Source organism: Dendropsophus ebraccatus, chromosome 2 (assembly GCF_027789765.1).
Source record: "Dendropsophus ebraccatus isolate aDenEbr1 chromosome 2, aDenEbr1.pat, whole genome shotgun sequence".
Lineage (NCBI taxonomy): Eukaryota > Metazoa > Chordata > Amphibia > Anura > Hylidae > Dendropsophus > Dendropsophus ebraccatus.
Window position 1 is genome coordinate 138,354,361 of NC_091455.1, and position 144,179 is coordinate 138,498,539.

The 144,179-nt window shown below is 42.2% G+C and overlaps 1 protein-coding gene and 1 long non-coding RNA gene across 4 annotated transcripts; both read left to right on the plus strand.

The window, feature by feature from the left end:
- The first annotated feature begins 506 nt into the window (after positions 1-506).
- Positions 507-74,903, plus strand: LOC138783558 (epidermal growth factor receptor-like). 3 transcript variants are annotated; one of them, XM_069958390.1, is made up of 24 exons: positions 507-600; positions 733-855; positions 6,636-6,787; positions 10,185-10,371; positions 13,757-13,882; positions 14,845-14,910; positions 17,242-17,360; positions 19,802-19,940; positions 21,368-21,469; positions 22,965-23,055; positions 24,707-24,774; positions 25,898-26,049; positions 27,090-27,273; positions 40,659-40,784; positions 51,074-51,139; positions 54,294-54,412; positions 54,523-54,646; positions 57,179-57,295; positions 58,565-58,697; positions 60,278-60,351; positions 68,715-68,805; positions 69,112-69,305; positions 72,554-72,671; positions 74,669-74,903. In XM_069958390.1, exons 2-23 carry the CDS (start codon positions 750-752, stop codon positions 72,652-72,654), a joined length of 2,637 nt encoding a protein of 878 aa, XP_069814491.1. In that variant the 5' UTR covers positions 507-600; positions 733-749; the 3' UTR covers positions 72,655-72,671; positions 74,669-74,903. The 3 variants fall into 3 exon arrangements, with proteins under 3 accessions (XP_069814491.1, XP_069814490.1, XP_069814492.1); XM_069958389.1 differs by lacking the exon at positions 507-600 and having other exon boundaries at positions 628-855; XM_069958391.1 differs by lacking the exons at positions 507-600; positions 40,659-40,784 and having other exon boundaries at positions 628-855.
- A 42,612-nt stretch (positions 74,904-117,515) lies between these two features.
- On the plus strand, positions 117,516-119,909 carry LOC138783561 (uncharacterized). The gene is made up of 2 exons (XR_011361712.1): positions 117,516-117,608; positions 119,796-119,909. It is a non-coding gene; the product is annotated as an uncharacterized lncRNA (long non-coding RNA).
- Positions 119,910-144,179: the final 24,270 nt, after the last annotated feature.

The window sequence follows — 144,179 nt, forward strand, 5'->3', positions numbered from 1 at the left end:
CAATCCACACTTAAATAACTGTGTGCAAAGGTTACACAAAGTGGAAGTGGAACAGCGAGGCCAGTGATTGCTTAAGCGGGCTACCACTGACAAGACCCCATGGAGAGCGAAGGAGGGGAAAATAGGCTGTTTATTATTTTCTTTGCAACCCCAGCAATATATGAAAAAATGTGAATGTCTGGAGGACCCGTGTAATATGGGACACAATGTGCTCGTAGGGTACAAACCCACACACCGTATACACAGCAGATATGCAACAAATACGCAGCAGATTTGTTGGTACAGATTTGATGCTGTGTTCAGTTATTTAGATATAATCTGCTGCGTTTTTGCTGCGTATTTGCTGCGTGTTTGCTGCGTATCGCAGCAGTAAATACGCTGCTTATACCGTGTGTGGGTTTATACCCTTATAAAAAGTATGTAAATATAAAACATAACAAAGTGACATGGGTGTCATTGCTGTGTTTTGTCACCCCTATGATTCAACTGTTCTGAAAAACCAGGTGAAGGTCGGACTTGTTTGGTTTGTCAACTTCAAAGGCATTTCACATCATACCTCCGCCTAGGTACTGGGAAGTGACTGTAACGTTTGCATAGTGGGTGAGCATCAGAATATATGCTGGACAGATTTTTTTTAGTATTTTGTAGTTGACACATCTGTGACATTAGTTATAAAAGGGAATGTTAGAATGTTTTGTTCTTCGCTTTGGGCTTCTCGGTTTTGTCTTACAGTCTTATAACAGATCAGGATGAAGGCATTTGGTCTGGATCTGGAACTTCGAGCATTTTTTGTCTTCTTGCTTACTCTTCTGCTGTTTATCACTGAGTCTTGTAATGCTAAAGTAGACAAAAAGGGTAAGAATTGAAGTTTTTCATGTTGTGTCACTATTACGTATTCATTGTTTTGTATTATTTAACAAATAGATAAATGTTTTAAAAGCTCATGTGGATATGTCATATGAGTTTATTTTTACTGCAGTTAGGCTAGGTTCACACTGCGTTTTCAGCATCCGTTTAACAGATCCGTTTTTTTTAGCGTCCAGAAAAATAGGGTCAGCAACGTTTTTTGGTCCGTTTTGGTCCGCCAAAAAAAACGGATCCGTTTTTTTTTTATAATGGAAGTCAATGGAAAAACGGATGCACACAAATGAATCCGTTTTTTGCAATCCGTTTTTCGCAAAAAATGGATGCGTTAAACGGATGCTGAAAACGCAGTGTGAACCTAGCCTTAGCAGATATGTGCTATATTTTAAATGTTGAGAAGCCGGAGTTATAGTACTGCATCAATGTTCACATTTCTTTTCCATTGATATTATAATATATAAAACTATATTATATAGCAAATCAAGTTAAAACTAGAAGTGGGTTAAAGCGAATGTACCATCAGGTACAATAGCTTTAAGCTTTGCCCATGGATAGAACAGCGCCAGCATGAGGAAGCCGGTGCCGCGTCATAGAGGGGTGGGTGTTTCCTCCCTGGGGGCTATCAGCAATCGTGAAGTGCCTCTATTAGCCGAGGGGGGGGGGCATGGACAGCTGCATTTAAATGCTCTGAAAAGCATGTCCCTGATCTCTAGTCGGTCAGATCCCCCCCCCTTCCCCACAATGCGATCATGGAGGGGCAATCCGTTCTTCAGTCCTGCGACTCAGCGTTGCAATGTAATAATAAGTGGCCAAAGAGTTGCATATACGCAAGCAAGGTACCAATAGAAAGAACAAAAATGGCACAAAAATTACGCCTCATATAGCCCTGTTGACCAAAAAAATTAAAGCTTTATAAGGATGGTAACAGAGCAATTTTAAACACATTTAGTTTTTTTTAAAGGTTTTAATTTTTTAAAAGCAGTCAAATGAAATCAAAGTTATATCGTTGTAATCATACTAATGTGAGAAACATAGATAACATGTCAGTTTCACCATAGGGCGAACAGCATAAACATGAAACTCCCTTAATTGACAACAAATTTCTGTTTGTTTTTTTTTTAAATTTCACACTGCATTTTTTCTGGTTCTGCTGCAGATTTTATGGCTAAATAAAATTTTTCAAATTTTCTGGAAAATTTCAAATTCTGATTTTATTAACGAACAGTTCAATTCTGAAGTGTATTTGTGGGGCCTGTATGTTAGTTACGCCCAGAAATCCCTCCACTGTAAAAGCTGCACCAGTCAAAGTATTCAAAGTAACATTTCATTTGAGTTTATTAACCCTTTAGGTGTTTCATAGAAATTTAAGCAAGTTGGAGGAGAAATTTATTTATTCCGCTTATTCCAATGTTTCTAGAAATCCCCCATATGTGGCCGCAGTGCGTCACCTGACTCAACCACAGGCCGCAGACATGACAGAAGCCTGGGGAATTTTGGGACCTTTTTTCATTTCAGGTTTTTTTTTAGCTATTATACCATGTCACAAAGGCCTTGCGGTGCCAAAATATTTGTGTAAGACAAGTTAACGTTTCAATCTGTACCATTCAGGGGGACATGTGACACTCTGATCATTTTTTTATAATTTTTTTTTTAGAATGGCAGCTGCTTTTTATATTTTTTTGTACGCCGTTTACTATACGTTACATATGACATGTTATCGTTATTTGTCAAGTCGGTACGATTACAGTGATATCCATCTTATATAGCTTTTGTTAAAGTTTATGGCATTTATACTATAAATACTGTTTATGTCTTGCATTTTGTAAGAGCAGTAATATTTTTTTTCTGCCAATGGAGTTATGTGAGGGATTTTTTTTTGCGGCATAAACTGACATATTTAGTGGTACACCTTTTGGGTACATGTGAGGTTTTGATAGCTTTTTTCTATATTTTTAGGGGGCGGTATTAAAAAAAAAAAAAGCCATTTTGGTTAGTTTTTTTTTTCAGTGTTAATCAGGTGGGAAAATTTATTTAATAGATTAATAGACTGGGTCATTACACACGCGGTGATACCAAATATGGGTATTTTATTCATAAGGGATCATTTATAAAGGGGGGTGGTAGGGGAATGTGTATATTTATTTATTTTATTTAATTAATTAATTAACCTCTTAACGACGCATGACGGGTGAGCCCTCTCTGCAGCGCGCGGTCCCCGGTTGCTATGTACAGCCAGGGACTGCGTGTATTAGCTGGCGCGGCCGATCGCCGCGGCCGGCTAATTAACCATTCAAATGCAGCTGTCAAAGCTGACAGCTGCATTTGAACAGTGAATGTGGCCCCCTCCCTGGTGTCTAGTGGGGGATCTCCCCCCCGCGATGCGATCGCGGTGGGGAGATCCGTTGTACTGAGCCGGCCGGGGCTCAGCGTCGCTCCGGCGCTGTTCCCGGCTCGGCAATCTAGATGGTCTGCAGCAGACCATTATAATAGAGCCATGATCTGATGGATCATTGCTCTATTATATACACAGGATTGATCTCAATGGGAGATCAGTTCTGTGTATATAGAAGTCCCCCAGGGGGCTTCATATTACTGTAAGTGAAAGTAAAAAAAAGTGTTTTTATTAATAAAAAATCCCCTCCCCTAATAAAAGTCTGAATCACCCCCCTTTTCCCATTTTACAAATAAAAATAAATAAATAAATAAACAAACATGTTTGGTATCGCCGCGTGCGTAATCGCCCGAACTATTAATTAATCACATTACTGATCTCGCACGGTAAATGGCGTAAGCGCCAAAAAATCCCAAAGTGCAAAATTGCGCATTTTCGGTCGCATCAAATCCAGAAAAATTTAAAAAGTCGCATATGCGCAATCAAGGTACCGATAGAAAGTAAACATCATGGCGCAAAAAATGACACCTCACTCAGCCCCATAGGCCAAAGGATAAAAGCGCTATAAGCCTGGGAATGGAGCGATTTTAAGGAACATATATTTGTTAACAATGGTTTTAATTTTTTACAGGCCATCAGATACAATATAAGTTATACATATTATATATCGTTTTAATCGTAACGACTTTAGGAACATATATAACAAGTAAGTTTTTCCATAGGACACACGGCGTAAAAATGAAGCCCCCCCAAAGAAAAATAATTGCGTTTTTTTTTTCAATTTCACTGCGTATATAATTTTTTTCTGGTTTCGCAGCATATTTTATGGAAAAATTCAGCCTATTAGTGACGCAAAAAATAAGGGCTCATGTGGGTCTGTAGGTGTAAAAATGCAAGTGCTATGGCCTTTTAAGCACAAGGAGGAAAAAACGAAAACGCTAAAACAAAAGTTAGCCCGGTCCTTAAAGGGTTATAATTAAATAATTAATTTAACTTATTTGTTTATTTATTTATGTTTGTATTTGTGTGTGTGTGTTTAACTGTAAATTTTTCATGTACATCTATAATACATTACAGCACATGAGTGCTGTAATGTATTATAGAGTGAATGACCTGTCAGAACACTGACAGCTCATTCATTAGATCAGACCTCTGCCTCAGTGCAGGGGTCAGATCTTTATAATCCATAGCAGCCCAGACGCATTGAGAAGCGTCTGGGTTGCTATGGTAACCCCCCAAGCTTCCGGGGGTGAAGGGGGGGATTGGAGGGAGAAGATCTTCCTTCAGATTCCCCATAGACCACGGCGCTTATGGGGTTAACTGCCCGGGGGGAGCAGCAGGAGGAGGCTGTGTAACACAGCCTCCTTCTGCTACCCCATCGTCGCTAGGGACAGCGGGGGGAGGCAGGGAAAGTATGACATTGATGTCCAGCAGGCCAGAGGATGCGCGTATAGTGTGAAACAGGCTGTAGCCTAGTGGAACGCCCCTGCTCGTTTGCTGTGTGCATCCATTGCATTTTGTTACCGGTGATTTTGCAATAAACAGCCGACAGCTGACCTTGGTGAGTGGCGCCTCATATGATTCTTCAGCATATCCTGCATGTTACTTTCTCCAAAAGAGAAAGAGCACCGCTATTGACACCTGTAATTCACAATTATATCCCGCTGTTACCAGTGAGAGAGAGCAGTGTCAGGATTTCTTTAATTGGATTGAATATACATTGGTCTGGAACGTCATGTTGCGGCAAGGGGTTAAAATAACATAAAAATAAAGCCTTATGTATTAAGCATGAAAATAAATACAGACGGTGGAGATTTGCTGTGAAAATGCTGTGTGTATATGTAAAGTCACGAATCACATTGGGGGACATTTATTAATTCCGACGTTTTTTGCGCTGGGCTTACAAATGTCCCTGCAGCGCCGATGGTTCGCAGATTTATGTTGAGAGCACTGCCTCTACATATATCCCCTTATCATTTTTCTGCTGTAAATGATACGTTCAGCAGACCCAGAGTCCGCGCCCCCTCCTGCCCCCTGGCACAACGGGCGTAAAATGGCCTGATGCAAATATTTGTTCGCAAAACAGGCCTTTGCAAATAAATATATTCGCATCAGGCCATTTCACACCACAAAATACAACTTTTTTCCATGATAAATCCCCCATTGACTTTGCTAGTACTGGAATCTGCTGTGGATTTGCATTTTTTGCGTGAAAAATTTGCAGCAAATCAGACTAGTGTGCGTCACCTTTAGGGGGTTAAATGAAAGATACTGTGACAGCTCACACCCTGAAGTGTTCAAAAACAGTGCAGATTTTCTTGTGCTGCCCAGTCCACTAGATCATTTCTCCTCTGTGTTACACACGCAAAGGAAACATTTTCTCCTCCAAAACTCTTCCTGATTATCACATCTTTTTACAGAACTTTGCCTTCTAGGATCTGGTCCGCTACTTCATTTAAAGGGGATGGTCACTCTCTAGGTGTTTTTTTTTTATATGTAAATTAATCAGGGTGACCATCATCTGTCTGATAAGCACATTACTTATGATGTTGGCCTGTCATACTGTCCTAATGTAATCCAGTCCATGACAGGGTCTCCACCTATTCAGCATCCTCACTAGGAGCAAACTGTGTGCTAGCAATCAGTGCTGCTGCAGTGGATGTGATCGCATCAAAATGTAATTTTGCATAATTTTTTTTAGTAGATATTCTGCTACTTCCATTATACATGGACAATTTTTTCCAATCAGTTTTTATTGTGAAAATAGCATAATGAAAACATCAATGAGCAATCAAACATGTACAGTACTTGGGACACGCAGGACCCAATTGAAATCAATAAGCTACACAGGGTGCTCATACTTCAAACATTTTTTTACATTTTTATGCAGATGACTGCAACAAATAGAGTGTGCTAAGATAGAAGAGAAACTGCAAACAATGTGATTACATAACGAAAAAGTCAACAGACCAATAGGACAATTATACATGGACACTCAAACAAGCTCCTATCAGTATTTTATTATTCTAGTCTAATTTCTTATCCTTATGCACATACAGGGAACTTATCAGGTCCCAGGGGTCCCACACACTGGCCCTGCAGTAACTGACAGATGTAAGAACATCATTCCGCCACTGTGCTCCTATCTTCTGTACCATGCTGCAGTGACAAAATCAACTTTAAATGCCAGTCATACAGTATGCTAGTTACTACATACTAGTCTTGGTAGAGTAGACACGGAGGCTCCTGTTCATGCTCCTCCCTCCCAGGCGGACTTGATTGACATCCTGAGTTCATGGAGAAGCCATGTTTAATGTAGTATAAAAAACAGGATAATACTGTTGTTAACTTGTGCTTCTCTTACTGTACCATATTACAGTCTGTTTGGGAACAAATTACAAGATTGTTAAGCTTGGAACAACAGAAGAGCACTACGTTCAGGTTAAGGAAATGTACAATGGCTGTGAAATTGTTCTGGGAAACCTGGAAATCACACATTTACAACCGCATCATGACACCTCATTCCTAAAGGTACAGCATCAGTGAAAACTTTGTACAGTTTATTTCTCTATTTGGCCTGTGCATTTAGTTATGTTATGATATCTATCATCTGTTATGATAATGTCTTAATGTGATGTGTCATATAGTGCCCTCTGTGACCCCTAGGCATCCAATACATTGTCTCATGGCAGGTATTAGCATATACAGTGGTACCTTGGTTTAAGAGTAACACAGTGCCATGTGTCGCCCTTAGGGTCTCATAGTAAATAATGTATAGTATAGTATAGTATAGTAATATTAAAGGACAACTCTGGAGCTAATTAAAAAAAAACTGAACTGAAGCTCCAGTTGGTGGCTTCATTTTTTCGTCACTTTCTGGTTTGGGCTTTCCCATGATGCACTTTGTCTCCTGTGATGTCTATCTGACTCTGTAGAACTGTTAGATGGCTTACAGTTTGCTCAGCAAATCAGAGCTGAGCAACCAGAGTCATCTGACAAAGGTAGGCTGGCTTAACAGGGCTTAGACCCGCCTCCCTCCAGATGATGTCATTGTCACAAAATGGCTGCCACAGAAAAGCCTGGGGTCAACTGTCATTAGGTGAGAATGAGTTTACTTCACTTCCTGGTGGGGGGTTGAGGGGGGGGAGATAGGGAAGAGGGGCAGATAGGTGATTGAAGCATATTACAAACTTTGCAATGTGTTTCAATTACTGGGGAAAAGCTTTTCACCGGAGCTGTCCTTTAAGTTAAGTACACATCATTTTTGTAGTATACAAACATAAAATGTCCCAGCAGAGACCAAAAGGACACTCTTAACCAAGAGAGTCCTATGGAGGCATCCAGCATTACGCTGGGAGTATCAAACGGATATTACAAAAGGTAATTTTAAATGGCCAAATACAACTTATTACAGAAAAAATATTTCTCTCTCCTATCATCTGTCTCTTCTCCTTCCCAGACCTTAAAGTGTCACTGCCGTGATTTTTTTTTTTGTTGCAAAAATCAATAGTACAGGTGATTTTAAGAAACTTTGTAATTAGGTTTATAAGCCGAAAAATGCATTTTTATCATGAAAAAGCCGTTTGAAGCTCTCCCCCGTCTTCATTGTTCTCCTATGGAGAGAGCTAATAAAAGACCAAAACAGGACAACAAAGAGTTAGTCTACAAATACATCACTCTCTATCTCCTCTGACAGTCACCACTGACCTCTCTGAGCTGTTCACCCAGCTCCATGCCTGTAATCCCTTTGTTCTCAGCTTTCTCCTGTCGGCTAACATCTGTCACCCATGAAGAGGGAATATGGGAAAGAAGGGGCTACTGCAGTGAGAAAAGCAAAGAGACACACATAGACATGCAGCTGTTGTTACCTGTTGTGTTCTATTTCTTCACCCCACTGCTTATTATTGCTGTATAATGTCTACTGTGCAGCTCCTGCCTAGTGTTGAGTGGTGGGGATATCTGAGAAGGATGTACAATCTGGTGCTGTATATGTATGCTGTAAGACATAATGTAGCCATTAGTCTCTACTGAGTCTCTAGTGCTAAGTTAAAAACTGACAGATATAGACCCAGCCAAGGGGAACATTGACGAAAATCGAATCCAATGAGGTTCGTGCATTATGGTCTCATTAGAGACCTGAAAATCCAGATGAACAGAGATACTCACCGCTGTTCCGCGGGCCATTATGACAGGTACGCTTTAAACAATATTTACAGAATAATTAGTTTTTATCCCCACATTCCAACACCCATAATATGTATATTTTTCATTGCTATAGCTTTATGAGGACTTTTTTGATAGATAATACCATTTTAGGCCTTACTACAGTACATGTAGTTTCCAGGCAGCCATCCATTAATGGGAACCAGAAACTGCCCAAACTGCCATGCAGCATTACTTACAGTGCTATATAATTAATTGCTACCAGTTATCCTCCTAGCCCCTAAAATTAACTTTTAAAATTTCCTGTGCCGCATGGCAATTACTAATTCTAATCATATGGACGGTCCTCTTCGGCCAAGAGATTTCCGCTGTAATCCCGCCTCTCTTGGCATGATTACAATTGCAGAGTTTCCTGCATCTTGGAGGGGGGCTAGCCTGTAATCTTAAATGGACACCATCATGATCACTAGGCTATACCCGAAACAGCACACAGATTAGATGCTAGTGTACTGCACTTGTAGCAATGATGTCGACGCCCATGCAAGATTACAGGAACTTTGGTAAAAATCTCCCGGCAGCCATGACTACTTTGCCAAAGAGGATCCCAAGATGGCTAGATACAAGTAAATAGGCCCCGTTCCCACTGTGCAAAAGTAGCGGAATTCCGCAACGAAATTGTCCGCCGCGGAATGCCGTTAGCCTCCTGCTCATAATGGGAGTCTATGGGAGGCGTGCGCTACTGCTCTGTACGTGCTGAAGAATGAACATGTTCATTCTTCAGCGCGTACAGAGCAGGAGCGCGTGCCTCCCATAGACTCCCATTATACGAGGGAGGCTAACAGCATTCCGCGGCGGACAATTCTGTCGCGGAATTCCGCTACTTTTGCTCAGTGGGAACGGGGCCTTAGCATGCGAGGCAGAAAATTTTAAACGGTCATTTTCGGGGGCTAGGAGGCGAGCTGGTAGCGATTAGTTATATAGTCAGAATCAGTGCTGTATATCTCATATAGGGTTATCACAAATTAAATAAATCTGGTTTCAGTATGCTTCTGCATACTTTCAGGAAACGAGAAACAGATTAACTACAAATTATCTCCTGTTCCCTGACTTCTCCCTCTGATTCCATGATGTCACAGGCATGGATGGATCTTGTCTCTCAGCTCTAGCCCTGCACCCTGAGTGATGACACCATCTATGAGCATCCCCTCCAGCATATATCACAATGTCCCTGTCACATACACATAAAATGTATATCTTTATTGGTACATTTTGGAAGAGTGAACATACAGGAAGGGAATACAGCAAATGAAAATAGATGTTCTGCGAAAACTTTGAGCGTAGAGATGGCAGGAGTGCTGTGGGAGAGGAGTAGGCAGGGTGGGATGACTGTGATGAACAGCTTTGGTAAAGTAATGCATTCTGGGAATTACAGTACTGAGCAAATACTCAAGTATAACCACAAAATACAGAACTAATACCCTCAAAACAAAGAGATTTTGGGTGGGTTTAGAGCTGGACAGACAGGTCAGCAATGATATCTGCTTCTGCTGCATGTTTATTTTTTACCTGATGTCAGAGTACCCCTTTAAGCTGAGTCATAGTAATGGCCATTTGCTCTTGCATGGGGGTGGGGGGTTAGAAATTATGGAAAAATATCAGAAGGCTGGTCTTATTCTGGGTGCAAAATAAGTTCTAAACACATGGGTTTAAGAAGTTTCCTGAAACACTACAACACTGGCATCATGATCTGGTTATTTCTTTCCAGGAAATACAAGAAGTGGAAGGATATGTTCTCATTGCTGGTAACTTGGTTAAAACCATTCCTCTAGTCAATCTTAGGATTATCAGAGGGAGGAGTTTGTTTAAGAAATCTGCACTCTACATTTCATCAAATTTTGATGAAAATAATGTTGATCATGGTCTGGAGGAGCTCCCAATGAGACACCTGAAAGGTATGAAATGAAGGCATCTTCATTATGTAACTGTAGCAGACAAGATTTTATAGTGCTTGATAAAGTACTATATTGTAATTTCTTCTTCTCCTTCTTCTTCTTCCCAATTCCCAAACCACTTTGTGTATACACTCTATTTACTTTGCATTTCACACAGGGGCGTAGCTAGGATTCATGGGGCCCCATAGCAAAAAACTGTAGAGGCCCCCCCCCCACACACACAAAGCACAAAACGTATACCACCACCAAACACTGTGAACGTGCAGAATTAATTTCAGGTACATCAGGTCTATGTAGATGCAGAGGAGTATTATCACCCTGCAGACTATATAAGAGTATACAGCAGTGATGAGAAGCAGAATACAGAACAATAGTAGAGAATTGCTCTGCTCTCTTGTCGTCTGTCATTGATAATTATATAGGTAAAAGTATTTTTCCCTGTAAACTATTAAGTCCTAAGATCTTAGAGTTATACTACTGAAATAATTCAGTGCTTCTTCCTGCCTCTGTCTTGTGCTGTCCCCCTGCTATTCCTCCTGGAAATCTATGTGTAAATTCATGACAAACTCACTGCTCCAACTATCACTGACAGGCTAGACTGTGGGGACACATCCTATTGAGCGGAGGATTGGTAACAACAGGTGTCAGTGAGGCCTGGGATACATAGAGGAGTGCTCACTAAAAGTCTTTACATAGTATCACCATACTGACCATATCCAGTATACTGAGACCAACTTTATCAGAAGGCCAAATGATAACACTGCACCATTACCAGATATTACCACCGCATAACTACATGTTACCATTATAGTGTTAGTAAATTAAACCCATTATACCAAGGTTAATATTACCAATAACACTATGCAGGGGGCAATCAATACTGCCATACCATGACCACATATTACCACCACATAAGGACTAACACCATCATACTGTATATATCACCTTATATGCAGAACATTGTTACCTCCGTACATTTACAGTCACAGTACATCCAGCCACTCACATGTGACGTCTTCTCTGATTGGCGTCTTCCTCTTTGGTTGTATTCCCCACTTGGCCCAGGCTGTCATGATGACTTCTTCTGGTCACCACTCATCTCCACCGAATCTGTCAGACACACATCTTAGGCTCTGCACTTTTATTACACCACCTACCTACCTCTATACAAGCTGCCCATCCATAATGCCCCAGATGGTAATAATGTCTATGTAGCTCATTTAGTATTGGTTCCCTTAACAGTAACCTTTAATAATGCCCCCTACCCCCATAGTTACCTCATAATAGTGCCCCCACACAGTGGTTACCCATTATTTCCCCCATGCAGTAATGATATGATAGTGTCCCAAATAGTAGTTTATTTCCCCTATAGTGCCCCATATAGTAGCTAACTCCTCCCATTACTGCCCCATATATGTTATTCCTCCAAATAGTGCCCCATATAGTAGCTAACTCCTCCCAGCATTGCTGCATATACTAGTTATTCCCCCAATAGTGTCTTATATAATAGTTAAGCCCCCAATGGTGCCCTAGCTATGCCCCCAATATTACCCCATATAGTAGATAGGTCACCAATAGTTCCTCATATAGTAGCTATGCCCACAGTAATGCTCCATATAGTAGCTATATCTTCAATATTGTCCCATTTAGTAACTAGGTCCCCAATAGTGCCCCGCTCCCCCTCCCCCCCTCCCTTCAGCTGCATGCTTACTTGGCCTGGCTCCCATGCTGTGGCTCCCCTCTGACAGTAGGATGGGCTGTCACACTCTTCTCCACTCCAGGCCGCAGGCAGTTTGTTTATGTAAGGAGCGGGGCTGCAGTCCCACCCGCCTGCATCCAGGCGCCCCCCAGAGAGCAGTCACAGCGCCATCACTGGTAGGAGACTCAGGGCTGCTGCCTGACACCTTGCACATCATTGCTGTGATGCTGTGCTGCGAGCGCCATGGCCCAAAGCTTTTACATCATTCCAGGGCGAGATGCCTATATAGACTGTAGGCATCTCCACCTGGAATGATGTAAAAGCTTCAGGCCGCGGCGCTCGCAGCACAGCATTACAGCAATGATGTGCAAGGTGTCAGGCAGCAGCCCTGAGTCTCCTACCGGTGATGGCGCTGTGACTGCTCTCTGGGGGCGCCTGGATGCGGACGGGACGCTGGGGATGCAGTGCTCCGGGTGGAGGTGTGTGTGGACGGCCTGACTGCACTGACACCCAGGGAGAGGGGAGTGTGGTGATTGGTTGTGGCGGGCTGTTCCCCGACGCTGGGGTGATGGGGTTCCGGCGGGTCACTGTCAGTGTCATAGCATCATGGAGTCAGTCCACGCTTTGCCAGCAGGGGCCCAGGCCCCCTTGTGACCCAGGCCCCATAGCAACCGCGTGCCCTGCCTCTATGGTACCGACGCCACTGATTTCACAGCCCTCAATGGTGACAAGTGTGCTATGGATGGATTCAATTAGATTTGTCCTTTTTAAGAAATTTAGGTTTAAAGACCAGAAATTTTCTCATAGAAATGAATGGCAGAATGTGCACCACAGCAGTAACCAGCCAATCACAGCACATATGCTAATAGCTGAAATATAGCAGCCAATAGAAACTTGCAGGTCCTTCACTCAATGTCTGACAACGTACACGCAGTCACATGTTCCCTATTGAACAATATAAGATGGGAGGTTCTTACAATTTTGCTTCACTGACATAAATACTGATTTCCATGGTAATCCAGCAATTTTCTTTACTGTTATAAGGCAGCTGTGGATGTTACTGTTATAGGAGCAGTATCAAAGTCACTCTTAAAGGGCTGATACTGCATTTTCTCTCAAAGGGCTGACACCACATTCATTTTTAAAGGGCCATTAATTAAATTGCCCTTAAAGGACTGATACCTCATTAGCTCTTAAATAGGCCAGCACCAGGGTCATTCTTAAAAGGCCAGTATCATATTCACTCTTAAAGGGGTGGTACTCCATTTACTCTTAAAGGACAAGTACTGAATTCACTCTTCATGGGCTGGTTCTGAATTTGTTCTTAAAGGGCAGGATTAAAGTTTCTCTTAAAGGGTTGCTATTAGGGATGGTCCGAATCTGCCGAGGTTCGGGTTCGTATGAACCCGAACGCTCGGCATCAGATTCCCGCTGTCTGTCCGCTCCGTGCAGCGGGTGGATACAGCGGGAGGACCGCCTGGAAAACTGGGATACAGCCTATGGCTATGGCTGTATCCCAGTTTTCTAGGCGGTCCTCCCGCTGTATCCACCCTCTTCACGGAGAGGGCAGACAGTGGGAATAATTTCCGAGGGTTCGGACCATCCCTAGTTGCTATTTTTAAGTACTTTGTATTTTATCCTGGAAATGCAGTTTATTTTTTAATTTTATTTTTACCTCTTTAACAGAAATTGTTCAAGGTGGAGTTACTATCACAAGGAATCATAGACTGTGCAACGTGGACACAATCAAGTGGAAAGACATTGTTCATTCAGGCAATGACATTGACATTAAACAAAGTTCCCCTTCACATTGTACGTGTTCATATTAATGGGTTATATATTTATAACATTAGAGTATTGCCAATTTTTACGAACCACAGGCTTTAGCACTTGCCATCCCCACTTTATAGCTATGGTTGTGGTTGATCCTCGATGCTCCTACTTTACAATAATAATAATTCTCTGTTTATATAGCTCCAGCTCTTTGCGTAGCTTTGCCACTTAAGCAGCATTCACACTTCCGCAAAATACTGTCCATGCACAGACAGTATTTTATGGACCAGACCTCAGAGCTCCTGACATCAGCATTCATTATGATGCAGGAGCTTTGAATCAGTAAAATTTTTGTGCTACTGTACTGACACAGCTGTTATGTCAGTACAGTAGCATGAAGAGTTGAGGTGATTTAAAGCTCCCGGCTTCATAATGAATGCTGATGCTGGGAACTCAGAGGTCCAGTCAGCAGAATAGTGGCCGTGCAAAGACATTATTTTGTGGATGTGTGAATGCCGATTTGTATTTGATTTTTAGAGGATGGATACCATTTAAAAGAAAATGTTTTAAAACGTTGTTTTCAGTTAAATCAAAGCCATCCACCTCAATTTCAACAGTGTGTGACCATAGCCTTTCTGTGTTTTTAATCCACTGACCAAAATACTGAGTAAAAATACTGTGTGGGAACATAGCCTAAATCAGAAATTCCATGAACTGATTTGCTGCAAAGGTAAGAGTTCAACTTCAAGCATAGCTACTTTCTTCCAAAGACAGTGCCACAAGTGTCCTCAGGTTATATGTGGTGTTGCTGAGCTCCATTCACTTCATTGGAACTGAGCAATAATACCACAAACAACCTGAGGAAAAGAATGGCACTGTTTTGGTTATACTTTTTTAATGTAACTTTCAGTACTAAGCATACTTACCAATTTTGGTATATGATGATAGATTGTATGTATTGTATTTTTTGTCATGTAATCTAATATCCTTTAAAACTGCAGGTCCTACATGTGTTGAAAACTGCAATGGCTCATGTTGGGGCGCTGGCCCAGAAAACTGTCAAATTTGTAAGTACCCTAGTTATTATATTTTTCCTCTTCCTGCTTAAATATCTGTGACAAGCTAATGTGCAATGTGACTATTACTATACTGCATTACTGTGCAACAATTTTGTTTACTACAATTTGTGACTACAATTTTGTTTTCTGAAATTTCTGTTAAAACTGCTATTAAGTACTAGAACTGTTAAAGGGGTTTAACAAGGGCAATTAAAAAAAATGATACAGGGGATGGAAGGAAACAAAAATTTAAAACCTATATGCACTCCTCTGGTCACTCCCACTCTAGCGCTGCTGCCACTCCAGAGGTCATAGCGGAAGTGCTCAGAAAATGTTAAGGGTCCTATTCCACGGGCTGAGCAGGACCCGATCAACGATGTAAACGAGCACCAATCTGCTAGATCGGCGCTCGTTTACTGGGCCTATTCCACGGCCCCGATCGTGAAGCAAGGGCTGCAGGGACATCGTTACCGAGTTGTCTCTAAGGGAAGTCTGTAAAGAATATACTGACTGTCTGATTTTTGTAGTCATTTGATACAAATAGAGGACTACTAGGTCTGGAGATATAACTACTAAGATAACCACACTGTTGAATATTCTCTAAGCTTTCAGTCCAGCCCAGCTTGAGTCCAGACCAGCAAAAATGCAGGCAGGAGTGGCCTGATATCATTGTGCAGTGTGCATATAACTACTAAAGCCAGGTGGCAGTGTCCCTCATTGTACAGTAAGGGGCCTATTCCACAGGAGCGCACCGCTATTCAACCGTAGCAATGCGCTGGTAGCGAATTACGATTTTAGGTCTGAACCTAAATGAACGATCAGCCGATGACACTATTATCGGCTGATTGTTCTCTCTATTCCACGGAGCGATAATCGGCCCGATTCGGCCGATTATCGCTCCTGTGGAATAGGCCCCTTACTGTACAATGAGGGACACTGCCACCTGGCTTTAGTAGTTATATGCACTTGTCCTTACACATCACTACTTAGGCCAGTGGTTGGCTTTAGCATCCGCTACACACTGCACAATGATATCATCAGGCCCTCCTGCCTGCATTTTTGCTGGGCTGGACTCAAGCTGAGGGGTAAGTACACTTCTTTTTTTTTATTTAGAAAGCTTAGAGAATATTTTACAGTGTGGTCATCTTAGTAGTTATAGCTCCAGACCTAGTAGTCCTCTATTTGTATCAAATGACTACAAAAATCAGTCAGTATATTCTTTACAGACTTCCCTTAGAGACAACTTTTGCCCAGCATTTTTGTTTGATTGAAAAAAAAAACACCAAAACACCACACAAGAAATGCAGCAAAAAAGGACAGCACTTTTCCAGCTTTTTTTTTTTTTTTTTAGCATTTTTTCAGGCATCTTTTCATTTTAGTGTACATTACTATAGGCTTTTTTGCCATGGGATTACAAGTTTTCTATTGAAGAATTGGGGTAAAATGCAAACAAAAAAAGTAAGAAAATGGCAAACACAGGGCCTGCTACAATTTCACAAGACAGTAAGCTCACTGAAAAACTCTAACCTGCCCTTAATAAAACTCCATAGTAAAAACCCTGTTGGTCCTGTTGGTATTGTGTTTTACTTTCCAGATGGACCTGAAAAATGTCAGTTCAGTGTGCAGCTAGGTGCTTTTCACCCCACTGTGCAAGACAGTCCTATAGACTTAGGGTCCTATTACACTGAACGATTTTTAACGATTAACGACTAACGATAAACAGTCGCAAACTAGATTTATTGTTAACCTGAAAATGGTCACCATATTACACAGAAGAATAATCATTAGTTACGATCATTACTATGATCGTTACTAAGATCGTTTATTCCTTCTGATCCTAGAAAAGCAATGAACAATGTGCAATTACACTGAACGATTAGTGAAAAAATGCGGAACTTGAGCGAATGAACATGGAATGAAAGCGAACGATCAGCGAACGAGTAACGATAATTTTAGGTTCAGATCTAAATCAACAATCAACGACATACGAACGATTTTTTGATCGTTGCCTGCAATTACACAGAACGTTTAAATTAGAACGATTTTTCGCACGATAATCGTCCCGTGTAATAGGGCCCTTACGTTGAGTCTGAGTCATGTAGCACAGGACTGTAAGAGCATGTGTTTAGCACACATAGCTGACTGATCATGCCAGCTATGATATATCAAAGTGACAAAGCCCATTTAACCGATTTAGTGATTTCTTTTGTTTGTTGGTGTGGGTGTGGATCCATTTCATTGCTTAATAAATTATAATTGTTAAAAAATTGTTTTTAGATGAACATCACATATAAATATTTTATTCTGTGTTTCCAAGTCATTTTATCTAATTTCTTTTAGTCACAAAGCTTGTTTGTGCCCACCAGTGTTCTGGACGTTGCATGGGACCGAACCCCAGTGATTGCTGTCACAGTCAATGTGCAGCTGGCTGTACAGGTCCTAAAGAAACAGACTGCCTGGTAATACAAACAGCTTGAAATAAGCTGTATAAATGCATTGTTTGTGAAGATATAAATTAGATATTATATAAATTTCTCTCATTTTTCTGTCTATATAAATGTGTTTAGTCTAGACAGGTTACAGGGGCATCTGTTTCCCACAGAGTTTTATTTTATACTGTAATATATATATATTTCTTTTTTATTTTAGTATTAATAGAAAACAACTTAAATTTTTTTCATTACTAGTATTACCACTAGCATTGGATTCTTTAGAGTTTTGCAAATCTAATTAAATCTAATCAAACAGTCATCTTTGAAGGTGAAGCAACGACAATGGTGGGCACCTTTACTATCTGACAACTTAATTTTAGGGCTCACACAGTATGGTAGTGTTCCCCCTTAAGAAACTATTCATTTAAGGGTAAAGTGCATTTTTCTGTGGCCTAATACTTAAAAGGAATGTGTTGTCAGAAAATGACTTTTTGTTTAAATAAATGTTTTTATGTTAAACATATTTTTAAAGAATTTTTGGTGATATTTTTTGTAATTTTCCATTTTTCTATATTATAAAATAATCCTGAAATCTTACAGTTCTCATTATTACCACTGGGGCGAAAACTAAGCTGAGGCTTCCTGTTGTGTTTGTAGTGATAAGAGGAGGCTGCTGTAAAGTGATCTGTACAGCATTGCAGTGACATGTGACACCAGTAGATAGAGTAGACACTAGCAGTCCCCTGTGGAATTAACTCTTTAAAGGTCACAGAGTACGCTTAAGGGCCTTTTCACATAGACAGATTATCGCACAAAAAATCATTAAATTGTTTGAATTTAAAGGGGTTATCCAGCGCTACAAAAACATGGCCACTTTCTTCCAGAGACAGCCCAGCTCTTGTCTCCAGCTTGGGTGGGGTTTTGCTGCTTAGTTCCATTGAAGTGAATGGTGCTTAATTGCAAACCGCACCTGAACTGGAGACAAGAGTCGTGTTGTCTCTAAAAGAAAGTGGCAGTGTTTTTGTAACACTGGATAACCCCTTTAAGTGATAATGTTCTGATGTTAATGCAGCAATGATCAAGCTACAAACAAAAAATTGCTCATATGTCGTTTATCGCATCTTTTGAGTTGATCTCAAAAATCATTGTTAATTGTTCTCAAGTCTTAGGCTATGTTCACACAACGTCCAAAAAAGAAAAAAGATGTACGCTTTTTGAAAAGACGCCTGCTTTTTAAAAAGACGTCTGTTATTGCATCTTTTTAAGTGACTTGATTAAAATGCATTTAAGTCTATGGAATAACGGACGTCTTTTTTACACATTGTATTGAATGACGGACGTCTTTTGAGGCGGACGCTTTTAGTACAATGTGTGAAAAAGATGTCCATTATTCCATAGACTCCAATGCATTTTAATCAAGTCACTTAAAATGATAACGGACGTCTTTTTAAACACAAAAGACGCTTTTTTCCTTTTTTGGACGTTGTGTGAACATAGCCTTTCAGTGTAAGGCTATGTGCAGACTATGTATTAGACTGGCCGTTCCGTGACCCGACCGGGTCACGGAATGCCGGTCTCTCAAAAGATCATCGGTCTCTGAAAAGATGATGTTTTCGGCCGCAGGGTTCTGATGTGGGCGCATCCGTGCGCACCCGCATCAGAACTCTCCACTGCACGCTATGGAGCGAGCGGCTGGAGCAGTGTGCACTGACAGGGTTTTCTGACATGTCAGTTGTTTGTTGCGCGCTAGGGATCCCGGACGGAGCATATTACATCTGTATACGCTCCGGCCGGGATCTCATAGACTGAGAGGTAACGTATATTTTCGTAATAATCGAGGCCGTTGTGCAACGGACGTGATTTTACGAAAATATACTTTGTGTGAACATAGCCTAAACCCTCATTGTTCACAGTATATAGATATGAACGCAATTACGAATATCTACAAAATACAGACGAACGCAATTACATAAATACAATGGCATTAATGATTTTTCATCACGACTTATCTTCTCGTCTGATCATCTATCATTTGAAAGAAAAAAATCATTGCTTCTCATTTGCTAAACGACCGACTAAGCAATTTATCTGTAGGTGTGAAAGGACCCTTTAGTAATGTTTCACATTTATCTCAAAGGGACAGAGTTTATCTTTTATCGTCTGTGTCCATGAGTATTGCTGTAAAGCATGTCACTTAATGTTGTTAAAAACAGCCTAGGTAAGATGGCAGCCCTTATAAAAACCTACAAAAAGTTAAATAAAAAAAATTACAGTCAGAAAATAGAAACAGATTAGAATAAGATAACATGTTTTATTCTCTGACTCTAATCAGTTAAAGAGAATTCAGGTGATACATTCTACAGTCCACAGAGGTTGGTAACTTTTTTGGCCACTCAGGAGCAAGTTTCTACATTTTTACATTTATAATGTTGAATATTATATAACCCACTTACTAAAATTTTGTTAAGGCCTGCCTCAAATTTCGTGATGGTGACTCATGCTTGGAGAGCTGCTCTGAGACTAATCCATACAAACTAAGGGAAAACCTACTAGAAGCTGGCCCCGAAAAGTATAGTTTTGGGTCCTCATGTGTGAAAACATGTCCATGTAAGTAATGTGTGAATAAAAGCTAAACAAGTTGGGGTATTGATGTTAAGAGGCTTTATGTCCTATCAACCCTTTTTTATGTTCTGAGTATACATACGCAGAAGATCTGATACAGTTTCTGTATCAGATGTATAATATGTACATATGTATAATATGTAAAATGATGAACATAAGGCTGAGTAATGTGTTCTGCATGTTTGAGTCATATTTGTTTAGCATATCTAAAGCAAGGGACCCTTCCCCATCAGAAGTGGGGTCTAGATCATCCTCCCTATGTTCCCTGGTGTGGCTAAAATGTACAATGATGAATATAAGGCTGAGTAACGTGTTCTGCATGTTTGGGTCATACCTGCTTAGATATATCTAAGGCAAAGGACTCTTTCCCATCAGTAGTGGGGTCCTCGATTATCCTCCCAATGTTCCCTGGTGGGAATAGTCACCCATTTAGATATAAATTTTAAAAGGACATCATACATTGTTGAGATCACTTTTTTCAGTTTTCTCTGGTAAATATCTGGGAATGTGAAAATTATACAAATAAAAGCATTTGTAAAGCATGTCTCTTTTCTAAATGCAATAGGAGATAGGTATTTGTCATATTAAATTACTCTTCAGGTTATTAAAGGCATTTCACTCAAACATAAGTTTTAATGTGTTGCTGCCCATAGTGAAACTAACAATTTCTTCCACACTTGTGATTATCTATTAAGGCTCCTTCCCCCAGTTCTGAGCTACTGCTTTCTGCCGAAGAAAAAAAATCTGTGTTTGAGCTTTTCTCCCTGTCTCTCCCTCTCCCCCCTCCCTTCTGAGACAGCTGATGTAGTCCCTGACTGCAACACTGTAGCTTCTTTGTAATGCTGGGAGGGTGAATCACAGGGAGTTCATCAGAAACCTGATCTCAGATTAACCATCCCAGCATTGCAAAGAACCTACAGTGTTGCAGATAAAGCCAGTAAGGGACTTGTTAACATCCGCGATCTCAGAAGCACGGGGAGAGGAGGGAAAGAGGGAGAGAAAAGCTCACACACAGATTTTTGTGTTTTCAGCACAAAGCAGCAGCTGAAAACTGGGGAAAGGAGACTGAATAGATAACACCACCTATGGAATAAATTGTTAGTCTTACCTTGGGCAGCAGCATATCAAAAGTAATGTTTGAATGGAAACCCCTTTCAGGGTACTACAGCCTTTACTTTAATTTTGATCTTTACAAGAATCATGAATAGAGTTGTAGGGGAACATCATTGTTTACTTTTTTTTAAAGCTAGAAATGCAAAATCTTAAAAAAAACAAAAAAAACATAGGTATTGCAGGTATTGAAGTTGTATAAATAGTCTAAAGTCTAAGGGCATGTGTAAAAATAATCAATGAGTATGTGTGTACAGGATATAATAATAAAGATTTCCCATGCGATTCTCTCTATTTTTCAGATAATTATGTTGTATCAGATTCTGGATCTTGTATACATTCATGTGAATATGGCACACATGAAATGGAGGATAATATTCCCAACTACATACTACAAGAAAATGGTAAATATACCATCAAATGACAAACTAATGTAGTTAAAGTAAACCTGTCACCCCTGGACAGGCTCCCAAACCCACCTTACCCCTGGATACGGCCCCCCCCCCCTATACTTACCCCATCCTGCCAGTCCCGCCGCAGAGATACAGACACCCGTTCATCTGTGCACTAAATATGCAAATGAGCTAAGATGAGTCCGACATCAATAGGAAATAACTGGAGCAGTGATTTCTATAGACATTGGACTACTCTCCACTCATTTGCATATTAAGCATGTACAGTAGAAGTATCTCTGCTGAGGGACCGGCATCAGGAGAGAGACTGGCAGAATAAGGTAGGTATGGTGGGGCAGTATGCAGGGGTAGGGTGGGTTCGGGAGTCCGTCCAGGGGAGACAGGTTCCCTTTAAAAAACTTAGCACACTAAGTTATATCTTCATTTTGTAGATTTTTTAATGATTTAGATTATGTTTACACAGCATTTAATTAGTGTTAATTTGTGCAGCGAATTGCACAAATTGTGATAAAATAGTGCTATTTTTGTTGTGATTTTGACGGAATTGTGGAAAAACTAGCAAAATTTTACTTTGGTTGCACAATTTGTGGCAAATAGTGCTAATTAAATGCTATGTGTACATACCCTAACCAAAGTGTATAATTCTATTACATAAGCACCTTGTCAACATTATAGAGTGACAGGTACACACCTTCACAACACAACTAACTTCCACCACCTACCATCTTCTGCGCAGGTAGGTGCTCAACCAACTCTAGCAGTACACCTATTTACGTCATTTGACCAAACTTGTAAAGATATCATGTAACACAAGGATATAACAATTAATCTGTAAACTTATTAGATTCCATTGAAAAAGAACCAACACGTAAAAATATTAAAATTTATATGTCCTTAGCATGAGATGATATTGAAAAACTGCCACTTAGGGTCCTATTACACAGAGCGATTTTTAAAGATTAACAACTAACGATAAACGGTCGCAAACAAGATTGTTTATCGTTAACTTGAAGTCGTTCACCATATTACACAGAACAATCGTTTATTCCTTTTGATCCCAGCAAAACAATTAACAATGTGCAATTACACTAAACGATTAGTGAAAAAATGCGGAACTTGAGCGCATGAATGTGGAATTAAAGCGACAATAAAACACACAATAACACACAATAACGAGCAATAACACAGAACGATCATCCTTAAAATTCGAACAATATAATGATTTTCCGCGCAATAATCGTCCTGTGTAATAGGGAACTTAGTCTAAAAATGTCATCAAAATGTGACAAAAGAGCAAACAAAAAAAAATGTGTTTGTGCATGATAGTTATATTTACGCTCTTAACAAAAAAATGCCATGCAGTGAGTGGCATTTTTTTGCCATTTTTCAGAGAAATTTAAAGCATGAATGCAGCCTAATGGCTCTAATAATATTCTGCAATAAATTTAGCAGTAATAAAAAAAAAGAACCTTTTCCCTGTTTTTAGATAGAAAAAGCGATTGGACTGAATCGGAACAACTGTCTATTAATGATGTTCTAAAGCATAATACATACATCATAACAACTGGAAAAGAAACGTAAGTAATCTATATTAGCCTCTACCAATATCACAATTCACCAATAACACTGCTATACAAGGGGAAATTAATTCCCCCACACCATGACCACTACCATTACCACCACATAGTGATTGGATGATACCACTGTAATGATACTGAATGAAAAAAACTGTAAACAGCCCAATATCCTTCCTTTAAGTGACTATATTGTGTTGATACCTACTATGCACAGGGTCTGTACACCGTAGATGACTACATAAAAGACCATATTTAGTGGCAATAACAACTCTAAGCAGGCTCTGCAGACCGTTTAAGTGATCACAGTACATACAGTTATAGTGGAATTGTTCTCTTTTCTTCTCTTCTCTGTCTGGCTCATGAAGACTTCACCCAAAAATTTTTCAGATCATATTCTAATAGACAAACATCTTAGGTTCTGCACTTTTCCAGAACATTCCCTAACTCTTCTCTACCTCATTGAGTGAGTAGGTCGTTGGGTTTAGGGAGAGAGGTAAAGTGATTTGATGAGGGTGGGCAGGTAGGTAATTTCACCTTATTAGGTAAATGCCACCAGTCCCCCCTCTAATAGGAAGAATCCTCAATAGGTAGATGATTTCCCCCTCAATTAAGTAAATGCAGCAGTTGGATCACAATCCCCCGAGCTAGGTAGAAGCCCCTAGTAGGTAGATAATTACATCATTAGGTACAAGCCCCCGTAGGTAGACAATCCCCCATAAAGCCCCCAGTAGACAGATAATTTCTGTAATTAGGTAGATGCCCCCAGTAGGTAGGTAACCCCCACTTATTAGGTAGCTGCCCCAACCTATTAGGTAGATATCCTAAATAGGTAGTTAATCCCCCCATTCATTAGGTAGATGCCTTCTGTATGTACATTATGTAGTGCACTAAGAAGTTGGAGTAGCACCCTACGAAATGAACATACAGGAGCAGAGACTTCAGTTTACTGCCAGACTCTCTGCTCCTACAGAATACATATATTGTACCCTAAAAATGTGCGACCTTTAAGAATATTGCACATGTGACAACCTTAATAAGCATGTAGGGGGATATTTATTAAATTAGTGTAAAGTAGAATTGTCTTAGTTGCCCCTAGCAACCAATCAGATTCTACCTTTCATTTCTCAAAGAATCTGTGAGGAATGTAAAGTGGAATCTGATTGGTTGCTAGGGACAACTAAGACAATTCTACTTTACACCAGTTTGATAAATCTCCCCCATAGTGCTTGAGATCAAAGATTGCCCCAAACTTCCTTTTCATCCCAATTATACTCTACATGTTCTACTTTATATATTTAGAGGCTGATTTATGGAGTAGTATTCCTGCTATATCCCTTGGTGTCTAGAACGGTTTAGCAGCCATTACCTAGTATCTCTTATGTTCTAGAAAAATAAAAGCCTTATCATTTCTATCCATGTATTGAAGCTCTAAAGTGTATAAATGACAGTATGCAGTAGTAAAGCTCAGGAGCCTTGACCATAAATTCATTTCATAAATTAAAATGAAAATAAAACTTACATGGTTTCAATTATCTTTTTCTTCTAAGCAAACTGGTAGTTGTCTTATACATGTAATTATAAATTCTCAGTAAAATAGGGTGTTATATTCTGTTCTATTATTTAAGGCTTAACAGTTTTATTTTTATGGCAGTTATAACCTTACATCTAAACTTGAAATACCTAAAGTGGAAGTCAAAAAAGCTATACATGATAAAAAAGGTAAGATCTTCAAATTTTTTTTTCTCATGAATTACTGTTTTGATTTGCTTTTATTATACTGAAGTGCTGATCCATATGACAGCAACTGGGTGACACAGTAGGTTCGTTCTTTGACCAAATTATTTGGTCCATGGCTGTTTCTTCAGGGCTGGGCTGGCCTATTCATATACAAACTTTTGGGTTGCGATATGAGATTTGCAAGCTTTCCTAGATGACTTGATATCTTAAACCACCAGGGTTAATTTTTAAGGAAAACTTAGGGAATAGGAACATCTTCAGTGTGTCCCATTCTTAGGCCCTTTATAGACTGCATGTAGTCTGTTACAGCTGCACTTGCTGAGGAACCCATGCAAGTGCAAAGTCTGAAGTTGTAAGTCTGTAAGCAGTAAGACTATCCAGACTTTTATTGTACTTTTATTGTAGTCTAAGGCTATGTTCACACAGTTTTTTTTTTTTTTAGTAAAGAACGGACGCTGATTGCAATGGCATCAGCGTCCGTTCTTTAATGCAGAGGTCAATGCAATGCCGCCCGCTGTTCACATAGCATTATTCTAAGAATAATGTACCTGCCAATTATTTCCGGACGCGGTTCACTGATCAGGCCCCCCCTGAAAACACCTTTGTGCCCCAGTGGCAAAGAAGTCATTTTTTTCATTTGTGACATAGGTTAAAAAGTAATTAATCACTACAAAGTTCACAAGTTCAGTCATACACATGCTGCAGTCGCCAAGTCCTGTTTATAAAGAAACCTGCAATTGCAGTGTCTTTTAGCCTACTACACTAAACTGTTAGACAGTACGGCTTAGTCTATTATTTTGCTATGTTAAACCAAACAAAGGCAAAAAAAGCTTCTTCTTTTTTTTTGGGGGGGGGGGGAATCCTTCCATGATTAATGGCCACAAATAGCGATACAAATCGGGGCTTAGGAAACAGCAAGGTAAGGTTGTCATACAGGATAATGGGAACTAAGATTTGTCGCCTAGCCTTCATCTCATGTCCGGTAAAAAGAGTATACATTGATACTGTCATACTGTCAAGCTACTAACTACACTTTTCATAACCACTGAAAAAAATATTTTAATTGTGATTGTTATGCATTTATGTCTTAATGTTTGTTAAAAAGTTTGCGCAGGAACTATAAATCAGTTAAGTCGAATGGGTCCAGTGGAAAGCCATTACAACTATTTAAAGAAAATGTATCAAGGATGTGAGATTGTACTTGGAAATTTGGAAATTACCCATCTGCCAGCCAATTCTGACCTTTCTTTCCTTAAGGTATGTTTTCATTATATAGCCCAAGTACTCTGTATATGAGTTAACCATGGGGTTATTTCAGTGTTTTTTTTAATACCATTGGAGTTTTGGATTCCGATTTTATATGTATGTATTTGTTCTATGTAGTTCATACAGCAAAAAGGGATATATAAGCCCCTTTTTTATATAATTTCTTTTGATTACACTTTGTCTCAAACAACTGAAGTGGTGTCTTTAAAAAAAAAACACTGTGTGTGTGGGGGTGGGTGGGTGTGTATGAAACTTCCATTATTTTTTTTTTTACAGTTTTTTGTGAAAACCAGAAGTTCCTCAAAAGACAACAACACATAAGCAACCTATTTTTCTGTAGTTTGGATGTACTCCTAGTTTGGGCCTAAAATATTTAAGCATAAAGTGGCACTAACATTGCTATAGTTAGGACCTCCAGTAAATGTGTTTCCTAAAGAATTGAGTTTCTCATAAAGAAGTATGAACTCTGGAGCAATGTAAGGTTTCAGTGGCTGTGTAGCATATATCTATCTCACCAGGAAGTCAGTGCACGGAGAGCTCATTTCTATCACAGTACAGACAGAATTATTAAAAAGTTTGGATTTTTAAACCAATGAGAAAAAAGTTATAACACATACCATATACTAAGGGTTAATGAGCAGGCCTGACTAATCTATTTAGTAATACAAACAAGAGCCAGAGTCCTACAAAGGGTAAATAGAGGATGAAAGTGCATGCTTGTACTATAGTTCAGAGGGTTTTCTCTTCAGCCACATTAAAAAAACCATATGGATAGGAGGCTTTACATTGTCAGTCCTAATGGGGACAGGGGCTGATTTGATTAATGACAAGCCATGTTAATTTGATTTCACCTTGTCAAGATAGGGAACAAGTCTATGGGGCTACTCCAAATCCTTCAATTTGTGTTTATGTACATATATCCACATGGTGCCACACAGTACTCTCCATTTTCTTCCATATTTTGGGGTTTAAAGAGTTTAAGGAGTGAAATTAAGTAACTGAAGGTTTGTAATTATTAATGTTCCTTACAGGATATACAAGAAGTAGGAGGATATGTTCTTATTGCTTTAAATGCAGTAAAGTCAATTCCACTTGTGAACCTTCGAATCATTCGAGGAGAAATATTGTTAAGAAACTCTTCACTGTCTATTTTTTCAAACTATCAAGAAAATGTGTCTGATGCTTTGGAGGAGGTATCAATGCGCCAATTACAAGGTAATCTACTGTATCTAGCTGTTATCAGTTTTCTGCAAGGGTAACATGGCACTTGCAATCATACTGTCTATCTGAACTACTTTACACAGATTGTTATACATCAGCATCACTACCTTGGAATATTATGTTCTAATGATTGGATTCTGCAGATTTAAGTTTTAGGGGAAAGGGAAATATAGTAATTTAATGGTCCTTTAAATTAAATATATGGACTCCATCTATTTTTTTTAAATATCAGATCGATGTAGGTTCAAAAGCAGGGTTCTGCAATAATTTTGAGAAAGGAAAAAGTAAATTTTCTATTCTGGGCGGTGAGGTGAAGTCTTTTTTGGAAAATGTATAAGTACTCTCATGTAAAGGTTTCCACAACTCCAGTTCATTTAGCTAAAAATGGAATGCCAATGTCAAGATATGAATCCACTGTGTGCAGCAGCTCTATTCATTCTCTATGGAGCCACCACGGAGGCCCAAAGCTTGCATTAGACTCTTTGGTGGCTCCATAGAGAATGATTGGCGGTACGTATTCGCAGTCCACAACTCTATTCTGTAAGGATTTAGGGGTCATAATTCTTGAGATTGGGGGACCCCCCGTGACCTCTTAGTTATACCCTATCTAGTGGATAGGGCATAACTACTCCCGGTAGCAGGGGCGTAGCTAGAGGCTCTTCGGCCCTGGTGCAAAAGTTTAACCTGGGCCCCAGGTTAAGGCTATGTTCACACTGAGTAAAAAACTACGGCTGTAGTTCTCGCCGCAGAACTACGGCCGTAGTGTTGCGGTGTGTGACATAGCTTTATGTTAAATAGGATCCCGGTCGTAGCGTACACACATCGTATACGCTCCGGCTGGGAGCCCATGCGGCGCCGAAACAAAACTGACAGATCAGTTTTCTGCCGTCGGGATTCAGTGAATTCCGGCCGCAGAAAGACCTGTCAGTGCACGCAGCGAAGCAAGCGGCTCCGGCCGCTCGCTTCACTGTGAGCTATGGGAAGCTTTGATGCGGGGGCCGGGGTCGGGGTCACGGATCGCGGAACGGCCGGTCTCTTACTGTATGTGAACATAGCCTAAAGATGCACAAGACAAGGGAGGCACACTATGGGCTATGTACAGCACATGATGGGCACACTATGGGCTATGTACAGTACAGGGAGGTACACTATGGGCTATGTACAGTACAGAGAGGCACACTATGGACTATGTACAGCACAGGGAGGCACACTATGGGCTATGTACAGTACAGGGAGGCACACTATGGGCTATGTACAGCACATGATGGGCACACTATGGGCTATGTACAGCACATGATGGGCACACTATGGGCTATGTACAGCACATGATGGGCACACTATGGGCTATGTACAGCACATGATGGGCACACTATGGGCTATGTACAGTGCAGGGAGGCACACTATGGGCTATGTACAGCACATGATAGGCACACTATGGGAGATATACAGCACATGATGAGCACACTATGGGAGATGTACAGCACATGATAGGCACACTATGGGAGATATACAGCACATGATGGGCACACTATGGGCTATGTACAGCACATGATGGGCACACTATGGGCTATGTACAGCACATGATGGGCACACTATGGGCTATGTACAGCACATGATGGGCACACTATGGGCTATGTACAGCACATGATGGGCACACTATGGGCTATGTACAGCACATGATGGGCACACTATGGGCTATGTACAGCACATGATGGGCACACTATGGACTATGTACAGCACATGATGGGCACACTATGGGCTATGTACAGTAAAGGGGGCACACTATGGGCTATGTACAGCACAGGGAGGCACACTATGGGCTATGTACAGCACAGGGAGGCACACTATGGGCTATGTACAGCACATGATGGGCACACTATGGGCTGTGTACAGCACATGATGGGCATACTATGGGCTATGTGCAGCACATGATGGGCACACTATGGGCTATGTAAATCACATGATGGGCACACTATGGGCTATGTACAGCACATGATGGACACACTATTGAAGATGTACAGCACATGATGGGCACACTATGAACTGTGTACAGCACATGATGGGCACACTATGGGCTGTGTACAGCACATGATGGGCACACTATGGGTTATGTACAGTACAGGGAGGCACACTATGGGCTATGTACAGCACAGGGAGGCACACTATGGGCTATGTACAGTACAGGGAGGCACACTATGGGCTATGTACAGCACATGATGGCCACACTATAGGCTATGTACAGTACAGGGAGGCACACTATGGGCTATGTACAGTGCAGGGAGGCACACTATGGGCTATGTACAGCACATGATAGGCACACTATGGGCTATGTACAGCACATGATGGCCACATTATGGGGTATGTACAGTACAGGGGGGCACACTATGGGCTATGTACAGTGCAGGGAGGCACACTATGGGCTATGTACAGCACAGGGAGGCACACTATGGGCTATGTACAGTACAGGGAAGCACACTATTGGCTATGTACAGTACAGGGAGACACACTATGGGCTATGTACAGTACAGGGAGGCACACTATGGGCTATGTACAGCACATGATGGGCACACTATGGGCTATGTACAGCACAGGGAGGCACACTATGGGCTATGTACAGTACAGGGAGGCACACTATGGGCTATGTACAGCACATGATGGGCACACTATGGGCTATGTACAGAACAGGGAGGCACACTATGGGCTATGTACAGCACATGATTGGCACACTGTGGGCTATGTACAGTACAGGGAGGCACACTATGACATGTACAGCACATGATGGGCACACTATGGGCTATGTACAGTACAGGGAGGCACACTATGGGCTATGTACAGCACATAATGGGCACACTATGGGCTATGTACAGTACAGGGAGGCACACTATGGGCTATGTACAGCACATGTTGGGCACACTATGGGCTATGTACAGCACAGGGAGGCACACTATGGGCTATGTACAGTACAGGGAGGCACAGTATGGGCTATGTACAGCACATAATGGGCACACTATGGGCTATGTACAGTACAGGGAGGCACACTATGGGCTATGTACAGCACAGGGAGGCACACTATGGGCTATGTACAGCACAGGGAGGCACACTATGGGCTATGTACAGCACATGATGGGCACACTATGGGCTATGTACAGCACAGGGAGGCACACTATGGGCTATGTACAGCACATGATGGGCACACTATGGGCTATGTACCGCACAGAGAGGCACACTATGGGCTATGTACAGTACAGGGAGGCACAATATTGGGCTATGTACAGCATAGGGAGGCGCACTATGGGCTATGTACAGCACATGATGGGCACACTATGGGCTATGTACAGCACATGATGGGCACACTATGGGCTATGTACAGCACAGGGAGGCACACTATGGGCTATGTACAGCACATGATGGGCACACTATGGGCTATGTACAGCACATAATGGGCACACTATGGGCTATGTACAGTACAGGGAGGCACACTATGGGCTATGTACAGTACAGGGAGGCACACTATGGGCTATGTAAAGCACATGATGGGCACACTATGGACTATGTACAGCACAGGGAGGCACACTATGGGCTATGTACAGTACAGGAAGGCACACTATGGGCTATGTACAGCACATGATGGGCACACTATGGGCTATGTACAGCACATGATGGGCACACTATGGGCTATGTACAGCACATGATGGGCACACTATGGGCTATGTACAGTACAGGGAGGCACACTATGGGCTATGTACAGTACAGGAAGGCACACTATGGGCTATGTACAGTACAGGGAGGCACAGTATGGGCTATGTACAGTACAGGGAGGCACACTATGGGCTATGTACAGCACATGTTGGGCACACTATGGGCTATGTACAGCACATGATGGGCACACTATGGGCTATGTACAGCACAGTGAGGCACACTATGGGCTATGTACAGTACAGGGAGGCACACTATGGGCTATGTACAGCACATAATGGGCACACTATGGGCTATGTACAGTACAGGGAGGCACACTATGGGCTATGTACAGTACAGGGAGGCACACTATGGGCTATGTACAGCACATGATGGGCACACTATGGGCTATGTACAGTACAGGGAGGTACACTATGGGCTATGTACAGTACAGAGAGGCACACTATGGACTATGTACAGCACAGGGAGGCACACTATGGGCTATGTACAGTACAGGGAGGCACAGTATGGGCTATGTATAGCACATGATGGGCACACTATGGGCTATGTACAGTACAGGGAGGCACACTATGGGCTATGTACAGTACAGGGAGGCACACTATGGGCTATGTACAGTACAGGGAGGCACACTATGGGCTATGTACAGTACAGGGAGGCACACTATGGGCTATGTACAGCACATGTTGGGCACACTATGGGCTATGTACAGCACTTGATGGGCACACTATGGGCTATGTACAGCACAGGGAGGCACACTATGGGCTATGTACAGCACATGATGGGCACACTATGGGCTATGTACAGCACATGATGGGCACACTATGGGCTATGTACAGCACATGATGGGCACACTATGGGCTATGTACAGCACATGATGGGCACACTATGGGCTATGTACAGCACATGATGGGCACACTATGGGCTATGTACAGCACATGATGGGCACACTATGGGCTATGTACAGCACATGATGGGCACACTATGGGCGATGTACAGCACATGATGGGCACACTATGGGCTATGTACAGCACATGATGGGCACACTATGGGCTATGTACAGCACATGATGGGCACACTATGGGCTATGTACAGTAAAGGGGGCACACTATGGGCTATGTACAGCACAGGGAGGCACACTATGGGCTATGTACAGCACATGATGGGCACACTATGGGCTGTGTACAGCACATGATGGGCATACTATGGGCTATGTGCAGCACATGATGGGCACACTATGGGCTATGTAAATCACATGATGGGCACACTATGGGCTATGTACAGCACATGATGGGCACACTATGGGCTATGTACAGCACATGATGGGCACACTATGGGCTATGTACAGCACATGATGGGCACACTATGGGCTATGTACAGCACATGATGGGCACACTATGGGCTATGTACAGCACATGATGGGCACACTATGGGCTATGTACAGCACATGATGGGCACACTATGGGCTATGTACAGCACATGATGGGCACACTATGGGCTATGTACAGCACATGATGGGCACACTATGGGCGATGTACAGCACATGATGGGCACACTATGGGCTATGTACAGCACATGATGGGCACACTATGGGCTATGTACAGCACATGATGGGCACACTATGGGCTATGTACAGTAAAGGGGGCACACTATGGGCTATGTACAGTAAAGGGGGCACACTATGGGCTATGTACAGCACAGGGAGGCACACTATGGGCTATGTACAGCACATGATGGGCACACTATGGGCTGTGTACAGCACATGATGGGCATACTATGGGCTATGTGCAGCACATGATGGGCACACTATGGGCTATGTAAATCACATGATGGGCACACTATGGGCTATGTACAGCACATGATGGACACACTACTGAAGATGTACAGCACATGATGGGCACACTTTGGGCTATGTACAGCACATGATGGGCACACTATGGGCTATCTACAGCACATGATGGGCACACTATGGACTATGTTCAGTACAGGGAGGCACACTATGGGCTATGTACAGTACAGGGAGGCACACTATGGGCTATGTACAGTACAGGGAGGCACACTATGGGCTATGTACAGCACAGGGAGGCACACTATGGGCTATGTACAGTACAGGGAGGCACACTATGGGAGATATACAGCACATGATGGGCACACTATGGGCTATGTACAGCACATGATGGGCACACTATGGACTATGTACAGCACATGATGGGCACACTATGGGCTATGTACAGTACAGGGGGGCACACTATAGGCTATGTACAGTACAGGGAGGCACAGTATGGGCTATGTACAGCACATGATAGGCACACTATGGGCTATGTACAGCACATGATAGGCACACTATGGGCTATGTACAGCACATGATGGGCACACTATGGGCTATGTACAGTACAGGGGGGCACACTATGGGCTATGTACAGTGCAGGGAGGCACACTATGGGCTATGTACAGCACAGAGAGGAACACTATGGGCTATGTACAGCACATGATAGGCACACTATGGGCTATGTACAGCACATGATAGGCACACTATGGGCTATGTACAGCACATGATGGCCACACTATGGGCTATGTACAGTACAGGGGGGCACACTATGGGCTATGTACAGCACAGGGAGGCACACTATGGGCTATGTACAGCACATGATGGGCACACTATGGGCTATGTACAGTACAGGAAGGCACACTATGGGCTATGTACAGTACAGGGAGACACACTATGGGCTATGTACAGTACAGGGAGGCACACTATGGGCTATGTACAGCACATGATGGGCACACTATGGGCTATGTACAGCACAGGGAGGCACACTATGGGCTATGTACAGTACAGGGAGGCACATTATGGGCTATGTACAGCACATGATGAGCACACTATGGGCTATGTACAGAACAGGGAGGCACACTATGGGCTATGTACAGCACATGATTGGCACACTGTGGGCTATGTACAGTACAGGGAGGCACACTATGACATGTACAGCACATGATGGGCACACTATGGGCTATGTACAGTACAGGGAGGCACACTATGGGCTATGTACAGTACAGGGAGGCACACTATGGGCTATGTACAGCACATAATGGGCACACTATGGGCTATGTACAGTACAGGGAGGCACACTATGGGCTATGTACAGCACATGATGGGCACACTATGGGCTATGTACAGCACAGGGAGGCACACTATGGGCTATGTACAGTACAGGGAGGCACACTATGGGCTATGTACAGCACAGGGAGGTACACTATGGGCTATGTACAGCACAGGGAGGCACACTATGGGCTATGTACAGCACATGATGGGCACACTATGGGAGATGTACAGCACATGATGGGCACACTATGGGCTATGTACAGCACAGGGAGGCACACTATGGGCTATGTACAGCACATGATGGGCACACTATTGGCTATGTACCGCACAGAGAGGCACACTATGGGCTATGTACAGTACAGGGAGGCACACTATGGGCTATGTACAGCACATGATGGGCACAATATTGGGCTATGTACAGCATAGGGAGGCGCACTATGGGCTATGTACAGCACATGATGGGCACACTATGGGAGATGTACAGCACATGATGGGCACACTATGGGCTATGTACAGCACAGGGAGGCACACTATGGGCTATGTACAGAACAGGGAGGCACACTATGGGCTATGTACAGTACAGGGAGGCACACTATGGGCTATGTACAGCACATGATGGGCACACTATGGGCTATGTACAGCACAGGGAGGCACACTATGGGCTATGTACAGCACATGATGGGCACACTATGGGCTATGTACAGCACATAATGGGCACACTATGGGCTATGTACAGTACAGGGAGGCACACTATGGGCTATGTACAGTACAGGGAGGCACACTATGGGCTATGTACAGCACATGATGGGCACACTATGGACTATGTACAGCACAGGGAGGCACACTATGGGCTATGTACAGTACAGGAAGGCACACTATGGGCTATGTAAAGCACATGATGGGCACACTATGGACTATGTACAGCACAGGGAGGCACACTATGGGCTATGTACAGTACAGGAAGGCACACTATGGGCTATGTACAGTACAGGGAGGCACAGTATGGGCTATGTACAGCACATGATGGGCACACTATGGGCTATGTACAGTACAGGGAGGCACACTATGGGCTATGTACAGCACATGTTGGGCACACTATGGGCTATGTACAGCACATGATGGGCACACTATGGGCTATGTACAGCACAGGTAGGCACACTATGGGCTATGTACAGTACAGGGAGGCACACTATGGGCTATGTACAGCACATAATGGGCACACTATGGGCTATGTACAGTACAGGGAGGCACACTATGGGCTATGTACAGCACATGATGGGCACACTATGGACTATGTTCAGCACAGGGAGGCACACTATGGGCTATGTACAGTACAGGGAGGCACAGTATGGGCTATGTACAGCACATGATGGGCACACTATGGGCTATGTACAGTACAGGGAGGCACACTATGGGCTATTTACAACACATGTTGGGCACACTATGGGCTATGTACAGCACATGATGGGCACACTATGGGCTATGTACAGCACAGGGAGGCACACTATGGGCTATGTACAGTACAGGGAGGCACACAATGGGCTATGTACAGCACATGATGGGCACACTATGGACTATGTACAGCACAGGGAGGCACACTATGGGCTATGTACAGAACAGGGAGGCACACTATGGGCTATGTACAGCACAGGGAGGCACACTATGGGCTATGTACAGAACAGGGAGGCACACTATGGGCTATGTACAGTACAGGGAGGCACACTATGGGCTATGTACAGCACAGGGAGGCACACTATGGGCTATGTACAGCACATGATGGGCACACAATGGGCTATGTACAGCACAGGGAGGCACACTATGGGCTATGTACAGCACATGCTGGGCACACTATGGGCTATGTACAGCAGATGGAGGCACACTATGGGCTATGTACAGAACAGGGAGGCACACTATGGGCTATGTACAGTACAGGGAGGCACACTATGGGCTATGTACAGCACATGATGGGCACACTATGGGCTATGTACAGCACAGGGAGGCACACTATGGGCTATGTACAGTACAGGGAGGCACACTATGGGCTATGTACAGCACATGTTGGGCACACTATGGACTATGTACAGCACAGCGAGGCACACTATGGGCTATGTACAGTACAGGGAGGCACACTATGGGCTATGTACAGCACAGGGAGGCACACTATGGGCTATGTACAGTACAGGGAGGCACACTATGGGCAATGTACAGCACATGATGGCCACACTATGGGCTATGTACAGCGCAGGGAGGCACACTATGGGCTTTGTACAGTACAGGGAGGCACACTATGGGCTATGTACAGCACAGGGAGGCACACTATGGGCTATGTACAGCACATGATGGGCACACTATGGACTATGTACAGCACAGGGAGGCACACTATGGGCTATGTACAGCACATGATGGGCACACTATGGGCTATGTACAGCACAGGGAGGCACACTATGGGCTATGTACAGTACAGGGAGGCACACTATGGGCTATGTACAGCACATGTTGGGCACACTATGGACTATGTACAGCACAGCGAGGCACACTATGGGCTATGTACAGTACAGGGAGGCACACTATGGGCTATGTACAGCACAGGGAGGCACACTATGGGCTATGTACAGTACAGGGAGGCACACTATGGGCTATGTACAGCACATGATGGGCACACTATGGGCTATGTACAGCACAGGGAGGCACACTGTGGGCTTTGTACAGTACAGGGAGGCACACTATGGGCTATGTACAGCACAGGGAGGCACACTATGGGCTATGTACAGCACATGATGGGCACACTATGGACTATGTACAGCACAGGGAGGCACACTATGGGCTATGTACAGCACATGATGGGCACACTATGGACTATGTACAGCACAGGGAGGCACACTATGGGCTATGTACAGCACAGGAAGGCACACTATGGGCTATGTACAGCACAGGGAGGCACACTATGGGCTATGTACAGCACAGGGAGGCACACTATGGGCTATGTACAGTACAGGGAGGCATACAATGGGCTATGTACAGCACATGATGGGCACACTATGGACTATGTACAGCACAGGGAGGCACACTATGGGCTATGTACAGAACAGGGAGGCACACTATGGGCTATGTACAGCACAGGGAGGCACACTATGGGCTATGTACAGAACAGGGAGGCACACTATGGGCTATGTACAGTACAGGGAGGCACACTATGGGCTATGTACAGCACAGGGAGGCACACTATGGGCTATGTACAGCACATGATGGGCACACTATGGGCTATGTACAGCACAGGGAGGCACACTATGGGCTATGTACAGCACATGATGGGCACACTATGGGCTATGTACAGCAGATGGAGGCACACTATGGGCTATGTACAGAACAGGGAGGCACACTATGGGCTATGTACAGTACAGGGAGGCACACTATGGGCTATGTACAGCACATGATGGGCACACTATGGGCTATGTACAGCACAGGGAGGCACACTATGGGCTATGTACAGTACAGGGAGGCACACTATGGGCTATGTACAGCACATGTTGGGCACACTATGGACTATGTACAGCACAGCGAGGCACACTATGGGCTATGTACAGTACAGGGAGGCACACTATGGGCTATGTACAGCACAGGGAGGCACACTATGGGCTATGTACAGTACAGGGAGGCACACTATGGGCTATGTACAGCACATGATGGGCACACTATGGGCTATGTACAGCGCAGGGAGGCACACTATGGGCTTTGTACAGTACAGGGAGGCACACTATGGGCTATGTACAGCACAGGGAGGCACACTATGGGCTATGTACAGCACATGATGGGCACACTATGGACTATGTACAGCACAGGGAGGCACACTATGGGCTATGTACAGCACATGATGGGCACACTATGGGCTATGTACAGCACAGGGAGGCACACTATGGGCTATGTACAGTACAGGGAGGCACACTATGGGCTATGTACAGCACATGTTGGGCACACTATGGACTATGTACAGCACAGCGAGGCACACTATGGGCTATGTACAGTACAGGGAGGCACACTATGGGCTATGTACAGCACAGGGAGGCACACTATGGGCTATGTACAGTACAGGGAGGCACACTATGGGCTATGTACAGCACATGATGGGCACACTATGGGCTATGTACAGCACAGGGAGGCACACTGTGGGCTTTGTACAGTACAGGGAGGCACACTATGGGCTATGTACAGCACAGGGAGGCACACTATGGGCTATGTACAGCACATGATGGGCACACTATGGACTATGTACAGCACAGGGAGGCACACTATGGGCTATGTACAGCACAGGGAGGCATGAGGATGAGGAACCAGTTTCTGCACATAAAAATATAAAATCCAGCAGATAGTTTATGCAGTGTGTAGAGTCCTTAGCAGCAGCTGCAGGCCCAGCATGTCAGGTCTCAGGCCGGCTCCAGAGCAAACAGAGCTGAGGCGAGGAGGGGGAGGGGCGGCTGTTCTCTTGCTGTAGCTCTGTCCCTCCTCCTCCTCTCCGACCACAGATACATTGGAAATTAGGGGCTGCCGCTTAATAAGTAAGTGTGCTGCTGAGGCAGATAGTGACTCCCCTGCCCCGACTCTTCTGTCCTCCCCCTCCTTTCAGATGAAAATCTCCCCTGCGGGCCGCCCTTGATGACGGGCCGGGTCGCAAATGCTACCTCTGCGACCTCTATAGTTACGCCGCTGCCTGGTAGAAATAACCCTGCAAACCATAAAAACAATGTAGTATAAAACACAAATAAACAGCTAATTAATATTATTGTTTATTCTACTTCAATATTTTATAATTTATTTATTAAATGTTTCTTTGTTTGGCCACGTCATTGTGTTAAAGGGGTACTCCAGGCAAAATGTATTTGTTAATATGTAATTTCATAGGGAAAGTTATACAAATCCCTAATATTCACTTATTATGGGAAACGCACATATAGGGCAATTTCCATCAATTTAGTACATCAGACAGGCTCACTTCCTCAAAAAAGTTACCTTTTCCTCCCTTCCTGTTCTTGCAATGTCCCATTACACTGCCTGTCTCTACGTGCTGCCCGGTCCTGATACACTCGGTTTCATGCAGCGGGGTGAGCGCTCCTTATTTGCCGCTCACCCGGCTTCAGAGGCCGACCAGCTGCCCGACTGCTTACCCCACCGCCCGGTCCCATACATAAGCGCTCACCCCATCCTGGTGCCGGCGGGATTACTGCTCCTGCACCTCCTCCCGCCACCTGCCTGTGCTCTATTAGCCCCTGAGCCCTCCCCCACGGTCCCATGCAGCGCTCACCCGGTACTAGTACTCCCAAGGATACGCTATGTCTTATTTTTAGGGGATGTCTTATTTTTCCATGAAGAAAAATCAACACTTGTTGTTGAGCAAGTATTGAGAACATTCATTATATACTGTATGGTAGTTGTCATCACAAACCAGCATAACCAGACAAAACCAACCACCTCCACCCTACCTGACCCCCTCTCCTCCCCTTTGCGGCGTGACGGCCGGGGTTTTCGGGGGATGCCTTATTTTTAGGGGGATGTCTTATTTTAAGATATTCTGTAAATCCTGCATTATGCCTTATTTTTAGCTGATGTCTTATCTTTGGGGAAACAAGGTAATGCTTGCAGAGTTTTCTACCCAAATATTTTTGTCCCCTTGCTTTTGCAAAGACCACTCTTTAACTCTTTAATGACCGATTGCGAGGCTGCCTACCATTAACCCCTTAAACACTGCAGTGTTTGAGCGTAAGTGAGCCACACCTGTCACTTACCGATCGGGACCCCCGCAGTGTGAAAAAAAAAGAATAGCCCCACCCCCAATCAAAGTTTAAATTACCCCCTTTCCCATTTTATAAATAAAACATGTAAGAACAATAAAATAAATAAATAAATATATTATGTATCATAGCATACATTTTTGTCTGAGCTATTAAAATAAAAATATATATATTGTTCCCGCATGGTGAACGACATAAATGAAAACCAGTAAAAAAAAGCCAGGATTGCAATTTTTTTTTTTTACCTTTAATTAAAAATAAATAAAAGAGATCAATAAGTCCTGTCTACACAACTATGATACTAATAAAAACTAGAGATCATGGTGCAAGAAATGGCATCCCACACAGCCATATAGATGAAAAAAATAGAAGTGTTATAAGAGTCTCAATAGGGCCATCATCTTTTCGACTCGGCAGGGTCTTTGTCAAGCCTTAACAATGACCTGCCGGGTCGAAACATTGGTTGCTATCGTGTGTGTTGCTTGAATAAAGAATTTTTCATCTCTGGTTTCTGTTGGATCAAATCTGTTTGTGATGTTCAACTGTCTTTTTATGGGATTGGAGACCTTCTGACGTTCGTCCCAGCTCTACCATTTCAAAAGGCAACTCTACTTCCCCACTGTGTGACCAGGTGCAGCTGCGATCCTCTCCTGCTCTATCTCCTGACCAGTACGGGTCTAAGCACTCGGACCCGGAAAAACGTGAAAAGTTTTTTTTTTTATAAGGACAGGTAAACTTTAAATTTTAGCCAGTTTGATAAATTTAGGCTAAAATGTCTCCATCAAATTTTCATCTTTTTACAGAAATTATTCGAGGGGGAATTCGAATCAGAAACAATCCTAAACTTTGCAATTTACATACAATTCAATGGGAAGACATTGTTAACTCAAACTATAATATTTCTGTGGTTAAACATCCCCTTGCAAACTGTAAGTATTCCTATCAATAAATCATAAATTACACCCCTTGATAAATCCTCCTCTACGTTCCTACCACATAAAAATGACAGCTGTCTTTTTGGAAGGCCATCATTCTAGCGCCAAATAACAATATAAAAATTACTGTTATTTGGTTATTTCTCTGTAGTGGGAACATAACCAAAGGGTACAAAGCTGGACTCAAGGGGACTTATTGCCAAAGAAAGTAAAACTAGTCCTAAAATAGTCTTTAATTATATGAATAGTAAAATGGTAAAAACTGAAAGTATTTGGCCTTTAAAAAGTAAGGAGGAAGCAATTGTAGAGGGAGATGATAACAAATCTATAGATGATTTTTCTCCACAGTGCTCTGTCTGGCTATGTTCCCACTATGTTTTTTTCTATCTGTTGGTAATTTTTTAAAATGACGTTCTTTATTTTGAGGAAGAAATGACATTATTTTTTTTGTAGTTTGGCAGTCTGTTAGTGCAATAACGGCTGTCGGTACATTATTCTAGTTTAGGTAGATTAATTGGCCTTCGGGTGTGTCTTTATTTAAAAAGTCCATTGAATTTAATATAATCACTGTAGAGGTGTATGCATTAACCCCTTGCCGCAAAATGACGTTCCTGGAACGTCATGTAAAGCAGGTAGTTCCCGCAACATGACGTTCCAGGAACGTCATGGCTTCCCTGCCTCCCCCCTCTGTCCCTAGATGCGATCGGGCAGCAGGAGGAGGCTGTTTCACACAGCATCCCCCTGCTGCCTCTGCCCGGAGGGGAGGCGCCCCCCCCCCCCCGGGCAGTTAACCCCATAAACGCCGCGGTCAATGTGACCGCAGCGTCTATGGGGAGATTTGTAAAAATCCGGCGATCGGGCGGCAGGGGGAGGCTGCAGCACGTTGCCTCCCCCCACCGCCACAACTAGTATGTCCCCCGGCCCCCCTCCCCTCGTCCTCCGATACCGGAGATCACCGCTATTACTGTATTACCGGCGCCGCCGAGAGCTTTCATCTCCCCCCACCGTGAATCCACGGTGGGGGGAGATGAAAAATGTCCCCTCAGACCCCAGATCAGCCCCCCGATCAGACCCCAGATCACCGTACCCGGGCGGCCATCGGATCCAAGATGGCCGCCCCCATCCCTGCGAACAAACGATGTTTGTTCGCAGGGATGGAAATAAAATAATGATCAAAGCCCCATGCTCTCCGCCACCGGAGGTAGCGGAGAGCATGGGGCAGTGATCGGGGACCCCCGTGTGGTCCCGGAGCAGGCGATCGGCGGTATATACTATATACCGCCGATCGCCTGTTCCCAGTGCTGCCGGCACTTTTTATCCCCTGTCACCATAAATCATTGGTGACAGGGGATAAAAAGTGTTACAGTGTCGCCCCCCAAGTCACCCCCCACCCCCCCTGTCACCCCCGTCCCCCAGTCACCCCCCCTTCCCCTGATCCTAGAGCTCCTTCCTCCTCGACGTCCTGGCTGGTTGTGAAGTGCGCATGCGCTTCACAACCAGCCAACTCTGAAAATTTAAAGTGACAGAGACCAATTTGGTCTCTGTCACTGAACTATGATTACTGTGATAGAAAATATCACAGTAATCATAGTAATACAGTGAAACAAATGTGTAAAAGTACAAAAAGTGACAAACACACAAAAAAATAAAACACACACTTTTTTTTATTATAGTAATAACTGCAGTTTACTCCCAGATTACCCCTAACCCCCCAGATTACCCATAACCACCCCAGGTTGCCGGTAAGGGCCCCAGGTTGTCCGTAATCACGCCAGATTGCACGTAACCGCCCCAGATTGCACGCAACCACCGCACGTTGCCCGTAACCACCACACGTTGCCTCTAACCACCGCACCTTGCCTCTAACCACCCCACGTCGCCTCTAACCACCGCACACTGCCTCTAACCCCCGCACGTCGCCTCTAACCACCGCACGTCGCCTCTAACCACCGCACATCGCCTCTGAAGACAGCACGTTGCCTCTAACCACCGCACGTTGCCTCTGACCACCGCACGTTGCCTCTGACCACCGCACCTTGCCTCTGACCACCGCACCTTGCCTCTAACCACCGCACGTCGCCTCTAACCACCGCACGTCGCCTCTAACCACCGCACGTCACCTCTGACCACCGCACGTCGCCTCTAACCACCGCACATCGCCTCTAACCACCGCACGTCGCCTCTGACGACAGCACGTCGCCTCTAACCATCTCAGGTTGCCTCTAACCACCGCACGTCGCCTCTGACGACAGCACGTCGCCTCTAACCACCGCACGTCGCCTCTAACCACCGCACGTCGCCTCTGACGACAGCACGTTGCCTCTGACCACCGCACGTTGCCTCTGACCACCGCACCTTGCCTCTGACCACCGCACCTTGCCTCTGACCACCGCACCTTGCCTCTGACCACCACACCTTGCCTCTAACCACCGCACGTCGCCTCTAACCACCGCACGTCGCCTCTAACCACCGCACGTCGCCTCTGATGACAGCACGTTGCCTCTAACCACCGCACGTCGCCTCTAACCACCGCACGTCACCTCTGACGACAGCACGTCGCCTCTAACCACCTCAGGTTGCCTCTAACCACTGCACGTCGCCTCTGACGACAGCACGTCGCCTCTAACCACCTCAGGTTGCCTCTAACCACCGCACGTCGCCTCTGACCACCGCACCTTGCCTCTGACCACCGCACCTTGCCTCTGACCACCGCACCTTGCCTCTGACCACCGCACGCTGCCTCTGACCACCGCACGCTGCCTCTGACCACCGCACGCTGCCTCTGACCACCGCACGCTGCCTCTGACCACTGCACGTTGCCCCTGACCACCCCACATTGCCCGTAACCACCGCACGTTGCCCGTAACCACCGCACATTGCCCCTAACCACCGCACGTTGCCTCTAACCACCGCACGTTGCCTCTAACCAACCCAAATTACATATAAGCACTTTAGTTTATCCGTAACCAACCCAGATTGTCCGTAACCACCTCACGTTGGCCGTAACCACAGCAGGTTGCCTGTAATCACCTCAAGATTACCCGTAACCACAGCAGGTTGCCCATCACCACTTCAGGTTGCCCGTGACCACCCCAGGTTGCCCGTAAACCACCCCGCATTACCTGTAATCTCATTTTTTTTATTGTATTTTAGTAACTGCGCTGTTCTAATAACCATTACTAGCTGCGGTTTTGCTCCAGCAAATTGGCGCTCCCTTCCTTCTGAGCCCTGCTGTGTGCCCATACAGTGGTTTATGCCCACATATGGGGTACCGTAGTACTCAGGAGAACCTGCGTTACAGATTTTGGGGTGAATTTTTTCTCTTATTCCTCGTGAAATTTAGAAATTTTAAACTAAACCAATATATTATTGGAAAAATTCGAGTTTTTCATTTTTACTCTCTACTTTTGAATACTTTCCTCTAATACCTGTGAGGTCAAAATGCTCACCACACCCCAAAATGAATTCTTTGAGGGGTGTACTTTCCAAAATGGAGTGAATTATGGTGAGATTTTACTCCGCTGGCACTACAGGGGCTCTGCAAATGCACCTGGCGCTCAGAAACTTCTTCAGCAAAATCTGCACTGAAAATGCTAATTGGCGCTTCTTCCCTTCTGAGCCCGGCTATGTGCCCATAGAGAGGTTTATGCCCACGTATGGGGTACCGTTCTACTCAGAAAAACCTGCGTTACAGATTTTGGGGTACTTTTTTTCTCCTGTTCCTTGTGAAATTGAGAAATTTCAAACTAAACTAACATATTATTGAAAAAATTCAGGTTTTTTATATTAACTGTCTAATTCTGAATACTTTCCTCTAATACCTGTGGGGTCAAAATGGTCACCACACACCAAGATGTATTCTTCGAGGGGTGTACTTTCGAAAATGGGGTGACTTATGGGGGGGGGGTTTCTCTCTGCTGACACTACAGGGGCACTGCAAACACACCTGGCGCTCGGAAACTTCTTCAGCAAAATCTGCATTAAAAAAGATAATTGGCGCTCCCTTCCTTCTGAGCCCCACTGTGTGCCCATACGTTGGTTTACGCCCAGATATGGGGTACTGTTGTACTCAAGAGAACCTGCGTTACAAATTTTGGGGTGGTTTTTTTCTCATGTTCCTTTTGAAAATTAGAAACTTTAATCTAAACGTATATATTATTAGAAAATTTAAATTTTCCATTTTTTTACGGCCTAATGGTGAACACTTTCCTCCAGCCCCTGTAGGGTTAAAATGCTCATTATACCCCTAGATTAATTCTTTAAGGTGTCTAGTTTCTAAAATGGGGTCACTTATGGGGGTTTCCAGTATACAAGACTCCTAAATCCATTTAAAAAAAGAACTGGTCCCTAAAAAAAATCCATTTTGGAAATTTCATGAAAATTTTATATATTGCTAATAAATTTCTAAGCCCCGTAACACCTTAAAAAAGTAAAATATGTTTACCAAATTATGCCAGAATAAAGAAGACATATTGATTATGTGATTTAGTAACTAATTTGTGTGCTATGACTTCCTTTTTTAAGAAGCAGAGAATTTCAAAGTTCATAAAATGCAAATTTTTCAAATTTTTCATATTTTGATGTTTTTCACAAAAAAAAAACACAAAGTAGTGACCAAATTTTGCCACTAACATAAAGTGCCATATGTGACGAAAAAACAATCTCAGAATCGCTAGCATACGTTAAAGCATCACTGAGCTATAAGCGCATAAAGTGAGACAGGTCAGATTTTAAAATATTAGCTTGGTCATTAAGGCCAAAACAGGCTTTAGAGGCAAGGGGTTAAAAAAGAATCTTTAATTAAATTTTTAAAAAGATATATAATCCCCACAACATAAAGTACAGTGAATCAATAAAGGAGTCACACAAAAATGCCTCACATAAGTGATTCCAGGTCAGTGTAATGTAAAGTACCAGTAATCTAACCCAAAGTGATTAGTTCTCTTACCATTTCTTGACCACACAATGTCTTTTTTGGGCCATTTGATTTTTTTTTTACAGGTTTTTTTTTTACAGCCTTCATTTTGAGCTAATTTACAGCCTTTTTTTCTTAAAAATGGCCGTTATTTCTTGCATAATGCCTGATGTTTTGATATAATGGCCGTGATTTGGGCTAAAAATTACAGCTGCCCAAAAAAATATCTGTCATACGGCCAATAATAGACATGTGATAGACAGTAATTATATCTGGACCTCTTTTGAAGACAGTGTCTCTCCAATATCAAAATATCGGCCTTTAACCCCTTCACGTCAGCAATCTGTAGATACGTTCCTATTGCACATGCCCCGTGCAGTAGGAATATATATACGTTCCTGCTCTGACGGGGCTTTATGATGAGAGCGGGATCGCTGCAGAGATTGCGATCTCGCTCTCATCTGAGTGAATCACCGGAGATAATGAGAATCAGCTGCGATCCCGCAGCTGACCCCAATTAACCCCTTAGTGACCGCCGAAACGGCGGTCACTAATGGGCTGGTGCCGCCGCTGTATTTCATCTCCCCCCACCGTGAATCCACGGTGGGGGGAGATGAAATAAGTAAAATCAGACCCCAGATCAGCCCCCCTAGTGCCCGGTAACTAACCCCCCTCCCAGCGGCGGCCATCAAATCCAAGATGGCCGCCGCCATCACTGTGAACAGACTAATGTCTGTTCACAGTGATCTTAAAGTAAAATGAATGAAACACCCATGCTCTCCGCCACCGGAGGTAGCGAAGAGCATGGGGCAGTGATCGGGGATCGGGGCAGTGATCGGGGATACTATATACCGCTGATCACTTGTGCCATGTGCTTCCGGCACTTTTTATCCCCTGTCACCATGAATGATTGGTAACAGGGGATAAAAAGTGATGTGCCCCCACTCCCCAAGTCGCCCCCTACCCCCCCAGTCACCCCCGTCCCCCACGTTCCCCAGTCACCCTCCCCTACCCCATATACTCAACTGATCCTAAAGCTCCTTCCTCCTCGACATCCAGGCTGCTTCTGAAGTGCGCATGCGCTCCAGAAGCAGCCAACTCTGAGAATTTAAAGTGACAGAGACCAATTTGGTCTCTGTCACTGAACTATGATTACTGTGATAGAAAATATCACAGTAATCATAGTAACACAGTGAAAATAAATGTGTAAAAGTTAAAAGGGAAAAACATACAAAAAAAATAAAACACACACTTTTTATTATAGTAATAATTGCAGTTTACTCCCAAATTACCCCTAATCCCCCCAGATTACCCGTAACAACCGCAGGTTGCCCGTAACCACCCCAGGTTGTCCGTAACAACCGCACGTGGCCCGTAACCACCGCAGGTTGCCCGAAACCACCCCAGGTTGTCCGTAATCACGTCAGATTGCACGTAAACCCCCAAGTTTACACATAACAACCGCACGTTGCCCGTAACCACCGCACGTTGCCAGTGACCCCCTCCAGATTGTCCGTAATTACCCCAGATTGCCTGTAACTACCCCAAATTACATGTACCCACCCCAGATTACCTATAAGCACTTCAGTATATCCATAACAATTCTAGATTGTCTGTAACCCCTCCAGGTTGCCCGTAACCACCGCAGGTTGCGCATAACCACCCCAGGTTGCCCGTAATAATGCCAGATTACATGTAACCCCCCAGATTGCATGCAACTACCGCACGTTGCCTCTGACCACCGCACGTTGCCTCTGACCACCGCACGTTGCCTCTGACCACCGCAGGTTGCCTCTGACCACCGCAGGTTGCCTCTGACCACCGCGCCTTACCTCTGACCACCGCACCTTGCCTCTGACCACTGCACCTTGCCTGTACCCACCTCAGATTACCTATAAGCACTTCAGTTTATTTAACCACTCCAGATTGTCTGTAACCACCCCAGATTGTCCATAACCACCCCAGATTGTCAGTAACCACCCCAGATTGTCTGTAACCACCCCAGATTGTCTGTAACCACCCCACGTTGCCCGTAACCACAGCAGGTTGCCTATAACCACCCTAGATTGTCTGTAACCACATCAGGTTGTCCGTATCCACCCCACGTTGCCCGTAACCACCCCAGGTTGCCTTTAACCACCCCAGGTTGCCTGTAACCACCCCAGGTTGCCGTAACCACAGCAGGTTGCCCTATACCACCCCATGTTGACCGTATCCACCCCAGATTATCCCTAACCACCCAATGTTGCCCGTAACCACCTCCAGATTACCCGGAACCACCTCAGACTGCCCGTAACCACCCCACATTACCTGTAATCTCATTTTTTTTATTTTATTTTAGTAACTGTGCTATTCTAATGACTATTACGAGCTGCAGTTTTGCTTCAGCAAATTAATGCTCCTTCCCTTCTGAGCCCTTCTGTGTGTCCATACAGTGGTTTATGCCCACATATGGGGTACCACTGTAGAAGCCTGCGTTACAGGAGAACCTGCGTTACAGATTTTGGGGTACATTTTTTCTCCTGTTCCTTTGTGAAATTTAGAAATTTCAAACTAAACGTATTATTGGAAAAATTTAAATTTTGAATACTTTCCTCTAATACCTGTGGGGCCAAAATGCTCATCCTACCCCAAGATGAATTCTTTGAGGGGTGTACTTTCCAAAATGGGGTGACTTTTGGGGGGGTTCTCTTCTGTAGACATTACAGGGGCGCTGCAAACGCACCTGGCGCTCAGAAATTTCTTCAGAAAAATCTGCACTGAAAATGCTAATTGGCGCTCCCTTCCTTCTGAGGCCTGCTGTGTGCCCATACAGTGAATTATACTCACATATGGGGTACCATTCTACTCAGGAGAACCTGTGTTACAGATTTTGCGGTGAATTTTCTCTCATGAAATTTTCTTCGTGAAATTGAGAAATTTCAAACTAAAGGAACATATTATTGGAAAAATTCAAGTTTTTCATTTTTACTGTCTACTTTTTAATACTTTCCTCTAATCCCTGTGGGGTCAAAATGCTCACCACACTCCAAAATGAATTCTATGAGGGGTGCACTTTCCAAAATGGGGTGACTTATGGCGAGATTTTTCTCCGCTGGCACTACAGGGGCACTGCAAACGCACCTGGCGCTCAGAAACTTCCTCAGCAAAATCTCCATTGAAAAAGCTAATTGGCGCTCCTTTCCTTCTGAGCCCTGTTGTGTGCCCATGCAGTGGTTTATACCCACATATGAGGTACCTTTTTACTCAGTAGAACCTGCGTTACAATTTTTGGGGTACTTTTTTTCTCTTGTTCCTTTTGAAAATTAGAAACTTTAATCTAAACGTTTATATTATTGGAAAATTTTAATTTTTCATTTTTTTACGGCCTAATGGTGAATACTTTCCTCCAGCCCCTGTAGGGTTAAAATGCTCATTATACCCCTAGATTAATTCTTTAAGGTGTGTAGTTTCCAAAATGGAGTCACTTATGGGGGTTTCCAGTATACAAACCTCCTAAATCAACTTAAAAAAAAGAACTGGTCCCTAAAAAAATCAGTTTTGGAAACTTTCACGAAAATGTGGTAATTTGCTGATAAATTTCTAAGCCCCGTAACACCCTAAAAGTAAAATATGTTAATGAAATGAAGCCAGTATAAAGAGGACATATCGGTAATGTGACTTAGTAACTAATTTATGTGATACGACTTTCTTTTTTTAGAAGCAGAGAATTTCAAAGTTCATAAAATGCAATTTTTTTTAATTTTTCATGATATTTTGATATTTTTCACAAAAAAAAAACACACAAAGTAGTGACCAAATTTTGCCAATAATATAAAGTGGCAAAATATATCAGAATCGCTAGCATACGTTAAAGCATCACTGAGCTATAAGCGCATAAAGTGAGACAGGTCAGATTTTGAAAAATGAGCCTGGTTTTTAGGTGCAAATAGGCTTGGTCTTGAAGGGGTTAAACATTGTTTTTTTTTTTGTATGCATATGGCAAAATAAAAATAAACTTTTTGATATTGAAGAGACGCTGTCTTCAGTTGCGATTTTTTGGATGAAGTACTGGGTATAGACCAACCCAGTGGAGAACTGTGTGTCTTTGTGGGGTATCCGCTGTTTCCACCAGGAGATATCTGGACCTCTTTTGAAATATAACTGGCAAGTAAACAAGACTACATGTCTTCAATTACAATATTGACTTATAGAGAAGATTTAAACAATGGGCACACTTTAAAGGAAACAATAAATGGCAAATGATGCTTTAGTTCAGCTATAGGGCTGTTCTCTTTGAGCTTTTAGATCAAGGTTGTAATGAAGATCTAATTGTAAAAGTGTACTAGAATTTTTTGAAAAATTCCCTGGTCTTACTTGGTTAATGTTTTAGTGCCCTATATAAATATTTGCTGTGTTAGATTATTTCCCCAGCTGTCACCTCCAGTACAGTATTTTCTCAATTTGTAGTTCTGTTTAACATTGCACCTTACAGTATGCAGCATTTTTACAGATCGCTGCTTACAGTTTGGCCCCCAAGGGATTAAGGGAGGATGCATTGCATCCCCCTTAACCCCTTGGGGGCCAGACTGATGTCAGACTGCACCCATACCAGCAAGGAAGGGGTTAAGTGACCCCCCTTCCTTGCTGGGATGGGTGCAGTGCTGGGGAGGGGGTGGGGAGAGCTGTATACTAATAATGCTATTGTGATAGCATAATTAGATGAAACATTTGATGTTTTAATTAAAGTAAAGAATTGATTATTACAGTTTGCTCTATTACCGGGTATATGAATTAACAGCTTTAATAGAGTTTCCTGTAATAATTAATATTTAATTAATAAAACACATTTTTGTTGTAATAAAATTAGTTTCGTTGTTCAATAATTTGATTTAAACGAATCCATACTTGTGCAATTAAATATACTGTAAAATATATATATATATATATATATATATATATATATATATACATTTATTTATATATATATTTATTTTAACAGTATATTTAATTGATTTAATTTTGATTAAATTATTGAACAACAAAAGTTACTTTATTACAACGAAAATGTGTTTTATTAATTAAATATATTAACCATTAGGGGAGTCTGCTGACATTATTGCCGATTTGCCGGCTATTTTTTTCCCCACTATTTTTGCACTTTGATTTTTTCCACTTTTTTCATTGTAATAGCAACTGCAACTACACAAAACTATACCCTATCATGCTCCCACTACTGTAGCTGCAATAATTCAGCCGTTATTGCAAGGTTCGTTTTCGGTTCGGTTCGGACCAATCCGAACTTCAGGAAAGTTCGGGGAATCGAACAGAACCGAATTTTTCAAAAGTTCGCTCATCCCTAATTTCCAGTATTCTAAACTTTTTTCAGGTTCTGAATGTGACAAGACCTGCAATGGCTCATGCTGGAGCAATGGTCCAGAGAACTGTCAGATTTGTAAGTACAATATTGAGTGTTTTTTTGTGTTTTACGTGTGAAGACATTGCCTGCTCACATCAAAATTTTATAATACACTTGGGGCATATTGTACATCAGCATCTTGTTAAAGAGGGATGCCAACATATACCATGGAAAACTGGCAGAGGGTGCTTTAAGGTAATATATAAAGACTATGGCCCAGATTAATCAAACTGTGTAAAATAGAAAGTTGTGAGCACCTCCTACAGCAACCAATCACAGCTCAGCTTTCTATTTACCAGAATTGAAAATTGAGCTGTGACCTGTATCTATATAAATCTGGGCCAATGATTGGTTTATTTACATGTATACATTTAATTTGCAGGACTTAAAAACATGGCCCCCCCCCCCTCTTTGAAAAGTATAATTACTCTACAAAAAAAGGTTAAAGGGTTATCCAGAATTGGAAAAACATGGCTACTTTCTTTCAAAAACAGCGCCGGACCTGCGCTCAGGTTGGCTTTATTCACTCTAACGAAACCGAGCTGCAATACCACACACAAACTAAGGACAAGAGTAGCGCTTTTTCTTGAATAAAGTAGCTATGCTTTTCTAATCCTAGAAAACCCCTTTAATTAGTTTGTTAGTAGTTACTTTGAGAAAATAAAGTTTCAGGCAGCAATCATTATTCCTTTATCAATTCTCAGATCCCCTTACATGCAGTTTGCAACCTATTCAAGACTTTTCTTATCTAGGATTTTTCCTCTCAGTAATACACTTTTGCTGACAAAAAATGTAAGGATTGTGTGATTTTTCCATGCACAATTAAGGCATTGTCCACATTGGCTGTGCATTGAGCTGTTTATTATGGTGCATTACGGTCTTACCCATGGATGTGTCTCCCGCAACCCCAAAAAGCGCACTTCTGAAGAGGATCAAGTCAATGGAGCTCCAACTTCAAAACTGTATAAGCGCCAGCAGTACTTTTTTGCAGTCTGGGCTCCCAGCCAGTGCATAGACTGTGACATTCATTGTTGTGTGCATTGGTCCATAGACTGTAATGTGTACTGTACAGTCCATACTTGCTGGTTCTCTCTTGTCTCTGTACCCTGCTGAATTATCACAAACATTTCTTGCAAGAACAAAAAGTACAGAATTAAAGGGAAACTATCAGTTACAGTGATATACAAATAAATTGGTTACACTCACACATGGTGGAAAAGTTGCATGTGAACAGTTAATCAGTCTTTGCTAAATCTCACAGAGCTGTGCTTCATACAACAAGTCCAGGGATCAGTTTGTGCCTAAGATGACTAAAGGCCCTATTCCACGGGTCGTTTAGAGGAGCAATATCATTCGTATTCGGCCAATATCGACCGCTACGAACGATATTCGTCCCGTGGAAAAGAGTGCAACGATCAGCCGACATCGTTCATGTCGGCTGATCGTTGCAGTCGCTTGTTTTTCAACATGTTGAAAAACAAGCGACTGATATAGCAGCGATCTGCTGCCGTCGCTCCGTTGAATAGGGGCATCGGCAGCAGACGCTGCTATATCCTATGGGCTGCCCGGACGATCAGCGATCCCCCGGGCAGCCCCCCCAGCAGCTCCCCGCCGCCCCTCCCGCACTCACCCGCTCGCTGACGCCGCGTTGAATAGCGGCGGCAGCGAGCAAGGAACGAGGAGCAAACGAGCGCTAATAGCGCTCGTTTGCTCCTTCAAACGACTCGTGGAATAGGGGCATTAACCTCTAAGGGTGGTATTACACGGGCCGAGCAGGGCCCGATAATACCGGTAAACGAGCAGCGATCTGCTAGATCGTTGCTCGTTTACTGGACCTATTACACGGCCCGATAATCGTTTGACAAGAGCTGCAAGGACATCGTTACCGATGTCCTTGCAGCCCTTGCTAAACTGGCATACATTACCCATCCACGTTCCAGGGCTGCTCCTGCGTCTGCTTCTCCCGGGGGTCCCGCGCGCTCTCTAGCGTCACAGAGGCCTGTCAGCTGATAGGCCGCTCAGCCAATCACAGGCCGCGGCGGTCCCGGGTAATGGGTAATGTATATCGTTAGTCGCCGGCCGTGCACCGCTATTACACGCAGCGGTGCGCGGTCGGCGCCCGACGAAAATAGGTTTTAACCTATATCAACGATCAGCCGATGATCGTTGTCATCGGCTGATCGTTGCATTTATTACACGGAGCGATAATCGGCCGAATCGGGCCAATTCGGCCGATTATCGTTCCGTGTAATACCACCCTAAGACTCAAAGGGAGAATAGCCAATCTTACAGCATGTCCCACTGTTAGGTCGCATTCGAGATATACAAAAAACCTGCGGGCACCACTTAGAAATGGAATAAAGCTGAGTGTTAGCCCCTAGCTCAAACTACAAGACATAGAAACAGACAAAAAGGGAAGCTAAGACAAAAACCAAAACAAAAAAAACTAAAGACAAAAAGGGTAGCTAAAAAAACCAACAGGCTGCACATCAAAAAATAGAAAAAAATATACAATGTTTTATACAGCGTGTACAGAACGATAGCTTTACGAGACGAGTGCTGTACTCGGCTTTCTCCAACGGCTCCACAGAAAACAAAAAGAGCTGTGGGAGAGGGATGAGTACAGCACTCGGCTCTTTCCGTCCGCACCATAGATAATAAATAGAGCCACGGGTCTCAGTCCATACTCGCCAGGGGTTTGAAGGTCGGAACTCCCGCAATCTCTTACTTGTGACCTATCCTGTTAGTTTTAAGTTGGAATACCCTTTTAATTTTGCATTTAGAAAGAATATGAACAGTAACAAAAGTTGCATAAGTGTCAGTTACATTCACAAGGATTTTTACAAATATTTAAAAGGTACCTACCATTCCACTCGCATGGCAGGACACCTCAAAACTCCAGCAGGTAGAAAGTCTGCTTCTAAAGCTGGCAGTATATGAAACTGTTGGAAATGCTATAGACTGCCTTGTAAGTGTATTACAGCAGACTATGGTGCTTCCGGCAATTCTTTACACCACTCTCTTTAGGAGTGCACACCTGCTGGACTTTTGTTTGTCATGACAAAACCCTTCCATTTGTTTGAGGACAAACAGGCAATAATGACCAGACCACGAGGTATAGAGTGGTATACTACTTTGGAGGCCCACATTTTATATTCTTCAGTACATCAATGTATCGCATTTCTTCTAGTATCAAAGCTTGTGTGTGACCAGACCTGCTCAGGACGCTGCCGGGGACCAAAGCCCAGTGATTGCTGTGACCATAAGTGTGCAGCAGGATGTACAGGTCCCAAAGAAACAGACTGCCTGGTAAAACAAACAGCTTTAAATACATGAGTATATTTTCAGGAAATATTAAACTTGCCATATCTACAGAGTAACCCATTGCATAATTAAACAATGATTTTTTTTCTACAAAGGCTTGCAAATTGGTACGAGATAATTATGATAAATGTCTGGAATTGTGCCCTAATCTTCATACGTTTAATGATGTGCACCCACTGGAAAATAACATAAAGGACTCGTGTGTGATAAAATGTCCAGGTGAGTCGAAGTCTTTCAGTGCTATTCTTTACAATAGGGAGACCTCTTTTTAATTGATATGTATCTTCACCTTCCATTCCCTGCACATCTCTATTTGTCCTAGTTTATCCAAAATTAATGACAACCCTCACTAGCCCTTCCCCTTTTAGCTGCCCTTGCTTGTGGATGTTGCTGCCTTGGGTCTTCCAGCTTATGGCCAACTCAGTGTTATGTACAGATTGTTCATCAAGAGTACTCAAATGACCGCCATGCCGAACGACCTGAAATTGTTCACCCAATTACACAGAATGATGATCGTTACTTACCATCACTCTTTCAGTCGTCTTGTCGTCACTGTTGCGTTAGTCACTACTGTGAACGACTGAACAACATCTTATTACATGCGAACGATTTGCAAACTATCAACGATAAAAATAGGTCCAAATTCTATCAAACAACTAACGATTTCTCGTTGGTCGCTTAATCGCTGTCTGCTATTACACTTAACGATTATCGTTCAAATCCGAATGATCTAACAATTTTTTGAACGATAATCAACCCGTGTAATAGGGTCCTAAGTGTACCAGAAAGAAACTATTGATTTCTGTGTAAACATTCTTGTTTCCTATTGCTCTGAACAATGTGGCACACTAAGGGTCTGTTTACATGAGTGATTGCTGTATTGTTCATGCGGCCATCAACCCCTAGACGACCTAGGACATCCTGGAAGTCTGTCCCCAGATGACCCTGGACGTACTGGTACATCCTGAGCTATGAAGCGCGCTCCGGAGCGGAGCGCACTTCATAGCGGGTGGGGGCCTGCTGCAATCAGCAGCTGGCACCTCATCGTTAATGACACGCTGCAGCGTGACATTAACTCCTTCAACGCCGCAGCGTTTAAGTGTAAGTGACAGGGGGAGTCCCCTGTCACTTACCGATTGGGACCCCCGCAGTGTGACTGCGGGGGTCCCGATCATTAAAACGGACCACCGGAGGTCTCTCACCTGCCTCCATGCGGTCCGATCGGTGCTCTGGTCACTGAGCCTGCACAGGCAGGCTCAATGAGCAGAGCGCCGATAACACTGGTCAATGCTATGCCTATGGCATACCAATAATCAGTGTTAATAATGAAAGTAATCAATGTACAAGTCCCCCAAAGGAACTTAAAATGCATAAAAAAAAAGTTAAAATCACTAACACACTACCCCAAAACCCCTCCCCCAATAAAAGTTGAAATCACCCCCATTTCCCATTATATAAATAAAACATTAAAATAAAATAAATAAATAAACATATAAAATACCGTAGCGTGCGTAATTGTCTGATCTATTAAAATATAACAAGCGTCATTGCGAACGGTGAACGGCGTACACGAAAAGAGGGAAAAAAGTGCGCGGATTACCGATTTTATGTTACATTATATATAAAAAAAAAATTAATAAAAAGTGATTAAAACGTTCGATCTTCACAAGTATGGTATTTTTAAAAACTAGAGATCATGGCGGAAAAAAATGACACCCCATACAGCCCCGTAGGTGAAAAATTAAACTGTTATAAGTGTCACAATAGGCCCATTTTATTAATATTTAATTGCCAAAAAAAGGATTTCATTAAAAAATATATATAACATTAGAGAATCTGTGTAAACCTGCATATGGTTGTGTTCAGACTTACCTATAGAGTAATGGTATCTTGTCGCTTTTACCATATTGCATTCTTTTTTACGATTTCACCTATTTATGTCTTCATAAATAATATATTTGGAATTCCATCATACATGTTATGGTAAAATGAAAGACGCCATTACAAAGTACAACTATTCCTGTAACAAACAAGCCATTACATGGCCTTGTAGATAGAAAACTGAAAGTGATAGAGCTCTTAGAAGGTGCGAAGGGAAAAACGAAAGCGCAAAGATCAAAATTTGCGCGGTCCACTGGGTCATTTCGGGCCTGGTCCTCAAAGGGTTAACATACATTGTCACCAATCATACATCTCCTTTATTTACAAACAAAAGACAACCAATCAACCGATGAGTGTGCATTTGCTATTTTAAAATGGTTGATTAACGTTTGAATGAGCGTTCCTAGGAACAATTGTTGCCGATAATTGCCCAGTGTAAAAGGTGTGAACATACCTATGTAAAATTCCTACACTTATAAAAAAAAAAAAGGGGCAGCACATGTCATCACACAGCGATGGAAGTGGTTTATCAACAAGGCTCATTAATAGGAAATGCATTATTAGGTGAAACCGCATATGTATACTCAACATAAGGAATATGCCCATGATAAGGAACAAACCCCCTTTTCTAATTCTGGTAATTTAATGTCATAATTCCTAAAAAGCAAAATATCAGTCTCCACTTTACAATATCAATCCAATTTTCCACTTTGTAATAATAAATTGTTTAAAAAAAGTGCAATGCTGATGTCTGTTATTACACTGTATTTTAAAAAAAAATGTTTAATGCACTGAAGTATATCATATAATAATGTATTTTAAATATGTAATATGCTGAGTGGTATTGCACATTTCTATTTTATATTGCAGTAAATTATATGGTGACAGATTGTGGAACGTGTGTTCAGAAATGTAGTCCAGGTTCATACATGGTAGAAGAATATGGTGTACTCCGCTGTAAAAAATGTAATGGGCCATGCATACAAGGTAAATACACCCTTTTGGATTACATTTGCCAAATACATACTTATAAGGATCCCACAGCCTAATCTGTATTGAAGCCATAATTTATAGCAATGAAGAAATGATACATGTAAAAAGTAAAATAAATGAAAGGACTGTAAATGGTTATTAGGACTAGACTAGGCCTAATAACATTTCATTTCAACAAACTTAGCATAAGTCAACAATACTACTGCATGTAATATATTTTGTCAGAGCAAGTTCTCCTCTTATCACTCGCCTTTCCTGCTCCCCCTTTTACTAAGTTCATTATTCATTAACAATACCAGGCGCTTCAAATGATTAACTCCATCCAGAAGAGTGGTGGATTACTTGGATACACTGAAACTTATTCTGCTGCCAGACACGGTTTTAGACTGGGCACCTGATGTAAATTGAAACGTGCTTCACAGGGTTAATTTGACCCAGGAGAGCAGTGGATTATCAATAATCCCTTGCACCAGGGCTTTTAGTTTACTGTAAAATAAAATGTGCAGCTGCCATCTTGGACCAGGTTCTAACAAACTTTACAAAAAAACTAACTTTTTGCAAAGTTCATAAGGAATTGTAAGGTTCATAAGGTTTAGATCACTTATCTCTAGCCATGGTTTATCTTTGCACAATCTACCACACAAACATTTTAGGCTCTGCACCTTTCCAGCACCATCCTAATCTCCATATTTTCCATTCATAGTGCCCCATATAGTAATAAGGCCCCTACACTGTAGTTAAGTCTCTTTGTGCCACCCACAAAATAGCTCCCATCGTGCCTATTGTTAGGACCCCCTCTATGCCCTGTCCATTATTGGGTCGTTCTATAGTATTAGGCCCCCTCTGTGCCTCCTGTACAGTTTTTAGGCTCCATCTATGGCCAATAAATAGTACTATGTTCCCTTAAAGGCTCCCATGTAGTATTAGGTCACTTTGTGCCTCTTGAATAGTATTAGGTCCCCTGTGTATTTTCAGATCCCTCTTTGCTCAATGTATGTTATCAGGCCTCTCTTCCCTTCTACAATATTAGGTACCCTCTTTGTCCCCCGTATAGTGTTAGGCCACTCTGTGCCACTTCTATAAGTAATAAATAAATAATGAATGAATGTAAATGTATCACATCTACTGTTGATTTAGATTTTGAAAGTTATAATGACAGTAACAGTTTAAAATAAAGACTGCAATTATCTTTTTTTTTTTTCATTTTCTACAGAGTTAATAAAAAGGATTTTATGTGTCTTTGCTAAAATTTTTGTCTTTTAGGAAAAATATGTAATGGAATTGGATATGGAAATTTAAAATATGCCTCAGCAGTTAATGCTTCAAATATTGATGATTTTGAAAATTGCACCATAGTACTAGGAAGTATAGTGATTTTCAAATCTTCAATAATGGGGTGAGTTATTTGGTTGTGGCTTTTCATGCTAATAACTGTAGACATTAGGACTTAGGAAGGTCTAAATTTATACAATGTGTAAATTATATCAAACTATAATTATTGCCTTTCATTGTAAGATGAACAGGCAATATACTGTATCAGACTATGCCACAACAGATTATAGCCATGACTGTCCTATTTGTTAGACTCCCTGCTGCCATGGCAACCACTGACACACAGCAACTGCTATATCTGTGGGACAGTGGTGAAAGGGGGAGCTCCAGACCCTGTCAGATTCTTCACATGCCACCCAGTCACTACTGACTGCCAGAAATGTGAAGAGTTAACGGCTGGGGATAGATTTAGCTCCATTCCTCGCATTAGTATGAGCGTCCTGACTGTGTATTACATGTCAATTGCATCCCTGGTTGTCAATCAAATAATAGAAATATTGATGACATCTTTGCTTTATTATATTCTATGGAGCAAATAAGTTGAATCTTTTGTCAACCGGGGAATTGAGCATGCTGCTCCCTACTTCCCTTGACTGTATCTTGGGGTCACATTGGGTTTCAGGAGTGAGGTCCAGCGTGATCACTAACTTGATATGTATGTATGTATGATATGTATAAGGACATGTCAACAATTTTTAAAGATCACAGTTAAGACTTTAATATAGACACAGAAATGTGCCTGAAATTGGCCGCCCTACAGCTATTTTCACACAGTATTTCTATGAGTCTTATGGTTACTCTTTTTTTAACCAAAACTGTGGAACTGACAGGGCAAAATTATAATGGAAAGATTTGCCCAGTTTCTGTGTTTTCAATCCACTCCTGGTTGCGGTCGAAAAAAGATTCACCAAAAGACTGACGGAAATACTGTGTGTGAACGTAGCCTTAGGCTATGTTCACACAACGTCTTTTCATCTCCGTTTAAAATGACGTCCGTCATTTTGGGTCTAAAATAACGGACGTTATTTAGCATCCTGACCTCCCCTTGGTGCACTGCGGGCTGTTGGCACATTATTCTAATTTTAGTTACTAATTGGACTTTGCATGTGGCTTCATTGAAAAGTCCATTGAATTTAATAGTAAAAACGGAGACAGAACGGTGACAAAAGGGAAACTGTGCGTGAACTACAAATAAAAACGTCCGCTGTTTGCAAAAGACGTCCGAAAATAATGATCATGGTCATTATTTTGATGCCCGCAGCAAAAATGTCCGTTATTCAATACGTTGTGTGCATTGGATGTCCGTCTTCCCATTGACTTGAATGCATTGCATTGCAGTCAGTGAAATCTCGACATAAATGGACGTTATTTTAAATATGAAAATCGCAAGCCTTTTTAATATTTTTGACGTTGCGTGAACATAGCCTTGCTGTTGACTATAAGATACAGGCACTTTTTAGCAGGATGTTTTCTTGCTTAAAACAAGTCTTGCAAAGTAAAAGCCCTCATATGATGTAAAAACAGTGTCAGAATTTCAGTTTTATGAAAAATTTTGAGTTTTGGAAGGTGAGGATTAAAAAAACCTGTGTTGAGAAGAGGTTAATGGAGTAACATAATAACTAATATTTAAATTCATACCTTTAGTGACCGATACACCAACACATCTGCAATGGATCCAGCAAAACTGAACATCTTAAAAAGTATCAGAGAAATAACAGGTAAGTTACAGAACAAGAAGATTAATAATACAGAGCATGCTACACTTGTCACATCCTGCCCAGGCACATTGTGAAGACACCTTGCAGCAACTTACAGTCTTAAAATTTATGCATGCACTTAATCAGGTTTAACCAGTCAGCTTATTTTAAATTGGGAAAAATAAACAGGATTGACTGGACTGTCACCCCAGTTTTCCTATGTGCTTTTATTGTTGTTGGACAGTGTCACTAAGGTGGGGCTTAGCGTCTGTTGAGCCCCCTCTCCTTGCCTGGGTACAGTGCCATTATCCACGGTCCCCTTGTGATGAGTAGTGATGAGCGAACATCCCAATGTTCGGTTCGGATCTCGAACATGAACATAAATTAAATGTATTTTTTATTGTGATCGGTACATGTTCGTGTTCAAGAACAAATAGCGAATTTACAGTAGAAGTGTGCGTTTTGGTCTGTGCACATGCTTACAGATTATCAGGTGCAAAGTTTATGCATTTGTGTTCATATTGCATACGTTTTGAGTTTAGAGTTATCAGGTGCAAAGCATTAATCGGACGAACATACAACATGTCCAACAATGATAAAAGCATACAGGAAAACAAGGGTGACAGTACCTCTTCGCGACCAAAGGTCATTGATGCACGAATGTCCGAGTCAAAATGAAGCAATGTTCATCCTCGCATTCTAAGAGCGATAACACTTTTATTTTTCCACCTACAGGGCTGGTTGGGGTGTCTTTTTTTGCGCCACTTTTTTTTTACTTTTCATTTATGCTGATCACCGTGCGGGAACAATATTGTAAGATTTTAATATATCATACAATTCCGTACGCTATGTAACATGTTTCCTTTTTATTTTTTTAAATATTTTTATTTGTATAATTGCAAAGATGGTAATATAAATCTTTATTGGAGCATTTTTTTTTAGTTTAAAAAAAAAAAATATATGTCTCAAAACTTTTTTATTATTTTTTTTTTTTTACACATTTTGTATTGCATATATAAGTCCCTTAGAGGACATACATATGCAATGCTCCGATTGCATATACTCATAAATGCTATGCCATATTATTGGTGATCTGCCTGAGAGCAGACTCTATCAACAAATTGAAGATCCAACAGGATGGAGATGAATGGCTTACCCCACAAGGTACAAGTGATCGAGACCCCAGTAGCCATGCTGCGGGTGTCCCGATCAGTCAGTGACAGGTGCTTGTCTTGTCACTTACTACCTTGAATGATGGGATCGCTGTGCATTGCAGCATTTAAGGGGGTAAATGGCAGGCAGCTGCAGGTTCGTGGCTGCCTATAATTATGCCCGGGTCTGGGGACAGTAATGTGTGCAGGTCCGATCACATCAAAACGGCCCTGCACACATTAAAACCCCTTCAAAGTCAGGAACGTTTATATACGTTCCTTCTGCACTGGGTATGTGCAGTAGGAATGTATATAGCCATATGGCTGATGTAAAGGGGTTAAGAATAGAGATGAGCGAACCTGGAGCATGCTCGAGTCGATCCGAACCCGAACTTTCGGCATTTGATTAGCGGTGGCTGTTGAACTTGGATAAAGCCCTAAGGCTATGTGGAAAACATGGATATAGTCATTGGCTGTATCCATGTTTTCCAGACAACCTTAGAGCTTTATCCAACTTCAGCAGCCACCACTAATCAAATGCCGAATGCTCGGGTTCGGATGGACTCGGACTCGAACCCGAACCCGGTTCGCTCATCTCTAGTTAAGAAGCAATTAAAAAAAAAAATTGTTCACCTTATTGATTAAAAAGAAAAAAAAATATTCAAACCATAAAAATATTGATTAGTTTAATTCTAATAAATGAAAAACACGTCTTTGGCACACTCAACATTTAAATTTTTTTTTTATTGTATAAATAATTTTGTTGCATTAATTTTTTTTTTTCATTTTAGTTTATGTATGTTTATTAACCTATTAATGACTGCCAATATGCCTTTTTACAGCATTAACTATTGGTCCTTATTCCAATCAATTCTTATGGCATGGCTGGAATAAGGTGGTGCAGCACAGCCTCTCCAAAATTGTGGGAGCTTGGCTCCTACACTAACTGCCAGGTCTAAAAAAGCTGGAGGCTCAGCTGTATAGAATGCCTGTCAGAGTTAGGCTATGTTCACACAATGTCCAAAAAAGGAATAAAGTGTCCGCTTTTTATGTTTTAAAAGACTTCCGTTATTGTATCATTTTAATTGGCTTGAATAAAATGCATTTCAGTCTATGGAATAATGGAAGTCTTTTTCACACATTGGCTATGTTCGCACAATGTTTTTTTCAGCTCCGTTTAAAATGACGTCTGTTATTTTGAGTCTAAAATAATGGACGTTTTTCGAAGTCTGGCATCGCTTAAGTGCAATGACGGGTGTTTGCACATTATTTTAGTTTTACTAATTGCACATTATTTTAGGTTACTAATTGCCCTTTGGTTGTGGCTAAATTGAAAAATCCATTTAATTTAATAGTAAAAACAGAGAAAGAACAGTTACAATAGAACTGTGTGTGAACAGCTAATTAAAAACATGCGCTATTTGCAAAAAACATCTGAAAATAATGTTCATGTTTATTATTTTGATGTCCGTGCCAAAAACATCCGTTTTTCAATGCATTGTGTGCATACTATGTCCGTTTTCCCATTGACTTAAATGCAATTGCATTGAAGTCAGTTAAATTGCTGCAAATACGGACGTTTTTTTAAATAGCGAAATCAGACGCTTTTCTCCATTTTTGACGTTGTGTGAACATAGCCATTGTATTGAACACGTCTGCCTTAAAAGACGTCCGTCATTCAATACAATGTGTGAAAAAGACGTCCGGTATTCCATAGACTTCAATGCATTATATTTAAGTTAATGAATGATGCAATAACGGACAGCTTTTAAACACAAAAATAGGACGCCTTTTTTCTTTTTTGGACATTGTGTGAACATAGCCATATGCAGTAATGCCTGTCAGAGTTACTGCAGTATAGTAGCTTACAAAGGTCCACTAATGGAACTAGTAAAGTAAAAAAAAATGTTTTAAATATTAAAGGGGTTATAACATTTATAAAATAGTAAAATTTACATTCTCCATACAAAATAAATTAGGTAAAACATAAAAACATATATGTTTGAGATCGTCATGTTTGTACCAACCCAAGCTATAAAATTATAACAACATTATTCATACAGCACAATTAACACTGTAAAAAAAAAATAAAAAAAAAGAAAAGTCAGCTGAATTTATGTATTTTGTAAATCTGCCCCCCACCCCCAAAAAAGTCATCAAAAGGGATCAAAAGGAATAAAAATTAATTAATAAAACTATAGATTATCCCGCAAAAAGAAGAGCCCAAACCAAATGTAACAAACACCTAGAAAATACTTGTGTTGCATACAAAATAATTTCATTTTAAACCCTTCATGTCAGAGCCAGTTTTTTTTTCCTGCACTTCTTGTGTTTAAAAAGCCATAGTGCTTTCATTTTTCCACCTACAGACCCATATAAGATCTTATTTTTGTGACACAAATTGCATTTTGTAATGACATTCTTAATTTTTTCATTAAATATGTTGTAAAACCAAGAAAAAAATATTTGGAAGGTAAAATTAAAAAACAATAACTACTTAAATTTCAGTTGGGTTTTGTGTTGGTAAAGCTGACATGTTAGCTATATTCCTCAAGTCAGTATATAAATTTTACAGCTTTTAGAAAATTGTAAAATGAATGTGCTTCAAAGTTTTTTATTTGGAAAATATTTTTTATTATGGGATGAAGAAACATTTATTATTATTATTCATTTAGACTCTTTTATAGTCCCTCTAGGGCAGTGATTTTCAACCTTTTTTGAGCCGCGGCACACTTTTTATACTTAAAAAAATCCTGGGGCACACCACCAACCAAAATGGCACAAAATGACACTAAAACAGTACATATTATACATATAGTTAATAATATAGATTCTAAATGTATTTATACTCACTCAGTGTGAAACCTGGGCCTGTTTTCTTCTCCCCCCTGTGCTTCTCTCCCGTGCTTCTCTCCACAATACTTCTACCCCCTATTTCTCTCCTGTGCTTCTCTCCACCATACTTCTCCCCCCTGCTTCTCTCCTGTGCTTCTCTTCACCATACTTCTCCCCCCTGCTTCTCTCCTGTGCTTCTCTCCCCCATGCTTCTCTCCTGTGCTTCTCTCCACCATATTTCTCCCCCCTGCTTCTCTCCTGTGCTTCTTTCCCCCATGCTTCTTTCCTGTGCTTCTCTCCACCATACTTATCCCCCCTGCTTCTTTCCTGTGCCTCTCTCCACCATACTTATCCCACCTGCTTCTCTCCTGTGCTTCTCTCCCCCATGCTTCTCTCCTGTGCTTCTCTCCACCATACTTCTCCCCCCTGCTTCTCTCCTGTGCTTCTCTCCCCCATGCTTCTCTCCTGTGCTTCTCTCCACCATACTTCTCCCCCCTGCTTCTCTCCTGTGCTTCTCTCCACCATACTTCTCCCCCCTGCTTCTTTCCTGTGCTTCTCTCCCCCATGCTTCTCTCCTGTGCTTCTCTCCCCCATGCTTCTCTTTTGTGCTTCTCTCCACCATACTTCTCCCCCCTGCTTCTCTCCCCCATGCCTCTCTCCTGTGCTTCTCTCCACCATACTTCTCCCCCCTGCTTCTCTCCTGTGCTTCTCTCCCCATGCTGCTCCTGTGCTTCTCTCTACCATACTTCTCCCCCTGCTTCTCTCCTGTGCTTCTCTCCACCATACTTCTCCCCCCTGCTTCTTTCCTGTGCTTCTCTCCACCATACTTCTCCCCCCTGCTTCTCTCCTGTGCTTCTCTCCTCCATGCTTCTCTCCACCATACTTCCCCCCCTGCTTCTCTCCTGTGCTTCTCTCCCCCATGCTTCTCTCCTGTGCTTCTCTCCACCATACTTCTCCCCCTGCTTCTCTCCTGTGCTTCTCTCCCCCATACTTCTCCCCTCTGCTTCTCTCCTGTGCTTCTCTCCCCCATGCTTCTCTCCTGTGCTTCTCTAACCCATGCTTCTCTCCTGTGTTTCTCTCCACCATACTTCTCCCCCCTGCTTCTCTCCTGTGCTTCTCTCCACCATACTTCTCCCCCCTGCTTCTCTCCTGTGCTTCTCTCCCTCATGCTTCTCCTGTGCTTCTCTCCCCCATGCTTCTCTCCTGTGCTTCTCTCCCCCATGCTTCTCTTCTGTGCCTTTCTCCACCATACTTCTCCCCCCTGCTTCTCTCCTGTGCTTCTCTCGCCATGCTTCTCTCCTGTGCTTCTCTCCACCATACTTCTCCCCCCTGCTTCTCTCCTGTGCTTCTCTCCCCCATGCTTCTCTCATGTATTTCTCTCCACCATACTTCTCCTCCCTGCTTCTCTCCTGTTCTTCTCTCCCCCATGCTTCTCTCCTGTGCTTCTCTCCACCAAACTTCTCCCCCTGCTTCTCTCCTGTGCTTCTCTCCACCATACTTCTCCCCCTGCTTCTCTCCTGTGCTTCTCTCCCCCATGCTTCTCTCCTGTGCTTCTCTCCCCCATGCTTCTCTCCTGTGCTTCTCTTCACCATACTTCTCCCCGCTGCTTCTCTCCCCATGCTTCTCTCCTGTGCTTCTCTCCACCATACTTCTCCCCCCGCTTCTCTCCTGTGCTTCTCTCCCCCATGCTTCTCCTGTGCTTCTCTCCCCCATGCTTCTCTCCTCCATGCTTCTCTCCTGTGCTTCTCTCCCCCATGCTTCTCTTCTGTGCCTTTCTCCACCATACTTCTCCCCTCTGCTTCTCTCCTGTGCTTCTCTCCCCCATGCTTCAATTCCTGTATTTCTCTCCACCATACTTCTCCCCCCTGCTTCTCTCCTGTGCTTCTCTCCACCATACTTCTCCCCCCTGCTTCTCTCCTGTGCTTCTCTCCACCATACTTCTCCCCCCTGCTTCTCTCCTGTGCTTCTCTCCACCATACTTCTCCCCCCTGCTTCTCTCCTGTGCTTCTCTCCACCATGCTTCTCCCCCTGCTTCTCTCCTGTGCTTCTCTCCCCCATGCTTCCCTCCTGTGCTTCTCTCCCCCATGCTTCTCTCCTGTATTTCTCTCCACCATACTTCTCCCCCCTGCTTCTCTCCTGTGCTTCTCTCCACCATACTTCTCCCCCCTGCTTCTCTCCTGTGCTTCTCTCCACCATACTTCTCCCCCCTGCTTCTCTCCTGTGCTTCTCTCCACTATACTTCTCCCCCCTGCTTCTCTCCTGTGCTTCTCCCCACCATACTTCTCCCCCCTGCTTCTCTCCCCCGTGCTTCTCTCCTGTGCTTCTCTCTACCATACTTCTCCCCCCTGCTTCTCTCCTGTGCTTCTCTCCGTCATACTTCTCCCCCCTGCTTCTCTCATGTGCTTCTCTCCACCATACTTCTCCCCCCTGCTTCTCTCCTGTGCTTCTCTCCCCATGCTTCTCTCCTGTGCTTCTCTCCACCATACTTCTCCCCTCTGCTTCTCTCCTGTGCTTCTCTCCTGTATTTCTCTCCACCATACTTCTCCCCCCTGCTTCTCTCCTGTGCTTCTCTCCACCATACTTCTCCCCCCTGCTTCTCTCCTGTGCTTCTCTCCACCATACTTCTCCCCCTGCTTCTCTCCTGTGCTTCTCTCCCCCATGCTTCTCTCCACCATACTTCTCCCCCCTGCTTCTCTCCTGTGCTTCTCTCCACCATACTTCTCCCCCTGCTTCTCTCCTGTGCTTCTCTCCCCCATGCTTCTCTCCTGTGATTCTCCCCACCATACTTTTCCCCCCTGCTTCTCCCCCCTGCTTCTCTCCCCCATGCTTCTCTCCTGTGCTTCTCTCCACCATACTTCTCCCCCCTGCTTCTCTCCTGTGCTTCTCTCCCCCATGCTTCTCTCCTGTGCTTCTCTCCACCATACTTCTCCCCCCTGCTTCTCTCCTGTGCTTCTCTCCACCATACTTCTCCCCCCTGCTTCTCTCCCCCATGCTTCTCTCCTGTGCTTCTCTCCACCATACTTCTCCCCCCTGCTTCTCTCCTGTGCTTCTCTCCTCCATGCTTCTCTTCACCATACTTCTCCCCCCTGCTTCTCTCCTGTGCTTCTCTCCACCATACTTCTCCCCCTGCTTCTCTCCTGTGCTTCTCTCCCCCATGCTTCTCTCCTGTTCTTCTCTCCACCATACTTCTCCCCCCTGCTTCTCTCCCCCATGCTTCTCTCCTGTGCTTCTCCCCACCATACTTCTCCCCCCTGCTTCTCTCCTGTGCTTCTCTCCCCCATCCTTCTCTCCTGTGCTTCTCTCCACCATACTTCTCCCCCCTGCTTCTCTCCTGTGCTTCACTCCACCATACTTTTCCCCCCTGCTTCTCTCCTGTGCTTCTCTCCCCCATCCTTCTCTCCTGTGCTTCTCTCCGCCATACTTCTCCCCCCTGCTTCTCTCCTGTGCTTCTCTCCACCATACTTTTCCCCCCTGCTTCTCTCCTGTGCTTCTCTCCCTCATGCTTCTCTCCTGTGCTTCTCTCCACCATACTTATAATCCGCCACTGATCGCTGCAAATTGCCGGGGAACAAAACACAGGGGCACCATAGTTTGTGGAACTTTCCCCGCGGCACACCCGACCATGTGTCGCTGCACACTAGTGTGCCGCGGCACACTGGTTGAAAATCACTGCTCTAGGAGACTCCTCTGAGCAATATTCATGATTGCTCATAGGGATCAATGTAGTACACATGTAGTGCATTAATTCACGGAATCTGCAATTGATTGCTTCAGGCTGCTGATGGCAATTGCCGAAACAAGGGCCACACTGGGACATAGAAAAGTGCAGTAAGTATAATGGATCAGCTTGTAGCGATCACATTGCGTCCACTGGTCATTGCACCACCAATGAAAGCATTCAAATGCACATTTAAATGCCATTGTTGGTTTTGCCAGCTACTATTGGCGGCCCCCCAGCTACTGATAACAGCTGGCGGCTGTCCGGTATAGAGAGGCCTCTATACCCCATTACTGGCACCACAACACAGAAAGGGATTAAAACCTACAGAGAAAAAACAAAACGCGACTCAAGGGGGGAGATTTATGAAAGGGTGTAAATATACACCTGGTGTAAACTGCCCCCAGCATCCAATTACAGCTGCTCTTTTATTTTACCAGAGCTGAAAACTGAGCTGTGATTGGCTGCTGTGGGCAGTTTACACAAGGTATATATTTACACTCATAATATGATTTCATAAATCTCCCCCAAGGTGTATAGAGATTCCTATTATTTACTATAGATACCCAATAAACATCTGAATTCAGTGTTTTATCCTAAAACTGATTATTGTATATCTGGTACTAGCAATAGAGTTAATAGACATATAGTCACTTTATAAAAAAACTTTGCTTTTACAGGTTATTTATTGATTCAGTGGTGGCCTGAAAATTACACTGATCTGAGCATTTTTGAAAATGTGGAAGTTATCCGCGGTGGACCAAAATTTGAGTAGGTATTTGAGCGACATACAAATTTATTATTTGTACCATTCAGAACTGTAGGTCATTTGCCATATGTACCAAATTTTATATCTATGTTATTTTTAAACTGGTGTGGTGTCCCAATAATGTATGGCTCTTTAGTCAATAGTCAGATGCAGGACAATGAATAGTAGAATGGAACATGGATGAGCTCCAGAGAAAAATAATGGGAAATAAAACTAGGGCAGATTAGATGGACCAGGCAGTCATTTTCGACCCACTACATTCTCTCAGTGGTTAATCGTCTCAGAAAGTATCTTCTTTTGCATTTTAGTTGGACATATGCACTTGCTGTAGTAAATGTATCTATATCATCACTGGGATTAAAATCTCTTAAAGAAGTGAGTAATGGCGATGTTATTATCAGAAGTACGGATCTCTGCTATGCTGACACCATTAACTGGTCAAGAATCTTCAGGACAAACAAACAAAAGGTTAAAACAGAAAACAAAAGCCTGAAAGATTGTGGTAAGTGCTCTTTTGTTGTCAAGGTTATGAGGATAGCATGGATGTTATTTTTGCCAGGTAAATGATAACTTTATTACATATGTATGTATATATATATATATATATATATATATATATATATATATATAAAAGCAACAATGACTTGTGAGTTTTTTCTTTTTTAATGAAGAAAAAAGTTGGAAAGGGTTTTTTTTTCCCCTCTTCAGCTTTTTTTCTTCATTAAAGAGGACCTGTCACCCCCCGTGCCGGGGTGACAGGCTCCCGACCCCCTGTTAGATCTTCCTATACTCACGTGATCCCGCCGGGTCCCGCTTCCTGATCCGGTCGGGTCACGGAGATATCAGCGCCCGAAGCCTGGCGCGCGTGCTGACAGGAGAGTCCGATGCCCATAGAGAATGACGGAGCATCGGACTCCCCATTCATTCTCTATGAGCATCAGACTCTCCTGTCAGGGCGCGCGGCGGGCTTCGGGCGCTGATATCTCTGTGACCCAATCGGCTCAGGAAGCGGGACCCGGCGGGATCACGTAAGTATAGGGGGCTCTAACGGGGGGTCGGGAGCCTGTCACCCCAGCACGGGGGGTGACAGGTCTCCTTTAAGAAAAGATAAAACAGGGTCACACAGTAGTCAGCACTGCAGACTTGCAGCGCTTGGGTGCTGAGTACATCTGCATGGAGCTTACACGTTAATCAGCCATAACAGTAAGACCAATGACAAACAACCAACAACAGTGTGGCATATCTTAATGTGTGTTGGCTGTGTCGCCATTGACGCGTTTAAGTACCCACACTGAGCCTTGTCCATTATTAAATGTGCCTAGATTGTGCATGTGTACATCAGAAATGGACTTCAAGCAATGTAAGAAGGTGAACAGCTGGTCTGATGAATCAAGTTTTTTATGGCAGCCATGTAGGTGTGGGATGCGATGACATCAGGATGCACTGTATTGTATTCTGATGCTTTGGGCTCTTGGAAACCTTGGGTCTTGCCATCAATTTGGGTGTTACTTTAATAGCAAAGGTCTCTTTCAGTAGGATAATGTATCCTGTTTATACACTTCCATTAACATCTATGGGAGTTATGTAAACTGCCAGTTTCGCTGTTTTTGGAATCCTAGCTATTTCCCGCCACTTCAACAAGGCTGACTGGGATGTCCTCATTCTATAGAAAGGTGTAGGCTTTTATAGCATATCCTGTGAATATTTCAGATGGAAATAAGTAAGGTGCAAAAAGATGAAGAAAAGTTGCAGGTTTTAAAAAAGTTGCATAAAATATCTTGGTCACACAACTTACATGAAACTTACTTTTGCCTGACCAATGATGCTGAGTAGCTCCAGCATTAGAATAAGGCTGGGTTCACACTGTGTTTTTGCTGTCCTTTTAACCCCTTAACGACAACGGGCGTACATTTACGCCTTCACTGCCTGGGACTTAACGCAGGAGGACGTAAATGTACGCCCTGACGTGGTCCCGGGCTATGGAGCGGCTCACGAGCTGACCCCGCCCCATACCGGGTGAGGACCGGCTGCTATTTGCAGCCAGGCCCTCACCCTCAATGGCAGGCTGCTGCCATTAACCTCTTAAACATCGCGATCGTGCCGCGACCTAAGTATAAGTGACCGGAGCATCTCCAGTCACTTAACGATCGGGACCCCCGCAGCATGTCTGTGGGGGTCCCGATCGCTTTTCCTGACTGCCGGAGGTCTTCTCCTTACCTCCGTGCAGTCCTCGGATCGGTCCTCTGATTCAGCCTGCCACAGGCAGGCTGAATCAGAAGTTCCGAGATAACACTGATCCCTGCAATGCTATGGCATAGCAGGGATCAGTGAATGTAATGTAATACATGAATGTGAAAGTTCCCTAAGGGAACTATAAAAGTATAAAAAAAATAAATAAATAAATAAAGGTTTTACAAAGTGCCCCAAAGCCCCTCCCCCAATAAAAGTGTAAATCACCCCCCTTCCCATTGCATACATAAAACACATAAAAAGTAATAAAGTTAATTAACATATTATACACCGTAGTGTGCGTAATCGGCCGATCTATTAAAATAAAACATTACTTTTCCTGCTTGGTGAACGGCGTGAAAAAAAGCAATATTTTAATTTAATAAAAAGCGATCAATACATTTGATCTAGAGAAAAAATGTTACTAATAAAAACTAGAGATCATGACGCAAAAAATGACACCCCATACGACCCCCCAGGTGAAAAAATAAATGCACTATAGGAGTCACAATACGGCTATTTTAAATATGCCTATTTGAAATAAAAAATTTTTACTGCTAATAAAAATAGTAAAACGAAAGAAAACCTAGTAAACCTGTATATCACTGTGTTCAGACCGAACTATAGAATAAAGGAAAAATGCCAGTTTTACCGCAAAGTGGATTACGTAAACGTGAAAGCCCCCCAAAATTTGCTGAATTGCATTTTTTGACCCAAGTTCCGTAATTCATTTAATTGCAGATTGAAAGATGCCATTACAAAGTACAGCTGCTCCTGAAAAAAACAAGCCCTTACATGGCCCGGTAGGTAGAAAAATGAAAGCATTATGGGTATTAGAAGAGAGGAGGAAAAAAACAAAACGCAAAAGTGACAATTGTCCCTGTCCTTAAGGCCATTTCTGGCTCTGTCCTTAAGGGGTTAATGGAAGAAATAAATGAAAAAACTGATGCATTTCTGTGCATCAGTTTGGATCCTTTTTCCATTGTCTTCTATTATAAAAAAAAAAAAAAAAAAAAGGATCAATCTCATCCTTTTTTTAAATGGCACACGCAAAAAATTGGTTGACCGGGTTTTTGTGTACACTAGAAAAAGGATCCGGTTTGATTTATTCTTTCTTATAATGAAAGTCAATGGAAAAACAGATCTAAACGGATGTACACAAATGCATCTGTTTTTTCATCCATTTTTTCCATTAAACGGATCAATTAAACAGACAACAAAAACGCAGTGTAAACTCAGTGGGGTGTGTTGCGCTGCAACTTCAATTCAGTTTCAGGTCATGTGTGACACAGATTTCAACTTAAGTAAAGGGTCATGCTTGCAGAACACATTATAAGAAATTTGTTATGCATTTGCACCTAATAAATCCATTACAATTTCAATTGTATTTAACATGCTGTGAAAGAAGAAACGATTATTGAAAAAAAACTAGTGAGCACCTATTCTACCCATGGTATCTGACTTTATAGTGGATTTTATGTAGAGGCCAGAGGTTAGCTTTAATAATTTTTTTCTTGCCAGTTGCTGAAGGAAAGATTTGTGATGTGTCATGTTCTGATGATGGTTGCTGGGGACCTGGACCTTCTCAGTGTTTTTACATCGGGGAAAATAATGTGTCATAATACAGAATTCTTCCAGGGTAACTATTTGCATAACCTTTTTATGAGCTTACACTACACAGGAAGTGGGAGTAGAACTTAGGGACTGTTAAGCAGAGAAGAAAACCTGGACTGTGTGAATGCATGCTGATCTGGTCAGCCTACTCCAGAGGATTCACACTGTGCCAGAAGGGTAAATCAAGGCTTCCATCCTATCTGTCACCATCTATTATAGAGCTATCACCAACTTAAGTTATGCTGTAAAGTTACTTGTTGGACTCATTAAGTTTAAGAGTACCTGTCACGTTTTTTATAGGCCAGAGTCTGAGTGTTCAAAACCCTGACTGATCAGTAGAATGAGCAGAGAGACAACAGAGCTGCTGCATGCTCCTCTCCCTGCTGTGTGTCTGTGACCTGGACAGAACCAATTGACTTCAATTGAAAGTCCATCTAGGTCACGTGAGACGGAGCCAGGAATAAATACAATGGACACAGACTTGTATTGACCTTAATAAGAATATTTAAATACCATGAGGGGGATTTATCATTCTGTGCATTAGGCACAGATGATAAGTTGCAAAAATGGGGGAGGGGAGCAGGTAGGGGCCACAGCTGTGCATAGACCATCAATAGTTTTAAGAAAACCCCTTTAAGTATTCCCACCACTTGCTATATTCATCATTGTTAGATCATTATTACTAGACAATAAACAATTTCTCTGATTTTATTAAGGAATTTAAAAAAAGTTAAACAATAAGAAATGTATTAATATAAATGTATTTGCACATATGCCTGTGCATGGCTATCAATAAAAAGACTGGGCTTCCTTTGAAACCCCACCAACATTGTGATCAATGGGAAATAGTGACCTCCAGGGACCTTAAAGGTAATCTGTCAGCTTCCGAGCCCAACCTAAGGTGCTGAAAGTATGTTGAAGCTGGCAGTCCCCTTGTGAGCATGATGCCTTTGATAATTTGTCTGTACAGTGGAATATGCATCTTATTGTAATAAAGAGTGAAACAGGAGTTGTTTGTGCCACATTCTGGCACACCTCACCCCTCCTTCCTCCTCTTCATAAATATTCAATACTGCCCGGCCTCCTACTCGCTCAGCTGTCATTCAGTGTCTCTGATTGCAGATCAGTCCTCTGTAGGCAGTTTAGGCAACTATACCTGAGAAACACTCAGGTATAGTTGAATCTCCGAACCCAAATGTGTTGGGGCTGTGGTCTAGGGGTAACTCACCTGTCTAGAGATCTGCCAGCAGTTCATCCTTTGGTTCAAATCCCCTGATGGAAATGACATTTAGGTCTTTATTTATTTTTTTCTCATTATTGTATAATTTTTTAGGCTATGTTCACACACATTATTTTTGCTCAGTGTTTTGTTGACAATTTTGCTACCAAAACCAGGAGTGAATTGAAAACACAGAAAGGCTATGGTCACACACTGTTGAAAATTGAGTGGATGGTCATCATTTATTGGCAAATAACGGCCAATATTTCAAAGCAACTGCCATTGTTTTAAAATAATGGCAATTATTTGCCATTAAATGGCGGCCATTCACTCCATTTAAACAGGGATATGAACCAAAGAATGAACTGCTGGCAGGTCTCTAGACAGGTAAGTCACCCCTAGACCACAGTTTCAGCACATTTTAAGTAAGAGATTCAACTATATCTGAGTTTTTCTTTCAGACATAAACTGCCTACAGAGGACTGATCTGCAATCAGAGACCCTGGCTGACAGCTGGGCGAGCAGGAGGCTGGGCAGCATTGATTATTCATAAAGAGGAGGAAGGAGGAAGGACTGGTGAGATGTGCCAGAGTGTGGCACAGACAACACTTTGACACTTCATTACAGTAGGATTGTGCATAATCCACTGCACAGACAAATTAACAAAAAGTACCATGCTCACTATTGGACTGCCAGCTACAGCACATTATTATTATTATTATTATTATTATTATTATTATTATTATTATTATTATTATTATTATTATTTTATTGAAGCAGCATTTTACCTTTTTTATTTTCAGTGTTGGACTTTTAAAAACAGTAATTTTGTCTAGCTCTTGAACCTGAAGCTTTGGTTAGCAAAAACTGTAAGAGGAATAACTTACAAACCTTATGTCAAGCACATCTGAGAGAAACAGACCTGCAACCAATTTTGTGGTTCATCACTTTGTAATGTATAAATGAACTATTGTATCTTCTGCAACAAAACATTTTAATAAAGACAATTTATATGTCTTTATCTATTATTATACATTACGCATGCGTCATACATTTTCCGTCACACCCGACTCCTATATCTACTGCTGTCATCTGCCGGTTGATGGTCAGGATGGTCATTTCTGGTGCACTCAGGATTCACATACATATGTGGAGTATAACCTTAAGGGGTCATAGTTTGTGTCATAAACCTGTCATAGGCTATGGCATACCGTTACATCATGATGCATTAAAGGAAAAGTCCCATGAAATAAGAAAAAAAAAAAACAGTCACTGACTGGCTGAGCGGGTAATCAGTCAGCTATGCCATGACATTGCAGATGAAAGAGCCGAGTACATGACATACTTGGGTTCCAGACGAAAATAATAGCCGGCGGCTGCCAGAGAGACGTGAGAGCAGCACAATGGGAGGCACGGGGACTGGTAAGTATACTGTGTTTATTAAGTTCCCCCACCTAGTTCAATATGGAAAGTTGGGGACCTGCTGTATCTCTCTACCTCTTCCTGCCTATCATCTGTTTGCTGTCTTTGTACAGTAATCTGGGGTATTATTAATTGTATGGAGACAATGACTCGGGTAAAAAAGACAGGAAGATGCAGTGTATGCATGTGCTGGAAGCTTTTAGATAGGTAGGCCAGATACAGCATGTTCGGGTGTACACCCATTATTTTGGTGCAGTAAAAAGAACTGACTCTACTACTATTTGTAGGACAATCTCAGTATTTTATTTTACTACATCATCACTAAGCATATTTACCACTAGATGGCACTATCATTCAACATTTTGGTTAGGTCTTAATAAAACCTCTTTGAAGTTTAATGTTTGTGCACAGTGAATTCATGATGCACCTTATTCGGTCTTTCACTTGCTCCTCTTCATTTATTTTTTTTGTATCCTCCTCCCCATACAGTAATCTTGTAATGGTAATTAAATAATTGTTCACAATGAGCTGATGTCTCCCTACTGTAAATTAGGGTATTACAAATCACCCAGGAGTTCTATGACCATAAAATGCAAAAAGCCACATATAATATACCCCATAGTGGAGGATATATTCTACCTTATAATTCACATCTCAGCTTTTGCAGAACCTCTTTTGAAAGACTAAGAGGGAGATTTCTGTCTACCAATAAAAGACCAATGTTAAACATCCAACATCTGAGGCCCATGATGCACAGTATAATGCAGTGCGCGTACTACAGTTTTAAGTGATGGATAATATATTTCAGTTACTAAGGAAAGTATTTTGATGGCTTGCCATTGTGGGAAGAGATAAGTAGTAGTCATTGTAGCACATACCTTTACCACCCTTGCCAGTCCCTGATTCAGAGATTCATATTATTCAGAGGATAAGTAGCGCTACCTTGTGCCCAGATCCTGGGACCAGCAGAATAATGGCGACACAAACTAAATTCTATAGGTAAAGGCATCATATTTATGATATCTACAGTATTTTGGTCCCTTCGTTTTAAAAGAGTTGCCTGGTGATTTATTTTCACATTTAAAGGGACATGTCACAAGGACATTAAAAAAAAAAAAAAAAAAATAGGTGGGGGTCTAACTGCTGAGACCCCCAACACTGAGAGAACAAGCAGGGAGGTGTACACAGCAGCATGCTGCTGTGCTGTGAAGGAGATCCCTAAAGTTATGGCCCGAGCTGTAAAATGCATTTTTGTTTCAATTTTTTATTGTGAATTATATGAGTGTGTGCAAACAAGTGCTGATAAATGACTGCAATATACATGTTTTTGTAGCCTTGGGGTGCATTAACACAGAGAAATCCGCAATGAAAAGTTCCCGCAGATTTCACCGCTTGCCCCCTTGCTACCATGTTGTCAGAGCTGTTTTTAACAGCATTTAGTGACATGCTTTACAGCTAGACTGATGGACATAGACAATAATAGACAGAGTCTGTCCCTTTGAGAAGAATGTGGATCATTACTTGGTGACCTTTGAAGAGGTCATTCCACAGGGAGCTGCAATTGTCTCCTCTATCTACAGTTATGTACGTTCTTACTGCTAATGCACCATGTAGTTGGAGTGTGTGTATATATGTATATACATATCTATCTATCTATCTTTCTATCTATCTATATACACACACATTACTGGTGTGGAGGGGTTTTAATGTGTGCAGTGCTGCTTCAGTGTGTGCTGCTTCCATAAAAGTGCTGTCTCCCATCTATAGCAACCACAGCATATAAAGTTTAAGGGTGTCAGTGAGAGGATCAGTATACCCGATATTGCATCACCACTTAACTCTTTATACTTTATGGTCTGAGTGCTCTGCACCTGACCTATGGAGTGTAAAAAAAAAAAAAAAAAAAAAAAAAGATTTACATTATTCTCTATGGGAAAACACGACTCAGTTTTCACTTTAAGTGTTCAGTTCTTGAACAGTCTTCCAAAAAGTATTGTGTTTGAGAACAGAGGTATGAGTGCCCTTCTTCCAAGCTTGAACCAAAGTCAAAACAGGGAGGTAACATAGCGGATCCACATCCATTGGGTCGTAACTAGAGATGAGCGAACCGGGTTCGGGTTCGAGTCGATCCGAACCCGAACGTTCGCCATTTGATTAGCTGGGGCTACTGAACTTGGATAAAGCTCTAAGGTTGTCTGGAAAACATGGATACAGCCAATGACTATATCCATGTTTTCCAGATAGCCTTAGGGCTTTATTCAACTTCAGCAGCCACCGCTAATCAAATGCCGAAATTTCTGGTTCGGATCGACTCGAGCATGCTCGAGGTTCGCTCATCTCTAGTCGTAACACTATTCGTGTTTTCCTTTCTGCTCACATAGCACCTTAAAAAGTGAAGGCATCAATAACACCCCCCATCTATGATGGTATAGTATATAAATCTTTCCCCATTACAGTGCCAGCCTCCAGTACTAAGTCATGGCATAACAATCACATGCTGTCCTGTAATTGGCTGAAGAAGTAAGGAAAAGGAAGACAGAGTACTGTTGGCAAACTGGTTCTGCCTCCTTAAAATGGACAGAATGAGAAATAGATGCACAATGGGGGGTGGGGGTGCTTTCAGGGGTTCAATACCATCAGCCAGAGCACTAAAATTACCACATTTAAGAGTTAATGGAACAAAACTCTGCAGATTTTTTAATTTCCTTTGGAAGTACAGGTGTGTGTTTAATGTTTTTTGATCATTTTTTATTTTTCTCTAAGGAAGGTGCTTAAATTGTGCTTAATTGTGGAGTCATCTCCCAGGGGTCTGGCTACTGTCCAGAGCCCACCACCATCAAACCAGCTGCTGTTCCTGTGTGCATCAGCATGCACTGCTAAACCACCAGAGGTGTGACTATGTCTCAGGTAATCTGCATGTCCATGCTGAGAGGGTTGTCTTCAAGTCTCAAGTCAAGCCTTGCGCCCTGAAGTGAGTTAAGTCCAGTCAAGCTAAGTCCCTGTCATTCTTGTCTAACCTTTCAAGCCTGCTCCCAAGCTACTTTGCCCTGTGACCAAGGTTTTGTATACAACTGAACTGTGACTGTATTCTGCATATTAAAGAACTTCCTAAGTGAAGCATACCATTCAAGCCCCTTGACAAGTGCTTCAACAATACCTGAGATTTTGTGTAACCTCTCAACGTCCACTGATACGCCTTTTTGTCAATGGCTTGGCAGTCGTTGCATAAAGAGTGTACAACCAACAAAATAGGTTCTGAAGACCAAAGCTCACCGTAAACATACCCCCCGGGTATAAAATGTAGCTGCAGACTGCTAAAGGTATCTAATATATACAAGTTTGAGGTTAGTAAAGATTTAAATAGAACAAGCCACATACCCCTTCATAATTTATAAAAGCTTGTGGATATAGTGGGTTTTTAATGTTCACATTCACTATATGTTTTTATATTGGGAGCCAATAAAAAGTTATATTTTTTCTTTGACCTATCTTCTAACTTCGACACAGTTGACCATTCCCTCCTCCTACAACTCTTTTATCTGTTGGTGTCACCAGCTTGACCCTCTCCTGGATCTCCTCTTACCTCTCCAAATGCACTTTTAGTGTCTCTCACTCCCACACCATCTCCTTATCCCCTTATTGTTGGTGTCCCTCGGGCCTTTTCTCCATACTTTTGGCCTGGGAAACATCATAGAATCCCTTGGCTTCAAGTACCACCTCTATGCTGATGACACTCAAATCTACCTCTCCGGTCCAGATATTACCTCTCTGCTATACAGGATTGCAGAGTGTCTATCGGCTATATCTTCCTTCTTCTCCTCCCACTTACTAAAACTCAACATGGACAAAACAGAACTAATCATCTTTCCTCCATCTCGCCCTACCCCTCCATCCAATCTCTCAATCTCAATCAATGACTGCACTCTGTCCCCCAAATTTGCTGCCTTGGTATCACCTTTTACTCTACCCTTTCTTTTAAATGGCACATAAAAACCCTGACCACCTCCACCACCGCCTTCATCTCAAAACAATTCCCAAATTCACTCTTTTCTCAATCCTTTTCTCAAATCTACTGGTATATGCTCTTATTATCTCCCACTTGGACTACTGCAACATCCTCCTCTCTGGCCTTCCATCTAACCCCTTGCTCCCCTCCAGCCAATCCTTAACTCTGCTGCCGGGCTAATCAACCTTTCCTCTCACTTTGCCTCTGCCAATCCCTTCACTGGCTCTCCATTGCCCAACGAATATATTTTAAATTGCTGACCATAACATACAAGGCCATCCACAACCTGTCCCCTCCGTATATCTGTAACCTGATATGGGTCTCTTATGCAACCTCTGATCCTCCAATGACCTCCTTTAGTCTCTCTTCTTCATACCTCACACAACCACTTCAAAGATTTTTCCCAAGTTTCCCCCATACTCTTGAACTCTCTACCTTGACACATCTGGCTTTCACCCAGTATCTTTTAAAACTAGACTATAACCTATAATAATTCTGCACTGCACTTTGACTGGATTTACTTTTCCTTCTGTTTCTCTCCCCTTAGATTGTAGGTTGTAAGCCCTCACAGGCAGGGTCCTCTGTCCCCATGTACCAGTCTGCCAATTAGCTAATTCATTTAATGTGTTTTTGAACTTGTAATGTTTCTGTTTGTTAACCCCTATTGCTTATATAGCACCCTGGAAGCAAGGATGGAGGACTAATAAAAATGGAAACCCAGAATTTTGTCACCAGAATGCGATGGGGTACTAGAGCCCCACAGATTGTCTACTAAAAGCTGAGCTCCTGCAATCCTGGCATGGGTTTATCAAAAAGGCAATGGGTTAGCCCAAAGCTCCTTAGAAACTGCCATAAAAACTACTCTTGAACCTGAAACCAGAAAAACACAAGGGTTGTTAAAAAAATAGAAGAAAGAATAAGAAATTCAACTCCATATAGCTTTAAGCTGTTATGAGCAATTTAAAACATCACTTTTTCCCCATGTCAGCCCCAATGTCAAAGTATTGCCCAAAGTAAGGTCATTGTAAATCAAAACTAGCATAACAGGGCAATTAGTACATGGCTGATGACACTGGTATTTATCTAGGACTTCGTAGCATGTAGAGAGTACTTGTATTTCCACATTTTTAGGCAGATTCTTCTTTCTGGTATCACTGGCATTTGTAGTTGTTGACACAAATGATCTGGGGTAATAAATGAGTCCAGTGTCCTTAGGTGATTAAAAAAAAGTTACATACTCTCATTGCTTATGGCATGAGCTAGGACAATTTTATAGGAACCATTATGTTAATGTATTATATTGACTATGTATGGTATGGCCCTGTAATGCTAGAACAAATTCATGGCTCTTTAAAATCTATACTGTGGAATCCATTTTGTATCATGACAAAACCTTCATTGCTGAACTAGATGTGCATTTCCAGGGAAATACATAGTGCTTGAAAAGAGTGCCCCTTTAACAGTGACTTCCCTTTATGAGAAACTTTAACCCTTGATACCCTCTCTTTAAGAGCGACTTTGGTACAGTCCCTTTAAGAGCAACTTTGGTACAGTCCCTTTAAGAGCAACTCTGGTACAGTCCCTTTAAGAGCAACTCTGGTACAGTCCCTTTAAGAGCAACTCTGGTACAGTCCCTTTAAGAGCAACTTTGGTAAAGTCCCTTTAAGAGCAACTTTGGTACGAATCATTGACGAAAATTATTTTTTTTTAAAATTCCCTAACGAGATGTAAACATAATTAATTATTTTTATGGCCGCGTTTTTTAATTATTCACTTTTTACTTCCCTGTCTCGAGCCGACTCTTTTCAAAAGAGTCGGCGCGAGGCAGGAAACTCCCATCATGCAGAGCGGCGGGAAAGGTTCCCATGATCCTTTGCCCGCCGCTCCGTTAATACTCCGTTAATACTTCTTCTCTAATCTATTTATTAAGATACAGACTGCCTCTGCAGTTTGTATCTTAAACTTTACCTAACCCTCTTCTTCGGTGCAGCAAGGGTGGGCGCCGCCATCTTGATTACGCCATCTTGCGTTCCAGCGTGACGTCATCAAGATGGCGGTGGCCGGCCTTACTGCACCGGAACAAAGGAGTGGGTAAAGTATAAGATACAGACTGCAAAGGCAGTCTGTATCTTCATAAATAGACTTCATGAAGATACAGACTGCATTCCCGGCCAGTGATTGCCTGAGCAGCCTGTCAGCTGACAGGCCACTCTGAAGCTGGAGCGCGCGCACCCGAGGAGAAGCACAGAGGAAGAGGAGCCCTGCAACCTGTACAGGTAATGTATATCGTCAGTCGCTGGCCTTGCACCGCTATTAAACATAGCGGTGCGCGGTCGGCGCCTGGCGATTATAGGTCAGAACCTATATCAACAATCAGCCGATGACAACTATCATCAGCTGATCGTTGTCTTTATTACACAGAACGATAATCGGCCGAATCGGCCGATTATCGTTCCGTGTAATAGTACCCTTAGGGACAGGGATAGTTACATTTAGGTGATAGGTTCTCTTTAAGGAGCGACTTTGCTGACAACGCTTTGAGTGACCTATATACTGTACGTTTAAGAGCGGCTTGGCAACCGTCCCTTTAAGAGTGGCTTGGCTACCAGCCCTTTAAGAGCGGCTTGGCTACCGTCCCTTTAAGAGCGGCTTGGCTAACACCCCTTTAAGAGTGGCTTGGCTACCGTCCCTTCAAGAGCAGCTTGTCTACCATCCCTTTAAGAGCGGCTTGGCTACCGCCCCTTTAAGAGTGGCTTGGCTACCGTACCTTTAAGAGCAGCTTGTCTACCATCCCTTTAAGAGCGGCTTGGCTACCGCCCCTTTAAGAGCGCCTTGGTTACCGTCCCTTTAAGAACGTCTTGGGTACCGACCCTTTAACCCCTTAAGGATCGGGCCAATTTAGTAAACACAATTTAGTTTTTTGCGTGTTCGTTTTTTCCTCCTTGTACTTAAAAGGCCATAGCACTTGCAATTTTTCACCTAGAAACTCACATGAGCCCTGATTTTTTGCGCCAGTAATTGTACTTTGCAATGACAGGCTGAATTTTTTCATAAAGTACACTGCAAAACCAGAAAAAAATTCAATGTATGGTGAAATTGAAAAACAACGCATTTTGTTATATATGTCCATCAAGTCGTTACGATTACAACAATATGTAACATGTATAAATTTTCTTTTATGTGATGGCTTGTAAAAATTCAAACCATTGTTACCAAAAATATGTTCCTTAAAATCGCTTAATTCCCAGGCTTATAGCGCTTTTATCCTTTGGTCTATGGGGCTGTGTACCGACCCTTTAAGAGCGCCTTGGGTAGCATCCCTTTAAGATCTGCTTGGGTACCGTCCCTTTAAGAGTGGCTTGGGTACCGTCCTTTTAAGAGGGGCTTGGGTACCGGCCCTTTAAGAGCGACTTGTTTACCGTCCCCTCAGCTCAGTGCGGGTATCGGCTCTGCTACATGGCTGGCTCAGCTCTGCTACTTTACTGACTGAACTCTGCTACTTATAATGGTAAAGATCTTTTTTTTTTTTATTGAAATATTTATTTTTATTTTCCAAAAATTAACAATGACCAATTTTCCACATATACCTGTCACAATAATTTAAAACCAAAAACATGATTATATCCCTACAAAAAGAAACCCCCACAACCCAAACCATCCCCACCCACCCTCCCTGGACCCTGCTCATGGTGGAAGAAGAGAAAAAAAATTATATTTGACTTATTTAGTACAGTCATACCATTTAATTCAGTTTCCATGACAATTTTACTCATGTCAGTGAGACAAATTTGTTAAGGACCTTCCATCTTCTACATCTTCTATTGGCCAATAGTGGACATGTGACTGTGTGGATGTTGTGAGGAATTGACTGACAAGACCTTAGAATTTCTTTTTGCTGCTATATTTCAGCTATTTGCATATGTGATTGGCTGTTAGCGTTTAGAGTGTGGCCATTATTTCCAATGGGCCATTATTTTCTATGGGAAATTAGTTTCTTTTTTAATGTAAATTTGTTAAAAATGACAAATCCAATCGAAACCAAAAATAGATAGCACACCTGTAACCACCGAGGGCTTCCAAACGCAGTTGGGGGCTCGGTTCACACGTTGTAAGAGTGCGGCTGTATTTGCGGCTGTAATTGTGCGGCGCTATTTTTGGTGGTTCGTGTGTATGCTTGGAAGTATAGGATATGCGGCTGCACAGTGCACACTATCTCTGAATCTACGGCCCTATCGTAAACGGACCCGTAAAAAATGAACAAGACCATTGTTTGCGGCTGGACATGCGGCCGCGAATTGACAGGCGGTCCGTACGGAGTACTTCAAAAATAGCCGGCAATGATGCCGAATGCCGATGCCTCTAATAGTTAATATATTAAATTAATCAAACACATTTTATTTGTAATCAAGACACTTTCGTTGATCAATAATTTATTTCTAACGAATCCATCATTTTGCAATTAAATATACTGTTAAAAAAAATAGATATATAAATAAATGTATATTTATCTATATATTTATTTTTTGACAGTATATTGAATTGCACAATGATGGATTCGTTAGAATGAAATTATTGACCAACGAAACTGAATTTATTTCCACGAAAATGTGTTTTATTCATTAAATATTAATTAGTACAGGAAGCTCTATAAGCCGTTAATTCATATGCCGGCAATAGAGCATTCTGTACTAATCATCACTTTACTTTAATGAAAACATCAAATGTTTCTTCTAATTATGTTATCACAATAGCATTATTAGAAGAAACATTTAGAATTATATGTGCGCTCAGCTGATTGGCTGTTCGGCTGAGTGCACATATAATGAGCCGGTCCGCAGTACAGTCACTTCATTGTGCTGCGGACCAGCGAAGAGACAACATCGGGGTGAGTATAGAGCTCTCCCTACCCCCTCCCCTGCACTGCACCCCTCCCAGCAAGGAGGGGGGGGGGTCAGTTAACCCCTTCCTTGCTGGGATGGGTGCAGTCTGACATCAGTCTGGCCCCCAAGGGGTTAAGGGGGATGCAGTACATCCTCCCTTAACCCCTTGGGGGTCAGACTGTAAGCAGCGATCTGTAAAGATGCTGCATACTGTAAGGTGCACAACACCGCTCACAATGATGGGTGTTGTGCTCCTGTTTGTGTTTTTTTTGTGTGTTTCTCCCTTTTTGTTTTTCAGATATCGGTATCCTGGGGATTACGTCGGATTCCATGGACTTCGTCGATGACCAGCGGTTGTTCTTTGAATTTTTTTAATAAAATGGTCAATGAGGGGTGTGGGGGTGTTTTTATTTGAATAAAAAATTTTTAAAACTTGTGTGTTGTCTTTATTTCTTTACTTTTTAGACTTAGTAGTGGAAGCCGTCTAATAGACGGAATCCATTACTAAGTTGGGGCCTAGTGTTAGCCGGTATAAAATGGCTAACACTAACCCCCTATTATTACCCCAGTACCCAATGCCACCAGGGGTACTGGGAAGAGCCGGGTGCCAGTGGTCCCGGAGCGTCAATATTGGCGCTCCTGGACCGGGCGGCAGCAGGCTGGTAAGATTTAGGCTGGGGAGGGCCTAAACCAATGGCTCTTCCCACCCTGGTGTTACCAGGCTGCTGTCGTTTGGTTTTTAACCCGGCTGGTTATAAAAATACTGGGGACCCTATGCGTTTTTTTTTAAATAAATAAATAATTAAAAAAAAACGCATAGGGTCCCCCCTATTTTTATAACCAGCCGGGTTAAAAACCAAACGACAGCAGCCTGGTAACACCAGGGTGGGAAGAGCCATTGGTTTAGGCCCTCCCCAGCCTAAATCTTACCAGCCTGCTGCCGCCCGGTCCAGGAGCGCCAATTTTGACGCTACAGGACCACTGGCACCCGGCTCTTCCCAGTACCCCTGGTGGCATTGGGTACTGGGGTAATAATAGGGGGTTAGTGTTAGCCATTTTATACCGGCTAACACTGGGCCCCAACTTAGTAATGGATTCTGTCTATTAGACGGCTTCCACTACTAAGTCTATAAAGTAAAGAAATAAAGACAAGACACAAGTTTAAAATATTTTTTATTCAAATAAAAACACCCCCACACCCCTCATTGACCATTTTATTAAAAAAATTAAAACAACATCCGCTGGTCATCGACGTAGTCCACGGAATCCGATGTAATCCCCAGGATACCGATATCTGAAAAACAAAAAGGGAGAAACACACAAAAAACACACAAACAGGAGCACAACATCCATCATTGTGAGCGGTGTTGTGCACCTTACAGTATGCAGCATCTTTACAGATCGCTGCTTACAGTCTGACCCCCAAGGGGTTAAGGGAGGATGTATTGCATCCCCCTTAACCCCTTGGGGGCCAGACTGATGTCAGACTGCACCCATCCCAGCAAGGAAGGGGTTAACTGACCCCCCCTCCTTGCTGGGAGGGGTGCAGTGCCGGGGAGGGGGTGGGGAGAGCTCTATACTCACCCCGATGTGTCCTCTTCGCTGGTCCGCAGCACAATGAAGTGACTGTACTGCGGACCGGCTCATTATATGTGCGCTCAGCCGAACAGCCAATCAGCTGAGCGCACATATAATTCTAAATGTTTCTTCTAATAATGCTATTGTGATAACATAATTAGAAGAAACATTTGATGTTTTAATTAAAGTAAAGTGATGATTAGTACAGAAAGCTCTATTGCCGGCAATATGAATTAACGGCTTATAGAGCTTCCTGTACTAATTAATATTTAATTAAGAAAACACATTTTCGTTTAAATAAATACAGTTTCTTTGTTCAATAATTTAATTCTAACGAATCCATCATTGTGCAATTCAATATACTGTCAAAAAATAAATATATATATAAATATACATTTATTTATATATATATATATTTATTTTAACAGTATATTTAATTGCAAAATGATGGAATCGTTTACATTTAATTATTGAACAATGAAAGGGACTTTATTAGACAGAAAATGTGTTTTATTAATTCAATATATTAACCATGAGAGACATCGGCTATAGTGCAGAGGATCGCAAACCCCGGTAATAGCGATTCCTGTACACTGTTTCCCTGCTTTCCCAGATGCATCCAGAGGTGTTTGCATCACTTTCTTAACATTTTATTTGTTATTTTTAGTTGAACCAGATTTCCAAGTAAATGACCGTATGTTTTTAGCCGCATGTCTATTTTTTCCCACGGCCGGAGTTTCACCCGCACATTTACAGCCGCATAAAAAATACAGCCGCACAGTTACAGCGTGTGAACCCAGCCTGAATGTTGTCTGTGTGCAAAGCGGTTCAGGCTGAATTAATCGCAGAACAATGGCTGGAAGAAGAAGAAGAATACGGATTACAATATAGTGCTTTTTCAAGCAATATAATTAACTTAAAAATAACATAGCTTGTACCAATCTTTGTTATTTAAAGAGACTATGCCAGTAGGTTTAAGCTGCCGTATCTAAGGGTAACATAAATTAGTTACAGACAAGCTCATCAGAATGATATATCACTTACATTGTTCTATGCAGCTGATTTGGAGATATCTTTGTGAATAACAAAGGCTCTGAGCCAGTAGTGAAAATAGAGGGGGGCAAAGGGGGCGGTCGCTCCCGGGCCCACCAAGGCTGGGGGCCCACTGACAGAGGCCGGCTGATCCAGGTGGCAGGGTGAAATTTGCCTCTTGGGCCAGTCCCCCAGTAGCTGTTTAGGGCTGTAGCCGCCACCTATTGCGGCGCCCCGCCCCTCAGCTTCAGGGAATCCTGCCCGGGGATCTGGAATCTAAGTTCCAAATTCCCGGGCCAGAGTGACTTAGCTGTGCGTCGGCATACACAGCTGAGGAATAGCAGGCGGGAGAGCAGGGTGCTTCCTGTGCAGACAGCCTCTTTAAGTTGGCTGGCTGCCTGCATCGGAAGCTAGAAGAGGAGCTGAGGAGTCCCTTAGAGGAGCTGCGGATGAGAGGTGAGTGGGTGTTTGTTATTTTTTACTCTCACCTTGGGGGCTACAACACAGAGCAGAGGGAGGGGAAACTTTCGCTGCACAGAGGGGGGACAGCCGCGACGGCCCGATAAGCCCCGCCCCTGACAACAAGCCCCGCCCCCAGTCCGAGCCCGGGTTGTACACTGACTGACCATCACTGCTGAAGTGTGGAATACCCAAGGAGAAGAGATTGGCTGTACAGCCCATGAGGTATTAACCCAGTCAATGCCACTGTGCTTTATATGGCGGAGGTCACTCAGCTCAGTGTAATGGGGGTCACTCAGCTCAGTGTAATGGGGGTCACCCAGCTCAGTGTAATGGGGGTCACTCAGCTCAGTGTAATGGGGGTCACTCAGCTCAGTGTAATGGGGGTCACTCAGCTCAGTGTAATGGGGGTCACTCAGCTCAGTGTAATGGGGGTCACCCAGCTCAGTGTAATGGGGGTCACCCAGCTCAGTGTAATGGTGGTCACCCAGCTTCCCAGCTCAGTGTAATGGTGGTCACCCAGCTTCCCAGCTCAGTGTAATGGTGGTCACCCAGATCAGTGTAATGGTGGTCACCCAGATCAGTGTAATGGTGGTCACCCAGCTTTCCCAGTCGCATCTTGTACGACTACCACATGGAGAGGGGTATACTACAGAGGGACCTATACTGCACAGAGGGGGGATATACAATAAACAGGTTACATAAAGGGGGCTTCACTACAGGGGAGTTTGTATGGAGATGAGGATGATGCTTGAACGAGGTGCCTAAAATGTTTCTCTAGTAGATTCTGTGGGGACGAGTCATGGTAAAAGAAATCTTCATGATGGCCGGGCCAGATGGAGAAGCGAAATATCAAAAACATCACCTGTAATTCATGTAGTGAAGACGCCTCTTGTGAGTATGGCAGTAACATATATAGTGAGAATATTTACTTCATGTATACTGGTGTTATTTGGCAGCTATGATGCTATTTAGAGAATTGGAATTAGAAAATTCTTAGGTTATTAATATTATCCTTTATATATACAAAAAAATTGCTGTAGCCTGTAGCTAGTATGTGTGTTCCATGCTAGGCCATCCGCTACAGCACAATCCATAGATAGATAGATAGATAGATAGATAGATAGATAGATAGATAGATGATATAGTGATATGGTGATCACAACCAGCTAACACCTTCTAATAACTAAAAGTTTATTACCTATACTGCCATTAAATGTAGACAAAGATAGTCTGATTAAAGGGGTTCTCCAGGATTAAATAAAACATTAGTTGCTTTCTTCCCAAACCAGCAACATTCCTGCAGGCTGTGTGTGTTGTATTACAATTTGTCTCTATTCTCTTTAAGTGGAACTGAGCTGCAATACCACACCCAAACTGAGGATATGGGTGGTGCTGTTTCTGGAACAAAGCGGCTATGGTTTTCTAATAACCCCTTTTTTTTACACGGTTTTATACAGTATGTGAAATTTAAAAAGCCTCCTACACTGCTCTCAATCCTTAATCACTTTGAGTAATGGAGCAGAATATACCCTTTATTTTTCGAAAAGCATTGTGGTCTACTGAGGTTCCCTATGGGTAACATAATAGGTTGGGGGCCCACTCAGACTCACTCGCCCCCCCTAGGCTGAACCCCTAGCTACGCCCCTGCTCTGAGCAATTGAGTAATTCTCAATATTCATGAGCACTAGCTCCCTCTGCCCACAGGACGCTGATTGGCACTTGTCTATATTGTGTATAAGCAGACAGCTGTACATCAGCAGCCAAATGGGGGTGGTGCAGCTCAAAGCCTATTCTCTTGCATATCAGGAGAATCACTGAACACAATAACGTAGGTGATACATTGTTCTGTTTAGTAGTTCTTATTTGAGGACAGCATAAACGTAGTCACAGATGCCTTTTATACATTGAGCCGTACTCATATAAATTAGTATGGCCTTATCTTATCTAGTTATTTGACAGTAACCATTGGTGTTTCACAATTGCCAATGTTTAAGGGGCATAAAAAGCTAAGGCAGATCAGAGAATGACAGAAGCATTTAGTACCTGTGTATGGCTATGTTTACACAACGTTTTATTCAGCTCTGTTTAAAATAATATCTGTTATTTTGAATAAAATAACGGACGTTATTTAGTTGTCTGGCCTCTCCTTAGTGCAATGACGGCTGTTGATACATTATACTAGTTTGGGGTTATTAATTAGACTTTGGGTGTTGCTTAATTGAAAAGTCCATTGAATTTAATAGTAAAAATGGAAAAGAACGGTTAAAAAAGAAAAACTATGTGTGAAAAACTAATAGAAAACGTCCGCTGTTTACAAAAGAGGTCCGAAAATAATGATCATGTTAATTATTTTGACGTCCGTGGCAAAAACATCCGTTATTCAATGCGTTGTGTGCATTGGTTGTCCGTCTTCCTATTGACTTCAATGCATTGCCATTGCTGTTAGTTAAATCGCGGCAAAATTTTCACGTCTTTTCAATATTTTTTATGTTGTTTGAACATAGCCTATAGGCTATGTTCACACAACATTAAAAAATAGAGAGATGGTGCCCGATTTTGTAATTTAAAATAACGTCCGTATTTGCCACGATTTAACTGACTACAATGGTAATGCATTGAAGTCAATAGAAAGACGGACGTCCAATTCACACAATGTACTGGATAACGGACGTTTTTTACTGCGGACATCAAAATAATGATCATGATCATTATTTTCGGACATCTTTTGTAAACAACAGACTTTTTTATTAGTTGTTCACACACAGTTTTTCTTTTTCCACCGTTCTTTCTCCTTTGACTTTTCAATTAGGCCACACTCAAAGTCCAATTAGTAATCCCAAACTAGAATAATGTACAAACACCAGTCATTGTACTAAGGGAAGGCTGGGCAGCTAAATAAAGTCCGTATTTAAGACTCAAAATAACGGACGTCATTTTAAATGGAGCTCAAAAGACGTTGTGTGAACATAGCCATAGGGGATAGTTTTGATTCCTAGGAATCCTCTATCTTCACTGGTTGCTTCCATGGACAGATGATGACTAAGCTCTCGATGATGTTGATGTATGTGTTTACCTTTGTATTTAGAATTATACAAAAGTGTACACAGTATCAGGCTATGTTCACACAACGTCAAAAATATTGAAAAGGTGGCCGATTTTCATATTTAAAAAAAATGTCAGTTTTTGCTGAGATTTAACTGACTGCAAAGGCAATGCATTAAAGTCAATGGGAAGACAGACCTCACATTGCACACAATGTATCGAATAACGGACGTTTTTGCCTCAGGCGTCAAAATAGTGAACATGATCATTATTTTCGGACGTCTTTTGAAAACAGCGGACATTTTATGTTAGTAGTTCACACACAGTTTTTCTTTTGTCACAGTTCTTTCTCCGTTTTTACTATTAAATTCAATGGACTTTTCAATTAAGGCATACCCAAAGGCCAATTAGTTTGTACACAGAATAATGTACAAACACTCAGTCATTGCACTAAGGGGAGGACAGACAGCTAAATAATGTCCGTTATTTTAGCCTCAAAATAACAGATGTCATTTTAAACGGAGCTCAAAAGACATTGTGTGAATGTAGCCAGACATTGTTTTTCTAGAATCCAATTGTTAATTTACGAACAATGTTAATATTTTTAAATATAATTGTGTTGTATCTTAACTTGTAGCCTTCTTTAAATATCTGAACCTGTTTGAAAAAAATAGACACATGTTTATCTTAGCATTTGTGCCTTTGGTGCTTTGCCCTCAAGAATAGTTGCTGCTGTGCAGCATATTTTTCTCAACTATTGATGGTATGAATAAGGGCTATGTAACAGCCTAAAAGGTATCAGATCCTTATCCTGATGTTTTTTTCTACTGAGCATTAAAAACAAGATTTTATATGAATGATGCTGCAATCATACATTTATTTTTTTCTATTACAAGTTTAGGGGTGTCGGGAGCTCCTAAACAGTTTAAGGGTAGCTTCACACGTACCGGATTCACAGCGGATTTCACACTGTGAGTTTGCAGCGAAATTCGCTGTGGATCCTGGTAGTGTGAAGTTGAATGGGTCACGTACGTGCAGCGGAATTTTCATTCTGCTGCCAGTATCTGACCCGGCCTGGAGTATACATTACCTGCTTGGCGCTGCGGCTGTGTGTGCAGCCAGTCATGCTCTGGGCCGGGGGTCGGGGGCTGTGGGCTGCAGGGGGTTAAAGGGGCCAGGTTACATATCCGCAGTGGAATAAAAATTCCGCTGCGGATATGTAACCCCATCGACATTCACATTACCAGGATCTGCAGCGGTTTTCGCTGCAAACTCCGTTGCGGATCTGGTACATGTAAAGCTACCCTAAATCTTCTCACTACTGTACTGACACAGCACAGTAGGGCAATAATTTAAACAGTTTAGGAGCTCTTAGCATCATAATGATGTCAAGAGTTCTGCGTTCCGGTCCTTAGCACACATTGCATCCATGGAATGTAATCAAAGAATTAATGGATCTACCTCTGATTTCTCCCCATGTAACTTGATTTGGAATGTGTCTGTCTGCATTTAATGGAGGCCACACTTTGTACATATACAGCCATGTATATGTTTTTAATTGCATCTTGATTCTAAAAAAACACTAAGAAACATTGGTGGGGGGCAATCAAAAGTACTGCCAGTATTGCCCTGCTAGTGGTGCTGGCTGGAGGTCCCATAATCTTTGGCTCAAACTAAGTTTTCTTACACTGGGTAGGTTATTTCGCCATTTCACTAAAGACTACTCTTTAAAGACCTCCAGTATCTGACACAGCAAAAAAAAAAACTGTGAAGAACAGGCCAGGACGGAACAGAATACACAGCCCTGATACGGCTCCCACCAAACTGTCCCTGCCTTTAAAGAACCCAACTCCTTAACAGACTGGCCCCAACCTGAAGACTGCAACTGTTCTGAAATAGTGCACAAGACACAGAGAAGACAATCGAAATACACTATGAGAGGTCAGCAAGCCAGGTCAATAACTTTCGGGCAAAGTACAAAGTCTGTGGTCAGAGGGATAGTCAGGAGACAAGAGCCAAGGTCTAGTAACAAGGTATCAGACAAAGTAAATAGCAAGAGATAGCTAGCTTAGTCACTGCAAATAAATGCTTATAGCTGGCAACTAGAACGTGGTTGTTACAGGACTCCAGCCCTTCCTCCAGAACCAAATCTCACTGTCAGTCAGTAATCAAGTGCAAGGTGAGTAATGGTTCAGGATGAGCACTGCAGCAGCCGCCAGCTCCTGACACAACCGCACAGCCTTATGGGTCCTCTACCATGCTTAACTGTTGGTAGGGTGTTCTTTTCCTTATAAGTTACATTGTGACATCTGTAAACAAACTGCTTTGCGTTGCCACAAAGCTAGATTTTGTGTTTCATGCTTGGCAAACGTAATAACCCCACTGGGATACCAAGGTTTGCCCACTGGGATACCAAGGTTTTTGCAGATGGCTTGATTCCCCTTTTGGAAGTCTTGTGTTTGCTAATAATAGCAGTTCTGATGTCCCCAGACAGTTCTTGTGTCTTCACCATTGTGTCATAGTAACATGTGGCTTTTTTTTACATTTAAGTCATCATTTATTGACTAATTCATGTGAAATGGGCACTGACAATTTATCACAGGTTGTTCTCATTTGTAATTTTAAAACAGGCAAATCAAATCAAATCATGTCTCCATACTAATGAAAAGTAAAGGGTGCCACTACCAGCAACAAGATATTCCACATTATGTACTTAAACTTCATGGTTGTCAATAATGATGAGCAAGACCGTAACTGGCTACATTAGTAGTGATGAGCTAACATGTTCGTAAATGTTCATATGAACAATTGTTCGTGTTCACCGATCACGAACAATTTGTTCGAAGATTGGAATGGTTATAACAATAATTTTCGAACATATTCAAACTTGCGAACATATGCAACTTTGTAATTTATGCTTGGCATCTGATAATCTGTACACATGTGCGTAGACCAAACGTAGGCTTTTACTGGATCTTGGTTATTTGTTTGTGAATGTCCAGTGAACAAGAACCGATCACAGTCATTTTTTTTATGTTCGTGTTTGGGATCCAAACCGAACATTGGGCTGTTTGCTCATCACTATACATGCGTAATACCAGCCTGTAGGGGCATCATTGGCTACTGAAGACATACCTGACTTCAATGGGAATAACTGACCACATACCAGGGTACAAGGGGTCAAACTTGCTACATAAGGGAATACTTTTTTTTTTTTAAACTTCTTTATTTTATAAATACCAATAACAGTACAATCCATACAATCCTCATATTACAATACCCCAAAATTCATCCCATAAACTTACATACCCCCCCCCCCACCCTCCTCCCTCCCTGGAGGAATATCCGAGAAGAGCAACCAAAAACTAAATAAACACACAAGAAAAGAAAAAAAAAAAAGGAAAACAAACCTAACCACTCATGTTTCTAAGAAAATTCCCCCGTAGTCTCTCAAATTTCATAACACAACCTTCCCACTCTTCAATAACCGGACCCTTAGGAGAAAACCATTTTCTGGAAACAAGCAATCTGGCATAGAATAAATACCTAATGATTTTCCCTTTAATTTTCTCTTTAACCTTAATATTAGAAGTATCCCCCAAAACTCCCAACTCTATTGATTGCTGTAAATCCACCCCGACCATCCCTGAGGTTTTTACAAACACCTGTTCCCAGAATTTGGTCAACTCCACACATCCCCATATCATATGGCCAAAACCCGCCTTCCTAACGCCACATCTAGGGCAACTATCATCTTTCCTCTTTCCTATCCTAGCTAAAAAGACCGGAGTGTAATATAGACGGTGTATAAAGTTGAACTGTATTACTCTATGATTTCCGACGGGCGAAACTTTCCTCAGATTCCCACAAATCGTTGCCCATTGGACTTCCCCTACCTCACCAATTTCAATCTCCCATTTTTGTTAAACTACTCACCATGCCCATATTCACATCTACCAAACATTTGTAGACCCTAGATACACATTTTATACAATTCCCGCTTCCTTCAGAGCCTTAAGCGTCCCTATCTTTTTAACTTCCCCAAGATTATTATTATCCCACAGGGGCGCAAAATCTAACAAACCCTCTATTCCAAACACCTTTTTCATCTCCTTCCATACTTTTACCAATAATACCACCATACAGCATCCTACCCATACATTCTCTTCCAACCATCCAGACTCCAAAACACAAAAAATATCCCTCTCCCCTCCTTCCTTACCCCTCCCCAACATTTTAAACCACTCATTACTCTCCCATTTCATCAGCCAAAACATTTTCGACGCAAGAAAATATTTGTTCACATCCGGAACATTTAAACCTCCTCTTTCCCACGGGTGACACAACCCATCCAACTTCATCCGGATTTTCTTCCGTCCCCAAATCAGGGAGTTAAACATTGCCCTAATTCTTTTAAAGAGTTTACTCTCTATCCACATCGGGGAGGCACAGAAAATATATAACAGTTTGGGCAGACAGACCGATTTTAAGAGGACTATTCTGTCAGCCCTGGAGATCGGTAGAGATTGCCATGTATTAACCTTACTCTCTAACTCTTTTACACACCGTATAGTGTTTAGGTTGTGAAAATCCTCTATTTTCCTCGAAACATTTATCCCTAGATAAGAGAAACTTCCCTCCTCCCCCAAGACCCGTAAAGGAAAAAAAGATAACTGACTTCCCTGTTCCAACGGCATTAACACAGATTTTGTCCAATTAATTTTTAGCCCCGAAAATCTACCTATGTCTTGTACCAGGCTCATCACCACTGGTATGGAATTATCCGGCTCTTTAAGGAACAGCAATAGGTCATCAGCGTATAGGGAAATTTTATCTGCCCCTCCTCTTACGCCAAAACCCTTGATCCGAGACTCTGCTCTGATTTTTATAGCCAAGGGTTCCAATCCAAGAGCAAAGAGGAGCGGGGACAGGGGGCAACCCTGCCTCGTTCCTCGGCTAAGTCTGAAGGAGTCCGATAGTACGCCGTTGACCATAACTGAGGCCCTTACATCCGCGTAAAGGAGACAAACCATGCCAATAAATCCTTCCCCCATTCCAAAACGCCTCAACACTTCCCATAAATAGTCCCACTCCACCCTGTCAAACGCCTTAATGGCATCTAAGGACAGGATGGAGTGGGACCCTCCCCTCTCAACTACCTGCATGTTCTCAAATAATCTCCTAATATTATACCTGGTCATCCAGCCCGGCACGAATCCACACTGGTCATCATGGACTAACTCCTCAACGATCTTACCCAAACGCATAGCCAGGGCTTTAGCAACTAACTTAGCATCTATGTTAATCAATGAGATCGGCCTATAAGACCCAACCTCAAGTTTCTCCTCCCCTGCTTTTGGTAACAGCACAATAGTTGCATCCCCCATAGATACGGGCAGACTACCCCTCTCCCCTGCCTCCTCTATGACTTGCTGCAACCCCGGCAACAATACCTCCCTATGGACTCTATATATTTCATAAGGCAATCCATCACTCCCCAGAGCCGAGTTACCTATGATAGAGTCCAAAGCAGTATTTAACTCTGTAACTGTAATGGGTGCATCCAACTCAGCCCTCTGCCTATCCATAATGCTGGGAAATATAATATTATCCAGAAGAGCTCCCAATTCATCCTTTGAATATTCAGATTCTGATGTGTATAAATTAGCGTAGTAAGCCCTGAACTCTTCCAATATTACGTCCGTCTGGTTGGAAACCCTACCATCCCTACATCTAATGGCAGTAATATCCCTTTTCTCCTGTTGGTTTTTAATCAACGATATCAAACCTCTATTTGGCTTCCCTGATTCTAACAACCTTTTCTCCCCCCTAAGTGCCAATTGATTCTGCGCTTTCTCTACTAGATACGCTTCTAACTCTTTCTGTGCTTCTACTAATTCCCCTTTCAACTCATGTGTAGGTGCCAACTTATACTTCTCCTCAATACCCTCTACCTTACAAAATAATTCTCTTTCCAATTTACGAAACCCCTTTTTCATACCACATATTACCCCAAAATACCTCCCCCTTATAACGGCTTTTATCGTGTCCCAAACCACCCTTTTTGATGAGGTGCCACAATTAATATCCCATATATACTTAATATCATCCTTAATTTTATCTTTATCATGAATTAACTTAATCCAGTGTGCATTTATACGTATTATATTCTCTTTATTTTCCCTAAGAGAGTGCATTTCTAACAGAACAGGTGCGTGATCTGATAAACATCTTTTTAAATATTTTATGTCTTTAACCAACGGAGCCATAAGGTTATTGACCAACGCCATGTCAATTCTTGACATGGTGTTGGACGTCTTGTTCCAACAGGAAAAATAATTTTTATCCGGGTACATTTCCCTCCACAAGTCCCTCAACCCTAATTCTCTGAGGACCCCCGGAAGAGGGGAGCCCCCCCCCCAGATGCCCTCATCCTATCTCTATTCTCTTCCATCACCGCGTTGAGATCACCCATCACTAGAATAGGACATTCTACTTTATTTTGACTATATGCAAATAGTGCCTTAAGGACTTCCGCATTAAAACGTGGGGGAATATATATAAATGCCAAAATACAACAAATAGACCCCAATCTACCATAAAGAAACACATAACGCCCCTCACTGTCAATTTTACGATCAAAAAGCTCCCAGTCCACACTCTTATGAATAAGTACTGACACCCCACGTGCATATCCTGAGAACACCGAATGATACTGACTAGACCACCAGTTCTTATTCAGCAAATTAACTTTATCTTTAACTAGATGGGTTTCCACCAGACATACCACACAGGGAAGGTAATTCTTTACAACATTCATCACTGCCATCCTTTTCACCTTATCGGATATCCCTCGGATATTCCACACCAGTAGTCTAACCTGCATCAAGGGGGAAAAAAGATCTTACACCACCCATAATTACTTTTGCCTTGGAACAGGGAATGAAGGAAAGAAATTTTTTTTTTTTTTTCCTTCACCCTTCTCCCCCAATCCCCCCCCCCCCCCCCCCCCCCCCGGTGGCATATTTGGATACAATCAGTATTACTGGCTACAGGGGGCATACCATGGTACAGGAGTTAAAATTGGCTACAGGAGGTATAACTGGCTACAGGTGGTCTACCTGGCTACATGGGACAAACCTGGCTACAGGGAGGATAACTGGCTACAGAAAGGTATATTTGGCTACAAGGGGCATACTTGGCTACAGGAGGTATATCTGACCACATGCAGTATACCTGGTTACTGGAGGCATATTTGGTTATAGGCTGCATGCTTGGCTACTGGGGAATTATTACTGGCTACAGGGGGCATATCTGGCTATGGAGCCATTATTACTTGCCACATGGGGCATATCTGACTACAGTGTTCATACCTGGCTACAGAGAGTATTGTATCTGTCTAAATGGAGCATTTTTACCGGCTACAGGGGCAATATATCTGGTTACTGACAGCATTGCTGTGCTGGGGGGGGGGGGGGGGGAGCACATACAGATCTTTCCCATTATTATGGTGGAATCTTATCTGGCAAGGAACTGCTGACAAAGACTTTAAATAGAGCCTATGGCACAGTGTTAGCTTGGCCTTTTTAGCTGATAGCTTCCTGGAAGGGTTGAGAAACCCTGATCTACTGAGCTGATCAGTTGCCAGAAAACTTGCTGTTATAGATCATGTCACTGACAGACAGTTGAAAGTAACAGGAGGCAGCGCCACAACCTCCCACCACCGCACTGCTAACTAGCTGTGCTGGGGGCCTCCACCGGACTGAGGGGGGGGGGGGGGGGGCGTATCATGTGGTGGTCTATGTATGGTGCTGACAAGAGGCACAGAGAAGGTAGAGATGGGGGAGGGGGGGGGGATGCGGGGTGTCGGGCAGTTTACAGCTTTGCCCAGGAGCCCATCACATTGTTAAGATGGCACTGTCTTCTGTACCTATACAAATTTATATGTTTCATTGCTCTTTTATTATACTGGGTCAGGAAGTCAGGGTGTGTTTTATTTATTAGTCTTCTTCCTTCCAACCACATTCTATATCCATTCATTGAATGAAGGATCAAATGACACACACCAAATTACTACCTGGTCAGCAATTTCTATAATGTTCATGTAAAAAATCTGTCTGTCAAGTGTAAAAAAAAAGTAATAACCCAGCAAAGGACACAGCGAGTTCTATAAAGTACTCACGCATTCCAACTTTTCAGGAAAGGAAAGACAAAAAGGAAAGAGGGGGAGTATTTGATTTAAACCAGCTGCAAGTAATTCAGTGAGCATAAGAGCAGCAATACTGAAAGGCTTTTGTTATACTGCGTTATAAGGTGAATTATCGGGAGTGCTGACCTGCTCCAAATGATTTGTCTAATGACAGAATGTAGGCAGACGCCAACACAGTTATACAGCTGGGATTTGGAAAAAGCAGGGTTTTTTAAGTGACTTTTTGTGTGCATTTTTTCTACAATATATATATATATATATCATGAATAAAGAGGTAACATTAGTTTTAGTCTAACATACCTTTTCTTTACTAGTACATTATAGTGTGCTGCTACTTTATTGCTGTCTTGTGTTGCAGTAACTAAATTATTGCTTTAAAAGGACTGGATGAAAGCACAGCAGACTGCAGTTTCGGCACTGCAAAGTAGTCACTAGTTGACTACATTCAGTCTATTAAATTCAGTATAAGCCTGCTGCCAGAATCCCACAGTATATCAACATTCCACCAACTGGGGAAATGTGATCTGAACATAGCCTAAGATTAATTAGATAGGCTAAGGCTACATGGCCACTTTGGTCTTGCAACACAACAATAGCGACGTCACACATAATGTTATTGACCAGTGTCATCCAATCAAAGACTAAATCAGTATGCCACTATGGTCACTGATTGGCTGAGTGGGCAGCTCCTGTGGGTTGGGACAACACATGATCTGGAAAAAGCACAGACCAGTGGAGGACTAGAAGCATTGGTGCAGTAGCAGTGGGGGACTGGAGGAGGTCAAAAAGGAAATGTGGCCTATACAACTTCAGCAACTGCTGGCAAAGCTTAGTTGACAGTTATCTCTTGCTCCCCATAACACACAACATGGCTAAACATTCATGTGTTCCCTCTATGGAAGTAAGCCAACACCAGACTGGTGCCAGCTTATTCCTCTGAGACCAAAGGGTTAGGGTTTGAGCCATAAAATACCTGCGAAACATTATTTTTACTGCTCAGAAAAACAGGAAAGATCAGCCATTTTTCTACAGAACTTAATATTAAAACGGCTGCTACAAGCCACGTCTGCAGCAGTAGCCTTACATAGGAAAAAAGGAATTGTATTCCGGCACACAAGGTTGGGAGACGAACGGCCACCCTTCTCCTGGCCTTGTGCGTCAGAATAAAACTCCTTTTTCCCCCATGTAAAAATACTGCTGCAGACACGGCTGGTAGCCTCGGGGAGCTGGAGAGTAGATCTGTAGATCTATACTGTGCAGCTGGGAACCATATTAGCGCGATCATGCTGTTCCCTTTAAAAAAAAAAAAAATCTGTAATGGATTTTGAATAAGTTTTATACAAAAGTCAGATGAACCTTTCGCAGGTTTTTGGCCGACTGTCTAAGGTGTATAGTGGCCTCCCAATTCTCCAGTCACCTGATGTCAGTGGAGAGAAAGGATGGGTGTGTTGGCTTTTTATAGCCCTACCCTATTGTACTAGAAAACACATGCCACCTATTTGGCTGCATTTTACCCCTCCCATTCCCCTAGAGATCTCGTAAATGTTTGGCCATGCTGAATGTTGGCATTTGTTTATATGTTCCGCCCACAGTTTTTAAAAATATATGGCCAACCTCACCAGCTGTGGGTTTGTGACAATGATTTTATGGGCAGATTAACCCCATGTCATCTATAGTGATCAGCGAACATGTTCGTATGTTCGTACTAACTTGATGCTAATTGTTTGTGTTCGCCGGTCACGAACAATTTGTTTAATGATCGTAATGGTTTTAATGATCATTTCCGAACATATTTGGACTTGTGAACGTACGCAACTGCGTAATTTATGCTTTGTATCTGATTATATGTACGTATGTGCGTAACTCTAGACCGAAACGTATGCAATGAAATGCATATGCAACTGCATACTTTACACTTTGTAGCCGATAATTTGTATGTATGTGCGTAGACCACAATGTACGCTGCATGTTCATTATTTGTTCATAAATGTTTGGCAAACACGAACATAAACCAGGTAAATTTTTTTTAATGTTTGTGTTCGGGATCCGAACTGAACATCATGATGTTCGCTTATCACAAGTCATCTATAGTAAAGTAATATCTTATGACATTGTTATGAGGGTCACTAAATATAATTTCAGAGAGCCTTAGTGAATACATAATCATTCATATAATAAAGGAAGTGTTTTAAAGCATTTTGAAAGGGTTTATTAACTAATTGTTTTTACAAGTTTATGACCTTTAGGCAAAACATACAAACCATGTCATTTTATTCACGTTGTCCATTCACTCTTCCGTCCTATATTATTTATGATGAATCTGATGATTAGGACAGGTCAATAATATGTGGTTGATTGCAGCTTTTATATGTAAGATTAAATATTTGTTTTACCATATGCTCTTTTTGTTACGTTAAAAAACAGTTGTTTCATCCTTTTACCCTGGAAAAGTCATTAGAGAGTGTGTTTAGCTCTTTTTGGCCAAGTAATATGTCTTTAGAAATGGAATACAGTAATGAGTATAACAGGAGTAAACCTGATTGAAGAGCATGGATAATATGAAGATGCCAAGCAATATGTAACCTTTATAATGATGATTGGAGTGACATTTTTTTGTAATATATTTTTAAAAAAAGACTTTTTTGTGCATGATTGTGGTATAATAAAGGCATCTTTACATGCCACCAAGTTTCTCCTATTAAGGACAATGGCCTAAACATCCATAAAATTGTACTGAAAACCCCAGGAGCATGATGGTTCTTAGAGCTGATCTGTCATAAGATTATGCTGCACTATGTAAGATGATGTGCGATTTAACCTTAGGTTTAACCGAAGGGTAAAGGAAGGACTTGAAACAGAGAATCAAATGAGTTTTGTTTTACTTTTTTATTTTTTTGTATATATTTCATATATATTGGAGACGCTCTCCTGCTGGACAGACACTGCAGCATTTTACTTTCCATAAGTTACAGTATGTTGGATTGCTTTATAAGGGTTTTTCCATCTTCCATCTCAGGGTAGGGATAACTATTTGGTGACTCCCCTAGAAAAGGTGCCAGAAGGTGCCAGAGATTTGTAATTTACTTTTATTAAAAAATGTCAAGTCTTACAGTACTTATCATTTGCTGTATGTCCCGCAGGAAATGGTGCATTCTTTCAAGCCTGGAGAGCAGGAGATGTTCTCAATGGGGTTTTGCTACTTCTCTGGGCAGTTATTGTCACAGACTGAAGTGGCAGCAGAGAGCATTGTTCAGACTGGAAATAATACATCACTTCTTGCAGGACATACAGCAGCAGTTTTCTTTTTAATAAAAGTAAATTACAAATCTCTGGCACTTTCTAAAACCAATTGATTTAAAAAAAGAAAAAAAATTGGCACATCTTCATCAGTGTCAAATCAAAAGGACAGCATTCTTCAGTATGTTGTGGCAATGAAATCCGACTCACAGTGTTGTTTTAAACTAAGGGGGGACATATTAAACATTTGTAGCATGATTTGCATAGCTATAATGTTACCTCAAGGTAACTCTTCGGACTACATGTTTTCTATTTGGTAAATGGCAATTGCATCATATGAAGTGCTTGTTGTCCAATTTCTATCTCATTTGGAGCCTCAGTAGATGCAGATATATATTTTATGTTCCATAGATCTTTATCTTTGATTCAGGCTTGGTGGCTGGGCCATTATAGCAGCTTTATTTGCTTTCTTGGGAACATCAGGTACATAATTTTTTATTTATTTATTTTTTACATGAACATGTTGGCACCGGAATCCCAGTGGTGCAGTCCTTTTTTCAACATGTCACCTGTTTCTGTTCTCTACTTGTGTGCTGGCCTGGCTCTATGCATTGGAGGCAGGCCTGGCGCCCCCTGTGTGACAATATCCCCTCTGTTGATTCTAATGGAGGCGCGTCACTGAGGGGAAGGGATATCGTCACACTAGGGGGCATCAGGCCTGCTTCCAGTACAAAGAGCATGCTGGTGCACAAGGCGAGAATGCCGCCAAGCGTGGGAACCGGGTGGCATTTTGAAAAAAGGACTGCGATAAGATAAATAAGATGTGCCTAATGGTACATTCACTTTAAAATGCGCTTGAACATGCTCTTTGTTTAGCAATGGAGTCTTTCAGGGTGAACGACGTACATATAAGCCATTGGGGTTGAGTGCATCTTATTGTTTTTCTGTTTTTTTTTTAAACAATTGTACCTGCTTATTCTAGGAGGTCGTTGGCTGTTGGACAACTCTTCTGATAATTCTGGGGGGGACTCCTGGTTAGGAATGGTTTATGGTGAATCATATTACTTCCACTTCCTGGTGGCCACAAAAGTGTTCACTAGAACCTTAAGTAGTTTAGAAATTCTTTTGTAACTAATGGCATCAGTATGTTTTGCAACAATAAGGTTGTGAGTGTCTTGAGACAGCTCACTGGTTTTACTCATCATGAGATGTTTGTTGTGTCTTTTTTGACAAATAAACAATATATCTTTTACATGAAGCATCAAATACAATAGTATAGAAAAAAGAAGGTCAGTTTCATTGAAGTGAATCGAGCTTAATTGAAATCCGCACCTGAACTGCAGACAAGAATCGTGTTGTTTCTGAAAGAAAATGGCTATGTTTTTGTAGCACTGGATAACTCCTTTAATAGAACTATTCAACATATTTGCCATCTGATAACGGGCAGCGTGTTGATCAACCAACATGAACACAACAACAAAGTCCTCTGGTGAAACTAAAAAATAGATCCTTTAATAATAGACCAACATTAGCTTTAGACATATGGTTTTGCTTCCAAGGCAACCAATTTGTAAAGAATTTCTTCGAAGTATTGTTTCCTCTGGCAATTATTTCTTCAAAGTTATAGCTTTGTTGGATTAAGTTAATAACCTCATCCCTATAGGGCACGTTAGTCTGCTTCCAATATCTAGTAAGCATCATTTAAGCTATCACTAGTATCTTAAGGCCCATTTACACAGAAAAATTATCTGACAGATTATCTGCGAAAGATTTGAAGCTAAAGCCAGGAACAGACTATAAACAGAGATCAGATCATAAAAGAAAGCCTGAGATTTTTCCTCTTTTAAAATACATTCCTGGCTTTGGCTTCAAATCTTTGGCAGATAATCTATCAGATAATCTTTCTGAGTAGTAAATGGACCCTTACATACTATAAATCTGTAATTATATGGTTACTCATTAACTCCTATTAGCAATAATGTTAAGTGAGCATTAAGTTTAATCAGTTTGAGTTACATTTGATAGTAAAGCAGCGATTTTATTCCAGTATTTAGTTATTTTGGAACATTCCCATAATATGCGAGATAGGTTTCCCACCTGCCCACATTTCCTCCAACATTGTTTTGGACATGAAGAGAAAATATGATTGAGTCTACATGGAGTGTAGTACAACTGAAGCCAAGTTTTGGTTATTTCTTCTACTTGGTTAACGTTTGAAAGGGAAGAGTGGGAATGCTTCAATGCTAACTTCCATTCTATATTGAATTACTGATAGATTTCAGCTGGTGTCACCACTTTCCGTGTCTTATGTCACCTGCTGTATAATAATATTTCTTCCCTCATTAGCTTTGTAACTTGAGACACAAAACAATTTTATCCCAAATACTATTTTATGAATGCTAAATTGTGTAAACCTCATCAACTGCATTGTCTAAGCATGTCACTCAATGAAACCTTTAACAAGAAAAGATTTGAATAATATAGGGAATGTTAGTCCCTTAGTGGCTGCTGTTGTGTCTTGTACAGCTGCAGTTATGTAATCTCTCACTTCAAGAATTACAGGGCCCACACAGAAAGTCACAGTGGAGAAGCTATAGTTGTACTTTGTAACAATGTAAACAACCTTTTTTTAGAGGACCAACTTACCCAGCTGTGTTTTTAGCAACACTATTTCATTTATAAACCTGCGGTACAGCTACAGCTATATAAAATGTCCCACGTGGAGGTTGACAATGGGTGAAGGTGCACTGCCACACATGTCAATGAAAAGAAAAATCTAGGAAATTAAGGAAGACTATAAAGTAGTAGCTAAAGACTTAAGGAAGACTATAAAGAGTACAAATGTAGAGTCATTTTACAAATAGTGTTGATAAAAAATATCTCAATTAGCACTATAGCTACTATACAGACCTATGTGTCACCATGGTAACAAACTATAGACAAATCTTTTGTTCTCTTTTTTTTTACAACAATTTTTGTTGTTTATTATGAAGTGTTAAAATACAAAAAAAAACACAATTAGAGGTTTGTTAACCCCTTAGTGACCGCCGATACGGCTTTTTACGGCGGTCACTAAGGGTCCTTATTCTGCTGCCATCAGCTTTTTACGGCGATGGCAGAGAATAAGGCTGCGGGGCCGGGACGGCCCCCACCCCATCCCCCCGGCTACCGGAGGTAGCTGAGGGGTTTGGGCAGTGTGTGGGGTCCGTCCCGGCCCCCCCCCTAACCGACGATCGCCGCTATTAACTAATGTCTGTTCACAGCGATGGAAAAGTTAAAATGAATGAAAGCCCCATGCTCTCCGCCACCGGAGGTAGCGGAGAGCATGGGGCAGTCATCGGGGACCCCCCTGTGGGGTCCCGGTACAAGCGATCAGCGGTATATACTATATACCGCTGATCGCTTGTACCATGTGCTCCCGGCACTTTTTATCCCCTGTCACCATGAATGATTGGTGACAGGGGATAAAAAGTGATGTCCCCTTACCCCCCAAGTCGCCCCCCGTCCCCCAGTCATCCCCCCTTCCCCATATACTCACCTGATCCTGGAGCTCCGTCCTCCTCGACATCCTGGCTGGTTATGAAGTGCGCATGCGCTTCACAACCAGCCAACTCTGAAAATTTAAAGTGACAGAGACCAATTTGGTCACTGAACTATGATTACTGAGATAGAAAATATCACAGTAATCATAGTAATACAGTGAAAATGAATATGTAAAGTACAAAAAGTGACAAACATACAAAAAAATAAAACACACACTTTTTATTATAGTAATAATTGCAGTTTACTCCCAAATTACCCCTAACCCCTCCCCAGATTACCCGTAACCACCGCACGTTGCCCGTAACCACCGCACGTTGCCCGTAACCACCGCACGTTGCCCGTAACCACCCCAAATTGCCAGTGACCCTCTCCAGATTGCCCGTAACCACCCCAAATTACATGTACCCACCCCAGATTACCTATAAGCACTTCAGTTTATCAGTAACAATCCCAGATTGTCTGTAACCCTTCCAGGTTGCACATAACTCCCCCAGGTTCCCAGTAATCATGCCAGATTACATGTAACCCCCCCCCAGATTGCACGTAACCACCGCGCATTGCCTCTGACCAAGCCACGATGCCTCTGACCATGCCACGATGCCTCTGACCATGCCACGATGCCTCTGACCACCACACGTCGCCTCTGACCACCACACGTCGCCTCTGACCACCACACGTCGCCTCTGACCACCACACGTCGCCTCTGACCACGCCACAGCGCCTCTGACCACCCCAAATTGCCAATGACCCCCTCCAGATTGCGGTGCCCATGTCAGATTACAGGTACCCACCCCAGATTGCCTATAAGAACTTCAGTTTATCCGTAACCACCCCACATTGCCCGTAACCACCCCACGTTGCCCGTAACCACCCCAGATTGTCTGTAAGCACTGCAGGTTGCCCATAACCACCCCACGTTGCCCGTAACCACCCCAGATTGTCTGTAAGCACTGCACGTTGCCCGTAAGCACCCCACGTTGCCCGTATCCACCCCAGATTGTCTGTAAGCACTGCAGGTTGCCCGTAACCACCCCACGTTTCCCGTAACCATCCCAGATTGTCTGTAAGCACAGCAGGTTGGCCGTAACCAGCCCACATTGCCTGTAACCAGCCCACGTTGCCTGTAACCAGCCCACGTTGCCGTAACCACAGCAGGTTGCCCGTGACCACCACGCGTTGCCCTTAACCACCACACGTTGCCCGTAACCACCCCACGTTGCCCGTAACCACCCCACATTGCCTGTAACCACAGCAGGTTGCGCGTGACCACCCCATGTTGTCCGTAACCACCCCAGATTACCTGTAACCACCTCTAGATTACCCGTAACCACCCCAGGCTGTCCGTAACCACCCCACATTACCTGTAATCTCATTTTTTTTATTTTATTTTAGTAACTGCACTATTCTAATAACCAATACTAGCTGCGGTTTTGCTCCTGTAAATTGGCGCTCCTTCCCTTCTGAGCCCTGCTGTGTGCCCATACAGTGGTTTATGCCCACATATGGGGTACCGTTGTACTCAGGAGAACCTGCTGCGTTACAGATTTTGGGGTACGTTTTCTCTCCTGTTCCTCGTCAAATTGAGAAATTTCAAACTAAACCAACATATTATTGAAAAAATTCTAGTTTTTCATTTTTACTGGCCAATTTTGAATACTTTCCTCTAATACCTGTGGGGTAAAAATGGTCATCATACCCCAAGATGAATTCTTTGAGGGGTGTATTTTCCAAAATGGGGTGACTTTTGGGGGGAATATATTCTGCTGACACTTTAGGGGCTCTGCAAATGCACCTGGCGCTCAGAAACTTCTTCAGAAAAATCTGCACTGAAAATGCTAATTGGCGCTCCTTCCCTTCTGAGCCCGGCTGTGTGCCCATGCAGTGGTTTATGCCCACATATGGGGTACCGTTCTACTCAGGAGAACCTGCTTTACATATATTGGGGTGACATTTCTCTCCTGTTCCTCGTGAAATTGAGAAATTTCAAACTAAAGGAACATATTATTGGAAAAATTCGAGTTTTTCATTTTTACTGTCTACTTTTGAATACTTTCCTCTAATACCTGTGGGGTTAAAATGCTCACTGCACCCCAAAATGAATTCTTTGAGGGGTGCACTTTCCAAAATGGAGTGACTTATTGGGAGATTTTACTCTGCGGACACTACAGGGGCTCTGCAAACGCACCTGGCGCTCGGAAACTTCTTCAGCAAAATCTGCATTGAAAAAGCTAATTGGCGCTCCTTTCCTTCTGAGCCCTCCTGTGTGCCCATGCAGTGGTTTATGCCCACATATGAGGTACCTTTTCACTTAGGAGAACCTGCGTTACAAATTTTGGGGTACTTTTGTCCTCTTGTTCCTCGGGAAATTGAGAAATTTCAAACTAAAAGAACATAATATTGGAAAAATTTGAGTTTTTCATTTTTACTGTCTACTTTTGAATACTTTCCTCTAATACCTGTGGGGTCAAAATGGTCACCACACACCAAGATGAATACTTTGAGGGGTGCACTTTCCAAAATGGGGTGACTTATGGCAAGATTTTACTCTGATGGCACTACAGGGGCACTGCAAACGCACCTGTCGCTCGGAAACTTCTGCAGCAAAATCTGCATTGAAAAAGCTAATTGGCGCTCCTTCCCTTCTGAGCCCCGCTGTGTGCCCATACAGTGGTTTATGCCCACATATGGGGTACCATTGTACTCAGGAGAACCTGCGTTACAAATTTTGGGGTACTTTTTTCCTCTTGTTCCTCGTGAAATTGAGAAATTTCAAACTAAACAAACATATTTTTGGAAGAATTTGAGTTTTTCATTTTTACTGTCTTCTTTTGAATACTTTCCTGTAATACCTGTGGGGTCAAAATGGTCACCACACACCAAGATGAATTCTTTGAGGGGTGCACTTTCCAAAATGGGGTGACTTATGTTTTTTTTTATCTCTGCTGACACTACAGGGGCACTGCAAACGCACCTGGCGCTCAGAAACTTCTTCAGCAAAATTTGCATTGGAAAAGCTAATTGGCGCTCCCTTCCTTCTGAGCCCTGCTGTGTGCCCATACAGTGGTTTACGCCCACATATGGGGTACCGTTGTACTCAAGAGAACCTGCATTACAAATTTTGGGGTGCTTTTTCTCTCATATTCCTTTTGAAAATGAGAAACTTTAATCTAAACGTATATATTATTGGAAAATTTAAATTTTCCATTTTTTTACTGCCTAATTGTGAATACTTTCCTCCAGCCCCTGTAGGGTTAAAATGCTCATTATACCCCTAGATTAATTCTTTAAGGTGTGTAGTTTCCAAAATGGGGTCACTTATGGGGGCTTTCAGGATACCAGACTTCTAAATCCATTTAAAAAAAGAACTGGTCCCTAAAAAAATCAGTTTTGGAAACTTTCACAAAAATGTGATAATTTGCTGATAAATTTCTAAGCCCCATAACACCCTAAAAAAGTAAAATATGTTTACCAAATTATGCCAGAATAAAGAAGACATATTGGTAATGTGACTTAGTAACTAATTTATGTGCTACGACGTTCTTTTTTTAGAAGCAGAGAATTTCAAAGTTCATAAAATGCAAAATTTTTCATGATATTTTGATGTTTTTCACAAAAAACACACAAAGTAGTGACCAAATTTTGCCACTAACATAAAGTGCCATATGTGACGAAAAAACAATCTCAGAATCGCTAGCATACGTTAAAGCATCACTGAGCTATAAGAGCATAAAGTGAGACAGGTCAGATTTTGAAAAATGAGCCTGGTCATTAAGGCCCAAACTAGCTGCAGCACGAAGGGGTTAAATAACATTTCAGGTGGATCTTAAGTATGTATATAAATATTTTTCAAATACATTACATCTTTAGGCTATGTTCACACAACGTCAAAATATTGAAAATGCGGACGATTTTCATATTTAAAAAAACGTCTGTTTTTGCCGCGATTTAACTAACTTCAATTCATTGAAGTCAATGAGAAGACGGATGTCCAATGCACACGGTGTATTGAATAATGAAGATGATCATTATTTTCAGACGGCTTTTGCAAACAGAGGACGTTTTTTTATTAGTAGTTCACACACAGTTTTTGTTACCGTTCTTTCTCCGTTTTCAATATGAAATTCAATGGACTTTTCAATTAAGACACACCCAAAGGCCAATTGGTAATCCCAAACTAGAATAATATACAAACACCAGTCATTGCACCAGGTGCTAAATGATGTCCGTTATTTTGCCTGTGTGATTTTAATGGGAGCTTGAGAACAGAATCATGCAGAAATAAGTGACAATGATGGCAAAAGTCATTTGATTTTTAGGCTATGCTCACACGATGGGATTTTGCGGTCATCATTGCCTATGTCTATGGGTCCATTTACACAGAAAGATTATCTGACAGATTATCTGCCAAAGATTTGAAGCCAAAACCAGGAGCAGACTATAAACAGAGATCAGGTCACAATGGAAAGCCTGAGATTTCTTCTCTTTTCAAATCCATTCCTGGCTTTGGCTTCAAATCTTTGGCAGATAATCTGTCAAATAATCTTTCTGTGTAAATGGACCCTAATGCTACGTTTACACGAAACGATTATCGGGCGAATTTTCGCGATAACGATCGAATTCGAACAATAATCGTACGTGTAAACGCGGCGAACGATCGAAAAATCGTTCATTTTGATCTTTTAACATGTTCATATATCGTCGTTCGCCGATCGCAAAAAATTCACAGATCGTTCCGTGTAAACAGTCGTCGCGCAATAGTCCGGCCGCGCGCCGCCCGCAGCCCCGCCCGCAGCCCGGCCCGTTAGAAGTTCCCGGCTCCCCTCTTCAGCCAATCAATGCATGGCAGCACTGATTGGCTGAAGAGGAGCCGTTTGAAATTCCCGGCTCATCTCTTCAGCCAATCAATGCGCTGAAGAGGGTAGCCGGGGATGTCGGAAGACCTGCTGCGCGGAGCAGGTAACGTATGCTCTTGGCCGCGTCGGTGGGGGTCGATCGGAGCGGCGGCGGGGGGGCGATTGGAGCGGCGGCTGGGGGATCGGAGCGCCGGGGGGCGATCGGAGCGCCGGGGGTGGCGATCGGAGCGGCGGCGGGGGGGGGGCAATTGGAGCGGCGGCCGGGTGGCGATTAGAGCGGCGGGGGTGGCGATCGGAGCGGAGGCGGGGGTGGCGATCGGAGCGGCGCAGGGGGCTGTGGGGGGCGGGCTGCGGATGGGCCTGGGGCTGCGGGCGCGCGATCGCAAAACGATTTTTCCGTATGATATATCATACCGTCTAAACGCTGATCGTTATAAAAAAAAACCACGTTACTTTGAAATCGTTAATCGTGCGATCGGGCCAATTATCGCTCCTTGTAAACTTAGCATAAGTCCTATTGCCTTTTCTATAATGATCTTCATGATCATGATCTCATGGGCAAATCTTTTTGAAAACCATTGGCAATGATGGCCGCAAAATCCCATCATGTGAACATCACATTGTTTTTGATTTGGTAATTAGTGCAGTTTTCACATACGAAAACCACATGGTTAGTGCTAGTGTTTACATGCTATAAGGGCTATAATAGTTGGCCACCTTGATGGAAATTTCTTAAAAAGATGTCTATACACTTAACTGTAATCCATCTACTCCCTTGAATATCTTAGGCTGGGTTCACACTGTGTTTGGCAATTTGTACCACCCACTCCCTTGAATATCTTAGGCTTGGTTCACACTGTGTTTTGCAATTTGTATAGCATGTCCACTTTATGGAAAAAAATCAAATGCAAAAATTGATGCAATTGTGTGAAACTGGTTGGATTCCTTTTTTTATTGGCTTCCATTATATATATATAAAAAAAACTATCAATTTTTTTAGGGTACACAAAAATGTTTTTTTTTTAAATTAACCATTTAAAAACAGATCCGTTACATGGACTGCAAAAACGCAGTGTGAACTCAGCCTTAGTTGCCCTCTTCTGCACCTGCTCTAGTTCAGCTATGTCCTCACATACAGGTACCTAAAATTGTACACATTGGTGGAGATTAATTAAGTCCAACGTTTTTTTCCACCGGGCATAATAATGTCCCCGCAGCTCCGACAGTACGGAGCTTTATGTAGAGGCGCGCTGCCTCTACATAAATCCTGTGCGCACCAGCATTTTTTATTGGGAAAAATGATAAATGAAGTGGATCCTGAGTTTGCGCCCCGTAAAATGGCCAGTTGTGAATATTTTATTCACAAAACGGACGTTTGCGAATAAATTAATTTGCATCTGGCCTTTTTACGCCAAAAAATATAACTTTTTAGTTTGATAACTTTCCCCCAATGTGTGGTCTAACCAGTGATTTGTAAAGAAGCAAAACTATGTTCTTGTCATGCATCTATGATGCATCCCATGATTTTATTAGCCTTGGCAGCCGCTGCCTGGTGCTGATCACTAAAAGGCTAAGTTCACACAATGTCAAAAATAGAAAAAAGGCGGCCGATTTTGCTATTTAAAAAGACATCCGTTTTTGCCGCAATTTAATTGACTTCAATGCAATGCATTGGAGTCAATGGGATGACGGACGTCCAATGCACACAATATATTGAATAACGGATGTTATCACGGCGGACGTCAAAATAATGATCATGACAATTATTTTCGAACGTCTTTTGCAAACAGTGGACATTTTTTATTAGTTGTTCACACACAGTTTTTCTTTTGTCACTGTTCTTTCTCTGTTTTTACTATTAAATTCAATGGACCTTTCAATTAAGCCACAGCCAAAGGCCTATTAGTCACCCCAAACTAGAATAATGCACCAACAGCTGTAATTGCACAAGGGGAGGCCAGACAGCTAAATTACATCCATTATTTTCGACTCAAAATGACGGACGTCATTTTAAACGGAGCTGAAAAAACGTTGTGTGAACATAGCCAAATTGAGTTCACTGTTTGGGAAACCCAGTCTCTTTTAGTTTTTTTCTTAGGTTCCTGGGAATTAGGCCTCTCACTGTTGAAAAATACATATGTTTATCAAGTTCAACAAAGAACAAAGAAACCTATACATAAGGCACATACTGATCTGCCCTTAGGGTAGCTTCACACGTACCGGATTTGCAGCAGATTTCACGCTGTGAGTTTGCAGCAAAATCCGCTGCGAATCCATGTAGCGTGAATGTCAATGATGTTACAAACCCGCAGCGGATTTTTCATTCCACTGCGAGTCTGTAACATGGCCCCTTTAACCCCCCGCAGCCCCCCCGCCCGTAGCCCGGAGCATACATTACCTGCTCTGTGCCGCGGCTGCGTGTGAGGCTCGCGTCGGTCCCCATCAGCCAATCAGTGCTTCCCGTGCAAAAGCAACCTAAGTGGCCGGGAGAACTGCCAGTCAGACTAGCTAAGAGGCAGCAGTGCTAATGCCGAGGTTGCCAGAAGCATCACAGGCAACGTGGGTGTGGCTAAACAAACCCAGATAGAAGTAGACTAGTGTTCAGACAGGTTTTAGGACACTGCACAATACAACCTGGCCATCTTTTACTGATATGCTGCTCTTTTTTTTCCTATTTTGGCAGGCCATTGTATAGGTAACCGACTACCATTCTGTTTTAAAAGCAGTTGCCTGTCTGGTAAATATAGATAACTAATTTTATATATATATATATATATATATATATATATATATATATATATATATATATATATAATATGTGTGTGTGTAATTATTTATACACTATGGGGGAGATTTATCAAACATGGTGTAAAGTGAAACTGGCTCAGTTGCCCCTAGCAACCAATCAAATTCCACATTTCATTTTCCAAAGAGTCTGTGAGGAATGAAAAGTGGAATCTGATTGGTTGCTAGGAGCAACTGAGCCAGTTTCGCTTTACACCATGTTTGATAAATCTCCCTCTATAGCTTTACATTTACACTGTATACACATATCATAACACTATTTCAGGTCAGAGTGATGGTCAGTAATCTAGACAATGAGCTATCAACATTAGGAATAACAAGAGAAGGGGGGGAAGTTTGCTAAATAAATGTGTTTGCAAAAATATTTCATTTGATGAGTCCTACAAGTTTAACTATATTAATTAAGATGGGAATACACCTAGTAATAGTCTTTTTAAATACAGCGATTATAAAAAAAATGCATTTTAATAGTCCAAAAGATAGCTGTACCCCAAAGATGTACCCCAAGTTGACACCAAGATGTACTGTGGGTAGAAGATAAACCAGTAGAGGCAGTGTGATGCTGAGAAATGTGCTTGGAAAACAAGGCTGATCCAAGGAGCCATTGACCAGCTCCAGGACCTAAAGGATCTGCTCCTATAATCTTGGTACAATTAGATCTTGGTATAATCAGATACACATTTAGAGGTCTCGAGCAGTGCCTTGGGCTGTTTTGGCAATCCTACACAATATTGGGCAGGTGGTTTTAATGTTATGGTTGTTCTATATATATATTAACTATAGGTAATTAGAATCCTTGCACTGCATGTTGACATAAAAATCTAGCTATTACATTATTCATTACATTATTTTGTAAGCATTCTAAAGCTGCTGAACATTGACGCGTAACAGATTCAGAATATTCTGCTCAAACAATTTTTATTCTTTTTCATGGACCACCCAGAAAGGACGCAGACCTCCTTAGTTCTAGCTTGTCATTATTTTCATTTTATGCTGTGTAGCTTGGATTTCTTTTTCTTGAATGACCATAGTGGCTTGCTTTGCCAAAGGTTAGTTCTCTAGATAATAAGCGAATGGAGGAAACTTGGCTTCATCCGCATACAGTTTACCACTACAGATGTTGATAGAGCAACACAGAGTTTTTCTGCTAAGTGAGAACTTTGTTTCATTTGTAATATACATTTATTTTTCTTTATTTTGCTAGCAAAGTAAGAGGTGTTATTAACATGTGCAGCCCTACAGTGTTTATAGTGGTGGCTATACAATGTCTGCTTGGCTGGGAAATGGGTTCCTGTGGTGTGATGTTAGAGCAGATGGAACTGATTCCAGAGCTAGAAATATGTCACTTCAAGGCTTAAGGTGAAAATAGCTGAATCCAGGGTTTGTTACAAAATCCTTTATAAAATGGCTTGTTTTACGATACTACAAGATGCTGAACTAACAAACATCAAAATGTTAATGTATTTTATGGAGTTGAAACTGGTTAGGCAGAAGTAATAATTGCTATCACATTCAGTTTCTTTAAAGGATGCCTACAGTAAATAAAAAGTTTAGTCCCTTTGTAACTGCAGCTTATTATCCATTAGTTAAAGCCTATATTTTAGTCTACCGCTGAAAAATTCTTCTTGTTATCATTGGAACTGGAAAAGTATTTTTAGTATATTTTGTAATCATTTTGGATACTTTATTTTTTTTTGTGGCTACATGCAACAAAAATCCTAAAATATTTCAGTTTCAAACTGACCAAACTGATTTCTCTACACAGCTGTAAAGCCTAAATTCTTCAGTTTTCATACCTCACTTTATAATGGATTTCTTGGTGCTTGGTCCAGTGAAAAATACTTTTTATTGTTGTTGGATTGTGCCACCTGGGCGGGGCTTTACAGTAACAGCCCCACTTAGCCCCATCCACATAGGCTCCGTAGGCCCCGCGCCCCTGTGACGTCATGGCTGTTTAGGTCCTGTTAGCGTCTAGACGGCTATGATGTAACGGAGGGGCGGGGCCTACAGAGACAATGTAGAGACAATGACACCTGTGAAGCCCCGCCCAGGTGGTACAATACAATGAAACTAAAAAGCATTTTTCACTGGACCAAGCACCAGGAAATCCATTATAAAGTGAGGTATAAAAACTGCAGAATTTAGGCTTTTTTACAGCTGTGTACAGAAGTCCTCATCCAGAAAGGGGGTGACAGTGTCAGTTCCATATCCTTTGCTCTGATCAAGCATTGTTGTTCAGCGCTATACATAGCACCCTCCCCTTCCGTGTACTGTATATTCTTACAGTGTCCAGGGGAGGATGCAGAACACTATAGCAAACAGCAGCAGCCTTTGCATAGTGGGGGGTGAATACTAATATATATAGTGAAACCTTTGGTTATAAGTAACTTGGTCTGAGAGCATTTTGCAAGACAAGCTAACAATTAAAAAAATGATACAGTGCTCTTTATCGATACAAAACACCTTACCTACCTTATTTTTGGGTTGGGAAACTGTCTGCATATCAGCTATTTCCTATGGGAAAATTGACTTTGATGTATGAGTGATTTGGATTACAAGCACACTCCTGGAACAATTTATGCTCGTAATTCAAGGTTTCACTGGATAACTATCATATTTAGCAAGAAAATATCTCATTAAAAAGTGCCTGTGTCTTATGGTCAGAGTGTTCAGATGCTAGAACAAGTTGGGAAAAGTCGGTACTAAGGACCATTCTCTGTGCCATGTGAATGAGATGGTGTTGTAATGTAAGTCCATAAGACCATTTCAGGTTGGATTCACAAAAAGCAGGAAGAAACCCAGCCACCCCCCTGTCCCAGCTCATTCTAGTGATCAGTAGGGGTCTGAACAAACTCTGGATGTACCCTTTAAGAAAAGACAAGCAAAAGAAGGCAAAGCACAAAGCAAAACATTGTTTGAAATTTGCTACAATTGTTGTTCTATCCATTTTGTAGTGGAAAAGTTATGTCTGCCCCAGCTGTGGTTTATTCTCCAAGTAATATTAACCTTTCTGGCTTGAAATGCTGGGCAATGAGCCAAAACTGTGGAGCCAATCCAATGTTTTACTAATTACATTTTACTTTAAAACAAAACATAACTATGTTGAATCAGAATTACAGCTTTTCATGTGAAAGGGCTAAAACATGTGTTATATCTTATAGGCCATGATTAATACCTCTAAAGACATCTATAACATAGGGGGAAATTGTGTGTTTGCAGAAAAATGATAGCTTATGAATTAAAAATATAAAGAATAAAAAAAATTAACATATTGAAATAAGTAGATTGGGTAGGATGAATCAACCCCGCACCTTGCTTACATCTGGAAAAAGTTGCAGATCTTTATGCAAACCAGCTGGTTCCATTGCTGGCTCCCTCTAAAGCTTCCACTGGCAATTCAGTCATATTTACCAAGTCTTCTATTAAAAAAAAAGTATACACAATAACTACTAGAGATGAGCGAACTGTGAGCATGCTCAGATTAATTTGAACCTGAACACTCTGCATTTGCTTACCGGTGGTTAAAGAAGTTGGATGCAGCCCTAGGGGGTCCTGGAACTGGAACAAGAGATACACCATATAAAGTAAGCATTACGGTACACAAACAAGAGACCGGTATCACTACCACTTTGCATGCTATGTAATGGTGCGTTTACACAGGCAGATTTATCTGACCAATTTTGGAAGCCAAAGTCAGGAATGGACTTAAAAAGACAGGGAATCTCAGTCTTTTCTTTATGACCTGCACCCTGTTTATAGTCTGTTCCTGGCTTTGGCTTCAAAAATCTGTCAGATAAATCTCTCTGTGTAAACGTACCATAAGAAATGCTTGTTGAGTCTATGCAGCTGCAATGATACTGGTCTCCTGTTTGTGTGTGGTGATTCTTACTTTAGATTGTGTGTCCCTTGTTTTCCTTTCTTCTAACATAAAAAAAAAAGGAAAAATGATATATACCCCAAAACGACAGCAACAAAAAATAAAAAGCCCAACACTCCCCTGCCCTAAAAGAAAAAAAAAACCCCATCTATCTATCTATCTATCTAAATCAGAAGAATACCGCAGCACTTGTGGGATAGAATTCAACACAACGTGTTTATTTCCCCAAACCGCCAAACCGCGGTTTGGGGAAATAAACACTTTGTGTTGAATTCTATCCCACGAGTGCTGCGGTATTCTTCTGATTTATATTACTTATACAGGGTGGTTATTACTTATCTATCTATCTATCTATCTATCTATCTTTCTATCATTGTATTATTTAAAAGTAGTAATAGTAAATCCTGGAAGCCATGAATGACGAAAAGAAGAAAAAAAAATTGTCTGTGTTTTCAAATGGTTAATAACGTTAAAAAAATAAATAAAATGAAGTTAAAAATAAAAATAATAATATGAATCTACCTGTTAAAGTTTTCTCCAAGAAACAGCAGGTGTCAGTACAACACTTTCATCATCATCTGGTGTACTGCAGCTTTGATATCCTATTTTATAGACATGTCGCTTAATAACTGCACATATAGTTATTTGTCTTTAAATTAATATCTAATTTTCTGTATTTTATACCCTTTCATCCTATAGGTATAGAACTACTCACCTGCTCCAGGTGAACGTATTATGAGACATTGCAGCTGGCACATTGAGAAGGTTTTATCACCAGCAGAACCAGCATTTAAAAGGTAGTATACCATGAAGTGTAACAGAACACCAGCAGTTTCCATGTATCCAAAGAGTTCTAAGAAACTTTAGGTAAAAAAGTGTGTTAAAGGGGTACTCTGACATAAGGTTAAAAAAAAACTGCTGCATAAGCATATAGCAATGCTTACTTGTCTGGGGGTCTTAGTTCTGTATTTGTGGTTGTACTTCCTAATTGAGAAGCAGGTTGGTTCCAGAATGCATTGGTTTCTCTCAGTTGTTCATCACAGCCCTCCCACCTTGCCTACCCCCCCTTCCTTAGCACTCCAGCAAGTTACCTGCCAAAGGCTGTTGCAGGACATTTAATTTTACTGCAGACTATTGCATTATCGCTAAAGTTGCAACACCTGCTTCTTTAACTTGTCTGCTCAGGAGTAGGCTGGAGAGAGTGGGATTAGAGCACAAAGGCCACGTTCACACTAAGCAAGAACGGCGGAACGCCGTGCTCAGTGTCCTGCTTTGTGTGAATGAGAGGGCGTGCTCGTGTCTACTGCCGCTGCTCTCCCCTCAAGGAAGTGACATGTCACTTCTTTGAGCAGGGAGCGGTGGCAGCGGAGGAGCGCTTGCCCTCTCATTTACACAAAGCAGGAGTCTCACCATGGGCAGCAACATATCAAAAGATATGTTTGAGTGGAATATGCCTTTAGGGTGCGTTCACACCTACAGGATCTGCAGCAGATCTGCAGCAGATTTGATGCTGTGTTCAGTTATTTAAAGAGTCACTGTCGTATTTTTTTTTTTTTGCAGAAATCAATAGTCCAGGCGATTTTAAGAAACTTTGTAATTGGGTTTATTAGCCAAATCTGCCATTATCTGCATGTAAAAAGCCTTTTCCCAGGTCCCCCCCTCCTTCCTCTTTTTCATCCACTCTGAAAAATCTGAAAATTGTGACTTGTTGCAGGAGACGTCCCCTGTCTGCTCTAGGGAGAGGGGAGGGGGGAGGAGGAAGGAGGGAGTTAGCCGGCAGCAGAAAGCAGATAACAGGGGATTACAGGCATGGAGCTGGGTGACAGCTGTAATCCGAGCTCAGACAGGTCACTGGTGATGGTCAGTAGAGATATCCCGTGAGGGATTTGTAGATTAACTCTTTGTTGTCCTGTTTTGGTCTTTTCTTTAGCTCTCTCCATAGGAGAACAATGAAGACAGGGGGGAGAGCTTCAAACTGCTTTTTCATGATAAAAATGCATTTTTCGGATAATAAACCCAATTACAAAGTTTCTTAAAATCGCCTGGACTATTGATTTCTGCAAAAAAAAAATTCACGACAGTGACACTTTAAATGAAATCTGCTGCAGAAAATCAGCTGCAGATCCTGTAGGTGTGAACGCACCATTAAGGCTATGTTCACACAACGTATGTTTTCATAAAAGTACGTCCGTTGTTGCAATCAGTATTACAGTACCGGCCGGGATGATCTTTTCAGAGACCGTCCACTCCGTGACCCGGCCGGGTCACGGAACGGACGGTCTCTTACGCCATGTGAACATGGACTAATACAGTATCTTTAATTCATTTTTAATCTAACATGTGATGAAAAGAGGTACTTCTCCTTACTAGTGCAAAGATTAGTAAATGATATTTCTTCTTTCTTCTGAAATCACAATAACAATAATGAACACAAAATTATATTTAGTAGAGACGAGTGAAGCAGGCTTACTTAAGTTTCCTACCCATGGCTTTTAAATCCCCCTGTCTGCCCTCTCTGTGAAGAAGGTGGATATATCCCAAAGACCAACTGGAAAACATGGATACAGCTTATAAGGTATGACTGGATCCATGTTTTCAAGGCAGTCTTCGGGATATATCCACCTTCTCCACAGAGAGTACATACGGCAGGATTAAAATGATGCTGGTTCGGTTTTGTATGAACCTCAATGAAGCCTGCTTCACTCATCTCTAATACTGAGTAAACTATTAATTGACAGCTGTTGGTTTTATGACTCAGACAGGATGCACTGGGTTAAAAATGTTTATTAAGCAGTCTTTGCTGTAATTCCCATGGCCAATGGTGGAAGTATCTTTGTTGTCATTGCAACTATGACGCTGCTGCATGTAATCAGCACTGAAACATCAATGGGTTCCCAAACAGCTAAAGAACCCCAAGCTTGTTGATTTATTGTCATTGTCAAAGGATGCTAAGAATAACAATCTTTTTTGTTCACATTTAAAAGTGCAAGAATTACCAGTAAGAGTTATGTGCACCACATGGAAACAGACAAAAGTGGGAACAGTTATCTGTAATGTAAGCTAATTCCAAAGAATAAATGTTTTGCAATTTGTTTTAATGGAAATCATAGCAGATGACTAATATGGAGAAATAATGTGTGCTCATTTCTGGTAAGTAGAGAAGATCAGCAAGTACTCATCTTTATTATGCCAGTTATAGGAGCAACTTTTAATAGTGCACATACACCTTAGACTAAAGTTGGCTGAACCTGCTTTACGAGTTTAGACAACTGTCTAGGGTCTATGGTGGCCTCATGAATCTTCACTGACAGATGACAGATGTCGGTGTAGAGACTGGATGCATAAGTTGGATTCTTATTGTTCATCCCTATTGTTCTGAGAGTGAAAATCCAGCACCAGAGCAGTCTAGCTGTGGCTTACCTATCCCCTCCCCATAGAAAACATATGTACATTTGGTCGTGTTGAACATCTAAGTGTGTAGGAAGATTGGGAGAGATAACATTCCCCTGGAAAGCAAGGACTTGGTATAAAGAGGTATTGCCATCTCATAAAGTAATGTCATAACGCTAGGCTATCTGGTAACTTTATGATGTCTGAGATCTCCACCAATCATAAGACTGGGAATAAAGCAGTGCTGGTGTAGTACTGCTACCTCTTCAGAGTTTTACCTTCACTCCTGCATACATGACTGTGCAACAACAGCTACCCCAAATTACTATATATACTATATAGATATAATATATATATATATAGTTCTGTAAAGATTTTCAACCTAAATTGTGATTGTGCCTCTTTAAATTTCAATATTTTCTGTCACATACATAATATTAAATCAAATGCATTTTTAACAGACCTGTAAAGGTATTATCTGAGAGTTCAAAACACAAAAAAGAAGAATTTTAAATAATAATATGAACAATCAATAAAGGATAAAAGGAGGCACTCACCAGCAGTGTATTCAGACCATCCGGCTTTTATTGCTGTGTGCAGGGGGAGCGGGGGAGACAAGGTGGGTGACCGCAGTTTCACGGCTTAGTGCCGCTTTGACGAACCCTCATGTGACTGGTACGTCACTTCCTTTTATGTGTGCAACTTTATCAAACAATGTGAGTGACAAACAAACAAACATCAATTAAAATAAGGTACAAATTACACTGGCTAGCATATTCGGATATAGGGATTCATGCAATATTCACATCACTACGAGTATTAAGACTTGTTTGTTTGTCACTCACATTGTTTGATAAAGTTGCACACATAAAAGGAAGTGACGTACCAGTCACATGAGGGTTCGTCAAAGCGGCACTAAGCCGCGAAACTGCGGTCACCCACCTTGTCTCCCCTGCTCCCCCTGTGAACAGCAATAAAAGCCGGATGGTCTGAATACACTGCTGGTGAGTGCCTCCTTTTATCCTTTATTGATAGTTCATACAGCATGTTTATTTCGGATTGAGCACCATCACATACCGGACCTAGCCTGAGATAGTGCCATCTAGTGGAGAGCCAGGAAGTGCCATCACTTTTTTTCTTTCTTGCTGGATTAAATAATAATATATTTTTTCACCTAATAGTCGGACTACCACCACCAATGAATCAAAAAGTAAACGAAAACTTGTATTTTCCAGTAGCATATGAAATGTATGCATCTGTATGTACAGTATAGTCTATATATAGTCTTGTAATCTGCCTGTGCTAATAATAAAGTATCCTGCTCCCACTCATTACACCAGCATTGCTGTCCAGGCTCATACTCTGACTCAGGCTTAGTTTAGTAGGCAGTGGAAACAAAATACAGGATACGGTATAGTAAACCAGAACATATGAATCAGAAGGATAATCTTTAGCTTAAGAAACTGAACTGTGAATCAAGCTTGCAGAAAACACATTTATGCCCCAACTTTCACCACCAGGCATTTTACTTACCAGGTGAACTTTATGAATCATTGTGTCTTCTAAATGAACATAGACTGAGCACATTACATTCTTTCCACACTCCAGAGACTGGGTGAATCACTCAGATCAGAATTCAGACACTATATATTATAATATAGTGTCACATTTCTATGACTTATCACTAGTAAGAAGTGGTATCAGATAAAAGATTAGATTTACTAATCATTTGTTATCTCACTAAGTCCACTAATAAATAAAACATCTGGGATCTGGGAAGAGCTGAGGGTTTGGGTCTAATCAGCTTGGAACAAGTTTAGTACGTATATATTACAATGCTGATTATGGTAACTTTGATTATATTATGCTAGAATAGGGTAACCTCTCCAGAAGACTTATTAGAGAAGACATGCTTTTTATCTAGACCAGATTTCCTTTGACTTCCATGATATGTTGAGGATACTAGCCATCTTGTGGTTACCCAAGGGGTGGCAACTGGTGTAATGCCACGTAGGGCAGTCTAGGTACAGCAGTGCTAGGTATGTGTCGTGTTGCAGGATGGCATTGCTCACCTAATGTCCCTAGGGCAATCCACACTTCTTTGTTAATTAACTGTTTCATTGATACAAAAGTGCAGGTGAATAACTTCAGGATTTTGTGGAATAAGTGTAACTGCTGAACAGTTCTTATGCAAAAATCCAACACTCATACAGTCTCCTATGGTACACAGGGGAAAATACATTGTGTACTTTTGAAAGTAAGAGATATTGGTCACTGTCCCTTTAACAATACTGCTAATAGGTGGTTAGCTAGAAACACTACAAAACCATTGGAGGGATAACTCGTGATATTATCCCTACATCTGTTTTGTTGTTCAATTCAGACCTTTCAGCCACTTTAAAGCGGCACTATCAGCAGGTTCTTCGCAGAGAACCTGCTGATATGACGCAGTAGCTATGTATGTCAGTAATAGCCATTAGTTGCATTCCTGTCCTCCCCCACATTGTTGTTAAAAACACTAAATGCTTAGTCAAATTACTAGCTTAACCCCTTAGTGACCCATGACGTATCTGATACGTCATGGTGCCGGGACCCCGCTCTGAACGGCGCTGATCCCGGCTGACACGTGCAGCCGGGCAGTGCCTCTATTAGCCGGCGCGGGTCCTGTTGCCGCGCCGGCTAATTAAGCCTCTAAGTGCAGCTGTCAAACCTGACAGCTGCACTTAGAGGCTTCAGACCTCACGTCCCTGGTGTCTAGTGGGACGGATCTCCCCCCCGCGATGCGATCGCGGGGGGGAGATCCGTTCTTCTGCCCGTGCCGGGCCTCAGCGTCAGAATGACGCTGATCCCGGCTCGGCAATAGATTGCTATGGCCTGCAGCAGGCCATAGTAATCTATGACCGATCTAATCGATCTTTGCTGTGTATATACACAGCATTGATCTCTATGAGAGATCAGTGCTGTCTATATACAAGTCCCCCAGGGGGGCTTCTAGTTACAGTAAAAAAAAAAGTAAAAAAGTGTTTTTATTAATAAAAAATCCCCTCCCCTAATAAAAGTCCAAATCACCCCCCTTTTCCCATTTTATAAATATAAATTAATAAATAAATAAACATATTTAGTATCGCCGCGCGCGTAATCGCCCGAACTATTAATTAATCACATTCCTGATCTCGCACGGTAAACGGCGTCAGCGCAAAAAAATTCCAAAGTGCAAAATTGCGCATTTTTGGTCGCATCAAATCCAGAAAAAATGTAATAAAAAACTATCAAAAAGTCGTATATGCGCAATCAAGGTACCGATAGAAAGAACACATCATGGCGCAAAAACTGACACCTCACACAGCCCCATAGACCAAAGGATAAAAGCGCTATAAGCCTGGGAATGGAGCGATTTTAAGGAACGTATATTTGTTAACAATGGTTTGAATTTTTTACAGGCCATCAGATACAATAAAAGTTATACATGTTATATATCGTTGTAATCGTAACGACTTGAGGAACATGCATAACAAGTCAGTTTTACCATAGGACGGACGGCGTAAATGCAAAACTCCCTGAAATCAAAACAAATTCGTTTTTTTTTCAATTTGACAGCGCAAATGATTTTTTTCCGGTTTCGCAGCATATGTTATGGAAAAATAATGCCTGTCATTGCAAAGTACAATTGGTTTTGCAAAAAATAAGCGCTCATATACGTCTCTAGGTGAAAAAATGCAAGCGCTATGGACTACTTTTAAACTTAAAATGGAATAAGCAAAAGCGCAAAAACGAAAATAGGCTTAGACCTTAAGGGGTTAAGAGAATTGAGGGCGTTGCTCTGGGCTGCGCCCTGCCTAGCCTGCCCCCTCCCGTCCTGCCCACTATTTATATTCATAACTGCATAGTGGCCTCTATACACGTCGGCTGCGCAGGGAAGCAGTCCTGCCAGAGACGGGCTGCTTCCCACGCATGCGTGAACCCTTCGGGCCGCCGCCGATCCTCCCGGAGGTCCCTCAGGATGTAAATATAAGATAAACTTTATACATATGTCCTGAGGGACCTCCGGGAGGATCGGCATCGGCCCGGGGGTTCACGCATGCGTGGGAAGTAGCCCGTCTCCAACAGGACTGCTTCCCTGCGCAGCCGCAATGTATAGAGCCCACTATGTGTATATGAATATGCATAGTCGGCGGGGCGGGAGGGGGTGGGCTGGGCAGGGCGCGGCGATGCTCTCTGCGATGCTAGTAATTTGCATAAGAACATTTAGTGATTTTAACAACAATGCGGCGGAGGACAGGGGTGCAACTAATGGCTATGTCTTACTGACATACACAGCTACTGCGGCATTCAGCAGGTTCTCTGCGAAGAACCTGCTGATAGTGCCGCTTTAAAAGGTCTCTGTAATTGTAGCTGGGAAATTAGGCCCTAGGGCATTTTGGTCGATATATAACTTGGTTGCTATTAGTCATGGACCTACTTTTTTTTTTTTTTTAAATATATATTTTTATTTTGTTCCAACATATACAAAATTTAAGACACATCCATAACTTAACATCTCAATAGATATATATATATATATATATATATATTTTTATTCCCCCCCTCCTCGGGCACAATAAATATAACAATTCTAATCCCAACATCTTTTATAAACTTTCTCATAATTATTGTACAGCTTTACCATTTCTCTCCACTCGTTAACGTGCAACGTAATTGCGGTATTCCAGCTCCTAACAATCAGCAACCTGGCTACAAATAGCCTTTTATTTATAATTTTCTTTTTAGTTTTATTCGTACTTACTATAAGTGTATCATCGCCTAGTATTATCAGCGAAGGGGATGGTGTTATTTTTATTTCAAACTCCCTCTCAATTTCCTCCAGTACCTCCGTCCAAAATTCCAGCAGTGCCTTACAGGACCAAAAAATATGTGTCCAATCCTTTGCCTCCTCTCCGCACCTTACACAGGTTGCCGCCTTTCTCTTACCAATTTTTACCAGGAAGTCGGGAGTATAATACAGCCTGTATAAAATATGAAGCTGTATTATCTGATGGTTCTGGTTATTAGAAACATCCTTCACGTTATTCAATATCCTCTCCCATTGCACCTCTGAGATTTTACCTAACTTCTTTTCCCACTTTCCCCTTCTACCTCCTCTGCTCTCCTCCCATGTCTCGGGTATTAACTTCTTATAAATACATGAGAGCCCCTTCTTAATTTCAGTTCCATTCCTTATCTGAGTAATTATTTCTGGGGTCTGACCTACCCTAAAAGGATTTTTATCCCAAGATGTATCAAAGGCATGTCTCAACTGCATATATTCATACTGTACCCAATCATTCAAATCAAACTCTTCCTTCATTACCTGCCAAGTTTTTAGTTCACCTCCAACAAAAGCATTGTGCACTCTCACTACACCCGCTTTCTTAAGACCCTGCAGTGTACCCATCTTGTATACTTCTATTAGTCTGCTGTTATTTCATAATGGAGTACATTCCAAAGAATAATTTATTTAATTTATACAGTCCTTTTAAGCTCTCCCACACTCTAACTACCATATCTGCAGCTGGGCACTCCTCCCATTCCCCCCCCCCCCCCCCCCCCTCAGTCTGATTCTAACATTTCAACCATTCCTACATATCTTCCATCTAACTCTCTCTCTCCCAGTGTTTATATAGATCTATCCTACTTCTATTCCACAGGTAGTTCAACTGACCAGCTAAGAAGTATAATCTAATGTCAGGGAAACCAACTCCCCCTTCACCCTTGGGGAGGCAGAGAAATTTAAGGCGTAACCTTACCCTCTTTCTACCCCAGATTAATCTGTTTAAAATAATCTCCACCCTTCTAAAGGTCTTTTCATCCACCCAAATCGGAGAGGCGTTTAACACATACAGCAACTTTGGAAGGATTATCTCCCTGGCCAACGTTATTCTTTCTGCTTTGGAATAAACTAAGCTGGTCCAAATTCCTATTTTGTTGCTGATTGTTTTAAGGACCTGGAAAGTGTTTTTTTCATGGTATTCTTGTACCTTATTGGTAACCTCAATGCCAAGATATCTAAAGCTTTCCCCCTGGCTAAGCACTCTTATCCTACCACCCTCCATAACACTACCTTTCTTTAGATCTTCTGATACGGGAAGGAGAATTGACTTGCTCCAATTAATTTTAAGTCCAGAATGACCACCATATTCCTCAATTACCTTAATTATATATTCTAATGAGTCTCTTGGGTCGCTGACAAAAAGCAACATGTCACCCACAAATAAACTTACTTTATCTGCACACCCTTTCACCACAAAACCCCGTATTCTTTTATCCATTCTAATTTTTATGGCCAATGGTTCCAGGGAAAGGATGAATAACATAGGGGATAGGGGGCACCCCTGACGCCTCCCCCTACTCAACTCAAATCTCTCCGAGTGCACCACATTTATAATCACCCGTGACTGGACGTCCCCATATAATAGCTTCACCATTTCTATGAACCCTGCTCCCAAGCCAAATCTCTCCATCACCTTCCAAAGGAAGACCCACTCCACCCTGTCAAAGGCCTTCTCAGCATCCAATGACAGGATGGAGTGGGACCCCCCCCCCCCCCTCATCTGCAAATTATGGAACAATCTGGTGATATTCTGTGTAATTGCTCGCCCTGGGACAACCCCCCCCCCCCCCCTGGTCCTTGTGAACCAACTCGGAGATAACTTTCTTCAGGCGATGCGCCAGGGCATTAGCATAGAGTTTAATATCTACATTTAAGAGGGATATAGGTCTGTACGCTCCAGCTTCCTCTAAATCTTTCCCCTCCTTCGGTATTGCCTCTGTCATTGAACTTGGGAGTCGACCTAACTCTAATGCCCCCTTCATTACTCTGCATAATGCTTGAATTAATATTCCCCTAAATCTCCTGTACGTCTCAAAGGGCAACCCATCACTTCCTGGGGATGTATTGCCCTTAATCTCCCTTAGGGCCTGTTCCAGTTTTTCCACCTTTAAAGGCTCTCCCAACTCCTTTCTTTGTATCTCCGATAGTGTGGGGAAATTGATATTATCAAGATACCCTTCTACATCCTCCACCACAAAGTTACTTTCTGTCCTATAGAGTTCCCTATAATAGTTTACGAAAACCTCCATAATTCCACTCTGTGCACATACTAATTTTCCCTCTCTGTTCTTAATTACCGAGATCGCCTTTTTCCCTTCCTGGCTCGATATAATAGCCATCAACAATAGCTTGTTAGGTTTACTCCCATGTAGATATTTTTCCCTTCCCAGAAAAAAACAACTTATTTATGGCCTTTTCTTCCCAAAACAAGTTATATTCTCTCTGTGCACCCATCCAGTCTAGTTTATTCCCCTCACTAGGACTATCTACAAACTCCCTCTCTGTTCTTGTCACTTCCCCCTCCAACTCTCTCTCCTTCACCCCAAACTCCCGTTTTTTCCTTGAAATCTCCTTCTTGAGAAGGCCCCTAAGAAAGGCTTTTGCCGTATCCCATACCACATTATCTGTCGCAGATCCCCAATTCCTGGTTAGCATCTCCTCCAATTCTTCCCGTATTTTCCCCTCTCCATCTATCAGCTTAAACCAATGGGCATTCATCCTCCAACCACCATTACCCCTTCCGTTACCCGTTAGTATATCTACACTCAGTATACCATGGTCCGATACCGCTCGGGCTTTATACTGTATATCTCTTATACAACGCTAGGTCTATCCTTGAGCTGGTTATGGACCTACTTATAGGACAATTAGACTAGACTCTGTTTTATTTGAACTGCAGGTCAGGAGGCTCGAACTTGGTCCTGGAACTATTTCCCTATTGCTTTACTAATGCTGTACAGAAAACTTTATGTTGGCAGCATTTATTAAACTATCTTTCTCTTTTTTTAGACAATAGAAAGCTTAAAACATTAGCAGCAAATTTCTAAATTTTCAGTAAAATTTCAAAATCAGATATTTTTAGGGACCTGTTCAGGTTTAAAGTGTATTTGAGGGGACTGTATGTTATAAAGCCCCACAAAGCACCCCATTTCTGAAACTGCACCCCCAAACTCTGAAAAAGCACACCCAGAAAGTTTTTTTAACCCTTTAGGGGAGTCACAGAAATAAAAGCTAAGTGTGTAAGAAATTTGAAAATTTAAATTTTCTGTGCAGAGATTTTATTGTAATCCAATATTTTTCATAATTGTAAACCTATTACCAGAGAAATGCACCCCAATTTTGATTTCCCCATTTCTGCAGTTTATAGAAAGATCCATATGTGGCCCTATTGCGCTATTTGATGCAACCACAAGCCTCAGATATAAAGGAGCGCCTAGTGAATTTCAATGCCTCCGTTATATTTGGTAATTTTTGACTGTACCACTTTAGGTTGGCAGAGGCTCTGGGGTGCCAAAACCTAAAAAACACCCCTAAAGGGACACCATTTACAAAATTACACCCCTCGAGGAATGTAACAAGGGGTGCGGTGAGGATCTGGACCCCACATGTGGCGTGAAAAAAAAAAAGAAAAATGTTTTTTACACTAAAAACGTTCTAGCCTTCAATTTTTCATTTTCACAACGGGATAAAAGGATTAACAACCCAAAAAACGTGTAGCGCAGTTTCTCCCGAGTACGGAAATACCCCCACATGTGGACATAAAGTGCCAAGCGGGCGCAGGACAAGCCTCCAAAGGGAAGGAGCGCCAATTGGCTTTTGGAAGCTGGATTTCACTGGAATGGATTTCAAGGGTCACGTCGCATTTACAGAGCCCCTGTGCTGCCAAAACACTGGAAACCCCCCACAAGTGACCCCATTCTGGAAACTACACCCCTCAAGGAATCTAACAAGGGGGTTCAGTGTTTTGGCAGCACGAGGGCTCTATAAATGCGACATGGTGTTCATCATCCATTCTGGCCAAATCCAGCCTCCAAAATCCAAATGGTGCTCCTTCCCTTCGAAGGCTTGCCCTGCGCCCACATGGCGCTTTATGTCCACATTTGGGGTATTTACGGACGGGGGAATTGCTCTACACATTTTGTGTGTTGTTTTCTCTTTTAACCCCTTGTGAAAATGAAAAAATCAAGGCTAGACCATTATAGTGTAAAAAATTTAATATTTCATTTTCACGCCACATTGTTCCACATTTGTGCTTGTCACCAGTGGGGTCCATATGCTCACTACACCCCTTGTTACATTCCTTGAGGGGTGTAGTTTCCATAATGGGGTCACTTGTGGGGGGTTTTCACTGGCTTGGCAGCACAGGGAGTTTGTAAATGCAACATGGCCCTCGAAATCCATTCTACCCAAATCCATCCCCAAAAAGCTAAATGGCGCTCCTTCCCATTGGAGGCTCGTCTTGCGGCCGCATAGCGGCTTAAGTCCACATGTGGGGTATTTCCGTACTAAGGGGAAATTTCTCTACATGTTTTGTTTTGTTTTGTTTCTTCTCTCTTAACCCCTTTTGCAAATGAGAAATGTCAAGACTAGATCAATGATGTTGTGTAAAAATTAAATTTTTTACACTTCAACATTGGCCTAGCCGTGAATTTTTCATTTTTTTTACAAGGGTTTAAAAGAGAAAAAAAAACACAAAACGTGTAGAGTGGTTTGTCCCGAGTACGGAAATACCCCACACGTGGACATAAAGCGATATGCGGCCGCAAGACGAGCCTCCGAAGGAAAGATGCGCTATTTGGCTTTTGGAGGCGGGATTTGGCTGGAATGAATTTCGAGGGCCATGTTGTATTTACAAGGACCCTATGCTGCCAGTACAGTGGAAAAACCCCACAAGTGACCCCATTCTGGAAACTACACCTCTCAAGGAATCTAACAAGGGGTGCAGTGAGCATATGGACCCCACTGGTGATGGGCACAAATGTGGAACAATGTGACGTGAAAGTGAAAAATTTCGTTTTTTCATTTTCACAGCACAAATGTGCCCGTCATTAAGGGGTCCATATCCTCACTGCACCCCTTCTTAGATTTTAGGGGCAGTTTCCAGAATGGGGTCACTTGTGTGGGGTTTTCTAGTGTCTTGGCAACACAGGGCCTTTGTAAATGTGACATGGCATTCACCATCCATTCTAGCCAAATGGCGCTCCTTCCCTTCGGAGGCTTACCCTGCACCCGCATGGTACTTTATGTCCACATGTGGGGTATTTCCGTGCTTGGGGGAAATTGCGCTACATAATTCGTGTCTTTTTTTATCTTTTAACCCCTTATGAAAATGAAAAAATAAAGACTAGATCAATGATTTAGTGTAAAAATTTTAATTTTTTTTACACTTAATGTTGGTCTAGCCTTGATTTTTTTTCATTTTCACAAGGGGTTAAAAGACAAAATAAACACAAAACGTGTAGGGTACTTTCCCCTCAGTACGAAAATACCCCACATGTGGATATAATGTGCTATATGGGCACAGGGCAAGCCACCAAAGGGACAGAGCGCCATTTAGAGGCTGGAATGGAGGATGGAGGCCATTTCACATTAACAAAGCTCCTGTGCTGCCAGGACAGTAGAAACCCCACACAGGTGACCCCATTCAGGAAACTACACCCCTCAAGGAATCTAACAAGGGGTGTAGTGAGCATATGAAACCCACTGGTGACGGGCACATATGTTGAACATGTGCTGTGAAGATGAAAAATACAATTTTTTTCACTTTCACAGCACTAATGTGCCCATCACCAGGGGGCCATATCCCCGCTGCCCCCCTTGTTAGATTCCTTATGGGGTGTAGTTTCCAGAATGGGGTCACTTGTGGGGGGTTTCTACTGTCCTGGAAGCACAGAAGCTTTGAAAATGCAACATGGCAAGTCTCTAATGGGAATGGTGGCCATGCCTATTTAGTTGAAGAAAAGCGACAATTTTAATTTATTTGGGGGTATTAGGCCAATTATTAGTTTATAAGGTTGAAAAGGACCCGTATCCATCAAATTCAACCTGTGTTGATCCAGAGGAAGGCAAAAAATCCTCGTTAGGCAGACAACAGTAGCCTCATCACAGGGAAAAAATTCCTTCCCGACTCCATTATAGCAATCAGAATAATCCCTGGATCAACGTGACCCCTAAAAAAAGAATAACAGAGAGAATTTAGAAAATTTAGATCTCCAATGACGTGTGGTACACCTTGAAGCAATCCTTTATGCAGAGGCCGGGGTGATCAGGACAGGTGTCACACTGGTAAATGGTGTCCTTCCTGATCCCCCTTTTGTGGCACACTCTGCACTTCTTTTGGGATATCCCCTTTTTTCCAGTGTGTAGGACTTCACCTGGAAAATGTTGTCCCTGTACAATACGGGGTCCTTCAAATCCAGAAGCCCTCTCTTTGGCTGCCGAATATCCGGGCTTTTATTACTGCTTCCTGGTGGCCGGCACATCGGTACAACACAAAAGCGTTGTACATCGCTGTCTGTACCAGATATATGGCCACCTTTTTATACCACGTTCTGGTTTTTCTCGTGGCGTAATATGGTTTGAGGACTTGATCTGAGAGATCAACTCCTCCCATATACTGATTGTAGTCAAGAACACAATCAGGTTTGTTCACCACGTTTGTGGTACCACGTACAGTGACAGGGGTGGTGCTATTCCTGTGAATTGTGGTCAAAATAAGGACATCGCGTTTGTCCTCATATTTGACTAACAACATATTTTCACAGGCATAGGCCTTGCTCTCCCCCCTTTGCATTACTTGTCTAACAGGGTGACTTGGGAGGCCCCTTTGATTTTTTCGGATCGTGCCGCAAGCTACAGTAGCTCGGGCAGCGAGGGACTGAAACAGGGGGATGCTGGTATAAAAGTTATCAACGTACAGGTGATAACCTTTATCCAGCAGTGGGAAGATCAGTTCCCAAACGATCTTCCCACTAACTTTGAGGATGGGGGGGCATTCTGGGGGCTGGATTTGGGTGTCCCTACCCTCATATACTCTAAATCTGTAAGTGTACCCTGAGGTACTCTCACAGAGTTTGTATAGTTTCACGCCATACCGTGATCTTTTATTGGGAAGGTACTGGCGGAAATGGAGTCTTCCTTTGAAGCTCAGGAGGGACTCATCTACTGAGATGTATTTCTCTGGGATATACATCTAAGTAAATTTGGCTGAGAAGTGCTCTATGACCGGCCGTACTTTGTACAGTCGGTCATATGAGGGATCATCTCGCGGGGCGGCACCTTGCATTGTCATTGTAATGCAAGAATTTTAGGAGGGTTTCAAATCGAAACCATGCCATAACCATACTGTAAAGTGGGGTATTATATATAATATCCCCACTCCAGTAATGCCGAATTGTGGTTTTTTTAACTAGGCCCATGTGCAGCAGGAGCCCCCAAAATTTTGTCATTTCGGCTGCATCAACAGGAGTCCACGCCATGGGCCTAGCAAAAGAAGAGGATGGGTTCTGGGTGATAAATTGGTACGCGTACAAGTTTGTTTGCGCCACCATAAAATTTACAATGTCATCAGAGAAATAGAGATTGAAAAAGTCTATTTCCCTGAGACCTGTGGGGTTAATTTGGATTCCCGCCGTTGCCATAAAGCCAGGAATCCGGGGCTGATAATTTTGGGGGTCTGGGGTCCAGATGGGGTCACCTGTCTGGGGGGCGGGGGGCAGGATGGGGTCACCTGTCTGGGGGGCGGGGGGTGGCGTGGGAAGACGTGTCTGGCGGGCAGCCCGAGGCGTCCTCCTTGGACGCTTAGGTCGATAGTTATCATGACTGGATGATGATGATTATAATGATGATGAGGATGAATGGAGGAAAGAAGGATCCCCCCATTTATCCTCACTGGACGTTTCGGTGTCGGAGGCAATAAGCGCGTACGCCTCTTCCACCGAAAACACTCTCTGGGACATTATTATACGGGGATTGGTATATGGGGGATGTAAATGTGATGTAGTGTAGTGGTGTAGTGTAAAACTTTATTTCAAGTAGTGTAATTAGTAATGTGAGGTAGTGTTGTGTAATGTAGTGTTTTATACGTGTTTTTCACAGTAAGGGAGGAAAAAAAACCTATGCCAAAAAAGGAGTTGCTGATAAATGCCGCACTTATGTGCGGTACTTATCAGCAGACAGTGGCGGTAGGATATAGGAAAAAAAGGGGGGAAAGGGGAAAAAAAAAACCTACGCCAAAAAAGAGGAGTTGCTGATCAGCGGCGCACTTACGTACGATGCTGATCAGCACTCAGCGGTGGAAGGGCACTAAAAAAAAAAATAAAAATAAAAATCTGGGGGGGGTAAAACTACCTCTTCACCCCAAAGCCACTGAATAGTGTATTATATACACTAATCAGCCGCTAGGGGGCAGTACAAGGTACCTTGTCAAAGATCGACGAAAAAAGCCAATGGGAGCCGAGCGGAGCCAGGGGGAGCCGACTGAGAACCATGAGAACGCCACGGGACCACAGATCTTCCGTCCGGACGCCGGGATCCGGTGAGTATGGTGCCTGCACACCACACACACCTTCTCTGCACCTCTCAGCTACCTAGCTGAGGGGTGCAGAGAAAAGTAGTAATATTTATTTTTACTGTGATCGCCGCCATTGGCCGGCCGGGGCTGGCCGGCCAATAGCGGCGATCTGGGGGATGGCACCGTGGCCTCCTCCTCTGTACACACTAATGGTGATTGGTGCTGTCTCGGACAGCACCAATCACCATTGAATTCCGGCCCCCGATGACCCGGGAACCGGAAAATCACTGTAGTTGGCTGATTTGAATAAATCAGCAAATTACAGCGATCGTCAGCACGGGGGTTGTAATCCACCCCCTGTGCCGACAAGCTACGATGGCCTGCTGTATGTTACAGCAGCCATCATTACCCGATCGCCGTGTGTTTACACACAGCGATCGGGTAAACTGCGGGCGTAAATATACGCCCGTTTGCGTTAAGGCACGGGTTTTGGGGGCGTACACTTACGCCCGCGGTCGTTAAGGGGTTAATTGAGTGAAGTCCTGTGTTTCAAGACTCTTTGATGAGGCTCCATGGGCTCTTCATTTGCATACTATAAGTAAGGCTGATCTTTTAGAGAGTGAACTATATCAACATGCTTTATCTAAGAAAATGAGTTTTAGGATTCCCATAGCTACGACAATTTATTTCTTCAGTAACTTTTGCACATGTGGCAATTGTCCCACCCCTCCTCTGTAGAAGTGTTTATCTGTTGATCTGGTAAACAGAGGAGTAGAGCAGAACACAATTTTTTATCAGTTAGCTTCTGAACTTCATAGTCAGTTTATTTATATTGCAACACTTAAAAAAACGAAGTGATTAATGATATACCTAATTTCTTCTCATTTTCCTTCCTCTACAAAATATATTTGTTAATATGTTAGATTTTTACCAAATAACAATGTGCATACAGTGTCCCGGAACACAAATGAGAAACAGCTGAGTCCGGCACTACCAGAAAATCCGATACAATGCAGTGGCAGTTTAGAATAACTAAGAGGTATAATGTTCAACAGTGCGTCAGTGGTGCTCTATGTAAACAGTAACAGATAATTACAGTCCATGAAAGATAAAATACATGGCACCCCTCTTGAAGTTTTCTTCTTATTTCTTTATTTCATACAAAAAATACAAACAGCAGACAGACATGTGAGAGGACGCCATCAGCGATGCAGCTGCATCGCTGATGGCATCCTCTCACATGTCTGTCTGCTGTTTGTATTTTTTGTATGAAATAAAGAAATAAGAAGAAGACTTCAAGAAGGGTGCCATGTCTTTTCATGTCTTTTATCTTTCATGAACTGTAAGTGTCCCAGAACCCATGTCCGCTGCTGTGTATGTATGTATGTATGTATGTATGTATGTATGTGTAGGGTGGCACACACTGACTTTTATTGCAGTTCTCTAATCTGTGGACAAAGTGAAAACTTCATTTCCTTGATTGTTATAAGTGGCTCTATTCACATACAGCATGCACATGCTGGAAGAGCTGAAGGGGGTTAATTGTCTATATGACATACTACATATGCTTGAGGAAGTTTGCCAGCCACCTCCCTACCTCTGGGCCCATCCCAGCCCTGTAAAAGTTCCCTCCAGTTCTGCCCTATCAGGTGCCTAATTTCCCTTAGAGCCTGCTCCAACCTGATCCAGTAATAGGAAACTAATCCCAGCCTTAACGTATAAGTCTGCTGGAAAGGGGCTATGTTCTCAGTTCCAGATCTAGTTTAGCTCAATTCTGGTTTAGTGAGGATTTAGCTACATGCTAGGACAGCAAAGCAGAGGGTGTCCTTTTCTGGGGCTTAGGGGGATTGTCGCATGCAAATCTGTCTCAAGTCCCACCAGTCTGCACAAGGACTTATTTTTAAGACATAAGATAGAGACATTGGTATTCACGTACGTTCCCCACTGTTTCTTGCTTAGTTTACACGGCTAATGTTGAGGGGCCAGTTCCACCCAGTTAAAGGGCCAGGGGCCTGTGGAGCCCTTTAGTGCACAGGCCCTGTCGTAGTAGCGTGGTCTAACTCATTGGTAGCTATGTCACTGCTGCCAAGTACAGATTACCATTAGTAATTCTGGAGTCTGTGTGTTCATACCTTGTAACCAGGGCCGCTTCTGCCATGAGGCGGAATGAGGATTCTGCCTCAGACGGAAGATTCTGGGGTCCCTGAGGGGACAGTGCTATGCCCTGGCCCCTAGGGGCCACTCCGCAGTATAGATGTTGCTAACAGGCAGGAACCGGGGCAGCTGTAGGATAATGTGGTCACGGTGTAGGCACGAGGGTGATACAGCTGGAAACCGGGCTCCTGACCATGCGGGAATACTGGGCATGCGATTCTTCGTTGTCCTTAGTCAGGGCACCAATTATCACACTAATGCCAAGGTTCAGAAACAACGGTAGTTGTATATTTATTGTAACGGTGGTAACTAGTAGCAACAGTCTCTCCGGATGCAACCGGGAATAAGGCAATCTTGAATAAAGCAGAGTAATGGGTGATGCTGCAATAGGCTGTGAGAGTAGCGTGCTGAATGATGGGAGTAGTAGTGAAACTGAAGTTGAGATGCTGGGTGGAATGAGACTTGAATGAGATACTTGCTGTTGATGATTAGAGAAGATGATGATGAGAGGAACTGAAGAATGACTGAAGAATCGACACCCAGATGAGAATCTTGAAACTTGAGAGAGGAACACAGCCAGTGGACTGGAGCAGCAGAGCACACGCAGGCCTCCCTCTTAGCAGGGAGAGAGGACAGACACACAACCTATTCCCTTTGTGGTAGGGAATAGACTGAGGTAGAACAGGAAGTCACATGGTAACCCCAGCCAAAAGCTCGATGACCATTGGTGTTACCATGGAAGCAGGGCACAGTCACGTGACATCCAGCCATTGCATCATCACACCATTAGGCATATACAGAGAAATATACATGAGAAGTACCATACTTGAACACTGGGAGGCGACATAATACCATTAGACACTGATACCTGAATATACATGCAATAAATTAATGAAATAGCCGACCTGAATACTGCAGGGGTGACACAATACATGCAGTTTGCAGTGGACCATAGCTTTCCAGAACAGAACTGGTTATAATAAAAGTATGAGCATGAGAAGGGCTGTTCTGGGACACTGCAACAGCAACTTCTGCCCAGCCCTGGCCGTTATATGTAATTGCCAAGCTGCTGTCTGGCACAGTGTCTTTCTTGGACAAACTGAGCTTCTGCCTGGGACCTGCTTCCTGATGAGCTCTTGTACTCCTGTGCTGTGCTATGTGCCTAAAACATCAGTCCACACTGAAAAATGCCCCCATCCACCCACACATTTTATACTGTACACACTGCCCACATACTTTATACTGTAGTCACTTGCCTACTTGCATCCTGTCAGTGTGTCAGGGCAGCAGGTACAGGTGCCTGTCCTCTGCCTCCCTAAGCCCCACCCCCTGATTGTAGCTACTGACTACAGAAGTCCCAGCATGTCTTCAGGTGGAGGAATACAGATATTAGATAAGGTTAACAATGGGTCTGCAGTATATATTATGACACTAGTGAAATATGAGAAATAGCAGGAATGTCAACTGGTCTCATCTGCCTACCAGCCTGCAGCTTCTTGGTAGTACTGTCTGTTTATATTGTATTATATTGTATATGTAATGTGTAAATGTGGTGCACTGCTGTGAGGCTTGACCGGTCACTTGTCAGATGGTAATTTGTGATGCCACTACTGTGGTGGTTGGTCGGAGTATATCTCAGCCAGATGTACTGTCGTGATGTCAGTGCCAGGTGGGCACACAGGTATGGAGGCACACCTGCTTTTATTTTAGAGTGGTGAGCTATACCCTTTGCCCTGTGGTCAGTGACCTGCTAGGCTGTGAAAGGTTCCCTTGTGTGCTTATCACGGTGGTCTGGAGTGGAGTTGTGACCCACCCGGACTATTGGTAACGCCACCTGTTTAAGTAATACCATAAATAAACTATTTTTTACTGTAGGAATACTTGATACAGTAATATACAGTAGACTTGTGACTTGACAATATACTTTGGGCTTGACTGACAAGACTTGTGCTGAGAGCTTGAGAGGTAGTATAGCCGTGCTTGCTTGGTTGTGTGCTGAGAAGTAGAGGACTCAGCGGCATCACCGGACCAGAAGTAGCAGGGACTGGGACTGCAGGGTTCACTGGCTTGCCTGCAGCCACCGCTGACCATGGGCGTTGGCCTCCTCCAAAATGGCCACGCTTGAAATGCGAATGGGAGCGTGTCTCCCCATCAGGTGTCCTCCCAGAAACGATGCTGTACACTTGTGTTCTGCCAGGGAGCGGTGCTGGTGCACTTTTGCTGAAGTCCTCCCTTGCTTTGGTGCAGTTTTCATGCGTTTGTGCTGGCGGGCTTTTCAAAAGTGGTGGCGTAGTTAACAAATGCAGAAAACTGTCCGAAAACAATAATGATGGCTCCCCCACTTTTATATCTACTACTAGGGCAATTATCTTCTGGGCAATGGTGGGCTGGGATGATCTCTGACTTTTTTGCCTCTGTGAGTGTTTAGCACTGCATAGTGTGTAGAAGTGTTTCTTTCAAGAAAAAAGTGTCTGTGCTTCCCATGTGTGTCTGTCCACTATCTTGCTTGAGACTATCCTGGACTTCAGACTACAACTTGACTGCTGTAGGGACCATTCTGGCTTGTGTCCTCTCTATACAGGAACCAGACTAAGACTGACTAAGTGTGAGACTACAATTCCTCTCCCCATGTGAAAACCTCCTACATGGTATGTAATACCTGCTGTGAGTGAGAAGAGAGTGCAAAGAAGAAAAATGAACAGAAAGAGGTGGAAAAGAGAAAGAGCTCTCTTTGGTGCACAAATCACAAAAACAATAACCCCTTGAGTACTACAGCTGTGCAATACATAGATACAAGACATACCTACTAGCGACATCTAGTGGCAAAACTTAGGTACTACTTCAGGAGAAGCCTACTAGGAAGTCTCAGCATATATTCGGTGTTAGATGCCACTTTCTCTGCCATCACTAAGGGCACTGTGGAGGGTTGGTTACTGTATTTGATAAGGGATGGTAAAGTGATGGTAACTGCTGGTATACGTATGGTATATTCACTGCAGGTATAACTTTGTGTGCAGTTTATATACTGCTGGTATATAGGTGAGCAGTATATACACTGTATACTTGTGTGCCTCAGGCAGCAAGAAAGCTAGAATTGTCCCTGCTTGCAACTTCACACTACAGACTGAGATACTAGGGACACCATTACAGTGCATGAGGAGGGACCTAGGGAGAGCTACTACCACTTCAAGCCCTCTGACAAGTTCTGCAGGGGTACTGCCGCAATATTAGCTCTTGCGCATCTGGGTCATCACATGTATAAGCTACACATTTTAGATTTCTTAAACATTCAAAAGTCACCGCAGCACTCAACAGGTAGTGAAAAAAATTAGTTTATTTTACTCAAGACACTGCAACGTTTCAATCTCACCATGGGATCTTTTTCAAGCGGAAAGTGTATGAATGAGTAAACAGGTATATGTACACAGCAAACTTCAATCAATAATCACATCAGGTGTGATACATAATTACATTAGTGAATCTGTCACAACAAACTACAACATGATTTATGTCATATTCGTGATACAAAGTGATCGTGAATATACATAATATTCGTTTACACAATCCTATTATAACCATAATGTGTGTGTATTAAATCAAGGGTCCATTTATAGATAATGTCCATCAATAACATACAGGAATTACTGGGCTTCCACTCACGGAGATGACTTTCTGGCGTAAAGTAAACAAGCGTAAATGATGACGACTTGTGTATTCAGTATGAGTTTTACTACACATGTCAGAAGAGCGGACTGATAGTGATTAGCTTGAGTGGAGTTTCACAGCCATACTGTATCAGAAGTCAGAAGTCAGTAGTGCACAGCCATAGTCATCTAGTAAGTGGTTCCCCATCTGATTCCAGTGAAGAAATTGCTTGAATGATCTACAGTACCTCAGTGATCTCGGTTGAATGATCTACTGTACCTTAGATTTTGTAAAGGGATTAGAGATGAGCGAACTGGGTTCTGGTTCGAGTCCATCCGAACTCGAACAATCGGCATTTGATTAGCGGTGGCTGCTGCTGTTGGATAAAGCTGTAAGGTTGTCTGGAAAACATCGATACAGCCAATGACTATATCCATGTTTTCCACATAGCCTTAGGGCTTTATCCAAGTTCAGCAGCCACCGCTAATCAAATGCCGAAAGTTGGGTTCGGATGGACTCGAGCATGGTTCGCTCATCTCTAAAAGGGTTATTCCAGCAAATAAAAAATGATATATATATATTTACATTTCTTTCATAAAGTTACAACTTTGTAATATAATTTTATTTAAGTTTTTTTAAAACATTATTACATTGGCCAGCAGTATGGGGCGACATGGCCCCTTTGCTGTCACCAATAGCTGTGCCAGGAATTGCAGGGCTGCACAAGTCCTGAAGGCTGTGTTCACACTTTTTTATATGACAAGAATGGCCGTTTGTAATTAATACAACCACTGTTCTTATAAAAATCTTCCCACATTGAAGTCAATGCAAACAACGACAGTTGTTCACAGAGTGTATTGAACAACAGCCATTGTTTGCTATGGCCATGGAAATAATTAACATGTCAATTATTTCTGGCCATATTGCATTAAAATCAATGCAATTTTCAGTGCAACTAAAAGTTGTTTGACACTCGCTACAATGGCCGTTGTTTTTGAGTGTTGAACACATATAACAGTTTTGCGAACAGTGCTCATTCAGTGCAAATTTACATTTTCTTTAATAAAGTTATATTACCAAGTTATATAACTTTATGAAAGAAGAAAAAAAAAAAGATACATACAGTATTCACCGAAATACCACTTTAATATTTAAAATACCACCTTTAGGCTATGTTCCAACACAGTATTTTTGCTCAGTATTTTGGTGAGTATTTTTCAACCAAAGCCAGGAATGGATTGAAAACACAGAAGGGCTATGTTCACACATTGTTGAAATTTTGTGGATGGCCGCCATTTAACAGCAAATAATGGCTGTTATTTCAAAACAACAGCCGTTGGTATCTCGACAACAGACAAAATGATGTCTCATCTTCCTGTCACTTGTGGGGACACAGAAACACAGTGTGTGCCTCTGAGAAAACAGTATGTATAGTGGGCAGGCAAAGGACTAATTATAAAGACAGGGGCCAATTCTAGCCTTGGGGCCCAGGGGTTCCTCTGTTGGCCACCCTAAGACTGGAGAAGACGTCACCTGCAAGTCACTGGATATAACAGCACTGTGATCTCTAAGGGTGGTATTACACGAAGTGATTTTTTTCAATTAACGATTAACGATAAACGATCTCCAACGATCGCAATAGCGGTTGCCTAATAATCGTTCGTTTTACTACACGGAAAGATTATCGGTTATATTGGAGCAACAAAATTCAAGAACACTCCCCTTTCAATTTGCGAATGAACAGGGAACGGCTAACGACATCTTATTCAAACGAACGATGTGCGAACGATGTGTAAAAGACAAACGATAAAAATAGATTCAAAACCTATTAAACGACCAGCGACCAATCGTTCGTCGTTTAATCGTTGTCTACTATTACACTTAAAGATAATCGTTCAAATACGACCGATTGAACGATTATTCGAACGATAATCGCTTCGTGTAATACCACCCTAAGCTAACAGAAATATACAGGTATTGTGCATTGTGTCTTTTTAGCAGTTGCTTGTAAAAAAAATTGTTCAGCAGGGGTGCTCTGAGGTTAAAACATGTTCTGAGAGGTGCCCCAAAGGAGAAAAGGTTAGATAACACTGGCTTAGATAAAGCTTATGAATGTATTAAACTTCAAAGTCCATGTTACATTTAAAGTGTCACTGTCATCATAGAAAACTTTTGACTCACAATATAAGTCTATGGAGCCCGACTGATTATGCTGACACATAGCAGGGAGAGGATGCACTGCAGCTCGGTCCTCTCCCAGCTCAATCTCCCGATCGGTACAGATGTGAACACTCAGACCCGGACCAATCAAAACTTTTGACATGTCTCTATGACATGTCAAAAGTTTTCTATGATGAAAGTGACACTTTAAGTCTTTTCTCCCTCCCAAAGAACAAAGCATATGCATTAAACTAGCTTCATTGAAAGGTAGGCATTTGTTTTGCCTGCCTTGCTTCTTAGTATTAGAACTGAGGCTGCATTTACACGTTCCGTGTTTCGCACAGAACACGGACGTGGAATGCCTGCAACGGACTCTCCCCCACCCGGGCAGCACCTGTGAGAAAGATGCTGGGAGCGGGGGAACTGTACAGATATGGGCCGTGCTGTAATAAGCTCTGTCATTACAGCGTGCCGCATATCTGTACAGTTCCCCCACTCCCAGCATCTAATTACAGATGCTGCCTGGGCAAGGAAGAGTCTGTTACAGGCATTCCATGTCCGTGTTTCACGAGGAACACATGACCTAGGCTCACCACTGTTCTGCATAACTGATGTTACCTGACCACCATTACTTGATCCTTGAACCTCATAGACCTCATGTTCTAACACGCAAGGCTATGTTTGCTGATTGCAAAATAACTGGCCAAAAAAAGTGGTTAAGTGTTCTATCAGTTACAAAATGTCAGATACAAAATTTATTCAAGAATCCCAAAGTCATGTCAAGATAACAGTTTTTGAGTTTTATTTTGAGCCGTAATACAAAAGCTGTTTTATAATTAAAAAAAAAAAAGGAAATTTCTTTTTCCATCTAAATACAGATTACAGAAAAGTGAATACCTATATAAGTGCGGCATATTACTGGCCTCACTATGCAAAGTCTGTATTGTGCCATCATACACACAATGCTGCACCCACCATGAAGCTTGGAGATGCGAGACATGACATGGAAGTCACAAGTACTGGTGCTGGCTGGAAGGCCTTGCAGGTACCAGGTGAGACATAGATGCTAGGCAGCAGAATATTACTCCTTCTTGGAAGAAAGCATGTACCTTACATCCCTTTAATAAGGACTGGAAGGTTCCCCAGATGACTAAAAATGAACTAACCCCATGCAATCCTAGGTAGGGATATAAACAGATTTAGCTAGGTCAGGGTACATATGCTCAGCTCTGAGGAGAGATGGCAGCTATGCATCTTCACAGTCTTTAAGGCAGGCTAAGACTAAACTAATCTCAATCAGAGATGAGTGAATTTTGAGCATGCGCTCATCTCTAGTCTCAACCAGTTCCTGTCCTCTAGCTAAGAGGGAGGCTAAGTAGAGAGGCACCATCCACACACTTACAAAATATATATTGCTCTTTTGGCTATTAGATGGCATCAAAGGATAAACCTACAATATTTCTATATGCAGAACCATATGTCAATACACATGCCACATTGTGACGGCATTCTGACCAGACTACAACCTGACTACATTTGGACACTGCATAATCATAAATTCCATTTGCACCCATATACATCCATGCCACAATGCTGCCTCCACCATGTTTAAGAGGCTGATCTTTGCATTATTAACCAGTTTTCTTTTTTTTTTTTTTCTTTTTTTTAATATTTTTCATATTTTCTTTCTGGTCTTTCTGTTCTTGAGTGTTACCAGTAGTTTGCATCATGAGAATGAACCAGTTGAATTTAAATTCGTGAAGATTTCGCTTAATAGTCAGTGATACACCTACTTCCTTAAAATGTTCTTGGCTAGATGTAGTGATGAGCAGTGTAAGAGTTACTAAATACTAATTCAGCACTTATTTAATATTGAGTTAACATGTTACATTGGAACACAAAGTTTTAATTGTCCAGTTACGTTGGCATGTGAAAACAGAGAAAAACATAGATAGAAAACATATGTATATATTCTTGGTGCAGCCAGTGTTTGGTAACTGTAAACCTTTTCACACAAAGCGCTATGCTGCTAATCCTTACAATACAGCTCTCATTCCCTTTTAATCCTCATTGAACTTGTATACATTTGCTTTTGAAATCGGATGTTTCCCACACTAAAATGTTGTAATATGGGAATTTGTTTCCCTTTGTGAGATAAAGAAATAAACACTTTTCAAGGATGTGCTGTTTGTTCTCATGACAATGAGAATGCAAGCCGTGTGCTGCTCCGAATTACAGATTTCTCAAACAATTAGATGTGCTGCATTGGGCTCTCCCTCCCAGCCCCGGCCTTCAAGGATCATTTAAAATGGATTAGTGTGAGAAGGGATCATTTGTCTCTAAGATCCTGTTTATACTCTTGTTACACTGTATTCATGGACACAATGTAAAATATGTGTAGAAAAAGGGAATCACATACATTCTGTTAATAATATATGTTATCAAATATATTTACAATATTAAAAACTACAGAATTTTCGTTACACCTTGTGATGAATAATTTTTAACATATTTAAAGTGACTGTGTCAGCTGCAATTCATGTTTTCCAACTGCTGACATTGTTAGATAGCTGTTAGGTTTAGGAGACACACGTTACCTTTCATATATTCAGCTGTTCTTTCATACTGTAGAAACATTAT

What these genes read in the sequence shown, in the direction of transcription:
- LOC138783558 (XM_069958390.1), top strand. Translation starts at nt 750, where the DNA reads ATGAAGGCATTTGGTCTGGATCTGGAACTTCGAGCATTTTTTGTCTTC. An exon ending in CTACATACTACAAGAAAATG is followed by an intron (nt 21,470 to 22,964) that starts GTAAATATACCA and finishes CCCTGTTTTTAG; the next exon opens with ATAGAAAAAGCGATTGGACT. An exon ending in AAGTATCAGAGAAATAACAG is followed by an intron (nt 60,352 to 68,714) that starts GTAAGTTACAGA and finishes TTGCTTTTACAG; the next exon opens with GTTATTTATTGATTCAGTGG.